This window comes from Pinus tabuliformis, chromosome 8, assembly GCF_031772625.1.
Source record: "Pinus tabuliformis cultivar Carrire ecotype Pingquan chromosome 8, CPIR1, whole genome shotgun sequence".
NCBI classification, from domain to species: Eukaryota; Viridiplantae; Streptophyta; class Pinopsida; order Pinales; family Pinaceae; genus Pinus; species Pinus tabuliformis.
In genome coordinates, this window is record NC_142294.1 from 1,646,962,072 (window position 1) to 1,647,106,250 (window position 144,179).

General features: G+C 37.7%; 1 protein-coding gene and 2 pseudogenes across 1 annotated transcript; 1 reads left to right on the forward strand and 2 right to left on the reverse strand.

The window, feature by feature from the left end:
- The first annotated feature begins 20,713 nt into the window (after positions 1 to 20,713).
- Positions 20,714 to 22,024, forward strand: LOC149242484 (protein PMR5-like; annotated as a pseudogene).
- Positions 22,025 to 35,733: 13,709 nt separating this feature from the next.
- LOC149242485 (phytochrome pseudogene) lies at positions 35,734 to 98,018 on the reverse strand (annotated as a pseudogene).
- A 1,941-nt stretch (positions 98,019 to 99,959) lies between these two features.
- On the reverse strand, positions 99,960 to 102,852 carry LOC149242486 (uncharacterized). The gene is made up of 2 exons (XM_089461036.1): positions 102,192 to 102,852; positions 99,960 to 102,161 (listed from the first exon to the last, which is right to left on the reverse strand). The coding sequence occupies exons 1-2, from the start codon at positions 102,719 to 102,721 to the stop codon at positions 100,604 to 100,606; spliced, it is 2,088 nt and encodes a 695-aa protein (XP_089317162.1). The 5' UTR covers positions 102,722 to 102,852; the 3' UTR covers positions 99,960 to 100,603.
- Positions 102,853 to 144,179: the final 41,327 nt, after the last annotated feature.

The window sequence follows — 144,179 nt, forward strand, 5'->3', positions numbered from 1 at the left end:
CCTAAGTTATCCCATAGAAGGGCAAAAGGCCCCCTTCAACAATTAATTATCCTAAAATAATACAAAATTATTTTTCAATGCCCAATGTACAAAGTCTAGGAGCACAAAGCCCTCAAAGATTACCTATCTACAAAAATGAGATAAAATTGGGTTGTGATTCAACATCCAACCTCCAAAAGCCTTTCATTGCACAATAATCCTTCAATTGGTTTTCAAAACAATGATAAAACCCTTCAAAGTGGGCCAACAAGCCCATAAGGGTATGACCTTCCCAAACAATGTGGTCCAATGAGCTCAAGAATGCTCCAAAAGATACCATCAATGGAATAGTGAGTGTATAAAAGAAGGGAATACCAATCTTATAATGAATATTTTTAGTATGAGTTACTTTTACAATATGGTCACTCCCTTTATGAATATTTATTTATTTTGTATAGACTTTTTTAGAATAAATTTATAAATAAAATTATTGATGGTTTTTATTTGTAATTTTTATATAAATATCATTATTATTTTATTTATTGATTGGTAAGAAATGTCGAAGGGTTAATTACTCAAATTATCACAAAGCACTTAGTAAAATTAGAGGCTTTTGGTTATGGAAGTGAAGCTCATGACTATAAAGGTTGATGATGAGGTAAGAGAAAGAGTTGATGGTTTAAAGTGCTCATGTTAGATCAATTCACTACCACTCGGCTCCAAAGTGTTGCTCTTCCATTTTAAGCAATATGAAAAAGACAACTAGAAGGAACTCCAATTAGAATCATGTCAACAAAAGATGAAAGGGAGAGGAAGAGTGATGCAGATATGGAGTTGAAGAGACAAGAACACTTGGCTTCTAATTGCTCTCAACAAGGCCAATGCTACCTATAAACCCAAGCACGCCAATAGAGAGTAGCTAAATAAAATTATTTTGATGAAATTGTAAATGAGAAGAGAACTAGACTTTATTGTAATTTTTGTCTTGCTAAGAAGTAAAGAATGAGTGCATAAGCATTCAACACTAGAGATTTTTTGGTACAAAGTTTTTATATTTATTATGGTTAATTGTTGTGGAATTGTGGGGTTTTGTCTATTTCCTTAATTAATTCCAACACCTATGAATTTTAATACTTAATTGATCCTTTACATTAATATCTTTGAATGGATTGAATTGTTGGTTTGTATCCACAATGATATCCCTCTGTTTGTATTGTTAGTTGGTCTCCATAATGCAGTTGTAAGTTCGTATAAGTCATTGTTGAATGGTTTGTTGTGTGAACACTTTGCGCTGAGGTACTCTACAACCCAGCATGGGTGAGATGTTGTAGTGTTTGTAAATGAGTGTAAACATTTAAATGTTGCCTCAATATGGGGAAATGTTGTAGTGGTTGTAAATGAGTGTAAACATTTAAATATTGGCTCAATATGGGAGAGGTATTGTAGTGTCAATAAATTGAAGCATTAGATCAACAAATAATAATAATAGTAAAGCATAACATCCACTAAACTAAAAAACGTCATAATTTTTAAAAAATAACAAATCGATTCAATTCAATTTATTACATTGTAATTTAATTTTTACACCGAGAGGTGCTCTCCATCCTAGTATGGTAGAGATGTTGTAAGGTAATGTAATGTCCATTGTGTTGAAAAATGTAACTAGGTTTAGTCTTCATAATGACGTGTAATTATGATTTTATGTAATTGATGAAAAGAAGAAAATAATTTTTTTATCTCATCAAGGTACACTCAAGTACTCAAGGATAATCTCGAAGGATATCAAAGTGAAGTCAATATCTACAAAGAAGTATCAAAAGCCTAGGTTGAGGAAGAAGCCTACACCAGAAGAAGTCTTGGGAACCTCAAAAGACCACAAAGACCCTACTCAAATTGAAGGGATTTACAAATTAAAGTTTCTTGAATATTATTCATCCTAGAGAAGCAAAATCAGGGAAGTTTTCATCATCTTCAAAATTTCTAAGGCAATTTCCTCTCGTTGAAGAAAGGACCCTATTATTGAAGAAGATCATCTTAGAAGCATCAAGACATCATCAAGAAGTCATCATTATCAACAATAACAACACAATGAAAGGATTTAAAGTGATCTCCTTCATTTTGGAGTCAAGGAACACTCTTGAAGAGATCTATCTTCATCAAGAAGAAATTCTCTATCATTTATAGTTTCATCTAATTCAAGGAGGTGGCAAGTGGAAGAAACATCTTCTCAAGTAAGTGTATTTATGTCTGAATTTGTCAAAAGGTTTTTTTGCAAGGAAATCAACAGATCGATTGGGGCTTCAAACAATCTTGCATGGAAGAAGAGGATAGATTTGAATCTCATTGAAAATGAGTTTACGGATCATGTCAAAGGATCTATCACCAAACCGGCAAAAGAATATGCTCAAGCACTTGCAAAGTTAATGAAAGGGGAAGTGAGGGCTCAAAGGATTCTCATAGAATCCATCAATGATCCCCTCATTCCATATGTATCTAAACTCAACGCCTCAAAATAAATATATGACAAAGTGGTAGAGTTGTTTTCTGTAAGCATTGCAGGAAAAGTTATCTCTCAAGGTAAAGAACTCTACAAGCTAAGGATATCGAAAGAAAATACTTCGAGATCTGGGAGAAATAATGTCTAACAAGGAGATGACCACTGTAGTACTCAATGCACTACTAGAGGAGTGGGGTAACTTTAATTCAACTATTCATGGGGGGGGAGAACTACTCCATTCCAGGATTTATGGTCACTATGCAAGATTGAAGAAACCAGACTAAAGGCAAAAACCAATGTAGGACACAGTGAGAATAATCAAGCATATGTTGCTATGGAAAAGAGAAGAGGAAAGTATGGGAAATTCGGTCCTCATAAAAAGAAGAAGGACCTCGCTAAGGTTCAATGCTATGGATGTTAAGAATATGGGCATTATAAAAGAGATTGTCCTAAGCTCAAAATGGAAAATAACAAAACGGGTAGAGAAGAATCCCATATCACTGAAGAAGTGGAGGAAGTTGAAAAGAATAAGTCCAAGAAAGAGGAAGTAAGAGATCTCTACTGTGATTGAGATAGTCTTCCTCACCTAGTTCTTTTAAAGTTCTTGTTTTCAAGTTTTCTATTGTAAGATATGGCTATCATGAATCACTAAGGAAAATGATAAGATGCATCATGGCATCATAGAAGCATTAAAAGCAAGAGCTCGTGATCATAGAGAAAAATAGTTGAAATAGAAGACTAAGGAAATCACCTATGGAAGGATATAACTCTTGGTAACCTCATTAGAAGCATAAGCGGTACTTATGGGAAAAAGGAAAAAGTTATCTATTACAAATCTCATCATACATCAGTCAAAAGGAATCATTTGTTGGATGAGGATACTTAAGATTTTATGTTGGAATATTCGTCGGAAGGTTCACCAATTAAAACGAAGCAAGTGTTTCAAGAAAGAGTTCCAACTTGTGGAATTCATGGGATGATGGTATGATGAAAAAAGAGGCGAAGCAGATCAAGGGATTAAATTTATTTCAATCAAGGAAGTTGTTGAAGAAGTCTAGATGACCTAAAGGAAAATGAGGTATGCATGCTTGTATTTGATATTATAGAGTGATGTCATATGGTTGTAGGTAACATGCTCTATCTTGAGAGCATGATCAAAAGAAAGGATCTCCACCTTTGAAAAGATGCAAGAATACACGGGTCACACATTGTCTATATGAAATCAAGATAATATGTCCTCATATGAAATATGATGTGGTTGACAAAATTGGAGGAAATATGATCGAAAGTTCCTGGAAGGAAATGTGTGAAGAAAGAAAGGAAGAGATCGTGGAATATGAAACTATGAAAAAGGAAATAAACATCCAAGGACTGAAAGATTTGACTAGGATATCTCCATGAAAGGTATGAAGATTCTGATGAAGTCTGAAAAAGAAAGAGACCTTGACATTATATAACTTTTGGAGATTGTCAATGAGTATACAGGATGTTGATGCGAACTAGAAGATGTCACGATGAAAGACCATCACAAAGGTAATATTGATCTCATGTTCATTTATTATTTTTGAATGATATCTGAATGGGAATATGTAGGGCTGCAAAGGGAAGAGCTATGAATATCTTCCACCATTGAGTTCCATGTAGTAGGATGAAATATCCTTAAGGAATCATGGCATGAAGAAGGTAGCATAGCATGAAGGAAGGCCATATAGGAGCTAATGGATCACTTTCCAATGAAAGGAATAATGACATGACTGACTCATGGATGAAAGTGTTGAATGGTCTTTTCCCTACAAAGAAGTCCCAAAACATGAATACTCTTGAATAAAGATAAGAAGTTCATGACATTGTGAGGAGTTCTTCAAGCAGTTGGTTGTCCCATCATCTCCACCTAAAGAGATGTTGTAGGTCCCTAATTAAGAGGGAGACTGAAAACAAGTTTCTAACTTGGTAGAAACTTGGAAGCAAATTCCTAAGCCAAGAGGGAGCTTAGGTACATTCCTTCAGCATGAACGAGTACATTCCTTCATTGGAATAGGTATGTCCTCCCCAAGTTGAGAAGGAGAGATTGACACATCATTCTTGTCTTCATTTGGGAAGACAAAAGGGAGGATTGGGTAAACATTTGGAATTTGATGCTCTTTGAGGATGAGTTAGGGCATCCAAGATAAGGGTAATCGTAGAGGACTGATATTCTTTGCAGACTGGGAATCCAAGATAAGAATTGTCCTTGTGGAACATACTCTAAGAGAACCCCGGTAGGGTATGTTCCGAGAGAGACAATGATGAGTGTGTCTATACATCATTGGTCTCGCCAACATTGTGCTCTGATCTTGTGGAGAGATAAAGTTGTTAGTCAAGGCCTTGCTATATGACAATGATGGTTGATATGATGCTATACAGATGGGTTACCAATCTAACTCTTCTGAAGAGAATTCTTTAGATTAAGAATTTCCAAGTACCTTGTATGGATTATCAATACCTCCCTAGTTAAGAGGGAGTGTTGAAAAGTGTAACTAGGTTTGGTCTTCATAATGACATATGTAATTATGATTTTATGTAAATGATTAAAAGAAGAAAATAAAATTATTTTTGTAATGCTTGTCTCATGGGTTTCATGAGCAAGGAATTTTAATATTATAGTTAAAGCTCCCATTGTGAGCTATTAGGTTTGGTCATAAAGTCATAAAGTCTATTAAGTCAATGTCAAGTGTTGAAGACCCATTTGGGTAATATACACATTTTAAAAGAGAATTTACCTGTGTCATATACCCTCCAAGACCTTGTCACAAACACTCCTTGAAGTCAACCTAAGGATGATTCTAGAAAAGGCATGTCGGCATACTAGGCACTAGTTCAAGTTGGCTTATTCTTGATGGAAAAATCACTATAAATAGGCATCTTGACCTTCATTCCAGTGACAAAATTATGGCCAGGGATAAAAGGAAAAAAAGATGTGGGAAGTTTGGAAGGAAAGAAGCCTATAGTCAAGTGAAGGAAGGAGAACCATCATCGAGATTATTTCATATCTACTTTTGGGATGTCACCTCCACACGTACGAGAATCTAGTGATGTCTAATGCAAAAGAAGGGTCGAGGTTTGTAAGGTCACTCTAGAAGCCGAATCAAAGGAGAAGACATTACATTCATCAATCTGAAGTGTAGAAGGAAGTCTTTCCATCCAAGCAAAGTGGTAACAAGGTGAAAATTTTGATCAACATCCATCACATGTGTTGCATCTAGGGTTTCTGAAGAGGTCGAGGATTGTAGTTCTAATCTAAGAAGCCCAGATCTGAAGGATAGCCGAGAAGGATGGAGAAGCAAGTAGTTTGACCATTGTTGACTCCAGAAAGAAGAGGTTAAACTAAATAGGTCTTGGGAGTTGGTCTTGGAGAGGTTAAATAGGTCAAGGGTCTTGGTCTTGGTATTTGTCAATTGAACTCTCTATAAGAAGAAGAATTCGTTTGGGTTTTCCTCTCAAGTCAGAGAGGTTTTTGCCTTGGTTGATCGCCTACATTTTGTGTCTCTTTTCTCTTTATTGTTTATGCATTGATAGTTGTTTGATGAAGAAGAACACTATAATAATCTAAGTAAAGAGAAGATCCTAATCTAAAATGCATGCACAAGTAGTTATCATTAGAAGATAAATCACCTAATTATTATGCCCTAGATTTCTTAACACGGTGAACATTTTAACTCAGTTAAAGTAAAATAAAATTGAAAATAAAAATAACCCTATAAAATAAAATAAAAATGATTGATGGTATTAACAAATGGTATTCATGTGGAGCATAGCCTATTTAAATCCAGGAGGAGTTAAACCAACCTAGATCCATTTTAACACCAGATCTACCAAGTGCCGAGAGGGATCAAATTTCTTTCACTCTAAAAGAGGTTTTCATCTTAAGATATTTGATCCCTCTCGACACTTGGTACATCTGGAGTTAACATGGATATAGGGCAGTTATAATAAAATTATAAACGATATTTTCCTAAATAAGTATCATAATTTACATATTATTTTAAAAAAAATTCAATAATAATGATTCCTATTTCACATCATATAATTAAATATATACAAAATTAATATATTTAAATAAATAGAATGTGGTATTCCATTAGCATTTGAGATGGAGTGGATTTACTCCTTTGTTGGGCATTTCCACGACCTTATGATGATTGCACCATCATGGGCATGTGATATCGGCAAGGGTTCATCACAGTGTTATAAACAACTTAGCTTCTAGACTGCACCTATACTCTTTTTTAAGTTAGTTACAACTTCTTGTTTATTATATGTCAGGTGTTATGTGCGAAAACATAAACTTGAACATAAATCATGTAGCAATGTGATATCAACTTTAACCAACAAGTTGTGCCAACATAATATCAAGTAAATGAACATATTTATATTATATTAGTTTTTGTACATAAAATGGGAGGCTAGCTCAAGAGGGTCGCAACATTCCATTATAATTTCAGAGTAAAACAATTCTTTACAGCCTAAACGAGTGTGCCACTTGGCTTGCCCAACACAAAAAGCTCAAGGAAATCATAGACTACCTTGCTCGCCATGTGCAGGCGCATGTCTATGCACACTCCTATCTCTTGTTTCTTGCCTGCTCGCTACCTCAGAACACTGTGTGATATAACAAACCTTCGCCCTATGAACTTGTCTTGTGATATTCCTTGTGATTATGTTTGCCTTCATGTCTTAACATATATTTGATTTGCCACATCGTTGGAGTGCCCTATCCATGGGTTGACGCCCTACCAATGTATTGAGCAGACATTTCAAATTAGATTTGTGTTCACACACCCACCACCTTGCCTTGTATGCCAAGAAACGCCCCACACAGTGCTCGAGTGCCCCACCTTAATGCGGTCACGCCCTTGGGTGCAGACGTCACTGAGTCGTGTCGACGCAATGATTGACGAGCCAACCATATTGCTTCTCCAACTCGCCCTCCACCCGAGTTGCGTGCTCGCCCACCCACGTAACGCGATTGTACTCCAAGATTGTTGCATTGGTGCAAATCAAGCCCACGCGGCCTCAACTCGTTAAAGGGTCTCAGGGGCGCCCAGTTGGGTGCTTGACTTTCCTTGGGAAGTGATGCCAACTCAGGGTCCTAATATCCTCCCCCACCTCAATTCATTGCCATCCTCGACAATCCTACTATTCGAGCTAACTCTGCCTCAAACTCAACAATCCCCTTCTTCCATCTCCACAACAAATCCTATGTTTCCTAGCCACTTTCCTCTGGTGCATTCTTCCACAACATAAAGTACTCTCTCTTCACGTCGCTGCTAACTCCAGTAGTTGTGAGGTCCAAAACAAAATCTAATCGGTCTATGATCAAGGTTAGACCTCTCAGTTTTGTTGCTCTCTTAGGATCATCTGCATCAAGTATTCCTTTCTTTAGTTGATTCACATGGAACACAGGATGCTTGGAACAAATATGGTTTGGTAGCTCAAGTTCATAAACGACCTCTCCAACCCTTTACTTCACTCTGAACGAACCTTCGAACTTTGTTGTCCCCTTTCGTGGTGGAATCTAATCTTTCATCATCCATAGAAAAAACATATCTCCAGCTTCAAAGTGTGTGTCCTACCTATCCTTATCTTCCCATCTCTTTATTATGTCTATTGCATCTATCAAGTACAATCGCGCCAACTCCAAGGACTCTTCCCATGCTTTCAAGAATCTCTTCACACGTGGACTCTTCACATATCCTCGTGATAACACTGTGTGCGGTGCAACAAGCATATGTCCATTAACCAACTCAAACAGACTATACCCTGTCGTTGAAATCTTCTGCAAATTGTAGCTGATCTGCGCTCTATCCAACAACTCAGACCAATTTTTCTAATCATCCCTCACATAGTGCCTCAATTAGTCCTCCAACAACGATTTAATGTGTTTGGTATGCCCATCTGTCTGTGGATGGTAACTCGAACTATGCAACAACCCCATCCCGATCAACTTGAACAACATGGTCCAAAAATTACCTGTGAACCTCGTATATCTGTCAGACACAATACTTAATGGAATTCCCCAATACTTCACAACATTTTTGAAGACTTCTCTGCTCCACACGACATCTTCATCAGAATGAAGACGACATAATTGCAAAAATGATCAACAATGACCATGATCTCATTATACCCTTGTACCTGTGGAAACTGAGTAATGAAGTCCATCGAAACACTCATCCAAGGTATCTTCACAATTGGCAAAGGGTTCAACAACCCTCCCTATCTTCCCTTGTCTTATTTGTCTTGCTGACAAATGATACAAGTCTGCACATAGTCCTCTGCATCCTCTCTTATCTTTCCCTAAAAGTATCCTCTCTCCAATAGTGCCAAAGTGAGACACTTCCCTGGGTGGCCAGACCAAGGAGAATCATGGCACTCATTCAAGAGGTGCCTCCTAGGTTCTGATGACTTTGGAATGTAGAGACAGTCAACACAGAACAAGATTCCATCATGCACAAAGAAATTTCTCGGCTTTCCTTCCTTTACCTGCTTCATGATATTTTTCACTTGAGTATCTGTCTATAGACTTTCACAAAGTCTACTCTACTACTCCTCACTCATACGAAATTGAATCTCACTTGGTTAAACGTGGTCTTCTTCCTCCCCAATTACAGCCAACTTTGCCTTCCTACTGAGGGATTTGCTACAATATTGAGTCTACTTGGCCTATACTCAATCTTAATGTCAAATTCTGCCATGAAGTCTTGACAACAAGCCTATTTTTCTGATAACTTCGTTTGAGATGCAAAGTAACTCACTGTAACATTGTCATTCTTAACAACAAATAACTTCCCAATCAAATAGTATCGTCATACATGTAAACAATGGATGATCACAGTGATCTCCTTCTCATGAACGGGATATTGTCGCTCTCTTTCATGCAATTTCAACTCTCATATGCCACCATATGTCCATCTTGCATGAGAACTCCCCCAATCAAAAAATCAGAAGCATTCGTGTGCACTTCAAACGGTTGCTCAAAGTCAAGCAACTTAAGTATCAACACTATAATCGTTCTTTTCTTTATTTATTCAAAGGCTTCACGAGATCTTTAAATCCAATTCCATCACTTGTCTTTCTTCAACAAGTTTGACAGTGGTGAAATTATCTTGGAACAACCCTCTACAAAACTTTGTTGGTAGTTTTCCATCCCTAAGAAAACCTTCACATCATGGACATTCTTCGGTTCCTTCCAATCCTCTGTCACACAAACTTTGTTTGGATCCATTTGTATACATCCCTAGCCTATCATGTGTCTAAGGAATGAAATCTCAAATTGGGAAAACATGCACTTTGACTTCTTCAAGAACAATCGATTCTTTCTCAGTGCCTCGAATACCAACACCAAGTGCCTCTTATGATCCTCCATGTTGTTTATATAAACTACTATGTTGTCCAGGCACGCCACCACAAATGAATCTAAGTATGGACAAAATACATTGTTCATCAAACTACAGAATGTTGCAGGAGCACTGAATGGTCCAAATGGCATGATAAGGAACTCAAAGCTTCCATGCCTCATCACTATCGTTGTCTTCTTCTCATTGCCCTCTATTAACCATAATTGATAATATCCATGCATGAAGTCAAGCTTCGAAAACATTTGTGCCTTCACAAGCTTATCAAAAAAATCTACTGCAAGTAGAAGGCGATATTTTTTCTTGACTGTCTTCTTGTTCAAAACACGATAGTCACAACAAATCTAAAACTCACTCATGTCCTTCTTTTGAAACAATACTGGAGAACCATATGGGGTCCATTAAGGACGTATGAATCCTACATCAACCAACTCTTCCAATTGGTCCTTCAACTCTTCCAACTCCGGCCCAGACAAACGATAAGGAGCTTTTGCTGGTGGTTTCTTCCCCAACTCTAGCTCAATGTGATGGTCAAATGCACGTCTTGGAGGAAGTACTTTTGACAATTCCTTGGGCATTAGATTTGCATATCTGTATAATACATCATAAATCTCGGCTGGAACAAGCGTCCCCATCCCATCATCTTCCCCAGTCTCTCTAATTATGGTTGCATATGTCTCAAAATTTGATCTTTGCATCACTCTACTCATACTTAGTGTAGAAACATGTTGTACCTTTACCTCCCTCCTTTGTCGATGGGTAGGAAAATTCCAAGTTTGTGAGCCACCAATCAAAAGTATCTCATCGCAGAAAAATATCACAACAATTTTGTCACCCTTCATAATGTATTGCCCCAATATCATATCAAAGTTGTTCATCTCCATCACATGAAATCTAAACAACCTTGCCAATATGAAATTCGAACCGACACATCACTTGCCAATCCCGACACTCTAGCCCTCAAGTTCATTGCCTTGAACTCCACTCGCTTAGGGGTGAGTTGTACCCCAACTTCTTTTTCCAGACTGTCATCACAAAATTATGCATGGTACATGTGTCCACTAAAGCTTGGACGACCCTCCCATGGATCTCCAAGTCAACAAAACCTAAACTATGTAACTAGTCATCTTTTCCCTCAAGAATACTATTCTTCATAGATACCTTGTTTCCATCACACTTCATCATATCTGAACCTTCACTATCTCTGATACAATCAGTCATGACCCTACGATCGTACCAACGTGGGTGTGCAACATTAACAAGGTTCGTCACAATGTTATAAACAATTAACGGTTACTTAGCTTTTGGAATATGCTTGCACTCTTCTTTAAATTAGCTACAACTTCTTATTTATTATATGTTAAGTGTTATGTGTGGAAAACATAAACTTGAACATAAATCATGCAATAATGCGATATCAAAATTAACCAACAAGTCATGCCAATAGATTATTAAGTAAATGAACATCTTTTTATTATACTTGGTTTTGTACATCAAATGGGAGGCTGGCCCAAGAGGGTCACAACACTCAATTTATAATTTCAAAATATAACAATTATTTACAGCCTGAACGAGTGCACCCCTTGGCTTTCCCAACACATAAATCTCAACAGAAATCACAAATTTCCCTTCCCACCCTAGGCGGGTGCATGCCAATGCACACTCCTATCTTTTTCTTTGTGCCTTCTCATTGCCTCAAAACACTGCGATATCACTGACCTTTGCCCTGCGAATTTGTCTTGTGATATTCCTTGTGATGATGCTTTGCCTCCATGCCTTAGCTCATATTTATATCTAACTTGCCTCATCATTGCAACACCTTGGCCATGGCTCGACGCCCTCCCAATGTATCGAGCTGTCGTTTCAAATTAGAGTTGTGATTGCACACCCATCACTTTTTTGTGTACACCAAGAAATGCCCCACACAGTGCTCAGGCGGACCACCTTAGTGTGGACATGCCCATGGGCACGGGCGTCATTGAGTTGTGCCGACGAAATGACCAACGAGATGACCATATTATTTCTCCAACTCACCCTTGTTTCACACTCGCTGATTGATGTAACATGTCCACACTCCATGCATGTCGCCTTGGTGTGACTCAGGCGTGTGTGACCTCAACTCATCAAGGAGTCTCAAGGGTGCTTGGTTGGGAACTTGACTCACCTTGGGGTGGTGATGCAAACTCGGGGTCCTAGCAAGCATTGAGCTTAGCACTCCAAAAAAAAGATAATTGGAGAGGAACAAAGATATTCATTGTTCTTAATGAAGTGGTATTTTGAGAAGCTTGATCTCAATTTGACAATGAATTTTAGAGACATACCATTTTTATTCTACAAAGGATCCATGTTAGCAAGATAGACTAGCCATATGCTTATAATTTATGATTCATATAATATCAAAGCCCAAGCCAGAAAATACTTGGTGAACAACTTGTATGGTAAACACCCATAATGGGTACTAAGCAAGTGGAAATGCATTGCTATGAGGTCTACAAAGGTGTAAAAGACCCAAAATCACGGGACTTCTAATGAATAACATGATGAAGAATATTTGTAATTAAGTTTATGTGGTTGGGGAAGAAATTTGTCGCATTGACTGAAACAGTAGAAATGTTATTGGTCATGAAGGATAAGGAAGGACACTCAATAAAGAGTAAGCATGAAGAAGAAAAGGCTTACCTAGAATATTCCAAAGGAAAGACACTTTGAGACTCAAACAATAACAACAATGTGTTGTCAACTTCAGTATTTCATCTAAGGTTGAAGAAAAACTTGAAATACCAACTTATGATAGTCAACTTAATGATGAAAACTAGCTTCGAGGATTAACTGAGTTGGTCGATTCCCTGTCGTTAAAGCACCTCTGCTATTGAGAGGTCACTAGTTCAATTCTCTCAACACTTTCGAGGTCAGGCTTCATGGTTGAGCTAGTAAGAAGTGATATTTTCTAGTACATATGCTTGGTACAGTTATTCCATGGACGTACTGGTCACCGATCTCTGAGGATCGTAAACCACGTAGAAAATAAAAGTTAATGATGAAAACTTCAATTTCTAGTCAAAATGGTTGGAAGTTTCTTTTAACATTTATCCAATAAAATAAACACAAAAAAATCATGTATTGGTTTGAAAATGTTTAGATGTACTTTATTAGCTATTTAGATGCATTAAGGCTAGGTGAAAATCCCATGGTTACAAAATTGGAGGATTTCAAGAAATTATTGAAATCAATCCTATCCCATAGGCTATGAAGAGGGACAACTCCTAAAACTAAAATCCTTCACATGATCAAGAATAAAGTGTACAAGAATACTTGACCAAATTCTAGAAGTGGGCCATGAGGTTGGGTATCTCTTTATAAGAGCCCAGGTTAGTGGTGAAGTAACTTGGAGGACAAGTGATCCATATCTAAAGGATATTACAATCTTTTAGTGTGAAAAGCATAGATGAAACTAGTATGAAATCTCTCTACATTCAATTGGATTTCAAAAAGGGGCAGTAATAGAAGGGTTGAGAGGATACCAACAAAAAAAAGGTAAAATATTGTCGCAATAACCCAAAAGGGAAAGAGAACAAATTGAGGCATAAATATACTATTTTAATCAAAGTTCAAATGAAGGACCAAAAGGTAAATGTTTATTTTTTGTGACTAGAGGAATCAACAACTAGGTCAATTTCGTATTCATGTGACACAAGATTCCAACCACTACCACGATTACCTCTAAATGAAACTACACACACCCCAACACATGGCTCATGGACTAAATAAGGGGGGTTTTAACCTTGGATAATATATTTAACAAAATACTTCATAACATGACCATTACCAATTGAGCTTACCCTAGGGGCAAGGTAAATGATTTGTTTTACAAGAGTTATCAATGTAATTTGATTACTAAATCCTTTGTAGATGATTTTGGCTTACAAACTTATGATTTAGTACAACCATGCTTGTTGGGTTGGAAGCTAGATAAATCAACCATAAGAATCACCAAGAAATGCAAAAAAAGATCTGTCATTCATGTTGATTGTGCCATTGAAGTGGAATTTAAAGTTTTGTCACTAGATGCATGTAAAATTATGTTTGGTGGCCTTTACTTATGGGATAGTGATGTGACTTTCTACAGTAAAGAGGAAAAATAGTTATTTGTTAAAGGTGGTAAAGCCTACCTCATCTAACAACATAATGGGAGAGGAAGAATAACTCCATTAACAAATGCAACAAGGGCAAACAAACATATTGATAGAGAGAAACAAGAATCAAATGTCCTTCATATATAATAGAGTAGAAAACTTGGGGAGACAAGTGGAGGCCTTCGCTTCCATATTCTTTATGGATAAGATTACAGAGATGAAAAGCCTCTCGATGGGAAGGTGTGATCTAAAACACATTTGCAACAAAAATAAAATGGTTAATCCCTTAGATCCAGACAAAGAACTTGGTTATATACATGGAGCAACATAGTTATCAACATGGCCGAAAGGGTTCTCGTTTTTTAGAAGTAGTATTTAGTAGTTGTTTTTATTCCTATTTCAGAAAATGGTGCTAATAAGAACATTTTTTTTCAAAAGTAGTATTTTGACATTTTAATTTTTTTTAGCTATAAATTATCTAATTATTTATTTAATGTTATTTTTGGCCTTATTTTTCATATTTTATTAAAAGTGTTTATTTTATTTTTCCATTCACATTTTTTCTTTTTCTTTTTTCATTTTTTTAATGTTATATATATATAAAGAATGTTATATACACTTCTTAAAATATCATTATGTTTTTAGTTCATTTAAAATATCATACATTCCAAATATTCAAAATATTCTTTTTAAATAGTTGTGATTGATGATTGTAGTTCTATTTTTTATTTTATTTAATTCAATCCATAATTGATAATTGTAATCAAATAGTATTGTTTTTAGATATGATTATACATAATAAAAATATTTCTAACTTATATCTTATAAAAACATTAATATGTTCAAAATAATTAACCATTCTTACAAATTTAAATTACAAAATGGAATTTTATATTTAATAACAGATTTTATATAAACATATAAAAGAAAACAAAATTTGAATAAATAAAAAATAAATAAATTAAGCATTAATTGGGAGGTAAAATTTTAAATAACAAAATAGAATCATCTTTAACTTTATTTATTTAGAGAAAAAGTTTCTTCTGAAATTTCATCACCTTTTCAATTTAATTCCCCGTAAATGTGCTTGAAAGAAAGCCAATCAAAAGACATGAAGGACACTTGAATAATCTATAGTGAAAAGCCAAGATGCAAAAATTCCACTAAAATACTGTTACTCATTTAATGACAATCTAAGAACAACCCAATACCTTAAGCTTCTTGATTCCTTATCTTTTGTTACCTTAACCAAAGTTCAAAGAGCCATGCATTCTACCTTGTTATTAAATCCCCTACCCATGACATATCTAACAAAAACATAATGAGATAGAGAAAGGAACAAGACCACACCCACCCCATAGATAGGAGGATGACCTTCCCTTACACCATAAAAAAAAACCCTAGGGAATATCCTCCTCCAAAGCAAGCATGATCAAAGTCCCTAGCTTCTTGATTTTGAGTGTCACCGTGTGTTCCTTGGCCACTCTATTGATTGAAGCTTCTATAAATTCAATAAGAATATCAAAGTTTCTAAAAATACTCTACTTCCTAACCCACCAAATGAAAAACCCAAAAATACTTGGGAACCCTTCGTATTGAGTGAAAAATTTGTTCATAAGCCATTACCGCAAACACTGACCCAGGGAAGCCATAGACCAAGAAAATATCTACTCAAACTCCTACTTAACCAACTAAAACACATGCACTCTATAAGGGCAAGAGATAAAGAGATGAGTAGAAAATTCCTTGCGGGACTTGCACAATGAACAACGACTAGTACCAACACAACCGTTATTCAATTAGTTATCCTAGGTTAGCAACTTATTGTTCAAAGATAACCATAACATGATGTTGCATTTCAATGGAGCATGCAACTTCCATAGAAAGCTCCCCCACCACTACACTTCATCATTGAATTGGGTTGAACACCATGATTTATAACCCAATTTTGTAGTGATAAACCTAGAACCCAAATTTCTAGACCAGTAAATAATATTATCTTCATCTTCCCATAGAATACTAAAATTGGAAGCCATCTTGTTAACACATTGCCTCCACTCCTCCGCTTCTTTCCCCTCTAAGCTAAGAAAGTTCGTTGACTTCTAACCTGCATGACTGAACACATGAGGATTCTAAGACTTAGAATTTACCAAAGAAAAAAATGCCCGTGTCATTGAAAGACTGAATAAGAGCACTAACAACCCTAAAAATTTTGTAAGACAAAGGGTCCTCCCCCCATCCTAATTTGGTGACCATTTCCAATTCTTCATACCATCTGGACTCCAATGAGAGGAAATGAATCAACCAATTCATTCCAAATGATAGAATCCTCCGAATACTTCATAGGATACCTATACCAATCTTCAATGGGTTGGTTCTATAAATACTTGAATTTCATCATTCTTCCCCATATATATTCAATATGAGTGAGCCTCTATAGACTTTTGGTGGCCAGTTCCTTTACAAAGTGAAAATTATTTGTTGATAACCCATCCACCCAAGGCTTTAGGACCAGCCACCTGATTCCACTTAATTAAAGGAATGCCCATATTATGTGAGCTGGACCATAAAAAATGGAGGCTAACCTTTTCCATTTTGGACAAGATACCTTTTGGGACATGAACAATGAAGGTCTAGTAAACTAGGATGATCTCCATAACCAATTGAGCAAAACAAACCACCCACCATGAGAAAGGAGTATTCTAACCTAAACTGAGATACCTAGACATCACTATAAGAACCACTACTCCTTGTAGTTCCTAAAATCTTAATCAAATACTTATCTATTATTAGGAAAAGGAAAAAGGACAAAAGACAATTGTGTAAAAGGACAGAAGGTAACACCAAGATTAATAATATTACTAGTAATAATAAAAATAATTTCCCCCATTATTTTTAATTTATGTTATTTATTTTTAAATTTGGTTTTTATCACAATTTATTTTATTTATTGGGTTTATCAGTTTAGGTCTTTCCTTTGACTAAAACAATTTATTCATTAGCTATTTATCCGTTGTTTCTTTATTTTAAATATATTTACTATAAATAAGATCCCTCAGTTAAAACTAGTTGTTATATTCTAACCACTACTAAACTTATCTCTACATCTATTTATTTGATGCCATGATCTGGTTCCTCATCTTGTCCTAAAGAGAATCCACACTAGTTCGTTCAAAATGCGTTGACCATATTTTCTCTAGTGTGATTATCACTGAAAGATTTTTTCAATCTAGTTATGGAGCACAGAAGCCTAAGTTCAGAAAAGATTTTGGATTCCTATTGGCCTCGTGGTTGCTAATAATCGAATGTATTTTATTTTAAAACATATGTTGTTTTAATGTTTTAGTGAGGTAATTCATTTTCTATTTTTGTTAGATTTTTTCAAAGATTTTATTATTTATATATTAATATTATTTGATAATAATAGTAAAATAATAATAATAATAATTATTATAATATTAATAATAATTATTATTATTATTAATTGTTATTATTGTTACTTTTTAATATGGGGCATAACAATTATAAGTAAAACAAGAAAATTAGATAGTAAAATTATTAATGTATGAGAATTTTATTTTTTGATTTTACATCAGTAAAATGTTTGTTACAGTGAAATTTAAGATTATATATTAATAAATGATAATTTTATTGTTTGGTATTTTATATAAAAGAAATTAATTTTTTTGTTAAATATAAATATTTTAAATGACATATAAACTATAGAAAAATTATTTTTAGTATCAAAATACAAATTATTTTAAATGATTATAAATTTTATCCACGTTGTTTATTTTTAAGCTACAAAAATATTTGTATTATATGATAACAACATATTGCATTGTTAATTTGTGTCTACAAGTGTACCATTAGGGAAACCATACTAGTAGCACAAATAAGTGGCTTTGGACCATAAAATCAATCCAAATTTAGTAACACAATAGTACAAGTTCAATAGTTTAATAAAGTATAGAGATGGACTCTAAAACTTTAACTTATGGCTAACATAGAAAGCACTATAATGGTCACATGGAATATAAACAAAATTTGATTATATAAGCATTTTGCTAGAAGGAGAATCCACCTCTATAGTTTCAGGGGCCTTTGTGTTCTCCTAAGAAGTAGAGAGATTCATGTTAGCTAGTTTATTTTCCATTAGAGAGACCTTGGAGTTCAAGTTCTTGAGTTGGAGTTGCACCTCTTCAAGGACTTCTTGTCATGTTTCTAATCATTTTACTATGACTTTTCACATAATTGTTTTCATTTTCTAGTACAAATCAATAGTTTGATGGTATCTAGTTTTCCTAGTGTGGTTGTTCCCTATATGAGAGATTCAATAGCCCAAATTTTCCTCTACTTCTATACTGGACAAGATCTAACTTTCCACATGAGCTTTGTGCTCGGTATTGTGAAATTATTTGCAAATTGAGGGGGAAATTACCCCCCAAAAAATGCAATAGATATTTCAGAATCCCCTTAAGTTCTAGTCCTAAGTGGTTGTATATAATTTTGATGCCCCTTGCGACTAGAGGAAGATGAGGCTCTTTTCATATTTTTCATGGGTGATGAAAAACAAGAGTGGGATTGCTTTGTGACATGGTCAAGGTATAGAGAGGCAAGGGGGATTGCAAGGAAGCTCTCAAGTAGAAACTGCAATATGGGGTGTAGGGAAATGGAGAGACAACAACCTACAAACGAGAAAGAAGTGGTCACCATCAAATTGACACAAAGGAAAACTAGACTGAGAGGACAAGGTTCAAGGAGGATCGAGGAAAAACCAAAGAGTTCACAAGTTGGGAAGAAATAAGGTAGACTATGTAAGTGTAAGATAACATGTGACCAAGACATAAATGGGCCACCATTCACCAAACCTAGCAATGCTGAACCAAACACATAGAAGGACTCGAACTGTAGAAATCCCAATACCTCACTGAGTATAAACGAGGAAGACATATGAAAACAAAATCAAAAGAAGGAATGAAGATGTCAAGTCGAAGTAAATCCACATACCATAGAGAAATTATGAATACAATCATTCAACTTGATTCTTGGAGCCACCACCATTTTTATAGGGTCACCTAGAACCACCAAAGTGCAATTATGCATGGGTGTGAGAGAAAACAACATGATCTTTGCCATCAACCAAACCAATTGCAAAGAAGACCTCAAGCTCTTGTGCATGTACATGAAGGTCTTTCTTATGCCAAGTGTATTAAATTTGTTGGTTAATTGGTGGCATGCCACATTCTAGTTCGCATGGGATTTCATGAGTGTTCACCCACCGAAAGGGATCGACAATGAAATTATCGATCCTCATAATAAAAGTAAGAAGTTGTGGATGTTATTATGTTAAAATTTTGTTATTATTTGTAGTAAGGAAATGCCTAAAAGGGGAAATGCTTAAAATTGCAAAGAAAGGGAAGAGGGGCCATGCAAGCCATGCACTCTTTGACTTTTCCCATTGACTTCCCTTTACATTTTCCTCAATTTATTCTTTTTCAATAAAAATAATGATTAGTTATGGTGAACCACAATGTCTTTAAAAAAAGAAAAGAAAAGATAATAATAGTAAATAGATAATAAATAATAAAGAATAAATAAATATAATAATAACAAATAAATAAAATAGTAAATAACAATACTAGAGTTCTAAATAAGTAGATATAAAAGTAAAACTATAAAATAGTAATAAAAAGTAAAATAAAATAAGAAAGAGTTAACTAAAAGAACTATAAAAATAATAAAAATACATAAAGTTATCAAAAAGTAAAAATGAATAAAATAAGAAAGTAATAAATTAAGAGAAAACTTAACTTAAGTAAATCTTAAAATAAAAAAATAAAAGTTGCATGTTGACACATAGAATGTGTGCATGCGGTTCCCCTTCCAATGTTTGCTTTATTTCATAGACGGTGAGGAAGATGAGTGATCATTCCATGATTCCATCATCCATTCTCTTGGGAGAAAAGTGTTGTGAGACAAAGGATTCCCTAGCAGTAGTACGTTCATTGAGGGCTTGGGGGTGGCCAGTTGTAAAAATATTATATGCAACTGAGCCTACAGTTGCGTGGAGAGTCGTCCCCAAAACTTTGTTGCGGTTAGCAGGATTCAAATAGTGTTCAACTCTAAAATCACAAGTAAGGAATATCATCGCCACAGTGAAGTTGTTTCTGCTCATATTTCCGAAATTTGATGTTAAATTGTTGATAAATTGTGTGTTGATTATAAATCACCATAGTAGCTACTCATGCTGCTTAGTTTAAATATAGCTAAATTACAATAAAAATACTGAATTCAAATTAGTGTTAAGGTTTAGAATTCCATCAATTTGAATTTTACTGATTGGTAAAGTCCTCATCTGTTCAATTAAAGAGTAAGGCCCTAATTTCAATGCTTATGCAAACATAGTTTTTAAAAACTATAATATTTTATGATTGCATTTACATTTGAATTACATTAGTCATCCCAATCAAAATTGTCTATCCAAGTCAAGAATTATATATTTTATTTCTTAACATTTGAACTAAAATTTTCAATAAAAAAATTATTTTAACATAATTAGGCCGATAGGCCTTCCTATGCATCAACAATTGTCAACGCTTTTACCTTGCTCCATTGGATCAGGTGAGACACTTTCAACCGTTTATTTGAAGTGTGACTGCTTTTTCCAAATATCAGCGGAGTTGCCTTACTGCTTTTTCCTAGCAAGCATGCACTGCACTTTCACTGCTTTTTCCAAATATCAGTTGAGTTGCCTTCTTTTAACCTCCCCGTTCTGCTGTGCATTGAACCTGGCCTTGTTATGCAAAGAAGAAGTTAAATCCATCCAGAACCTCACAATGTCAGATGTAGCTATTGGAACCAAACGCAATATGTTCTCTAGGAACTGGGTTCACGATTTATTGTACCCGCTGTATGATTGGAGTAAATGCCCTTGCCGCCTTCACGCAGCGTTGCCACAAGGTAGAACATACGTGGTTTCTGGAGATACTCTTTCCAGTTTTAGAGCCATGGTGGGTACTGGTAGCTTAGTTAATATGATCTTTGTGATGTTATTGTATTAAGCTAAATTGTTATGATTTGGGTATTGGCAGGATTGCGGAGTTACAGTGTCATTTTATCGAGCTCCGCACTTGGTGGATATAGTGACCACTACGGTTCAAGGACACCAGAAAGTGGTGCTTCGTCTGCACTCGGCCGAGAGTAATGGCAGAGGATGGAAGGGAGCCGATATTCTTGTTTTTAACTCCGGCCATTGATGGACTCACACATGCAATCTCAGAGGGTACTTTTATGCAAGCCATTAATGATAACTGTTAGATTTTTGACTGTGATCTTTAATGGCGGACTGAATGACTGACACTTTGTTCGGGTAAAAAAAACAAAACAACTGGGATTACCTGCAGGAAGGGAATACTTTATACACGAGCATGGATTTCATGGTCGCTTATCGGAAAGGAATGACTACCTGGGCAAACTGGATCGATTCCAACATCGATACTAGCAGAACGAAAGTCCTTTTCCGCAGTTTCTCACCCTCGCATTCCAGGTTTAGTAATCTCAGATCCAGTTGAAAATGTGAAAAATTGCTTCTGATGAATGACGTTTGCTTGATTTTTTAATGAATCTTTTTGCTTTGCAGTACTATGAATGGCGGTAACTGTTACTCTGAGAAAGAACCTACGGCGGGGACTTTTTATCTGGGCACCTATCCTCCCCAATTCCAAGTGGTGGAAAGCGTTGTGAGAGCTATGAGATCACCTGTGTCGTTTCTCAACATCACGATGCTGTCGTTGCTCAGGCAGGATGCGCACCCTTCAATATACAACAACGATTTGACAATCGGGCAACGAAAAAATCCCCAGCGCTACACAGATTGCAGCCACTGGTGTCTGCCTGGGCTTCCCGATATCTAGAACGAGATCCTTTACTCGGCTCTCTTCTACCCCGGATCTCAAGCTCCTTTATTCGGCTCCCTTCTGCGCCTGATTTCATCATTTGTAAACATTTTATTGTTGTAAGCTCCTTTATCGGCTCTCTTCTGCCCCTCAGCGCATCATTTGTAAACATCTCATTGTTGTATGCTTGAAATTGTCAATACATCATTGGCGGGATGAGTTTTGATCACGAGACCCCTCGCAATAATAAACTGGCGGGACGAGTTTCGAGCTCGGGACCCCTTGCAACAATAAGTTGTCCGCCCAGTTCACCGTTTACACTTTGTGATTCGCCGTTGCTCAATGTTAGAGCCAATAATTTTTTATTTCCCATCTGTATCATTATTTATAAGTTTGTTTTAACCTCAAGTTGAAATTCCAAGAAATTCCAAGTAGCTCCATATTTATATTTTTGTACCTTTATGTATAAAAATAACTTCATTGATTTTGAGTTTATGTTCAAATGTAAAGTTGGATTCCAGGTCTCTTAGTACCGAATTTCTGTTTTGTTTGTTTTTTTCATATTAGTGAATAAAGGCAAGCACTGATTAGTATTAAGCATCTCACAGAGCGGGTTCTCACTTTCATCTCATCATTTTTTTTAATACTTTGCATTGCATTGGCTTGCCTTGTTTCTTGTTCAAGTTTATTTTCGTTGTTGCATGGCCATGCATTTTGGATTTTACAGTGTTTTATTTTCGTTGTGTTTTTCTCTGTTTTGAATTTAATTTATGTTTTTTTAAAAAGAGTGTTTGCATGGTTTATCATGGCGATTATATTTTGTTGATGTTATGTTGAGCAGAAGAATTGATAGAGATGAAATTCTTGATCCATGGGAATGAAACTCTTGAAATTTTTTATGGATAAAAGCAGGTATGCTTTTGGTTTTCAATATCTATGAATTTTACTAGTAAATTTGTACAGGGAAAAAGCAGCGTGCGTGGTAGATAAATGCTCAGTGACCAATTCTCTCCATCACAATTTTTTTCCAGAGCCACAATTTTTTTCAAGTCTTGGTGTGTGGAAGGTGGCCTCGGTATCTGGATAACGCGAGTAGCCTGGAAGTTGGCACAAGCTGAGATTTTCGAGTACAGCAGTAATAGGCGTGGTGGTATTGCAGAGGTGTCTTTACGAATGTCTTCTTCATCTGATTTCCTACGTCTGCCGTTTCTTCCAATATTTTTTTTATTATAATGGTTTATTTTCATTCGTCCCCACGAAAATGAGAAAGCGCATCTCGAAATTTACTGCAAGAGGAAATCTATGGAAATTTGAAAACAGTATTCTGATTATTTTATCAAATGACAAAGAGCGTTTAGAAGGGTAATTGCACAATGATCCAGTGCAAGAAAACAAAGTTTTCTATAAACCAATTAACTCTTCTAGAAGAAATCAACAATTCCAATTTAATAATCCTATCAGCCACTCTTTGTACCTTTTGGGACAATTGCTAGTTATTAGCTTATAAAAATACACATATTTTATATTTAAAATTTTAATTTATATTTGAAAATAATAATAATAACATTGATTTATTATTTAATTTTATAAAAATGCATATGTTTTATTTTATTAAAATTTGAATCTAGATTTTAACCCCAAAAAATGATTGATATATATATATATATATATATATATATATATATATATATATATATTATATATATAGATATATTAAAATTTGAATTAAAATATTCAATTTATTTTTTTTAATATAATTATTAGTGTATAAAAAGTATTAATGTGATAAAAATAGAGTACATTACATTAATCAAAGGTAATGATTGCAAAATCATAATTTACAATGTATTTTGCAATAAGATGTTCAAATTCTCAGCCAATAATAACATAAATAAATATTATTTTTTTTTTTATTTTTATAAAAAAATATATGGTTAAACTTTATTAAATCAAAACATATTAAATATGTTTGACCGAACTAATTAGAGTCTGCCTAATTACCTAGTGCTTTATCTTGTTGGGCAACGGGATAATAAGAAGTTGATAAGTAACAACAATATTCAAACTACAGATCCAAATTGCTTGTACATTGCATCACTTTTCTATAATCATATGTGAGTACAACCTGTGTCAAAGTCGTGTCTTATGTTATGATCAAGATCCAGTCTGAAAGTTGGTTCATTCTTTTACAGGTCTAAAACAGAGTTCTAAAGCATGTTGTGTATACATATGTTCATTTAGGCTGAGCGCATTACATTAACCATTTCTTCAAATGTTATTACATTTTATGAAAAACTAGTATATTTTTCATTCAAAATAACTTCAATTCATTTTATTGCCTCAAACATGTCAACCAAATTATCATAGTCTGGTAACTTTGGATGAATGTTAATCACCCTTTGTTGCTCTCTCCCTTGATTACTCCAATTTTATCAAGGACAAAATTGTGGGTTGCAAGTACGTTAATGCTTTTCACTTCTAGGAACTGGGGTTTTAAACTGGGTGTAGTAAACTAAAAAGTTCAACAGAACTGGAATTTTCTTTGACCAAGCCTTTTAGAGAACATTCTTTCCCTCTGTGTAATATCCCATACCTAGGGGTCACAGTGGAAATGGAAAAAGGGTTCCTTGAATTCCAACAATTATTGCACTTGTTTGGTATGTGTGCCCATAGAGTAAACAAGCTCCGATTGCTTGCCATTGAACATTTGGATATGTGATTCAATCTACATTCTGTGGCCATAAATAAAATAACTTATGAAAAAAATAATGGAATGGTCCCGAACTGATATCCTCTCTTAGTAGCATACACATGAAAACTTGCTAACCTAGTTGATTGTAGCAAGTTCACAACAGATGGACACTAAGATAATAGTTGTCTTAGCTACTACAATTTGGACAACAAAAAATATACAATGAAGTAGTTGTAGGTGTCTAAATAAAAAAAGATGCATTGTAACTAAGACATGCTATGACAATCATTACAATTTTTGTGTTCTATAATGGGAGAAAGTACTAGATGGATATGCAGTCTCGGCAAATACTCAATAGATATGGAGCCTGTGCATTCAATCAATAAAGAAAAATATTTCACAAGGCCTAAAGAGTCAAATACATAACAAAAAGCAGGGGCATTCCAAAGCAAACTACAAAATTGTAAACAAACTCAGTTCAAGACTTCAAACCAGGTTAGTCCATTTAAGTAGTTCACTATTAAAATTCACAACGTACACTCTATCAAAGGCAATGACAATCCACTAACCATTTCATCAAATCAATTCCAGATTATTACTGTGACGAATATCTTTGAATTTTTTCTTGGGGCCACTTCATCAATTGAAAGTTGCAACACAATAACTACTAAAGCCAATTCCATTTTAGATTGATGAACTAGTGTATTTAATCAGGATATGCAACCCACTAAACCCTTAACGCGGTGTCTTTTCAAAGAAACACTTGGTATGCTAATGGGAATTTGACCACTGAGATCACTTCATTAAGATGAATTGCCAAATCTGTTTCAGATAGCTTTCTAGTGCATTATTACCGAAGTCACCCCTACACTTCATCCATTGCTAATCAATTACTGCTACATCGATATTTTTATAGATATTGTTGTTTGCTACAAAATATGTCATCTACAAGCCAAACCTTTTTTAAGACCTCATGCAATGCTCTATTTCCCTCTGTGAGTGTGCCTTCCTTGCATAGTTCCTCCATGAGGGTGGTAAATATAATCCTATGTAGTTATGAGGCCTCTTGGATTACTATCTTTCATCACTTTAGATAACTTATTAAGATTACCAATATTACAAAGTCCATCCATCATTGTGTTGTATGTAACATCATAAAGGCTCGAAGCATGCTATGGAATCTCATAAAATATTTGTTAAGCTTTGTATTTCCTATGATTCTTACAGAGTCCATCTATTAATGTAGTAAAGCGAATTAGATCAAGCATGCAACCATTCTCCAACATCTCTTCCAAGAGATCCCTAAATTTTTCTTGATTACCCACCTTGCAAAACCCATCTATAAGTGTATTATATGTGATATCATCAAGTTGATCACCTATTTCAGCCATAATTTCTAACAATTTGAGAGCTTCTTGAAGTTTCGCTTATTTGTGAAGACCAACAATAAGAACATTGTATGTGCTGACACGATTGTTCCCCTTATCCAACATCTCATGAACTATTTTGGTGGCATCCTTCCACTACTCTTTAGTCCAATGATAAGTGCATTGTATGTGAAAACATCAAAGCATATGTTTCTGTCGGACATTTCATAGAAGAGTTTCATAGCCTCCTCCAACTTTCATCCTATACAAAAACCATTGATAAGCGCATTATATGTGACAACATCTTGGTAGATGTCCCAATCAGACATTTCATAGAAGAGGTTCGTAGCAACCTCCAACTTGGCTTGTTTACAGAAGCCATCAATTAGCACATTTAATGTGACAACATTGGGGTATATTTTTTTCAGGAATTTCATAGAAGAGCTTTGCAACCTCCTCCAACTTTCCTTTCTTATAGAGACCATCAATAAGCACATCGTATGTGACAACATTTGGACTTATGTTTCGTTTGGGCATTTCATAGAATAGCTTCGTAGCCTCCTCCAACTTTCCTCCCTCACAAAAACCATCAATAAACACATTGTATGTGACAATATTTGGGCATATGTCTTTCTCAAACATTTCATAGAAGAGTTTTGTAGCTTCCTCCAACTTTCCTCCCTTACAGAAACCATCGATAAGCACTTTGTATGTGACAAAATTTGGGCATATGTTTCTGTTGGAAATTTCATAGAAGCGCTTTGTAGCCTCCTCCAACTTGCTTGCCTTACAAAAACCATTGATAATCACACCATATGTGACAACATCTGGGCATAAGTCTTTGTCAGACATTTCGTAGAATAACTTCATAGCCTCTTGCAACTTCCTTCCCTTACAGAAACCATCAATAAGCGCATTGTACGTAACGACATTTTGGCATATGTTACTATTGGTCATTTCATAGAATAGCTTCGTAGCCTCCTAAAACTTGCCTTTATTACAAAAACTATCAATAAGCACATTGTATGTGACAACATCTTGACTTATGTTTCTATTGGGCATTTCATAAAATAGCTTCGTAGCCTCCCACAACTTGCCTCCCTTACAAAAACCATTAATAAGCTTACTGCATGTGACGACATGTGGGCATATGTCTCTGTCGAACATTTCATAGAAGAGATTCATAGCCTCCTCTAACTTGCCTCCCTTACAAAAACCATTAATAAGCACAATGTCTGCGATAACATCTGGGCATATGTCTCTATCACACATTTCATAAAGAAGCTTCCTAGCCTCCTCCAACTTGCCTTCCTTACAAAAACCATCAATTAAAGCAGTAAATGTAATAATGTTGGGGTTATTCCCTTCTTTTAACATCAGATACAATAGTTGATTGGCCTCTTGTAGCTTATCTTCTTTGCAAATTCTATCCACAAGGATGGTAAATGTAATACTGTCGGGCTCATGACCCATTTGTAGCATAAAAACTATCAATCCAAACACCTCGTGGGTTTTCCCTCTCTTGCAGAGCCCATCTATCGGATGATATAGGTAAAAAGATCAGGAATTTGTCAATTGTTCACCATTTGATTGAACAGTTCAACGACATCCTCCATCCTACCTGTCCTGCAAATCCCTTTGATGAGGGTATTGAATATTACCACATTTGGAATATAGACATGTTATTCCATTCCTTCAAACACTTTGAAATCATAATCCATTCTACCTATTTTACAATGACAGTTGATAACAATTCTCAGAGAAATGAGATTCAGGACTGTCTGCTTCAACCATAAGTTTGTAAACAAGAAACACTGATTGATGTTGATTTAATCGTACTAGGGTACTTAACAAAAGATTGTAGGTGTTTATGGTGGGATTAGATTTAGCTAAAATCAAATGGCTGAATGTCTCCACTGCCTCCATAAGTCTATTGGTCTGACAGAGTGTTTTAATGTGCGAGTCGCAATTGGCATTCAAGGCGTGGAAGGTGTTAGAAAAATAGAAAGAGAGAGAAAAATTACACACAACACAAATCATTGTCATATTTTTATTGATCACAAGGGTTACATATATATAGGATACAAATTACTGACTTTGACAAATCTAGATCCTAAGAAAGTGGATCTAAGACTGGGAGATGAAACAACATCAACCCTTACACATGGGAAACAACGACATCTAGAATAACACCTCGGAATACTCACTAAGAACTTGTAATACACATGGAACACATGACATGGAAGCATTACTTACAGTACCCTCCCTTAATGCTTACATGGAAAACATTGAAAACACGTATTACAACAACAATATGATAACTGTCAGATGGTCTCCATTAACACTCACATCCACTCTGGAATCTCGCAAACACCGCTCTTTCACCACCACATCTTCGAGTTGCCACTTGACCTCCATTTAAAACATAATCACCTCTGACCATCGTTGATAAAATTTGCAGATCAATAATATTTACACCTCGGTTCGTCGAGGCTTCTGCGATAAGAGCTGTCAAGTAATGAACCATCCTATGGACCAACCACCATCTATCAGATATTTCTCTTTTGGCTATCCCTCAGTTGCTAGGATGGAAGTCTGGATATTGAATGTGTTCAAAAGTTGATCAAACAACTTGACCTTACTAACACATAAGAATTGATGTTTAAGACACCGGGGCTTGCAGTTTAAGAATGACCAACCCTTTTTTTAACTAGAATAGAAACATTCCATGACTACAAATTGAATAATCATCAAACTATTAGTTGTCATTACATGGACACGTTACATGACATGAAAGAATTGCTTGGAACACATGACATGGATCATTACTGCCTCAATAAATCTTTTGGCCTAACAGAGTGTTTTAATGTGCAAGTCACCACTGACATCTTATTCCTCCATCTGGAAAGTATTTCCCTCCTAGTAGTTGCCATCATCGTCATAGGCATGTGATCCGCAACTGTTTAAAATGAACATTCATCCATTAAATAATCCTCCATTCTATTGTATGTCTTCCTTTCCCAACTGTCCATCAAGATATTTAGGGCTTTAACAATCCTTGATTAAGATTAACGGTCACAAGCATTTAGAAAGAGTTTACATTCACCATAGGAAAGCTATTATGGCATTTAAGGATTTCAAATAATAACTAGTCTCTGATATTAATGTTATGGAATGGAATAGTGTGTAAAAAAGAAATGGAATATCAATCTTATAATAATTATTCAATATTTTTAGTATGAGTTACTTTTATAATATGATCACTCCCCATATGTATTAGTCTCAACACTCATATATAGGGTTGGAATTTGGATTCCTCTTTACCTATCAGACAATTTTTTTTGACGTTTTGGATATTTATTCTTCGAGCCAAGAAACGTCATGTTTAAAATTTTTCCCTTCATGAATAGATTTTTGATAATAAATAAATTCTTCACCAATCAAATTTTGAATAAAAAATTACCTTTCAATAATACAATTATATTAAAAAAATTTCAGATATTTATCATAAATAAAATAAAAAACAAAAATTCCCATAACATACAAATCGCTTATTGAACCCTAAACCTTATTATATGACTTCTAAAATAGATATTTTATAAAAAATTCTAAATAACTAAATTCAAATCATTAAGATTAAATTAATTGTTAAACATTAAAAATACATGATTGTAAGTCATTCAAAAAATTATACACAATTCTTAGTAGTAAAGACCATTCAATAGGGCCTAATTTGGAGATCTTGATATTTTTTAAACTTAAAACAAATCAGAAAAATGATTGATTGATTTTAAGTTAAAATTGTTTTGAGGCAGAGTAGAACATAATGATAGTGGATAATTTTACAGTAAAATGTGTCATAAAACAAAGTAAAAGCAATCTTTATATTATATAATGATTTTTGTAGAATGATAGTGACCCATGGAAAATAACTTAGAGGTTGGTGAACAAAAAATACATACACTACCAAAAAAAACAAAAACGAAGTGAGTACATAAGTTTTCTCTGGAAAATTCACTAGCCTCTGAGTTATTTTCCACTCGCCATTTTGTAAAGGTTGCAAAGCGGGACAACATTATGGAATTTTGTGGAACTCTTCTGAAACATTGGAGTGGTAGTTTCTACATTTAAATTTTGTTTTGGAATTTTATTGCATAGTAAGACTTTCAAAATAGAAAATGTAAAATTGATTAAAACCTAGTAGACTTAATGCTCTACATAGTTTTAACATAATTTTGTTTTGGATTTTTTTTGCATAGTAAAATTTTCAAAATAAAAAATGTTAAATTGATTAAAACCCACTCGCGTTAACGCTCTACATAATTTTAAAAGACAAAAAAGAATATACGCAAAGTAAACTAAGCACATTTTTGAATGATTTGATGGCCTCCATCCAACCTCGATGGTATTAATGCCATGCAAATATGGAAGAGTCTGCCTCCAAGGTTGTGTATCCAAACAGGTAAGCCCACATAGAGTGCAATGATTTTCGAGTAGCACAAATCGATCGAGGAGGCCTTGATTTTACAAGGCACGAAAAGTTTGGTACACATTTGATTCTTCAATTTCACGCCCCATCCATGATTTGGTGTTTTCCGTGTGGAGTCACTGTAAGTTATCCCCTATGCATCTTTTTAAGAATATTATAGATTTGGGCACATTCAAGCATGATTTGGAAATAAATAAATCAATTTTACTTACAATACAGCATTGATACATTAGTTGAATATCATAAATTCTCCAATGTAATGTGTCAAATCAATTTCCATCATACATTTTAGTTGAGGTTTAGTTTCCACTAGGTCTTTGGTTCGAATCCCATGGGGAGGGTGAGGACTAGATGATGATGGATGCCACTATTAAGTAACCCCAATCTAGGTTCAACCTAATTACCAAACAAACAAACAAAATATGTTTTTTCTTTTCTTTCTTTGAGCTACCTCCTCATATTCATACATAATAATGATACAATGATGTGTTGGTTCTTATGGCATGCTTAGCTAATACTTATCTTATTAACATGTCTTTTGGTGAAGACAATATTTGTAGTTCTCTTCCAAAAACATAATAACATTTGATCTATAACAAAATATTATATAATGTAAAGATTGTCTTTACTTTGTTTTATGACATATTTTAATTTAAAATCATGCCCTGTCATTCTTTTCTACTCAACATAAAACAATATTTTATACAATTAAATTCACTAACCTATTCTTTAATACAAAATGGTTGTGGAAAATAACTCATACTTACTAGTTGTTGCTCTTTCTCTGGTAGAGTTAGGCGTCCAGCAAGATCCTTCACTCTTCTCTAATGGGTAGCAAGGTGTTTTAGAAAGGAAATGAGGTTTTCCTGCTAGAGGGGGGGTTACGGGGGTGGAGCTAATGATATTTTTTTCAAACACCCCAGTGCACAAATACAAAAACCAAATTCTCCATTACTCCCATTAATACAGTCAAAATGTTTTTTCTATTTTATTATAAACCTTTCTCTTCTTGTAATCTTGAATGGTACCTTTGCATTGGGGGGTGGGTGGGTTTGATCTAAGTACCATAATCAAGCACATGCCAAGAAACCAAACATGAGCTACTTTTCCATGATAATCCCCACCACCTCACTTATGGTCACACAAACCTCCCACAAGAAATTTATATAGATACAACTACTTCCATGATTCATTCCCTCTGATAAGCTAGTCAAGCAAGTTGGAGAGAAATGGGCAGTCTTGGACGAGAAAGCCTAAGAATATTTTCAAACAAGCAAGGATGCCACCTACGTCGATCTCAAACCACTTATGAAGATCTTGAGTTGATGCCTTACCATCACTCTTGAGTTATTTCCCATCTAACATATTGTACAATATATGAAACCCCATACTCTGTAAATAAATATTCAATGGATTTAGTAGACAAGAGAGGCTCAAGGACATATAGCATTGATGCCCGCCTAATCGCAGTCTTCCTCCATGCTTGGTGAATAAATGGATGGATGTGACACCATGATAGGCCCTAGTCCAAATGAAACAACTTGATGTGCAGTATTAAGAACGTTTTCAGAAAATAATAACCCATCAAAAATACTTTTGTAAATTTTAGAACACATCAGGGAAGATGGTTATGTGAAATTTGTAAACATCAAATACGCCGAAAATGTGCTGTGATGAGAATTTTTCCCATCAAATTCCAACCCTGCTCATATGACATAGAAATATTGAGAGATTTTTATTTTTATTTACTATTTATTTATTTATTTTATAGATTTTTTAGAATAAATTTATAAATAAAATTATTGATGGTTTTTGTTTGTAACTTCTATATAAATATTATCATTACTTCATTTATTGATTTGCAAGAAATTTTGAATGGTTAATTACTCAAATTATCGTAAAGAAATTAGTAAAATTTGAGGCTTATGGTTATGGAAGTGAAGCTCATGACTATGGATGCTGATAATGAGGTAGGAGAAAACGTTGATGGTGTAAAGTGCCCATGTTAGATCAATTCACTGCCACTCGGCTCCAAAGTGTCGCTCTTCCATTTTAAGCACTATGAAAAAAACAACTAGAAGGAACTCTAATTAGAATGATGCCAACACAATATGAAAGGGAGAGGAAAAGTGATGAAGATATGGAGTTGAAGAGAGAAGAACACTTGGCTTCTAATTTCTCTCAACAAGGCTAATGCTACCTATAAACCCAAGCACACCAATTGAGAGGTGCTAAATAAAATTATTTTGATGAAATTGTAAATGAGAAGAGAACTAGATTTTATTGTAATTTTGGTCTTGCTAAGGAGTAAATAATAAGTGCATAATGGAATGCCCAACTTAATCTTATCATGAAAATTTTATTAGTGTTTAAATTACCTGAAAATATTGACTAATAATTATCAAGAAATATTGGGACATACCTACATTTGTGAACTGCAAATTTATTTATTGATATAAATTTCATTAGTGTTATTATTCAATTCCCAACTTGTCTTCTCAAATTTAATTTTTGGATAGGAAATGGTCTCCTTCCATTATTCCAAATTAAATATCCATATCTTATCCCCAAATTTTCCTCTCAAATTTACATGGGAGAAGATATGGTCTTCCCCAATTAATTTCCAAATTAAATATCTATAATTTATCCCCAAAATGTCCTCTCAAATTTACTTGGGAGAAGATATGGTATTCCCCAATTAATTTTCAAATTAAATATCTATATCTTATCCCCAAAATGTACTCTCAAATTTACTTGGGAGAAGATATGGTAAGAAAAGTCAAATGAAAGGATGAGGGGGTAGTTATGACATTAATGATACTTGGTTGAGATGGATGGGAGGAAGAGGCATAAAAGGGGAAGGATGATGAGAGGAGGAGGGGGGATCCTTTGTCTTGGTTTTGGTTTTGGTTGTGGTTTTAGAGGATTTTGTTTTAGGAGGAAGGTGGAGAAAAGAGAAGGGAGAGAAGGAGAGTGTTTGTTTAACTTGGACACACTGCATTTGGTTGGACTTGGGTTCGGACGGCTAGGGAGCCTGTGGAGGTTCCCTGGGATAGGAAATACTTCCTAGTTGGCTGGGAGGAAGGTGGAGAAAAGAGAAGGGAGAGAAGGAGAGTGTTTGTTTAACTTGGACACACTACATCTAGTTGGACTTGGGCTCGGAGGGCTAGGGAACCCGTCGAGGTTCCCTGGTCTAAGAAATACTTCGTAGTTAGCTGGGAGGCAAATCCAGTCGGGTATTCAAGAGGAGCATCCCAACACAGTTAGGAGCTCAGGAGCATCTCAACTAAGCTATTGGAACATGTATGCCTCTATTTATTGATTACTTATGTAAATGATTGAAATTAAATTCTTACTTATTTAAATTGTGGTAAATAAATTTTAATGGTATATTATTATCAAATAAATGTTTTGATATAAATAAGTTATTTCCCATCTTATTGTGTTTAAAGTTAGATAAAACTAAATTTTTAGTTAGAGGATCCTAGGAGGGAGCCTCACACGTGGTCTCAGAGCCCATATTCAAAATCTAGACCCAAGACCCACTAGACCCAAATCTCCGCTAAAATATTTTATAACCCTCATAATTACTTGTAAGCATTTTTATTATAAAAATTATGTGGAACTAATTTCATTTAAGACTAATTTAATGATTTTTTCTCCATTTTACCGACAATTTAGAACTTCTTTTATCACTGCCCTGTGTATCCTTAACTACATCACTCTTGATCTTAATAGCTAGCTGCCATAGAATGTTGACATATCCTTTGCATGGGCCTTTGCTTCTTGCTTCTCTATGCTAAGCGCTGCACTTTCCCAATCTTCCACTTGATCCATTTGACTTTGCTTTAATCTTCCTTATCAAGGGTGTAGTCCTTCATTTTCTCACATGGCGCGTCCAAAGATTAGACACTGAGTGTCCCTGTCACTCATAAAGTCTCGGTGGATATAACGAATATTTTTGTAGGCAAACACCATTTTATACTCCCTCGAGCATTCCTTGAGGTGCAGGCATGCCTTCACAATATCAATTCCGTCATTTAACATTGGATCCGATATCAGAGAAATATCTGTAATATTCTCCAGTTTTAAACCAATATCCCATGATTCATGTTGTAATACAACGTAGCTTAAACATCCACAAAAAAAATTCGTATGTGAGATACAAAGCCCCGTTATTTGCTAAACCCATCTGAAGTGGAGAATTTAACACCCACAAGAATCCGTATGTGGGATACAAATCCTTGTATTTGCTATACACTTTCTATATGCATGAAGATTTGTAGGTGGGTTCTCATAAACAATCATTTATATTGTTTGTATTTTACTACAGACAACGAGATTGAAATCTTGAGTTATTATTATATTGAAAGCAGAGAAGAAACTTTACAAGACTTTTTCTGATAAAGAATAAGATTCTCATGCTACAGAAAGGGAATAAGTTGGTTTGTTTATCTGTTGCATGCATGATATTTCATACATATCTATATGCATTATCACATGCAAAATACAAAAAAAATCCTTTCTAGCTCATGAAAAACAATAATTATCAATTCTGCAAAATCCAGGAGAAATCCATAAATTATTAATGTCGTTTACTAAATTTAAGGTGATCATTTGTAGTAGATGAGATATCCTTTTTTCCTTCATTGACTTTGACATCCATCCTTCTATAAAAGGGCCAAGCACATATTCCGTTGTCATTGGGTATAAAATACCGTGTTGCTGCCCAAAATTGGTCTCATTCATCTAGAGGAAGAGGTACTAAGGTTAAGTGCATCTGTAAGGAGATTTTAGGGTTGTGATCTCTATCATTTCACTTCAATGGAAGGCAAGTACCCACATCTTCAAAGCTCAGCAACACCACCTGTTTCTCATGGACCATCAAGCTTGATGCATAATTCGCTCTTCCAACAACAACATCCACAGATGCCTCTACAGCGTCATCAGCAACATGTTTTAGAGCATGTATTTGATCCTTCTTATAATGTGTTCTTTTCAATGCGTTCATTGGTATTTTTTAAGTAATTCCTAGCTTAGAGAACACGATACAAAGAATGTATTCTCAGAAGTTTGGTAGCCCATATGCAGATTTATTCCCTCAAAATATGACATTTGTCTAGATTTAGGCCCCTGTGTAGTGTTGTTATGCCTTGTTCTTGGTATTGTGTTTTGTAAAGTCTTCGACTCAACTGCATTACTATAGTTCTGCATATAATTTGACCCAGAAATGTTGTCTTTCTGCATAGATGGTGTATCCATTAGAGTAAAGTTCTGTGGACATTCAGGCCCCTTCTCCTCCTTGCAAAGCCAAGTAGAGCATTTTTTTCATAGTTTCAACCGAGTCATGCTGAAAAAGATCAATTAAAGGCCTCCCTATAACTTCATCGGCCAACAATCCTATGAGTTCAACTGCTTTAGTATTACATCCATTTATGAGTCCATTAGAATAGATTGCCAAATTGGCACAGTTGCAGTTTCAATTAACCTTACCATCTCATTGGTCACTGCACTTAGTTCATCTATTCCTTGAAGCCTCAAGTCATTTAGTTGTGAATGTATCATGGTTTTCTTGTCACTGTCATCAATATCTTGAAAGGAATCCCTCAGAATCGGATACAACGAATGGATGACACCCATCTCAACATCCTCCCAAGGGAAGACTTCACCTTTTAAACTTCTAGGAATGATTTGAATGATGACTGAGGGTGCATTCTCCTGCCATCCTCTTTATCATTGGGATTATGTTAAGAACCTCTCTTTCGTTGTGTGAGACCTGAAACAAAATAAGAAGTCTTTGGAGGTAATTCTGACCGCGGCTATTCCGCAAACTGCATCACCTAGTGACACAAATCATAGATAGCCTGCTTCTGCAAGACTGTCAGTACTCAAACCAATGGAATCTCTTTGATGATAGAGGAGCCAATATGAAATATTCAATATCTGAGCCTTAGTAGGAGTGGTCCCCAAAATCCAAAGGTGTTTCCCATATAATAAAGCAACCCCATCACATTTGCAAGGTCCATAATGTTGGGAGTCTGAGACACGATCCAAACAAGTGCATCACAAAGAAGCATATCACAAAGCACAGTTGGACATGTAAGATATGTTTCTCCCTCAACTGAGGTGCTAATTCAACCTCTTTGTTTAGTTGAATGCCAAAAACTTGCATCAGAAATTTACAAACATACCTCAAAGGGAAAGGGATAACTCGTGGACTTGTGTGATGGAAAACTACAAGGCCCCAAAGCTTCCTTCCTTTCTACAGTTGTTGATTCCCACTGCCTTCACTGTCATCTCCATTCTCATTTATCATCACTGACATCACCAGAGATGCAATAGAACCCATGTTGTCCAGAAACTGTACATGGTAACCATGAGGTGCCCACAATGCAGATCCACACAAGCTCAAAGGCCGACACAACTGTTTGTATTGTATTACCTTCACAAGAGGGGCACAACAATCACAAATCATTCTCACTCTATTCTTCATGAATAAAAACCTAGAAGCTTGGGAAATATCAGTGGAAGGATAATGCAGACCCAAACAAGGCTCCAGATCAGGTCTTCTCACCTCTACAACTACTTCACCGTGTTCATATTTGTGAAATCAATATGCCATCACATGGTGATACACAGTAAGCTCCCACATCTCCTACACCACATTGTCACACAACAACCAAATATCTCCACCAGGGAGAGACTGCAAGTGAGAAATGGCCTTAGCAACCAATTTGTATGACTGCAGTGCACTAGCGGTAGATACAGGCACATCAGGAGGTGTCATTGGCTCAAAGTCTATGACTAACCCTACATCTATTCTGTTAAGAATGGCATAGAAGGGCTTACCAGAGCTATTGCAACAGACAAATAGTGGGTTCAGAAGATGTATGTCCGCGAAGGTGGCCGCTTTCTGCAGGGCAACGGTACTTGTAGGCCTGAAAAGTGTCTAGACATCCATACCAATTATCATAAGCCCCCGACACAACCACTACCACCCCCTTTTCCTGCTGCCCCCGCCCTGCCCCCGATGCTCGATGCCGCATGGGCACCACTCACAATATCCAGCATCTCAGGGCATTTTCACTGTACCCCACCACTGCAAAGCTCTCCTCCTCTACCGCAAGCCTACACCCAAATGGTTGAATCAACGTCCCCCGCAGTAGCCCTTGAAGGTAGACATTGATTATATCAAATGGAATGCTACTTCTCTCTCCAGATATATTGACCGATTTTGTGTATTCAAATCAATGCATAGACTCCTCAATTTCTTCCTGGAGCTTCACATCCACTAGTGTCTGGGTAATTACCCTTGCACTGTATTATGAAAATTATATGTTAAATACATTTTGAAATTAAGATTTATGTGTTTGGTCTAATACAAGTATATAAATGATATTAATTTCCATTCTCCATTCTATTAATATCACAAACATTGCATTTTTTCATCCCACAATATTTAGACTTTGTCTATGAAGCTCGTAAGAATTCACATTTATTTTAGCAATGTTATTTTTCTTCTTTAAATCTAATTATTGCAAATATATATATATAGATATATATATATATATATATATATATATATATATATATATATATATATCCATTCATGGATAATTCTTAGAAACATTGCTTCAAGGACACTACCTCTTCAAGAGGTGAGACCAATTGTGTATATGTCCTATATGAGATCCCAAGATTCATACAATAGACATAAATGATTTCAAACATAATATAAAGCTTGGGAAGGAACAACTAATGGCCATAGAAGGACGACATGGCTAAAAAGGGTATTATTCACATTAGTAATTAACTTTATTATTTGAATATATTAAACCAAGTTATCAATTATCTTAATATTAAATTATAACTATGGCACTAAAGAAAACAATTTTGTGTTAGAGCGTGACCTACAAAGTAGTAAGCACTAGGGACTCAGTTGAGCCTGAGCACTGCATATCATCCAGAAATATATGGGTAGACTGAAAGAGTAATTTAGGTTATGTAAGACATGCTTAGAATGTATGTCATGGATAATAAAACTCAGTGGGAAAGGTACTTACCATTGGTAGAGTTTTACTATAATAACAATTACCACAGTTCAATCAGGATGCCTCTCTATCAAGCTCTATATGGAAGGCCATGTAGGACACCATTGAGTTAGGAAAATTTGGAGGACCGAGTAATAGTTGGGCTATGGTAGAGATGTTGTAAGGTAGTGTAATGTCTAGTGTGTTGAAAAGTTTAATTAGGTTCGGTCTTCATAATGACATGTGTAATTATGATTTTATGTAATTGATGAAAAGAAGAAAATAAAATTGTTTTTGTAATGTTTGACTCATGGGTTTCATGAGCAAGGAATTTTATTTTATAGTTAAAGATCCCGTTATGAGCTATTAGGTTTGGACATCAAGGCATAAAGTCTATTAAGTAAATGTCAACTGTTGAAGACCCATTTGGGTAATATACACATTGTAAAAGATAATTTATTTGTGTTATATACCCTCCAAAACCTTGTCACAAACACTGCTTGAAGTTGGCCTAAGGATGATTCTTGAAAAGGCATGTCGTTCTAGGCACCGATTCAAGTTTGCTTATTCTTGATGGACAAAACCACTATAAATAGGCAGCTCAACCTTCATTCTAGTGATATAATTTTTGTCAACGATAAAAACCAGAAAATAAGTGTGAAGTTTGCAAGGAAAGAAGTCTATAGTCAACCGAAAGAAGGAGAACCATCATCGAGATTATTCCATATCTGTTTTTGGGAAGTCACCTCCACGCGTGCAAGAATCTAGTGATTTTTGCTGACACTCATCAAGACAAAGTGTAGAAGGAAGTCTTTCCATCAAAGCGAAGTGGTGAAAAGGTGCAAACGTTGATCAACATCCATCACACGTGTTGTAGCTAGGATTTTAAAGAGGTTGAGGAGTGTAGGTCTAATCCAAGAAGTCAAGATCTAAAGGATAACCGAGATGGAGGGAGAAGCAAGCAGTTTAACCAATGTTGACTCCACAAACAAGAGGTTAAACTAAAGACATCTTGTGACTTGATATTGGAGAGGTTAAATAGGTTAAGTGTCTTGATCTTGGTATTCATCAATTTATGTCTCTATAAGAAGAAGAATTCGTTTGGGTTTTACTCTCAAGTTGGAGAGGTTTAGGCCCTGGTTGATCGCTTACATTATGTGTCTGTTGTCTCTTTATTGTTTATGCATTGGTAGTTGTTTAATGAAGAAGAACACTATAATAATCTAAGTAAAGAGAAGATCCTAATATAAAAGCATTCACAAGAAGTTATCATTAGAAGAGAACTCACCTAATTGCTATGCCTTAAATTTCTCAACATGGTATCAAAGCTAAGGTGAAAAATCTAGGAAAGGGCATCTCATCAAGGGACACTCAAGCACTCAAGGATCAAATCTCGAAGGATATTAAAGTGAAGTCAATATCTACAAATAAGTATCAAAATCTTAGATCGAAGAAGATGTATACACCAAAAGAAGTCTTGGGATCCTCAAAAGACCACAAAGGCCCTACTCAAGTTGAATGGATTTACAAACCAAAGTTTCTTGAAGACTATTCATCTTAGAGAATCAAAATCAAGGACATTGTCATCATATTCAAAATTTCTAAGGAAATTTCCTCTCATTAAAGAAAGGACCCTACCATTGAAGAAGATCATCCTACAAGCATCAAGGCATCATCAAGAACTCATTATTATCAACAAGAACAACACAATCAAAGGATCTATAGTGATATCCTTATTTGTGGAGTCAAGGATCACTATTGAAGAGATCTTTGTTCATCAAGAAGATGTTCTCTATCATTTATATTTTCATCAAATTCAAGGAGGCAGCAAGTGGAAGAAGCATATTCTCAAGTAAGTATATTTATGTCTGAATCTATAAAAATGTTTTTTTGCAAGGAAAGCAACAAATTGATTGGGGATTCAAACAATATTGCATGGAAGAAGAGGATATATCTGAATCACATTAAAAATGAGGTTATGGATCATGTCAAAGGACTATCACCAAACCAACGAAATAAGATACTCAATCACTTGGAAATTTTATGAAAGGGGAAGTGAGGGATCAAAGGATTCTCAAAGAATCCATCAAGGATCCGTTCATTCCATATGTATCTAAACTTGGCACCTCAAAAGAAATATATGACAAAGTGGTAGAGTTGTTTTCTGTAAGCACTACAGGAGAAGTTATCTCTCAAAGGAAAGAAATCTACAAGCTAAGGATATCGAAAGAAGATACTTCAAGATCTGGGAGAAATAATGTTTGACAAGGAGATGACCACAGTCGTACTCAATGCACTACGAGAGGAGTGGGGTAAGTTTACTTCAAGTATTCATGGGAAAAAAAAACAACTCCATTCCAGGATCTATAATCACTATGTAAGATTGAAGAAACTAGACTAAAGGAAAAAATTGATGTAGGATTTAGTGAGAAATATCAAGCATATGTTGCTATGGCAAAGAAAAGGGGAAAGTCTGGGAAATTTGGCCCTCAGAAACAGAAGAAGAAACTGGCTAAGTTGTAATGCTATGTATGTCTTGGATATGGGCATTACAAAAGAGATTGTCTAAAGCTCAAAAAGGACAATAAAAAAAGAGGTAGAGAAGAATCCCATATCATTGAAGAAGTGGAGGAATTTGAAAAGAATAAGTCCAAGAAAGAGGCAGTAAGAGATATCTACTATGATTGAGATAGTCTTCCTCACCTATTTCTTTCCAAGTTCTTGTTTTCAAGTTTTCTATTGTAAGATATGGATATCATGAATCACTAAAGAAAATGATAGGATGCATCATGGCATAAAAGAAGCATTAAAAGTGAGAGCACGTGATCATAGAGGAAAATAGCTATGGATGAGCATATCTTCGTCAGAAGGTTCACCAATTAAAAGGAAGCAGGTGTTTCATCAAGAATTCCAACTTGTGGAATTCATGGGATGATGGTATGATCACAAAAGAGGTGAAGCACATCAAGGGATTGAAGTTCTTTCAATCACAAAATTTGTTGAAGAATTCTACATGACCTAAAGGAAAATGAGTTATGCATGCTTGTATTCGATATTATATATTCATGTCATATGGTTGCAGGTAACATGCTCTATCTCGAGAGGATGGTCAAAAGAAAGGATCTCCACCTTTGAAAAGATGCAGGAAGGCATGGGTCACACATTGTCTAAATGAAATCAACATAATATATATGCATATGAAATATGAGGTTGTTGACAAAATTGGAGGAACTATGACCGGAATTTCCTGGAAGGAAATATGTGAAGAAAGAAAGGAAGAGATCGTGGAATATGAAACTATGAAAAAGTAAATCAACATCCAAGGATTGAAAGATTTGACTAGGATATCCCCATGAAATATATGAAGATTCTGATGAAGTCTGAAAAAGAAAGAGACCCTTGAAAATATATATCTTTTGGAGATTGTTAATGTGTATGCAGGATTTTGATGCAAGCTAGAAGATGCCATAATGAAATACCATCACAGAGGTAATTTTGATCTAATATTCATTTCTTATTTTTGAATGCTATATGGATGGGCTTATGCAGGGATGCCAAGGGAGGAGCCATGAATATATTCCACTACTGAGGTCCATGTAGTAGGATGAAAGATACTTAAGGAATCATGGGATGAAGAAGGTAGCATGGCATGAAGGAAGGTGAGATAGTAATTGATGGATCGCTTTTCCAATGAAAGGAGTAGTGACATGATCGACTCATGGATAAAGTTGATGGATGGTTTATGACCTACAAATAAGTCCCAAAACATGAAGACTTATGAATAAAGAAAAGAGGCTCATGAAATCACGAGGAGGAGCTATTCAAGTAGTTGGATGTCCCATAATCTCCACCTAAAGAGTTGTTGTAGGTCCCTAATTAAGAGGGAGTCTGGAAACAAGTTTCCAACTTGGTAGAAAATTGGAATCAAATTCCTAAGCCAAGAGAGAGCTAAGGTACATTCCTTCCATAGGAATGAGTACATTAATTCATTGGAATAGATATGTTCTCCCCGGGTTGATAGGGAGATATAGACACATCATTCTTGTCTTCACTTGGGAAGACAAAAATGAGGATCAGATAAGCATTTGGCATTTTATTCTCATTGAGGATGAGTTAGGGAATACAATATAAGAGTAGTCGTAGAGGACTGATATTCTTTGAGGACTATGAATATAAGATAAGTTCCTAGTGGAACATACTCTACGAGAACCTGGGCAAGGTATGTTCTGATAGAGACAATGATGAGGGTGTCTATACATCATTGGTCTAGACAACATTGTGCTATGATATTGTGGAGAGATAGAGTTGTTAGTCAAGGTCTTGCTATATAAAAATGCATGTTGATATGATGTTATACAAATGGGTTATTAATCTAACTCTTCTTAAGATGATTCTTCAGATTGAGAATGTCCAAGTACCTTGTATGGATTATGAATACCTCCCTAGTTAAGAGGGAGCGTTGAAAAGTGTAACTAGGTTCAGTCTTCATAATGACATGTGTAATTATTATTTTATGTAATTGAATGAAAGAATAAAATAAATTTATTTTTGTAATTCTTGTGTCAAGGGTTTCATGAGCAAGGAATTTTATTTATATTTAAATCTCCCATTATGAGCTATTAGGTTTGGTCATCAAGTCATAAAGTATATTGAGTTAATTTGAAGAGTTGAAGACCCATTTGGGTAATATAAACTTTGTAAAAGACAATTTATTTGTGTCATATACCCATATACCCTCCAAGACCTTGTCACAAATACTCCTTGAAGTTGGCCTAAGGATGATTCTAGAAAAGGACATACTAGCCTAATGATTCTTCTAGAAAAGGTATGTCGGCCTAAGGATTCTTCTAGAAAAGGCATGTTGGTCTAGGCACCAATTCAAGTCGGCTTATTCTTTATGGGCAAACCACTACAAATTGGCAACCATCCCTTCATTCTAGTGACAAAATTTTGGTCATGGATAAAAGGAAGAAAATAAGTGTGAAGTTTGCAAGGAAAAAATCCTATAGTCAAGCGAAGGAAGGAGAACCATCACCGAGATTATTTTAGATCTATTTTTGGGTTGTCACCTCCACACATGTGAGAGTCTAGTGTTGTCTACTAAAATAGAAGGTTCGAGATTAGTAAGGTCACTCTAGAAGTTGAATCAAAGGATAATACATTACATTCATCAAGCTGAAGTGTAAAAGGAAGTCTTTCCATCCAAGTGAAGTGGTAACAAGGTGCAAAATTTGATCAACATCCATCACACGTTCTACAACTAAGGTTTCTAAGAGGACGAGGATTGCAGGTCTAATCCAAGAAGTTGAGATCTAAAAGATAGTTGAGAAGGAGGGAGAAGCAAGCAATTTGACCATTGTTGGCTCTAAAAAGAAGAGGTTAAACTAAATAGGTCTTGTGACTTGGCCTTGGAGAGGTTAAATAGCTCAAGGTTATTGGTCTTTGTATTCATCAATTAAAGTCTCTATAAGAAGAAGAATTTGTTTGGTTTTTCCTCTCAAGTTAGAGAGGTTTTGGCCTTATATGATCGCCTACATTATGTGTCTTTTGTCCCTTTATTTTTTATGTATTGGTAGTTGTTTGATGAAGAAGAAACTTATAATAATCTAAGTAAAGAGAAGATCCTAATCTAAAAATCATTCACAAGTAGTTATCATTAGAAGAGAAATCACATAATTTCTATGCCCTAGATTTCTCAACACGATGAACTTTTTGACTCAGTCAAAATAAAATAAAAATAAAAATAACCATATAAAAATAAAATAAAAATTACCAATGGTATTGAAAAATGGTATGCATGTGGAACATAGCCTATTTAAAGGGGGGGGGGGGGGGATTAAACCAACCTATATCCATCTTAACACCAGATCTACCATGTGTTGAGAGGGATCAAATCTCTTTTCACTCTAAAATAGTTTTGCATCTCAAGATATTTGCTCCCTCTCGACACTTGGTACATCTGGAGTTAAGATGGATATAGAGTGGTTATAATAAAATTATAAACAATTTTTTCCTAAATAAATATCATAATTTACATATTATTTTAAAATTAATTTTAAATGATAATGATTCATATTTCACATCATATAATTAATAAATATATATAGACTTAATATATTTAAATAAATAGAGTGTGGTATTCCATTAGAATTTGAGATGGAGCGAATTTGATGCTTTGTTGGGCATTGCCACAGCCTTACAATGATTGCACCACTGTGGGCATGCGACACTGTCAAGGTTCATCACAGTGTTATAAAAAACTAATGATTACTTAGCTTTTGGACTACACCTACACTCTTCTTTAACTTAGCTACAAATTATTCTTTATTATATGTTAGGTGTTATGTGTGTAAAACATAAACTTGAACATAAATCATGTAGAAATGTGATATCAACATTAACCAACAAGTTGTCTAAGTATAATACCAAGTAAATGAACATCTTTTTATTATATTGGTTTTTTTACATCAAATGGGAGGCTGGCCCAATAGGGTCACAACACTCCATTTATAATTTCATAGTACAACGGTTCTTTCCAGCCTGAACGAGGGTGCCCCTCGGTTTTCCCAACATAGAAATCTCAAAAAAAAAATCATAGACCGCCTTTCTTGCCCTGTGTAGGAGCATGCCCATGTGCACTCCTATATTTTGTTTCTTTCCCACTCACTACCTCAGAACACTTTGCGATATCAAAAACCTTTGCCCTACGAACTTGTCTTGTGATATTCCTTGCGATGATGCTTTGGCTCCATGCATTAGCATATATTTATATCCATCTTGCCTCTTCATTAGGGTACCCTGGCCATGGTTCAGTACCCTCGCAACATATGAATTGGATGTTTCAAATTAGATTTGTGGTCACACAACCACTGCTTTTCTGTGTATGCCAAAAAATGCCCCACATGGTTCTTGGGTGCCCCACCTTAATTCGGGCGTAGGCGTCATCGAGTCATGTTGATGCGATGATGGATGAGCGACCATATTTCTTCTCCAACTCACCCTCCACTCGATTTGCGTGCTCGCACACCCAAGTAACGTGCCTATACTCCATGCTCGTCGCCTTAGTGTGACTTGAGCCGACATGACCTAAAATCGTCAAAGGGTCTCAAGGGCACCCAGTTGGGTGCTCGACTCACCTTAGGGTGGAAATGCCAAATCAAGGTCTTAATATCCTCCCCCACCTCAAGTCATTTTTTTCCTCAACAATCTTACTATTCGAGTTAAACTTTGCCTCAAACTCACCAATCCCCTTCTTCCATTTCCACATCAAATCCTTTATTTCCCAACCACTTTCCTCCGGGGCATTCCTCCATAGCACAAAGTACTCTCTCTTCATGTTGATCCTAACTCCAGCAGTCTTGAGGTCCAAAATCATCTCCAAAACTAAATATGATCGGTTTATGATCAAGGTTGGACCTCTCGGTTGTGTTGCTCTGTTAGGATCATCTGCATCAAGTCTGCCTTTATGTAGTTTATTTACATGGAACACATGATGCTTGAAACACATATGGTTCGATAGCCCAAGTTCATAAGAGACCTCTCCAATCCTTCGCTTCATTTTGAACAGACCTTCGAACTTCATTGTTAAATTATTCGTTGTCCCCTTCGGTGGTGGAAATTGATCTTTTGTCATCCTTAGAGAAGCCATATCTCCAACTTCAAAGTGTGAATCCTGCCTATCCTTATCTGCGCATCTCTTCATCATGTTTGTTGCATACATCAGTTACACTCTTGCCAACTCCAAGGACACTTCCTATGCTATCAAGAATTTCTTCACGTGTGGACTCTTCACATATCCTTGTGGTAACATTGTGTGCGGTGTGATAGACATACGTCCATTAACCAACTCAAATAGACTATAGAATCTTCTTGTTGTTCATAAGGAACGAATCGTTCTTCATAGCACGTACATTGCTTATTTACTCTATTTCTCCATTTCTTTGGGTTTATCCTATACCATATCTGTGGGGATAAATTGTATCGGTCAAAACACCTCAACCATTGTTTCCAGTCATTCTCTTTCAGATGTTGTGGCTTTTCGTGATCCAATATTCTTTGTATATCTAAAAATTCTTTGATTTTTTCTTGATCAAGGGATATGATGTTTGGTCTCGATATTTAAAAAATTACTTTGAATAGGACCTATCTATTTCCCTTATCTGCCATATCTTGTGAAACATATATGCTTGGGACATTGAGATGTTTCAAACAGGACGAATTTCAAAATCTTGTTACTTTTTGTTGATTGAATATTAGTTGGTAATTTTACCTCTATTTATTCTTGAAATATCATTATTGATAATGAATATCTATCCGTAAATTGTTGCTATATTCCTCATGGTTTAAATCCAATCGAATCCAATCCAAAATTTGATATTTGACTCAATGAAATGAATAACACTTGGTAAGAGATCTTGGTCCATTCTTTGGATAAAAGTTTCATTAATTTCATTTAATATAACCTTTTTTCAGATTAACTGGACACTTTTATTTCGAAATCAACCAGGTATTCGCCCAATCTGAACTAATCATTTTTTTAATGTTGATCCCAATATGTTAAAACTTCCCTTCTATCCCCCGTCGTTGAACTCTTCTGCAAATTGTAGTTGAATTGCGCTCTAGCCAACAAATCACGCCATTTTTTATAATAATCCCTCACATAGTGCCTCAAGTAGTCCTCCAACAAAGATTTAATGTGTTTGTTCTTCTCATTTGTCTGTGGATGGTAACTCAAACTATGTAACAACTCCATCCCGATAAACTTGAACAACATGGTCCAAAAATTACTTGTGAACCTCGTATCTCTGTCAGACACAATACTCAATGATATTCCCCAATACTTCACAACATTTTTTAAGAACAAATTAGTTGTCTTCTCTGCTCCACATGATATCTTTATTAGAATGAAGATGACATACTTGGAAAAATGATCAGCAACAACCATGATCTCATTATACCCCTGTATATGTGGCAACTGAGTAATGAATTCCATAAAAACACTCATCCAAGCTCTCTTCGAAATTGGAAAAGGCTGCAACAACCCTACCTATCTTCTAGTGTCTGACTTGTCCTATTGACATATGATGCAAGTCTGTGCATACTCCTCTACATCCTCTCTCATATTTTCGCAAAAGTATCCTCTCTTCAATAGTTCCAAAGTGTGACATTGTCCTAGGTGGCCATACCAAGGATAATCGTGGCACTCCTTTAAGAGGTACTTCCTAAGTCCTAATGAATTCAAAGTATAGATACAGTCACCATAGAACAATATTTCATCTTGTACAAAGAATTTTCTCATATTTCCTTCCTTTAACTGCTTCATGATACTTTTCGTTTGAGTATCTGCATCTAGCCTTACATGAAGTCTACTTTGAAACTCCTCGCTCATGTGAACTTGAATCTCACTTGGTTCAACAAGGTCTTCTTCCTCCCTAATCGCAACCTATTGTGTCTTCCTGCTGAGGGAATTTTCTACAACATCAAGTCTACTTGACCTATACTCAATTGTCATGTCAAATTATGCCGAGAAGTCTTGCTAATGAGCCTGCTTTGTTGATAACTTTGGTTGATATGCAAAGTGTTAAGTTATGGTATGTTTTATGCTTATAACAGTTTACTTCTTTTTCTTATTATATTCCACCGATTAGCAATCACACGTACATAAAGTAAAGTGCAGATAGAACATTAAACGATCGACAGAAAACAAGCCAAGACAAGAGACACAAGATGTGGCGGCTAGCCAGGGACAAACCCCATAATGTGTGGGGAAACCCTTTGATCAAATCTTCTTTTATCTTCATTAATTCAGCAGAGAGAAATAGTACAATAAATTTGATTCATATCAGTAGTAGCAAACCCTAGATCAGTAGCATCAACATTAGCGGCTTCATTATCAAACTAGGGCAGACCATATCTCACAAACCGACAGTCAGATTGACTTCATTCCACCACCAAAAGTTTCGGCTTCCAGAGGAGGTTCATATGAACCTACAGTGCAGTTCAGATGAGGAGATCTTCTAGTCCACGCAAGTCAATCTTTTCTTCTGCAGTTGCAGCTTCAATTTCAGCAATTTCCGGCTTCAAACTAGGGCAGTCAATATCTTGCAAACCGTTCGTCGGATTGACTTCATTCCACCACCAAAAGTTGCAGCTTTCAGAGGAGGTTCAGATGAACCTACAGCATAGTTCATATGAGGAGATCTTCTAGGCCACGCAAGTCAATCTTTACTTCTGCAGTTGCAGCTTCAGTTTCAGCAGTTTCCGGCTTCAAACTAGGGCAGTCGATATCTTGCAAACCGTTCGTCGGATTGACTTCATTCCACCACCAAAAGTTGCGGCTTTTAGAGGAGGTTCAGATGAACCTACAGTGCAGTTCAGATGAGGAGATCTTCTAGGCCACGCAAGTCAATCTTTACTTCTGCAGTTGCAGCTTCAAATTCAACAGCTTCCGGTTTCACATGTGTGAGAGAGAGAGACCCATTTCAGCGCAGTAGAGAGAGAGAGAGATGTGATGAGATGAGTGATTCTAAATGAGGAAAATTCCTCTTATATTTATACACAACGTTGGTGGGTGAATAGATGCGACTGTTGGGCTTTTGAGCCTACATGAGTTGTAGGTCGACTTGATAATAATTCCATAATCAAAATAAATTCATATCTCCATGAATACTTATCGGAATTGGATGATCTTTATATCAATCCTACACCTCTCGACGAGAGGAATCTAATAAAAATATTATTAGCCATGAATAAGATGACCCACATAAAGTTTTTCCCTGGTTGCCAATTTTAACACTCCCTCTCAACCATGGAGAACTTCATCTGCAATCTGTCTATCAGTCGTTACTATTCATCCATCAAATGCATTGCCTTGTACAACCTGACCCTTGCCCTGCTCTACTCTATTTTGCCTGTTCTGCTTTGTCTTGTTCTACCTTGCACTGATCTGTACTGTTTTGTTTTGTTCTTCTCTGATCTTGCATTGTTATGTTCTACTCTGCTTTTTTCCGAATTATGAAGAAGAAGAAATGATCGAGGATGTATCATACTGACTCAAAGTCAGTCTCAGAGTATGTACCACTGGTCCCAGACCAGTCTCAACCAACCCAAAGTCAGCGTCATAGTGAGTACAACTCCAATGGTCCCAGACCAATATCATCCTCTACTGACTCAAAGTCAGTCTCAGAGTATGTACCACTGATCCCAGACCAGTCTCAACTGACCCGAAGTCAACGTCATAGCATGGTACAACTCCTACCACTGGTCCCAGACCAGTATCATTGATCCCAGATCAATGGAGGTCATCCTAGCGTAGGGAGTACGGTAGTTACAACGATGCATCCATCGGTACTACTATGGTCCCTAACTTCATTTCCCTTCTCATTGATCAGATGAGAGGTACTTCCCATGAGTCCCAGACTACATGGGTAGGATGCCTCAACAGGAGAACTAACCAATCCTATCCTCACAGGAGAACACATCAATCCTGCTACAATTGCCATGGAGAACACATCAATCCAGGCCTCACAGGAGAACTAATCATCCTGCTACACAAGAGAGCGAATCATCCTGTTCCACAAGAGAGCGAATCATCTTGTCCCACAAGAGAGCGAATCATCTTGTTCCAGTGTGCACCACCAGGGGAGGGTGAGTCACCCTATGGTCATATGATGCTCCAGTAGGAACTGCAAGCCCTCAGAGCTCCTAGAGCTCAATGTATGCAACATGTAGGACCCTTATACAAGGGTTTCTTTCCGACTCCAAGTCGTTAGGGAAAATCACAGATTAGATCTTTCCTCGGGGCTTTGACAAGGTGTATCAACCTATACATCATCTTAATGTGATGGAGCTTCCTTGCTCATCGACTTACCATATCCCAGATGATGTCTATCTGCTGGAGCAATTGACGAATATGGGATTCCTCAGTAATCGAATCCCACTCTGGTTGTTACAGAGAATCACATTGGTATCCAATGTAAATCCAAACAGCTCACTGAAGAGCTTTCGCAACCAGACTGCCTCACACGAGGTTATGCTAGCAACAATATATCCTGCTTCGGCGGTGCTCAAAGCCACCGACTTCTACTTCCTGCTCATCCAGGATATCGAAGCAGATTCCAAGGTGAAACACTACCCGGAAGTGCTCTTATGGTCCTCCACATTGCCTGCCCAGTCAACATCTATGTATCCAAATAGTCTCACATCTCTGGCAATGTATCTTAACCCATAAGTGATAGTGCCACGAAGATATCTCAGCAGATTCTTGGCACCAATCCAGTGTATGTGGTGGGGTTCAACCATATGCTGGCTCAACGTGTTGACTGCAAAGCATATATCTGGACGGGAGTTCACTAAGAACATTAATGCTCCGACGAGTTGCCAATACTCGGTAGCATTTCGTAAAACAGGTCCAGCAGCACTACCGCTTAACTTCTTGAAGTCAAGCTCCATCGGAGTAGTTACAGGCTTGCAGTCCACCATTCCGAATCTTTCCAATATCGTCACCACATATTTTCCTTGAGATAGGAAAATTTCTCCTGGCTTTTGCCACACTTCAAGTCCTAGGAAGTAGTGCATCAGTCCTAGGTCTTTCATTTCAAATTCAGAGGCCAGCTCCCTCTTACATTTGTGAATGAGAGGGTCTGCACCTGTTAGAAAGAGGTCATCCACATACAACACCAGTATGAAAGGCTTTCATCTTCAACCTTAAAGTAAAGGTTAGGATCGACTTCACTCCTAGTGAATCCCAGCTTCATCAAGTAGCTATCGATCCTCTCATACCATGCTCGAGGTGCTTGCTTCAGCCCATAGAGAGCTTTCTTCAACCTGCATACATGAGATTTTCGATCATAAATCTCAAATCCTTCGGGTTGCTCCACGTAGACCTCTTCTTTGATCGATCCATGCAAGAATGCAGTCTTGACATCCATCTGATGTAGGTTCCATCCTTGTGAAGCGGCAAGGGCTATGATCGAGCGGATGGTCGTATATCTGGCAACAGGTGCAAATATCTCATCATAGTCTATACCTTCCTTTTGGGAGAAACCTCGAGCAACAAAACGAGCCTTATACTTTTTCGTGCTTCCATCTGCTGCATGCTTTATCTTGTAAAGCCATTTGGAAGTAACAACAGTCTTGTCCTGGGGTCTGGGAACTACTTCCCAAACATCATTCTTTATGATAGACTCATATTCTTCGGTCATAGCATCCTTCCATACTTGATGCTTGACGGCATCTGAGAATGACGAAGGCTCATTTTGTATGATCGTGCTCATGATGGTCAGGTATCCCTGATACCTGTTAAGTTTCTTACTTTGATGGAAGGTTCCTCAGGGTGCAGCATGTCCTTCAGCATCATCAAGTATCCCCCTAAGCCATGAAGGCCTCTTCCTAGTAGAGGAAGGCTCATGTGGAGTAGGATCAATCGGATCCATGGGTTCTTCTACATCAGGCATTGATTCATCATCCTTTTCTTTCAGTTCCTTGGTGTCGGCTTCTTGAGAGCTCCTCAAAGTCGGAAGATTGTTCACCTTGCGGTGAACTTTTCTTCAGGAGTATTGGAACCCAATGCTTGATGAGGGCATCGATTTTGTACATATACGGCGGCGATTATAGTTTCAACCCATATAAACTTTGGAAGTCTTTGATCATGTAGCATGGCCCAGACAACTTCCATAATTGTGTGGTTCTTCCTTCCCACCACACCATTCTGCTTAGGAGTATGTGGTGTAGTAGTCTCCCTCTTAATGCCAGCCTCAGATATGCCTGAGTGAACCGAATGTAATACATCGGAGGTCTTGCTTTGACTTGAAAGGAATGGTCCCCTTTTGAGCTTTCCTTCGGCACATCCTGGACATACACCTTCTTTTTCTATTTGGAATTCAGGCATCCCAGTTACCATCTGTCTTACATCGGGTAGAGCTTTGTAATGAAGGTGGGAAAACCTACGATGCCAAAGTTCGGACTAAAGAGTTGTGTCACAAGACATGACACCTAGCGGACTTCCACCGACTTGATATAAAGAATCAACTCGAAACCCAAAAGTGAAAGCATCTTTAACATTATTTTTCCATATGCGTACCTTACCATCGCTGAAGGTTACCTTATAGCCTTTGTCTTCCATTGCCGAGATGGATACCAGGTTCCTTTTGAGATCAGGTACATATAATACATCTTGTAAGTGAATCGTATTACCTTGATTCAGTTTAAGAGAAACATTGCCTACACCTTCCACTGGGTATTTCATGTCATCTCCAAGGACAATTTCAAGGTTAGTTTCTTTCTCTACCAGATTATAGAGTACTTCTTTGTAACCAGTGAAGTGTCTTGAGGCACCACTATCAATGAGCCAAATTCCCATTGAGTCTGAAGGAGCGGAGGTAGATAGAGCAGCTGGTAGATAATATTCAACCTGCTTATCGTCAACAGTGTTAGATTCATACCTGGAATTTCTAGCCTTCTTGAATGTTGCCCTCTTCCTTGATTTCCCGCATTCCTTTTTCCTTTGTTGTTGAATTTTCCATTCCTTCGATTACCATGAGAGGGATTTTGATCATCATCACGGTGAGAGTCCTTTCTATCAGGGCATTCCCTTGCATAGTGACCTGCTTTATTGCAAATGAAACATCGTCCTTTTCTTCCACCCTTAAATCTAGCCTTTCTTTTTGATTTAGACCCATAATTATTTCTTTTCTTAGCATGAGAAGAAAAAGCAGCAGGAGGACCTTTAGGCAAGGGCATTTCCTGCTCTTCTACCCTTGTTTGTTCTTGAATGCATCTAGCCATTAATTCCTCGAAACTAGCAATTACATTATTGTTCAAAAGAGTAGTCTTGAACACATACCATTCAGATGGTAATCCTCCGAGAGTTGTGAGTGCCATTTCTCTGTCAGTAATGGTTTCCCCAATAGATAGGAGATCGTTCTTGATCTCGGTGATTCTTAAGAAGTATGCTTGCATACTTTCATCTTTACCCTTCTTGATTTCCCTCAACTTATTTCTAAGAAACAAAACTTGATTTGCATCATTAACTTTAAATAAACTCACCAGTCTGTCGTAGATTTCCTTGGAGGTGTCTAGATCAGAGATGTAGGCCACCAAGCGCTTGTCGATAGAGTCCCGGATGATCTTATTTGTTTTGACTTCTCCATTTTTCCATTTGTTCCAGGCAGTAGCAGATGCATTTGATGAAGGCTCAACAATATTGCCTCTTACATGGTCCAGCACTCCTTGATCTTCAAGGGTTAGATCGATAGACATCTTCCATCCGTGATAGTCAGCTTTCTCACGGAGCTTGTCTTCGGCAGGAAAGAGAGTTGAGGACTCCATAGTTCTTTTAGGATAGCCTTACCAATATTATCTTCGATGATTGCTCTTGCTCTTGCTCGGGCTTTGTCTTCACCTCAGCTCTGATACCATGTTAAGTTATGGTATGTTCTATGCTTATAACAGTTTACTTCTTTTTCTTATTATATTCCACCGATTAGCAATCACATGTACATAAAGTAAAGTGCAGATAGAACATTAAACAATCGACAGAAAACAAGCCAAGACAAGAGACACAAGATGTGGCGGCTAGCCAGGGACAAACCCCACAATGTGTGGGGAAACCCTTTGATCAAATCTTTTTTTATCTTCAATAATTCAGCAGAGAGAAATAGTACAATAAATCTGATTCATATCAGCAGTAGCAAACCCTAGATCAGTAGCATCAGCATTAGCGACTTCATTATCAAACTAGGGCAGACCATATCTCACAAACCGACAGTCGAATTGACTTCATTCCACCACCAAAAGTTTCAGCTTCCAGAGGAGGTTCAGATGAACCTACAGTGCAGTTCAGATGAGGAGATCTTCTAGGCCACGCAAGTCAATCTTTGCTTCTGCAGTTGCAGCTTCAGTTTCAGCAGTTTTCGGCTTCAAACTAGGGCAGTCGATATCTTGCAAACCGTTCGTCGGATTGACTTCATTCCACCACCAAAAGTTGTGAATTTCAGAGGAGGTTCAGATGAACCTACAGTGTAGTTCAAATGAGGAGATCTTCTAGGCCACGCAAGTCAATCTTTACTTCTGCAGTTGCAGCTTCAGTTTCAGCAGTTTCCGGCTTCAAACTAGGGCAGTCGATATCTTGCAAACCGTTCGTCGGATTAACTTCATTCCACCACCAAAAGTTGCGGCTTTCAGAGGAGGTTCAGATGAACCTACAGCGCAATTCAGATGAGGAGATCTTCTAGGCCACGCAAGTCAATCTTTACTTCTGCAGTTGCAGCTTCAAATTCAACAGCTTCCGGTTTCACATGTGTGAGAGAGAGAGACCCATTTCAGCGCAGTAGAGAAGAGACTCATATCTGCGCAGTAGAGAGAGAGAGATGTGATGAGATGAGTGAGTCTAAAAGAGGAAAAGTCCTCTTATATTTATACACAACGTTGGTGGGTGAATAGATGCGACTGTTGGGCTTCTGAGCCTACATGAGTTGTAGGTCGGCTTGATAATAATTCCATAATCAAAATAAATTCATATCTCCATGAATACTTATCGGAATTGGATGATCTTTATATCAATCCTACACCTCTCGACGAGAGGAATCTAATAAAAATATTATTAGCCATAAATAAGATGACCCACATGAATTTTTTCCCTAGTTGCCAATTTTAACACAAAGTAACTAACTATGACATTGTTAGTCTTGACAACCTAGGGATTCCAAATCAAATAGTCTCGTCATACCTATAAATAGTGGATGATCGCAGTCATCTCCTTCTCATGAACATGATATCGTCACTCTGTTTCCTGCATTTTTCAACTCTCATATCCCACTATATTTCCATCTTGCATGAGCACTCCCCCAATCGCAAAATCAAAATCATTCGTGTGCACTTCAAACGGTCGCTCAAGATCGGGAAACTTAAGTACCAATGTTGTAACCATCCTTTTCTTTAATTCTTCAAAGGCTTCACAAGATCTTTCGGTCCAATTCCATCATTTTTCTTTCTTCAACAAGTTTGTCAATGGTGAAATTATCTTGGAACAACCCTCTACGAACCTTTTTTGGTAGTTTCGCCATCCCCAAGAAAACTCTCACATCATGGACATTATTAAATTCCTCCCAGTCCTCTATTGAACAAACTTTGTCTAGATCCATATGTATGCATCCTTGGCCTATCAAGTGTCCAAGGAACGAAATCTCAGATTGGGAAAACAGACGCTTCGACTTTTGCGTAGTTTTTGTAATACACCTCCACTCTTCTTTAACTTAGTTACAACTTCTTCTTTATTATATGTTGTGTTATTTGTGGAAAACATAAACTTGAACATAAATCATACAACAATACGATATCAACATTAACCAACAAGTCGTGCCGACATATTATTAAGTAAATGAACATATTTTTACTATACATGTTTTTTATAGTAAAAATTTAATTAAGAGTTTCAAAATATAACAATTATTTATAGCTTGAACAAGGGCGCCATTGAGTTTTGTCAACGTAATGACCAACGATGACTGTATTGCATCCCCAATTCTCCCTCCGCCTGAGATGCACACTTTCCCATTGATGTAACACTCCCACACTCCACACCTGTCGCCTTGGTGCGATTTTGTCACATGACCTCAACTCATCAAGGGGTCTCACGGGTTCCCGATTGGGCACTCGACTTGCCTTGGGGTGGTGATTCCAACTCAGGATCCTAACATCCATTGATCTTGGCACTCAAAAAAAAAAAAAAAAAAAAAAGATAATTGGATAGGAACAAAGATATTCATTATTGTTAATGAATTGGTATTTTGAGAAGCTTGATCTCGATTTGATAATGAAATTTAGAGACATACCATTTTGATTCTGAAAAGGATCCATGTTAGCAATATAGACTAGCCATATGCTTATAATTTATGATTAATATAATATCAAATCCCAAGTTTGAAAATACTTGGTGAACAACTTGTATGGTAAACACCCATAATAGGTACTAAGAAAGTGAAAAAGCATTGTTATGAGGTCTAGAGAGGAGTAAAAGAAGCAAAATTGTGGGGCTTCTCATGAAGAACATGATGAAGAATATTTGCAATTCAAGTTTACATGGTTGGGGAAAAGAGTTGTTGCATTGATTGAAACGATAACAATAGTAATTGTCATGAAGGATAAGGAAGGACACTCAACAAAGAGTAGGCATGAAGAAGAAAAGGCTTACCTAGAATATTCCAAAGGAAAGAGGCATGGAGACTCAAATAATTACAACAATGTGCCTTCATCTTCCAGTATTTCATCTAAGGTTGAAGAAAAAAATGAAATACCAACTTATAATAGTCAAGTTAATGATGAAAACTAGCTCTAAGGATTAACTGAGTTGGTCGAGTCCTTGTCGTTAAAGCACCCCTGCTATTGAGAGGTCACGGGTTCAATTCTCTCAACACTCTTAGGGTAAGGCTTCATGGTTGAGCTAGTTTCTAGTAGATATGATTGGTACAATTATTCCAATGACATAGCGGTCGCCGATCTTTGAGGATCTTGAACCACAAAAAAACATTAAAACTTCAATTTCTAGTTAAAATAGTTGGAATTTTATTTTAACATTTATCCAATAAAATAAACACAAAAACATCATTTGTTTGTTTGAAAATGTCTAGATTTACTTTACTAGCTATGTAGATGCATTGAGGATAGGTGAAAAGCCCATGGTTACAAAACCAGAGGATTTCAAGAAATTATTGAAATCAATCCTATCACATAGGCTATGAAGAGGAACAACTCCTAAAAATGAAATCCTTCAACAAGATCAAGAATAGAGTGTACAATAATACTTGAATGTTGGGTTGTGTTGTATTCTTTCCATGACTAGCCCACATAGTTAACCGGGGGTTAGAAGGGGGGTGGAGTTCCCCGTTCATTGCGTCGATTACATAGTGGTGGGGGGGATCACAGGGGGTTTGAGGGGTGAAGGTAACCCCACTCTATGGGTTCTGGTGCAGCACCTTGAAAAAAATTGGTTTTGGACCCTATGTTAGTTTGGGCGGACCCACCTATGGTTTTGTGCATGATTTTTGCACATGGTTTTGGACGCAATGGTTTTCGGTCCATGGTTTTGGACGTGATGGTTTTCGGTCCAAGGTATTAGATGCTTCGACATGTATAAATATGTATTGTAACATTGAAAGGAACATAATGAAAAATCAAGCTGGTAGTCCTGGTTTTGGGATCCAGGGGAAAATATCTGTGTATATGTGTTTTATGTGTTATGCTCTCGCATTGTTTATTTTCTGTGTTTTAGAATTCATATGCAGGTAATTTCTGTACGGCGTTAAAACCTACATTTGATATTAGAGTTGCTTTGGCTTCAAGGCGACACCTTTATTGCTAAGGGGTTTCGCTTGGGCCTGTGGTACACCCTGTTCAGTGGGAGATCTACAAGATCGATTCTGGTGGTGAAAGAAGATGGTGAGCAGTGGAAAGATAGAGATTGAGAAATTTAATGGTCAGAGTTTTGAGTTGTGGAAACTCAAGATGGAGGATCTGTTGGTGGATAAAGATCAGTGGATCGCAGTAGATCCGGGTACTAAACCAATGGGAGTGTTCGATGAAGAATGGAAGAAGTTGGATCGAAAGGCAAAGAGCACAATACGATTGTGTGTCTCAGATTCAGTACTGCTAAATGTATCAGGGGAAGCTATGGCGAAGGCTTTGTGGGACAAGTTAGGGACTATGTACTAATCTAAGTCTCTGGTGAATAAATTGTTCCTGTGGAAAAAGATGTATAACCTGAGGATGAAAGATGGAGACTCGGTGACAGAGCATATGATTGCATTTATTACTGTGTTAAGTTAGTTATTATCTGTTGATATTAAAATTTCAGATGAAGATAAGTGCATCAGTTTGTTGTGTTCTCTACCACATTCATGGGATAGTCTGGTTGTTGCAATAGGTAGTAATGCAACTGCCTTGCAATTTGATGAAAGAGTCTCATCCTTGCTGACGGAGGAGATGAGACGGAAAAATATGGAGAGCCATAATGGTGATGCCTTGTCTGTACGAGGACAGCCCCAAAACATAAACAAAAATAATTCATCGAGTGGGAGATCTAAATCTAGAGGGAAATCTAAATCTCCAAGAAAACCTATAAAGGTGGTGTGCTGGAAATGCGGAAAGCAAGGGCACTACAAAAGGGATAGTAAATCTAAAGCTCATGATAAAGGAAATGGATTTGATGATGCTCCTTCTGCAGAGGCAAAAACCACCTCAGATGAAGGTGGGGATGTGTACTTGGCTTCTTCAAGTACACATGTAGATCATGAGGCATGGTTGATCGACTTAGGTGCATCCTTTCACTTCACTCCCCATAGAGAGTGATTCTGCAAGTATGAGAAATACGATGGTGGTGATGTCTTCTTAGTGGATGATAGGAAGGCTAGAATCGTTGATCATGGAAAAGTAAACTTGAAGTTGCAAGGTGGAAGGGTTAGAACACTTCCGGATGTTCTTCATATTCCTGCATTGGCCAGAATTCTAATTTCTGTAAGCAAGTTGGATGATGCAGGTGTAAGAACAGTGTTTGAGAAGGATACCAACAAAATGGTTCAAGGAGCACTGGTATTGATGCGGGGAGTTCGGATTGGAACTCTGTACAAGCTACAAGGTAGCACTGTATTGATGAGTGCAACAGTTCTGTGGTTCCTAAAAGTGGAGCGGAAAATCTAGTGGTCTCTGGAGAGAAGACCATGATGCGGCATCAAAGGCTTGGACATATTGGAGAGAAGGGCCTTCGAATACTTCATGGTAAAGGTATGGTAGAAGGTATGAGTAATAGCTCTTTGGATTTTGATTTTTGTGAAAATTGTGTATATGGGAAGCAAATCGTGTGAGTTTCCTCCTGGTGGTAAGAGGACGACATAGATATTAGAGCTTGTGCACAGTGATGTGTTTGGACCTTTGAAGGTTCCATCACTGGGTAAGTCTATGTACTATGTATCATTTATAGATTACTTCTCAAGGAATACATGGATATATTTCCTTAAGAAGAAATCTGAAGTCTTTGATAGGTTTAAAGAATTTAAGGCTCTGGTGGAAAACCAGATAGAGAAGAAGATAAAGGTGTTGAGGTCTGATAACGGTGGAGAGTTTTGCAGCAAGGAATTTGAAGAATTCTGTAAGAAGTGTGGTATAGCACAACAGAAGACTAATCCATATACACCTCAGAAAAATGGAGTTGCAGAAAGAATGAACAAGACGTTAATGGAAAGGGCAAGAAGCATGCTTAGTGGTGCTGGGTTAGGACAGGAATTCTGGGCAGAGGCGGTGGATACTGCATGTTACCTAGTCAACAGGTTACCTTCATTAGCGTTGGAGGATAGTAAATCTGAAAAGTGCATCTTTATTGGGTATAAGGATGGTTTAAAGGGTTATAAGCTTTGGAACCCAGTAACAAGGAAGGTTGTGTATAGCCGAGATGTGGTGTTCAGAGAGGTGAAAGATGTTATTAAACATGAAGTCCAACGAGAGGAACCTGAGAAGACAGAGTTTGAGCTTAAGGAGGAAGAATCAGACTCTACATCAGAAGAGGAATCAGAAGATGAAGAGCCACAAACTCCAGGTGTGAGAAGATCAATTCAAGAAAGAAGGTAGCTAGAAAGGTATAACCCATCTGCTTTCTGTTCAAATTTTTCTTTATCTATTACTGATGATGATCCCAAAATTGTGAAGGAAGTAGTAGATTCAAAGGATGGAAAACTCTGGAAAGAGGCCATGGTTGATGAAATGGCATCTTTGCACAAAAATGAGGCTTGGGATCTGGTGGAGTTTTCGGCTGGAAGGAAACCCATTGGCAGCAAATGGGTGTTTAAGAAGAAGACAAATGCAGAAGGAAAGGTGGAGAAATAAAAAACTTGGTTGGTAGCAAAAGGTTATTCCCAAGTGTCGGGAATTGATTTTGATGATATTTTTTCTCCCGTTTCTAAGGTAACTTCTATTAGATTACTTTTATCTATTGTTGTTGCTTTTGATTTTGAGGTAGAATAGATGGATGTGAAGACAACATTTCTTCACGAGGATTTGGAAGAGGAGATCTACATGAAGCAACCTGAAGGCTTTGCGGTGAAGGGTAAGAAAGAGCTCATATGCAAGTTAAAGAAGTCTTTGTATGGGTTAAAACAGTCACCAAGGATGTGGTATCAGAAATTTGATACATTTATACGGGGACTTGGCTTCACCAGAAGCAAAGTAGATCACTGTGTGTATTTTAAATTAATTGGTGACCGTGTTATTTATTTGGTCTTGTATGTGGATGATATGTTGTTGGTTGGAAATGACAAAGAAATTATACAGGATTTGAAGACCCAATTGTCCTCCGAATTCGACATGAAAGATCTTGGTGCTGCAAACTATATTTTGGGCATGGAAATTAAAAGAGATCAGGAAAAGAGGAAGCTCTGGTTAAACGAAAGGAAGTATGTCAAGACAATACTGCAGAGGTTTAATATGCAGGATAGTAAGCCGGTTAAGGTTCCTATTCCTGTAAGTGTGAGGCTATCTTCTGAACAGTGTCCCAAGACACAAGAAGAGGAAGAGGACATGTCCTATGTTCCATATGCAAGTGCAGTCGGTAGCCTGATGTATGCAATGGTCTATACTAGACCAGACATTTCACATGCAGTGGGAGTATTGAGCAGGTTTATGTCAAGACCAAGGAAGGAGCACAAGAAATCAGTGAAGCAGGTTTTCAGGTATTTGCGTGGCACTAGTTATTATGGTTTGTGCTACCAAGGAAGACCAAGATTGGACAAATTGTTGGATTTTCATGGCTTTGTTGATGCAGACTGGGCTGGAGATCTGGATCATAGAAGATCTGCAAGTGGGTATGTATTTAACCTATTTGGAGGTGCAGTCAGTTGGATGAGTAAGAAACAATTTGTAGTGGCACTATCAACTACAGAGGCAGAATACATGGCAGCCACTCATGCAAGCAAGGAAGCAGTTTGGTTACAAAGATTGTGTTCAAGTATGGGGTTAGTACAGGGAGCTATAAGGATAGACTGTGATAGCCAAAGTGCAATTTTATTGGCAAAGAACCCTGCATATCATTCAAAGACAAAGCATATTGATGTTCAGTATCACTTTGTGAGGGATATGATAGAAGACAAAAAGGTGTTACTGGTAAAGGTGGACACTTTGAAGAATACTGCAGATGCATTGACAAAATATGTGATCTTTGAGAAGTTCTCTTCGTGTAGAGAAACAATGGGCATTGCAGGTATGGATAAATGACTAAGCTCTCTTGTGGCCCCCTGTGGAAAGAAAACAACAAGTGGGAGAATGTTGGGTTGTGTTATATTCTTTCCATGACTGGCCCACGTAGTTAACTGGCGATTCGAAGGGGGGCAGAGCTCCCCGTTGGTTGCGTCGATTACGTAGTGGGGGGTGGGGGGCAGGGGTCATAGGGGGTTTGAGGGGTGCAGGTAACCTCACTCTATGGGGTTCGGGGCAGCGCCCCAGAAAATTTTGGTTTTGGACCCTATGTTAGGTTGGGCGGACCCACCTATGGTTTTGTGCATGATTTTCGCACATGGTTTTGGATGCAATGGTTTTCGGTCCATGGTTTTGGACGTGATGGTTTTTGGTCCATGGTATTAGATGCTTCAACATGTATAAATATGTATTGTAACATTGAAAGGAACATAATGAAAAATCAAGTTGGTAGTCCCGGTTTTGGGATCCAGGGGAAAATATCTGTGTATATGTGTTTTATGTGTTATGCTCTCGCATTGTTTATTTTCTGTGTTTTAGAATTCATATGTAGGTAATTTATGCATGGGGTTAAAACCTACATTGACCAAATTCTAGAAGTGGGCCATGAGGTTGGGCACCTCCTTAGAAGAGCCTAGGGTAATGGTGAAATAACTTGGAGGACAACTAATCCATATCTAAAGGATATGAAAATATTTTTGTGTGAAAATCATAGATGAAACTAGTAAAAAACTCTCTACATTCAATTTGATTTCAAAAAGGGGCGGTAATAGAAGGGTTGAGAGGAGACTAGCAAAACCAAAAGCAAAAGATTGTAGCAATAACACAAAAGGGAAAAAAACAAATTGAGGCATAAATATACTATTTTAATCAAAGTTCAAATGAAGGACTAAAAGGCAAATGCTTTTTTTGTGACTAGAGGTATCAACAACTATGTCAATCTCATATTCATGTGACACAAGATTCCAACCACTACCACTATTACCTCTAAGTGAAACTACACACCCCCCAACACATGACTCATGGACTAAATAATGGGGATTTGAACCTTGGATAACATATTTAACATAATACTTCATAATGCTACCATCACCAATTGAGCTTACCCCAAGGGCAAGGTAAATGAGTTGTTTGAAGAGAGTTATCAATGTAATTTGATTATTAAATCCTTTATAGATGATTTTGGCTTGCAAACTTATGATTTAGTACAACCATGCCTGTTGGGTTGGAAGCTAGATAATTCGACCATAAGAATCACCAAGAAATGCAAAAATAGATTTGTCATTCATGTTGATTGTGCCATTGAAGTGGAAATTAAAGTTTTGTCACTAGATGCATGTGAAATTATGCTTGGTGGCCTTTACTTATGGGACAGTGACGTGACTTTCAACAATAAAGAGGACAAATAGTTCTTGGTTAAAGATGGTAAAGCCTACCTCATATAAAAACATAATGGGAGAGGAAGAATAACTCCATTAACTAATAAAACAAGGGCAAACAAACATATTGATAGAGACAAATAAGAATCAAATGTCCTTAATATATAGTGGAGTAGCATATTTGGGGAGACAAGTGGAGGCCTTGTGCTTCCATATTCTTTGTTGATATGATTTTTGAGACCAAAAGCCTCTCGATGGGAAGGTGTGATCTAAAACAAATTCGCAACAAAAATCAAATGGTTAATGTCTTAAATCCAGACAAAGAACTTGGCTATATAAGTGGAGCAACATAGTTATCAACATGACCTAAATGGTTCTCATTTTTTAGAAGTAGTATTTAGTAGTTGTTTTTATTGCTATTTCAAAATATGGGGTTAATACTAACACTTTTTTTTTTCAAAAGTAGTATTTTGACATTTTAAATTTTTTAGCTATAAATTATCTACTTTTTTTTTCAATGTTGTTTTTGGCCTTATTTTTCATATTTTATTAAAAGTGTTTGTTTTATTTCTGCATTCGAATTTTTTCCTTTTTTATTATTATTTTTTTAATGTTATGAAAAAACAACATAAGAAAATAATATTTTAAACAATAATAAGAATTTTATATATCCTTTTTAAAATATCATTACATTTTTAGTTCATTTAAAATATCATACATCCCAAATATGCAAAATATTGATTTTAAATAGTTGTGATTGATAATTGTAATTAAATAATACTATTTCTTATTTTATTTAATTCAATTCATAATTGATAATTGTAATCAAATAGTATTGTTTTTAGATATGACCTTACATTTTGCTTTCATTTAGAGTTATCTTCTTTGATACTAATTTTCTTCCTTCAACACTGGAAAAATATTTTTTCAATTTTTGTAATAAAAATATTTCTAACTTATATCTTATAAAAACATTAATATATTAAAAAAAATTAATCATTCTTACAAATATAAATTACAAAATGGAATTTTGTATTTAATAACAAATTTAGGGGAAAAATGGTTAAAACCCTTTTTTAATTAAATTTAAAGAAATAAAAAATAAATAACATTAAGCATATAAACGAAATATAATCATCTTTAAATTTATTTATTTAGAATTTCATCACATTTCCAATTTAATTCCCCGTAAATGTGCTTGAAAAAAAATGAATCCAAAGACATGAAGGACTCTTGAATAATCTTATTAAAAAGACAAGACATAATTTTCCACTAAAATACTCTTAGAATCTCATTTAATGACAAGCTAAGAATCACCCAAGACCTAAATCTTCTTGATTCCTTATCTTTTTCTACCTTAAACAAAGTTCAAAGGGCCATGCATTTTACCTTGTTATTAGATCCCATACTGTTGGCTTGAGGGGCTTAGACCCAGGTTCAGAGTTAGATGTGCTAACAACAAAACCCTATACCACCAGTCCTTTCGACAACATTCTGGTCGGGTAGACCGCAATCCCACCCGAGGCGATATTGAGGGATGTTGGAACCAGGTTTCTACATCCAAAAGGATGAGTTTGGATCTTGTCTTAGTCTTAGATCTATTTATGAGCTATGCCATCTTACTTAGTATTATATCGAATATGATTTATTCATACAAAAATACTACTCACAGGTCTAAACTCTATCTACTATGCATAAATCAATGGATCTTAACTGTAACTATATTCAACTATGAATTTTGATCTTATCTTTATTGTGCAACACAAAACTAAGCAATAATCACATAAAGTAAAGTACAAATGGTAAGCACACAAATTTGCCTTCAAAATATTATTTGTTAACTTTAGATCTTCATAGTTACAATCTTCTTACCCTGCGTACACAGCTGCAGGGACCTATGCACACAGCTGCAGACTTACCAAGGTCTCCGGGCACACAACTGCAGGATCCTTCCCCTTCAATCTAACACAAAAAGATATAAAATACAGACCCAAATGATCCAAATATGATGAATGCATTTGACTTACTAAGATAACCCCTTATATATCATTTTCCCTTACAATACCATGGTCCACAAACCATGGGTGGAACTTAAAACATTCAAATTAATTCCATCCCTTTACAAAATAAGGGGCTTTGACCTGCCCTAAATCCCCTATGACTCCTAAAACACTACATGAAGTGCTTTCCGCTCCTCAAAATGCGGGTTCTTTACAAAACTTTCACAAAACTTTGACCTAAGGGGAGCCTACCCAACAAGCCCCCAACACAAAGAAGTGACTCATCCCGAGTCATTGAGATGGAACGACCTGAACATTTTCTTTGAGACTATTGTATGCATTATTCAATGGTTGAAGTGTCTCTGCACACTGCATGGAGGCCTATCGTACTTCCTCTACCATCTTTTCTATCATCAACCCTGTTGTTTCCAAACTGATGGTTCTTTGCGTTTGCCTTATGTTCTTCAACTTTCTCTCCACTGTCTCTAAGAGCTGAATGGCTTCCTCAACCCATGGTTGCATCCATTCTAAAATGATCTACTCTTTTTTCCACAGCTCATCAATCTAGCCCTGCAAAAATTTTCCCTCCTGGAGACAAGAAAACCATTGCACAAGTGCTAAGGTCTACGTTGTCACTTTGATTTCATCAAAATTTTGTTGTGTGTCACAGATCTCTACTTGAATCTTTTGGACATGTGGGTCCTCTTGCAACGAGGTCCATATCTCCATAATGTCTTCAAAGATCTAACTATAATCCTTGATTGTAGTTGCTATATCTTCCATAACATCCTTGATGTCCATTGCGTGTTGTTCGTGAACCTCTGGGGGAGTTGTCGGTTGCAACCCCATCTACAACTCCACAATATGCATTTCTAACACAAATTTCACTTTGCCAACTTGTGCCTTGGAGTCTTTTACTACTTCCGCAAGATTCTAAAGCTTCTCTTCTGGTGCTACCTTTGTCTAGATCTTGAGCTATGGTAGCTTACTGCATGCTTTGGTGATGGCCACTTCTAGTTGCTTCATGTGCGCAACTACCTCATCACGCTCCATGATGGCCTAATTCTTGGTCTCGAACATCTATTAGTTGTCATCTTTAACTTATTTAATCACCAATAGAGCTTGTTGTTCTCGTCTCTTTAGTTTGTGAGTGACTCCTTGATGTAACTCATGCAATGTCTGAATGGGGAGTGACGTAAGGTTGAGACTCAGATTTTTCCAGTGTTGTGTGCACTCCTGGTCTTCAGTTGTCTCAAAATGTAGATATCTCCCTATTAGTTTCACAACCCGGAGCTTAGATGTGATTTTTGTATTTTTACTAAATGGTTCCATGCTCGTTTGACCCACGCTCGCCTGAGTCACGCTCGCTTGAACTACTCTCACCTAAACTTCCATCTTCTTGAGGCCTCGTTGAACCTCTGCCAAAAATACTTTGTGCTGGTCTTCAAAGTTTCCCCACAAGTCCTGTGTCACAGCTTGAACTATGTCTCATATCTTATGAATGTCCCCCTTAGTGATGACCATCCGTTCTGCACTAGTGGATCCATCTGGATTTTGCTTCTTTTGTGCACCTTCAACACTTGGTTTCCACCTTTTAACAATGAAAGGGGAATCCACCTCCTCAGTATCAACAAAAGGGTCTTCACCACCCTGATCACCACCTCTGATGGCCTCTTCTTCCTACTCGACTATGCGCTCTATCCCTAATGCAGTATCCTTCTCTAGCTCGATTGTGGCTTTCTCAGTCACCTTATTTTAGCCCTTCTTTTTTCCCCTCTTGGTTGGCTGCTTCTTAGTCCGCAAACCTTAAACATTTTTCGATGTTCAACTAGTGCCTAATTTTTCTTTCTTTGTTCCTTCTGTTGCTAGATTTATCCAATCACTTGGCCAGTTGATCATCACTTGCGTGATGTTGTCATCAATGACAAAAAATGGTAGCTCATACCATAATTCCTCCAGGTCCTTCTTGGTGCAGATGTGTACATAGTGTAAGTCTGCCTTAAAGTCTATAATCAATTTATATTGTTCTATTGATGGTGCAGGACCCGCCAACATGTCAAGGGATCTCCCTGGTAAGAAGTCCCAACTAGACCTTAGACCGTTTGGTGTAGGAGTCCCAACAGTGGGTCGTACGGTATCGCCTTGACCGCAGTTTTGCACAGAGGAAAGTAAGATGTCCCTGTTGGTAGAAAGGGTGTTACATATGCAGCAAGTCAAGGACGATGCATGAGTGGTTCTAACACAGTGAGGGTGAGGTGAGTGCGCCCCTTGGAAACCTGTGAAAGCATAGAGTTAATAAGGGAACACACGAGCAAAGATGCATCAAAACATGGAAGTCAAGTAAGCTAGAAATCTAAAGTGATGGTTAAACCATCAACACATTTCAATAAGAATCATACATACATATACAGAAAATAGCTACACATGCATGTGTAAGAAAATAGATACATATATCATTTAGAGTAAACAAGATAGCTGAAATACAATACGACATATGCATGAAACATGCTGGCTATATTATATAAATAAGTGTAAGTTCCAGTCGTACAATACAACCATTACCAACCACTAGTTCCGACATCGGAACATTACAACATTACAGTCACTGCCTCCTGCTCCTCCAAGGAGATATACTAGCTATGCACAGTGGAGAAGCCAAGTCTCATTACAATACTCTCCAAGATTTCTCTAAGATGCTCCTATTGGAAGCTTGGCTGACCAAAAGCCTCTACAATGAGTTATGAGGTTGTATTTATAGCAAAGGGTGGGGTGACCCTTAACATTCCCCTTTGTGACTGTTCATCTACCTTCATGACTTTTCATCTACTCTATGACTATTACATCCAACTATCGACACTTGAACTTCCATTTGACAAGACATTACATACAATATGCACATGTAGCCATGTGAGACAAAATAGGCTTGAGAAAGCCATGAAAGACATCATTATGACTCAGAAAACTGTGGGAAGACCAATTCTTCGACATCCTCATGGTGGTTGACAGCAATGAACTGATGCCATGCTTGGTAGTCCACGATAGTGTCCATGTACTCTGTGGTGACATCTTTCTGGAAACGAACTCTTTCCTACATTGCATCCAAGTACATTTCTCTGGCTCCTCTGTCCAACTCGTTTGATAACATGTGCATCATTGTCTTGAGTGCAACTGGACTAGCAACATACTGATGCATGGTGTTTGCACTGATCACCAAGTCTGGGCTGGTGGCTATGCGCATCAACTCGTCAAAGTACGAGTCAAGCTCCAGTCAGACTTGTGACTTTTTCTTTTCCTCGGTGAGTGTCCCAATAGATGGGATAACATTTGCGTGCACAACAACATCCATACTCCTGAATACCCACGCATGGGAAGGCTACAAACTAGTGATGAGCTACGGGAGATCTTCATAGTTCTGGATCTGACTCCGAATGTGTGCCTTCAGCTCGACCGCTCTGGGCTTCATCATCTTAGGAAAGTGTAACGAGGCTCCCTTGTATCTCATTGTCCATGTTTGCATGTAGTCAACAACAGTATGCATGTTTGACAAGATATGTTCTCTCCTAGAGCATCACTACTGCCAACCGTTGAGATGGACAACTACCTTATGCATAGTACGAAACTTGGAATACAACGCCCGCATGAATGTCTCTAGGGACAATACCTCATCCAGTATTTCCTTCTTCAACTTTGCTCAGGCGGATGCTGTAACCAGTTCTCCTCGTTGCTTGGCCATCTGTAACTCCTTAGCCATTCGCTCGTTCTCAGCTATCAAGAAGCGAACACTCAAGATAGTGGCTTCGACATATGCTATGGTAGCATTGGCCAATGTTGTTGGATGCTTGCATACATCTAACATGATTTCTCATTCCTCAATTTCCATAGGATATGTGTTGTCATCCGGATTATACACTCTGCAAGATTGCACAACTCTATTCTGTGACTCGTCGAATGATATGTTGTGCATCTCTCCTTCTAGATTGTCTCCAAGGATCTCAGTGTCTCCTTGGTCACTTGGGACTTGCTTTGCTTCTGGATCCAGTGAAGTTGGTGGGTCAACCTCTTGATGATAAGGCATGAGGTCGATATCTTGTTCTAACTCTTGCTGCTACATATTCGTATCCATATGTTCAAGTGATTATTCTATCTCTTGAGTGAAGTCTTGCCCTTGCAACTGCTCACCCTGTCTACTTGGTGCTAGTTGTTCTAATGAGTCTACTACCTGTACAGATGCAGTTTCATTTGTCTGTACATGTTGTACCCCCTATTGTACTTTTTCTTTATGTGCTTCTTTCTCTTGTCTGCACAACTCCTGTTCCTTCTGGAGTTGCTCCTTCAACTCATGCAACTCCTTTGTTTCATCCATTCTCTGTTTTTCTCTCTGCCTTTGCATGTTCCTCCTATCGTGCTATTGCCTCTTCACATCTATTGACAAGGTTTCTTTTTGCACAAGTGGGTCTGCTATGAACTTGCAACTTTGTTTTGCCTCCGCGTTATCGACAATATTCCTCTTGCCTTTGTCATGCGTTGGTATGTTGACCTCTGTTGCCGCTACTACTGGTGCTCTCCTGGATGTTGCTTCGCTAACCATTCCATAGCAATGTCGACCGATTCACTAGGCCTGGAGAAGCTATGACAATATCTCCATGGGTCCTCCTCTACCCAATGACATGCCCCATGGATCCACTGAAACTGTACTCTCACGCAGCGGTCTGTTACAAAACAATGTAGGTCATACGGATTGAAACTTGAGGCATCGAATGGATATTTCTTGATCTCCCCTACTTCAACATCCACATGATTGAAATTTTGTATCTTGTATAACCCGATCTGCAACGGAAGAGCGGGCCAAGGTGCTTTCTTATTTCGATGCATCCTAGCTGACAGTCCTGTTGAGATGTGGTATGATACTTCTTTCATGACAAGCTTGTCCAAGGCAAACTTCGACAAAACATGCAGATGCTTCTCCATGTTGTACATCCGTATGAAGGTGTCAGAGGGTTAGGCATACCAATTCATTATGTCAACCAGTGCCTCCATTGCTACTTTGACATGCAAGGTGGATCTTGTTCAAATATCATCTTGTACATCGGGGTGACAAAATGATCTAATAGTTGTGTGATAACTCCTCTGAAGCTGCATTCGAACAACATTTTACAGTAAGTGTTGACATAGGTCTATGTCGATGTCCATGCCCACTTCAAGCCTGGGAACTCCTAACGGGCACATATTGCATCCAAGATGTAGGCGGACATGTACATTTCTGCTTGTTGACCTTTGGGCGACTGTCGAGATCTTGTTAATTGTTCCTTCAGCCTGTCAGCAAACATGTCAGAACAGTTGCATGCTTTGCCTTCACTGGACGGTTGGTCCAACGCGATCACCCAACTCTACAGGAATGCTTCCGTGCTCTCTTGGCCATACAAGAGACATGCAAAGATGACCAAGTATTGATACACTTTCCACAGTATCTTCGTCTTGTAAACCTGGTTGGGTGTCATCCTAAATTTGGTTGGCTCCTTCACCCAGTTCTTCAAGATATCCCTAGAGTTGGCATTGCTACTGGGTATGCTAAAGGGTGTCTCCATGGTGATCACTGGCTCTGACATATGGTACATATGTTCATAATATTGTGCCCTAAAGGTATCAATCTTCGTCCCGCCGACACTGCTCAATGTCATCATCTCAGGATCAGTGTGCGAGACGATCCAATGTATCATGTCCGTGCATGGGAACACGAGATCCCTGCATGTAATCTAGTACAAGCCGGACTTGTGTATTTTCACATAGACTTGGCGGTATTCGAGGTCTTCCCTAAATGGTCCTGCAAATGCATCATTGACCTCTTTCCATTTCATCTTGATGTCCTTGTCTACAATCATCTTGGTATCTTCGTAGATCGACAAACTTGTAGACACTCGCTTAACTGCTGCTCCAGTTGCACTTTCATTGATGTCCTTTGATCTCGCTCTCTTGGAGGCCATTGATTCTGAACTGCTGAGATGCGAACGAACACTTACTAGATCTGGAGATATAAAGACATGCATGGCAAGAAATATGTCAGCTAAAACCAAAACAAACTTGAGGAACGACATGCAACATACTTGGGGATGGACTGGTAAGCATTGCGAAATTTTTCCCAGGAGGCCGGGAGACTGGCTGCCAGAACTACGCAAAAGGAAGTCCAAATATCTTTAGGTTGGCTGGCTACTAGAATTGTGCAATGCGCAATCCATATTGGCTTCTGGGATTGCGCAATGCGCAATTTCAGTTGGAAAAGGGTTGAACGCCCATGGACTACATTACACAATTTTCTGGGCCATGATTCACTGCCTCTCAGAATTGCACGATGAAAGACTGGAGGATAGTCGTTGGCCATAAATGTGCATTTTTTGGGAGGAAGGAAGAACCTTCCCTCTCAGGATTGCACAATGTTGTCTTGGTGAGGGAGAGTCCAGGCCAAGGCTACCCATACCCGCTGACGGGTAACTGAAAGCAAATGTGGATTTGAATGCATGGTGATACTGAGTGTAAGTAGGAGTGAATGATCACGCATGAAAATAGTGAATGCAAGATTCAGAAAATGAAAAAACATGCATGTGTTGTAAGTGAATCACTGAATCAACGCCCGTTCGTGCAGAATAGTGTCATGCATGCGACAACAGTGAGATGCTAACGAAAACTGAAACGATGCTAGTACAAGCTAATATGTATGCAAACGACAACAAGAATTCACATAAATCAATTAGACAACACTCGCATAAGCCAAAACACAAAAAGCGACAGAAATTCTTCAAAAGACAACTTACGTAGATTTACCTATAAATAACTGAGCTGGATGTGTCGAAGACTCCTCGATGTGTTGTGGGATATTATAGCTCCAAAATTGATGTGAATAAGTGAGCTCTAAAGCGTCAAATAAATAAGTTTGAAGCTCATGACGCGCATGCCACAAAACTAGGAAAAAGTGACACTTGGAGGAAGGTTTCTAAAACGATCTCTGCATGTAACCTCCAACTGCTAAAAATAGCTCCCTAGAATCTAGGGATGTTTTTTACATGTTGCTTTTTTCTATTTTTGGAAAAATAAACCCATGCATGAAAGTCAAGTTTTCTCAATCCCGGGTGGAACCAATCAACCTGACGGCACATGCAACAACCTGCTTTCCTGAGGGAGAAATTTGTGCATTTCTGCGAGGGAGTTGGGCTAGCTGCCCAAACGGATTACACAATTTCTGGGAGGGATTTGGGCTAGCTTCCCAAATGAATTGCACAATTTCTGGGAGGAGCAACTGACTGCTGCCTGGAATTACACAATTTCTGGGCTGAGCAGTCCTATTGGGTTAGATTGCGCAGTTTTCTTAGGGAAGGTTGACTGACAGGATTGGCAATTTCTGAGCCTAGTAAGCTGTCAGTCATATTTGCACAATTTTTGGAGGGAAGACTAGTTCCCCTCTATAATTGTGCAATTTATTGAGGGAGATGCTCAATCAACAGTTGGACCAGGTCCGGGGAAACAACTTGTGAGGGGAATGCAACAAGATATCATGCACAGGCTATCATGCTTCTTGAAAACCACTGAAGCTCATGTACCTTACAATGTAAAACATGTTGTTGAGGATGGTTGGTAGGGAGGCTCCAAAACGAAGCTAAAGAAAAATTTTGGAGGGTGGTTGTAGCCGCTACAACATGTTCAAATAAATATGGTGATAGTCACAAATTTTGGTTGATCAGGGTGCACAACTCCATCTCAACCAAGACCCAGAACATTTTGTTCTCTATAACACGGGTCGGCTCCTTGAAATCCCACAGTGAGGCAAACCTCACATCCTCACAGATATATGGGTCCACATTGGGGGATTTTCACTCCTCCATTGTTCTCCATGTTGTCAATGCTATCAAGAGAAATAACCATGTGTAGTGGAATCACTTTCCCTCTTCTTGTTCCTCCCGACAGTCATCCAAAAATTCCTAGCACAAATATCTTGCTCAGTTAAACTAGAAGCCCTTGCTACTCTATGCAACCAATGATACGACTGGCATGGATACCTCTTTCGCCCAATACTTTCTCATTATTTTCCCAGCCAAAATGTGTGTGGAAAAGCCCACACACAGATCATTAATGGAGCTGATGAGAAATCCCCTAAACTTCTTGATCAGATTATACTTATTCTTCATCATCTCAGCCAACCTTTTCTCCTGAGATTTTCCAGCGAATGCATCGGCAGTGTTTTCTCCTTTGTATGGAAGCGCGACAACAGGACCATTTTTTGGCTTGAGGGGCTTAGACCCAGGTTCAGAGTTAGTTGCACTAACCATCAAAACCCTATACCGCCGGCCCTTTCGGCAACGCTCTACTTGCACAAACCGCAGTGTCACCCAAGGCGATATTAGGGGATGTTGGAACTAGGTTTCCGCATCTAGAAGGATAAGGAGTGTGGATCTTGTCTTAGTCTTAGATCTATTTCTGCGCTACACGATCTTCCTTAGTATTATACCAAATATGATTTATTCATACAAAAAAACTATTTGTAGGTCTAAACTCTATCTACTGTGCATAAATCAATGGATCTTAACTATAATTAACTGTAACTATATTCAACTATGGATTCTGATCTTATCTTTATTTCCCAACATAAAATTAAACAATAATTGCATAAAGTAAATTACAAACAGTAAGCACACAGATCTGCCTTCAAAATATTCATTATTAACTTTAGATATTCATAGTCACAATCTTCTTACCCTATGCGCACAGCTGCAGGGGCCTACGCACATGGCTACACACTTACCAAGGTCTTCGCGCACACAGCTGCAAGAGCCTTCTGCTTTGCTCTAACAAAAAAAATATAATAATACATACTCAAACGATCCAAATATGATGAATGCCTTTGACTTACTAAGACAACCATTTATATATCCTTTTCCCTTACAATACCATGGTTCGCAAACCATGGGCAAACTTAAAACATTCAAATTAATCCCATCCATTTACAAAATAAGGGGCTTTGACCTGCCTTAAATCCCCTATGACTCCTAAAACACTATGGAAGTGCTTTCCACTCAAAATGCGAGTTCTTTACAAAACTTTGACCTAGGGGGACCCTACCCAACACCTACCCATGACATATCTAACATAAAAATAATGAGAGTAAGAAAGGAACAAGACCACATTGACCCCATAGATAGGAGGATGCCCTTCTCTTACACCATAGAAAAAACCCTAGGGAATATCTTCCTCTAAATAAAGTACAATCGACGTCCTTGGCTTCTAAATTTTGAGTGTCACCGTATGTTCCTTAGCCACTCTATTGATTGAAGTTTCTATAAATTCAATAAGAATATCAACATTTCTAAAAATACCTACTTCCTATCGCATCAAATGAAAAACACAAAAATACTTGGGAACTGATCCAGATGGATATTGGTGGCCACCTACCTATTCTACTTGGATCATCACCACTGCTCTTTCATTTTTGTTTTTGTTTTTTATTTTGTTTTTTTTTTAATCCTTTTTTTTAATGTTTTTTTGTTTGTTTGTTTGTTTTTTTCCAACAAGGTATCATGTGCATAAAATGGAGATAATATGACCAAGTTACGACCCCAGGAAGTTCACTACCCAACTAACCCCAACGGGGCCCATAAACCCTTAGTGTTACATCTCCTCGGGTTAGGGTTTTGGTTGTTTAGGGTTTTCTCTTATCGTTCAATAGTAAAAAGGCCCTTGAGCCTGATTGTAACTTCATTCAGAGGCATGTAGCCACCACATATCTTCTTAGAGATAAGCTACCATCGCTCGATTTAGTCTCATTTCCATTCTGTTTGTAAGTATATTTCATTATTTGATATTAATGAAAAGAAGTTTTATTTCTGTTGCATCTCTGTATTTATGGTTATATCTGTAATTTGTTGCTTTCCTATTTAAATTCTAATCAGTGGTATCAGAGGGGTCTGCTCTTTCTTTATTTTTCTTTGCATGTCCCCAACGAAGTCGGGATATAAGGAGTTAGGGCTCGAACTGATCGAATCTTTACAAGAGTAGCCTCGTAAATCTCGACGGCATCCCATGGGGGAAGAAAAGAAAGATGAGGGAGAAGAGATCCTATCAAAACATTGCTTGAGGAGCCCCTCGAGAAACAAAGGGACGCGACGATGGATAACTTTCCCCAGATCCTTCAGTGGTTGCCCACCGACAATGCATCCACATCCAACATCCACTCTGGAGGCTCCACACCTTTTAAGGTACAAGTAAAATTTGACATTCCCATATTTGAGGGCCAAATAGATGCAGATGTTGTAGATAAATGGTTGAATCTGCTAGAAGGATATTTTTTTGTTCATGATTTTTCTAGCCAGGAAAAGATTACTTTTTCTCATCTCAAAGCCATCCCCCACGACAAGGACTGGTGGAAAACCTATTGTGAGCAGAAGGATGAAAGTACAACCTCATTTTTTTCAATTGTTTCCACTTGGAATTCATTCCGGGAGGCCATCAAGGGGCAGTACTACCCTGTCGGGAGCTACGAGGACAAATACATAAAGTGGACCACACTGTGGTAGGGAAGGGACCAAGATGTGCCAGAGTTTACCAATGTTTTTCATACCCTTCACACGAAGTTGGGCATCAAGGATTCTAAGAAACATTTGGTGCTCAAAAATTGCAGCTGCCTACACAAATACATCCAGGGCGAGATGGAGTTCTTGGACATCTCCTCACTTGGCACGATAAACCGATAGGATGTCAAGATCGAGCAGAAGTTAAATAGGAGAATTGAGACTTTGGATTCGTGAATTCGAAGCAAGGAAAAGGTACCCCAAACCGCAGAAAAAAGGACAAATCTAAGATAGGACAGACCAAGACAACCCACCAAAGCCACTGTTGACACCTAATCCGAAATGGATGAGGTGAAGTCGGACAGTCATCTAGAAGATGAACTGATCCGTTTTGTAAATGTATAAATAATAATAGTCTAATGAATAAAATCATCCAGTTGTTTCTTGAGCTCATTAATTTCTGAGCTAACCTGGCCTGACATGGTATCAGAGCCCAGGTCCCAGTCCCGAAATAGCTGTAACTCCTCTGCCAGGTTTCTGCTGCCTCATGAAACCTGTCCTGAGAGACTGCGCATCAGTTTTCTCTGAGAGACTGCGCTCTCTGACTGCCAGAGTCTGCCCATTATTTTTACAAACGTTTGCCTAACGCATAACCGATACATTCAGGTATGCGCAGTGAGGGGAAACGACAGTCTTTCTATATCCTCATTAATCAGTCGGTTTGTCTTTGCATACCCTAACATGTTATTTGCCTGTGCAAATTGCAAAAGAGCTTTCTTCCTGGAGAACTGAGTTCACGCCTTATTCCTTCTTTGTTTTCTGATTGCATCTGATTTTCCTTTGTTTCTCCACTGGTGAATTAAAGGAACTGCTTTCATTGAGGTTACCCGCATTCATCCAAGATTTCTCACGGTTGGCTCTGCGTATATACATTGTTTCTTTGGGTTTCAAAATTTCCAACTGTCAAGTTCACCGACTAAACGCCTCGATGGACCATACAGATGCAGTGACATGCTCAGTTCGGCACTTGATGTTATGACCCATCCGTCGGCTACCAAATCTCCCTCCTTACTAGTTCCACAGGAGAACAGTCTTGTTCCGTCGGCACTGTAGGCCATAGTGGTGCTACCAAACCTCCCGGCGATCCCATGAGCCGTCCCGTCGTCTTATTCACTCAAGTTGCATCATCCTAATTCAGTACAGCTTCATTCGATTTTGAATGTGCAATCTTCAACTTCGTTTACCAGTCGGAAGAATGGGAGCACAATCGCCCTTTGTAGGTGTCTATTTATGATTTCATAGAAGATTCAAGAGTTCCTTTGCAGCAAGATTGAAAATTTTTCTTCTGGTACACTTTCAAAACAGATTAATAATCTGATACAGCTTTTAAAAACAGAAATATCAGAAATATCGGATTATTTTATGTCAATTTCTTCTGCATTTTTAAGCTTAGATTTTTGAAGATTTCCGTTACGAGCACATTTCCAAGCAGAGCTTCATTGTATTTGAGAAAGCATTCATTTTGTTCCTGTCGTTTGAGTTGCATTACATGTTAATGTGGATGCCGAATTAAAGATCTGGAGCTAAGAAACCAATTGACTAAGAAATTGAGAAGGTCATCTCGGATTTTGGATGGTGCAGCATTTATCTATGAAACATTGAAAACTCCTGTAATGTGTGCAGCATTTATATATATGTACATTGTTTATAGGGGTCGAGCCTGACATTGTTTTCAGAGGATTATAGTTTTTTTTTAAGACTTGGAGATGCTGATGAAAGGATTTAAAATCATCAACCTTTGATTTGAATGCCTATGCACAGTTTTGTTCATTCAAAGCAGTTGTAATATTGCACAGTTTTTTTTATCATTTGAATGATAATGCTGCTTTGAAAAGTTAAAGCATTAAAGTGATATTGAAGTGAGGAAAGTTTTTATCAGCAGAGATATTTTTTTCAGAATGCATTCAATCATTTCTATGGTCGGAATAGTTCTCACTGGCAAGGAGAACTATTCTGAATGGTCCCGGATGGTAAAACACACCCTCATCTACAATGAGCTGTGGAAAGGTGTGTGTGTCGGAGAAGAAGACAGAGACCCTGTGCAGCCCACATCAGACAAAGAACTCGCCATTTGGGAAAACAAGAACAGCAAAGCCTTTGCATTGATCGCAGCATCTGTAAATGAGGAAGTAAGTCGTCATATTTCATCCTATTCCACTGCCTTTGAAGCTTTACAAAAGCTGAAAGAACTGTATGATACACATTCTGCACTTGAAGTTGTTCAGCTTATGATTAAACTCTTCACTCTTGAACTGAAAAATAATGATCCTCTTACTCTTGCATCTGAAATAAAGTCTATAGTGCATGATATTAAATCCACTAAGGTTGAGCTGGATATCTCTCTTATTGCCTTTCTCAAAGCACTCTATCCTACCTACTCTAACTATCTTGAGTCTTTACAAGCAAATGGAAATCTTAAAGTTATAACCTTTGACACTCTTGTGAAAAAGTTTGCTGAAAGAGAGAAAGCCTTTGGAAAGAAAACAGTCCCTGAATCTTCTGAAGAGACTGTTTGCCTTGCTCATAAAGAAAAGCATCCTGCACAAGATTCTACAAGAGGAAGAGGTGGACGAAGAGGAAGAGGAAGATACTTCAGAGGCAGGGGGGGCAGACATCCTCAAGCAGAAAAGGCAGATCTGCATTGCATTCGCTGCAAACGAAATGGATCACATGATGCTTCTACATGCAAGCTACCATGGGACAAGTTTGAGCAGAGAAGAAACCAGCAGAAAGGTAAAACTGATGACTCAGACAAAGGTAAAGCACCTGAATCCGCTCACTATATTGAGGCACAATGTAACATTGGAGTAAATGAAGATTTGTTTAATGCTTCACTTGCTTCTTCGAAAAATGACTGGTTGCTTGATTCAGGAGCAACCTGTCATATGACTTATAGGAGAGATTTCTTTGAAGATTTCACTGACAATGTTGATGGAGCAGTATACTTTGCAGATCAGTCAAAAATCAAGCCATCAGGGCTTGGCACAATCAGGCTTAAACTGCCTGGTCTTCCAGACTTTCTTCTAGATCATGTTCTACATCTCCCACAGCTGAAGAGAAACTTGCTGTCCCTGGTCCACATCCGCCAGCAAGGTCACTCCATTCACATGTTTGATGGCAAGCTTGAGGTAAGAAAGGCATCTGACCACTCACTTGTCATGAGGGGTATAGAAGAAGAAAGACTCCTTAAACTGCAAGGAACATCTGCTCATGTACAGCATTTCTCATATATTTCTCATCATGAAGAAGGTGCACTTCCATCAAGTTTATTATGGCATGCTAGATTTGGACATTTAAACTATGATAGTCTCCGCTTGTTGAAGAAAAATGGTGTTACTGGTTTGCCTACAATTCCTAGAAAACATAAACAATGTGATGCTTGCATTCTAGGAAAGCATAGCAAACAGTCTTTTCATGATTCACATTCAAGAGCACATAGGAAGCTTGAACTTATTCATTCAGATTTATGTGGTCCAATGCCTGTTCCTTCTGCAAATGGAAATAAATATATCATGACATTTATTGATGATTACACTAGAATGTGTTGGGTTTATTTTTTGAAGAACAAATCTGATGCTTTTCAAACATTCAAGAATTTTCATAAGTGGATTGAAAATGATGCACAATCTCATATTGGGTCTATTCGCACTGATAATGGAAAAGAATATACATCAAATGAATTTGAACACTATCTTCGCCAACATGGGATTAAACATCAAACAACTGTGCCTTATAATCCTCAACAGAATGGTGTAGCTGAAAGAATGAACAGAACAATTTTGAATATGGTACGATCCATGCTTTTCTTCAAAAATGTAAAGACAATGTTTTGGGCTGATGCTGTTCTATGTGCTGCATATATAAAGAATAGATGTCCAACTAGTGCTATAAGAAACAAGACTCCTTATGAATTGTGGTATGGACATGTTCCTTCGGTAAAACATCTCAGGATATTTGGTCCACCTGTTATGCTTTAATACCAAAGGTACATAGAAACAAACTTGGTGCTAGAAGTCGTAAGTGTATCTTTCTGGGGTATTCAAACACATCTAAAGCATACCGCCTTTATGATGAAGTAAATAAAAAGTTTGTTTTATCTAGAGATGTCATTTTTCTTGAATCGTCCAAATCTGACAGTGTTGTTGAGCGGCAACTTGATCGCTTGGATAGATTCACAAAACCGAAATCATTTCAAGAGTTTGATAATCAGATTCCACATCTTGAAGGGGGGATTCCTATACTAGATCAACATGTGGAATCTTCTTCTTCTGAAGAACAATCTCCCTTGCATGACACTCCAACAACGGATGATGCTTTAAGTGATGTAATTGATAGAATTGGGAGACTCAATCTTGATTCAGACCCAACTCAATCAACAGAACAGCCTGGACCATCTCAGAAAGGTCCCCCAAAGTGACTAACGAAGACACTTGAAAGTGTTCATCCTGATGAAATTGGAAAAACAGGAACCAGAAATTCAAACCGACAAGATGGAGGTGATGTAGATAACTCTAATTCACCTGTTGATATGGATGTTATTATGATTGTGAATTGAACTTGTCTACAGATTTTGAACCAACTTCCTTCAAAGAAGCTGCTTCTCATGATGAATGGAAAGAAGCGATGCAGAAGGAGTATGACGCCCTCATAAAGAATGGCACTTGGAAGCTGGTTGATCCTCCATTTGGAACCAAACCAATTGGCTGCAAGTGGGTCTACAAGAACAAGTACAAAGCTGATGGCTCACTTGACAAGCACAAAGCTAGGCTTGTGGCAAAAGGTTTTGCACAGAAGGAAGGGGTCGATTATGAGGAAACTTTTGCTCCCACAGCAAAATGGGCCACCATCCGGACACTCTTTGCACTAGCTGCTCAGAACGGTTGGAAAGTCCATCAAATGGATGTAAAAACTGCATTCTTGAATGGAGATCTAAAAGAGAATGTTTTTATGTCCCAGCCTGAAGGATTTGTTGTGAAAGGACATGAACACAAAGTATGCAAACTTGTGAAGTCCTTGTATGGCCTCAAACAAGCACCACGAGCCTGGTATGAAAAACTAACTGAGCATCTTCTGAAACTCAACTTCAAACATTTTGATCTTGATGATGCAACTTTATTTGTCAAGAAAGTTGGCAAAACAGTTGTATATCTTGTGGTATATGTAGATGATCTTTTAATGACAGGGAACAATGAAAGCTATATTGCATCCATAAAGAAAGAATTAGGAAATTTTTTTGAAATGACTGATTTGGGCTATGTTCATTACTATCTTGGCATTGAAGTAACCCAACATCCAAAGTCCATATTTCTTTCTCAAAAGAAATACATTGGAGATTTGTTAAACAGATTTGGCATGACAGAGTGCAATCCCCTTTCTACTCCAATGGAACAAAACTTGAAGCTCACATCTATTGAAGGAAAGGAATTTGAGGATGCAACAAAGTATAGACAGCTTGTAGGAAGTCTCATCTACCTCACTACTACCAGACCAGACATTTCATTTGTTGTTGGAATCCTCTCCAGGTTTATGCAAAAGCCTTGTGAGGGACATTGGTCTGCTGCAAAAAGAGTTCTAAGGTACTTGAAGGGAACTCATGACCTTGGAATCAAGTATACACAGGTGGACGGCTTCAACTTGATTGGATACTCTGATTCAGACTTCGATGGAGACAAAGAAACTGGGGTATCTACTTCAGGATATGCTATGAGTCTTGGATCGGGAGCTGTCTCCTGGAGATCACGCAAACAATCAGTACCAGCAGATTCCACAACAGAAGCAGAATACGTGGCAGCAGCTGAAGCAACGAAAGAAATTGTGTGGCTCAGGAAAATTCTCGAAGATTTGCAAGTAAAACAAATACAATCTACTCCACTCATGATTGATAACACCTCTGCAATAAATTTGGCCAAGAACCCAAAGTTCCATGATCGTACTAAGCACATCAATACTAAATATCATCTGATCCGACATCATGTTGAGGCCAAAACAATCCATCTCCGTCATTGTTCCACAAACGAGCAAATTGCAGACATCTTCACCAAAGCGCTTGGAAGAGAAAAGCTTGAAAGATTCAGAACGATGCTTGGACTCACCAACATCCCTTCAGATTAAGGGGGGGAATGTTGACACCTAATCCGAAACGGATGAGGTGAAGTCGGACAGTCATCTAGAAGATGAACTGATCCGTTTTGTAAATGTATAAATAATAATAGTCTAATGAATAAAATCATCCAGTTGTTTCTTGAGCTCATTAATTTCTGAGCTAACCTGGCCTGGCAGCCACAAGCAAAGGATAACACTACGAAGCCAAAGAAGGACTCAGGAAAGGGGTGTGAGCTCCATAAGAGCTCCACCCACAACACAAGCGAGTGTTGGGCCAAGAAGTCATTGGTGGCCGAGCGGAAAGCTTTAGATTCAAATGCAGGTTCCGACTCTGAGTTAGAACCCAACAACGGGAATGACAAAGGGAAGCAGAATATTGATGCGGATTCGAACACCACCATCGCCACCACAAATATCCAGAAGGAGGAACCCGAAGATCTAGAGGAGGAGGAGCATCTCTTCCACACCCAGATGTGGGTAAAGGGTTCCCTGCTATAGTTCATTGTTGACAGCAAGAGCCAAAAGAACCTCATTGCAACAAAGGTAGTGAAGTAGCTAGACTTACCAACCACAACACACCCATAACTATACACCATTGGGTGGCTTCACCAATGACAGGATCTGCGGGTGATCCAACAATGCCTCTTTCCATACAACATCAAGCCCTTCACAGATGAGGTATTATGTGACATTTCTCCCCTTGATGTTTGTGATGTATTATTAGGTCAACCATACTTGTGGAAGCGACATGTTGTGTATGATTCAAGGCCTCACGCTATTATTGTTACATTGGAAAATAAGTTGTACAGGATACCGAAGGTAGCACTGCATACCAACATCTCTCTAGTTACTCCAAAACAATGCAATAAGCTTTTTTCCAAAACCGGGAAATTTTTTTCCTAATGATACACCCTCAAGGAAAGAAGAAGACGGTGGCCACAACCTCCAGTCAAGACCCCTCAGCACGACAACAACAAATGGACAAGGTCGTGGAGGAGTATGAGGACATATTCACCTCTCCCGCATGGATGCCTTTGCACTGTCAGGTCAAGCACTCCATTGATCAGATCCCAGGTTTATTGTTACCCAATGGACCAATCTATTGGCGCTTCGTACTGGAGAGAGATGAAAACAAGGAAAATTCAATATTTTTTGCAGAAAGGTCACATTCAACCGAGTTCATCGCCTTGTGGGAGCCCGATCATGTTGGTACAGGAAAAGGATGGGACTTGGAGGCTCTTTATTGACTATCGGGCATTGAACAATATAATTGTCTGGAATAGGTACTCGATCCCACAGATTGATGATCTTTTGGACCAAGTCAAGGGGGACAAATACTTCAGCAAGATCGACTTGAAGTCCGGATATCACTAGGTACCAATCAAACCCTCTAATGTGTGGAAGACTACGTTCAAAGCCAAGGAGGGCCTTTTCGAATGGTTGGTTATGCCTTTTGGGTTGACGAATTCTACTGCAACCTTCATGAGGTTGATGGATGACATCTTGTAGCCATTCACCAACTCATTTGTAGTGGTATACTTAGATGACAACCTAATCTTCAGCCAGAGTTTGGAAGAGCACCTCCACCACATCTGGCAAGTTCTCCAAACACTGTGGCAACACAAGTTGTGTGCTAATTTGGAGAAATGCACTTTTGGCATGACCTAGGTTCAATATCTGGGATACATTATTGATGAACGGGGGCTACATGTGGATCTAGCCAAGATCCAATTCATTTGGAATTGCTAAACCCCAACCACTCTGATAGAGCTCCGCAACTTTCTGGGTCTTGCCAATTTCTACCGCAGGTTCGTGTTGGGGTTCTCTCATATCACTTCACCCTTGAGTCAAGTCACCAAAGGAGGAGAAAAAGAAAAATTCTTTTGGTCTGAATCTCAACATAAGGCATTTACAGAGTTGAAACATCGCCTCTGCTCTACATTAGTGCTCACATTACAAGACTTGCAATAACCATTTGAGATCGAGACAGATGCCTCTGACTATGTTATTGGGGCAGTCCTTACTTAACAGGGGCATCTAGTGGCATATCACAGTGAGACACTTTTAGACACAGTCCAGAAGCATCCCACTTATGAAAAAGATATGTATTCCATTGTGCAGGCTTGCCGATAATGGAAGCATTACATTTTGGGGAAGGAAATGGTCATCCACACAGACCACCGACCCATGCAGTTCATACAGACACAAGGGAAGTTGCAGAGTGATCGCTATAAAAGGTGGTCCACGTACCTGCAACAATTCCATTTGAATATCAAGTACAAGAAGGGCAACACAAATAATGTTGCAGACTGCCTCAGCCGACCACTGATCATGGCGTTAACCACCATGCTCAACTCTTATGGGCACGAGACTTCTGATTGACTCCTCCTCTACAAAAGCGACCTAGAATTCAGCCAAACATACCATACACTCTTGGAGGGTCAGCAAGTTCTCGATTTTCACCTCCAAAATGCTCTGTTATGCCACCTGGGACACCTTTGTGTTCCGTCAAGCGAGTGTGCAAAGATGATTTGGGAAGTGCACTAAAACTAGCCACTAGGAATTTCGGGGTCAAGAAAACATTGGCAGTACTGCATAAGTATTTCTATTGGGCGAATCTTCAACAGGATGTCGGGAAGTACATTAGATCCTACACTACCTACGCCATTGCCAAATTGACCATCATGAAGCAAGGCCTCTATACTCCACTACCTACCCCTAGTCGACCTTGGGAATCCATATCCATGGATTACATGCCAGACCTTCCTTCTACCAAGCATGGAAACAACTTTGTATTGTGGTCGTCAAGAGATTATCGAAGATGGCCATTATGGTAGCCTACATGAAAGTATCACAATAGAAGCCACTGCTAAACTCTTCTTTGAACGAGTGTGGGTATACTTTTGGATCCCACAGTCTATCATCTCAAATCGGGATAACAGGTTCTCAGTACATTTTGCTCCAGTCTCTAGTCGATGCTGGACACCAAGCTCACAAAGTCCACAACTTTCCATCCCCAAAATGATGGCTAGACAAAGGTCATCAACAGGATGATCGTACACATTCTGCGCATGTACAACTCAAAGCATCCATGCACATGGGATGAGAGCCTCCCCTATGTCCAACATAGCTACAACCGGGCTCTCCACAACTTGACTGGGCACAACCCTTTTTAGGTGGGCTTGGGATTCCAGCCATTATGTCCCATTGATGTGGCCATACCATTTGTAGCAACTCAGGAAGATTCGACTCATGTCTAGTCCGAAGCCGACAAGGAAAATAGCTTCATTGAGCACATTCAACACATCCGCCAACAACTCCATGACATATTGAAAAAATCCAATGCTAAGTACAAGGAACAACATGATTAGCATCAGGTGCCACACAAGTTCCAGGTGGGCAACAAAGTTTGGCTACATTTGCAGGAGTGCCTCGTTGGGCCCCACCGCAAGATTTTTCTACTTCAATATGGTCCATACACCATCACCAAGGCTGTGGGAGATTATTCTCTTGAGCACAGCATTCTCCCATTCCTTGGAATGCACCCAGTGTTCAACGTGGATTGCCTTCAGCCATACTTTCCACCATTACTTGACACATCTGACATTGCAGAACAACTCACACCAACAGAGTTAAATCCAGACTGCATGGAACAAGCTGCAACTGATCGGATCATGGACATGTAGATCAAGAACACTCGCCAACAAAAGATCCAACTGTATTCATTTTTCAAAGCCGACCAATCCCACACCAAGGAAAATGGCTCACTAGGGACCAAGTTCAACAGAATTTTCCTCATCTCATGGAGGAACTCAATGCAATGGAGACCATTGCTTCCTAAGGGGGGATGAATGATCTAGGTGGATATTGGTGGCAACCTGATTATTCCACTTGGACCCTCACCATTGTTTTTTGTTTTGTTTTGTTTTTGGCTTTTTTTTTGTAGTTTCCTTAATTGTAGGACAATTTACTATTTTTGCCAGTTTTTTGGGCCCTAAACTTCTAGAGCTATTTTGAGGCCCTAAAGGAAGTTTTTTTTGCAACATTCCTCCAGTGATTTCATAGTAGTTTCATTTTTTAGTTGTAGTGCTCGAAGAGATCTTTCCAACGAGGTATCATGCAAGTCAAATAGAGATAATATGACCAAGTTATGACCCCGAGAAGTTGGCTGCCCAACTAACCCCAATGGGGCCCATAAACTCTTGGTGTTACATCTCCTCGGGTTAGGATTTTGGTTTTTTAGGGTTTTCTCTTATTTTTCAATAATAAAAAGGCCCTTGAGCCTCATTGTAACTCCATTCAGAGGCATGTATCCACCACATATCTTCTCAGAGATAAGATACCATCGCTTAAGTTAGTCTCCTTTCCATTACGTTTGTAACCATATTTCATTATTTGATATTAATGAAAGGAATTGTTATTTCTGCTGCATCTTTGTATTTATGGTTATAGTTGTAATTTGTTGCGTTCTTATTTAAATATGGATCAATAACCCTTCGTATTGAGTGACAACTTTTTCCATAAGCCATTACTGCAAACACTGACCCAGGGAAGCCATAAACCAAGAAAAATTCAACTCAAACTCCTACTTAACCAACTAAAACACATGTACTATATAAGGGCAAGAGATAAAGAGATGAGTAGAAAATTCACCGTGGGACTTGCACAATGAACGACGACTAGTACCAACACAACCAATATTCAAACAATTATCCTAGGTTAGCAACTTATTGTTCAAAGATAACTGTATCATGATGTTGCATTTCAATGGAGCATGCAACTTCCAGAGAAAGTTCCACCACCACTACACTTCATTATTAGATTGGGTCGAGCACCATGTTTTATAACCCAATTTTGTAGTGAAATACCTAAAACCCAAATTTCTAGACCAATAAAGAATATTGTCTTCATCTTCCATTAGAATACTAAAATTGGAAGCCATCTTGTTAACACATTGCCTCCAATCCTCCACTTCTTTCCCCTCCAAGCCAAGAAAATTTTTCGACTTCTAACTTGCATGATTGAACACATGAGGAGTGTAAGGCTTAGCATCTACCAAAGAAAAAAAACCCCTATGTCATTGAAAGACTGAATAAGAGCACTGATAACCCTGAAATTTTCATAAGACTAAGGGTCATCCCCCAATCCTAATTGGTGACCATTTTCAATTCTCCATACCACCCAGACTCCAACAATAGGAAAGGAATCAACCAATTCTTTCAAAATGATAAAATCCTTCGAGTACTTCATAGGACACTTGTACCAATATTTAATGGGTTGATTCTATATATACTTGGATTTCATCATTCTTCCCCATATATCTTCATTATGAGTGAGCCTCTATATACTTTTGATGGCCAATTCCTTTACAAAGTGAAAATTAGTTTTGATAACCCATACACCCAAGGCTTTAGGACCAACCACCCAAATCCACTTAATTAGAGGAATGACCATATTATGTGAGCTTGACCATAAAAAAATGGAGGCTAACCCTTTTTATTTTCGACAAGATACCTTTTGGGACAGTAACGATAGAGGTCTAGTAAACAGGGATGATTTCCATAACCAATTGAGTAGAACCAACCACCCACCATGAGAAAGGGGTATGTTAACCTAAAGTGAGATACCTAAATACCACCATAAGAACCACTATTCCTTGCATTACCTAAAAGCTTAATCAAAGACTTATCTACTATTAGGAAAAGGAAAAAGGATAGAAGACAATTGTGTCAAAGAACAAAAGGTTATTGTCTCAACTAGATTGATAATATTACTAGTAATATAAAAATAATTTCCCCCATTATTTTTAATCTATGTTATCTATTTTTAAATTCGGTTTTTATCACTATTTATTTTATTTATTGTGTTTTTCAATTTAGGTCTTTCCTTTGACTAAATTTTTTTATTAATAATAATAATTTTAAATTTATTCATTAGTTATTTATCAATTGTTTCCTTATTTTAAATATATTTACTATAAATAAGATTCCTTCAGTCAAAACTAGTTGTTATATTCTAACCACTAGTAAACTTATCTCTACATCTATTTATTTGATGCCATGATCTAGTTCCTCATCTTGTCCTGAAGATGAACCACACTAGTTGGTTCAAACACGTTGACAATATTATCTCCAATGTGATTATCATTGAAAGATTTATTTCAATCTAGTTATGGATCACAAAACCCCAAGTTCAGAAAATATTTGGGATTTCTATTGGCCTCGTGGATACTAATAATTAAATGTATTTTATTTATTTTAAGTTGTTTTAATGTATGAGTGGGGTAATTTATTTTCCATTTTTGTTACATTTTTTTTAAGATCTTATATTTATATATTAATATTATTGTATTAGTATTATATATATTAATATTATTGTATTAGTATTATAATAAATATTTATTGGTTTATTATTATTATAATTATTATTTATAATTCTTATTATTATTACTTATTAATATGGGGCATTATAATTACAAGTAAAATAAGAAAATTAGATAGTAAAATTATTAATGTATAGAAATTTTATTGTTATGTTTTTATTCGTGAAATTTAAGATTATATATTAATAAATGAGAATTTTACTGTTTGGTATTTTATATAAAAGAAAATATTTTTTTTGTGAAATATAATATACTTTAAATGACTTTATAAACTATAGAAAATTTATTTTTAGTATCAAAATACAAATTATTTTAAATGATTATAAATCTTATCAACAAAATTTTTTTAAGCTACACAATATTTGCATTATATGATAACAAAATATTGCATTGTTAATTTGTGCCTACTAGGGAAACCATACTAGTAGCACAGATAAGTGGCTTTGGGCCATAAAATCATTCCAAAATTAGTAATACAATAGTACAATTTTAATAGTCTAATAAAGTCTAGAGATGGACTATAAAATTTTAACTTATAGCTAACATAGAAAGCACTATAATGGTCCCATGGAATGTAAACAAAATTTGATAATATAAGCATTTGGATAGAAGGAGAATCCACCTCTATAGTTTCAAGGGCCTTTGTGTTCTCCTCATCACTATTCAAGGTCTTCTTTTTGTGTTTCTAATAATTTTACTAAGACTTTTCACATAATTGTTTTGATTTTCTAGTACAAATCAATAGTTTGATGGTATCTAGTTTGCCTAGTGAGGTTGTTGCCTATATAAGGGATTTAACAACCCAAACTTTCCTCTACTTCTACATTGGACAAGATCTGACTTTCCACATGACCTTCATGCTTCGTATTGTGAGATTCTTTACAAATTGAGGGGGTAATGTTCCCCCAAAAAATGCAATAGATATTTCAGAACTCCCTTAAGTTATAGTCATAAGTGGTTGTATAGCATTTTGATGCCCCTTGCAACTAGAGGAGGATGAGGCTCTTTTCATATTTGACATGGGTGATGAAAAACAAGAGTGGTGATTTGTGACATGGTCAAGGTATAGAGAGGCAAGGGGGATTGCAAGGAAGCTCTCAAGGAAGTCCTTGAGATGATGCTTTGCCTCCACCAACATCAATAATAAAGTGTACAAGAATACCTGACCAAATTCTAGAAGTGGTCCATGAGGTTGGGTATCTCTTTAGAAGAGCCCAGGGTAGTGGTGAAGTAACTTGGAGGACAATTAATCCATATCTAAAGGATATTACAATCTTATAATGTGAAAAGCGTAGATGAAACTAGTAAAAAAGCTCTCTACATTCAATTGGATTTCAAAAAGTAGAAATAATAGAAGGGTTGAAAGGAGACCAACAAAACCAAAAGAAAAATATTGTAGCAATAACCCAATTAATATGCAGGATGCCAAAAATCCTGCATATTAATATTAAGGATGCCAAAAATCCTGATATTAATATGCAGGATGCCAAAAATCACAACGCTGATATTAATATGCAGGATGCCAAAAAATCCTGATGGACCTGCAACAGTTGGAACCACCACTGGTGCTGAAAATGGGATTCCTGAGGCAAAGGATAAAGCTGCCCAGATGGAGGCTGATGCCAAGGTACATCCTTCTCTTGCTTTTTCCAATTTTCTTATCGAAAGAATGGTTTGTGGTAAATTTTTTGGCTCCAAACAAAACAAATTTGGTATAAAAATCTAAGATTGACCTGGTTATCTCCATGATTAATTGATTATATAGCTTCGGGAATGGTGGGAGCCATACCCAATTGAAAAGTAATGTTATCTAAATGCATTTTAAGTAATTGCAAGAGGATGCAATTATTGTTAGTCTGTAATGAAAACGCATTTTCGGTTTTTCTTCTGGCTAGACCAAAAATCAAACAACCATGTATTGTAGCAGCAAGCATTTACTATCAGCTATTAGAAATTAATCAGTACTCTTGGCCCAGACTGGGTGTAAATTTGAAAGGATCTACGCTAAGTTCCATGGCCGCAAACCTATGGCTCCTATACACAATTGTACTGACAGCCAGAGCGAAAGACCTGACTACATCTATTAGCTATAACATTGCCGAACTATGCTCGCCTGTAAGTGTTAACCAAGATTTTAAATTGTTCTTGATTGTTTATAAGCAAGATTGCTCCAATCATATTATTCTTACATTCATTTCTTGGGAGTCAAAAGATTTAACTTATATATTTTCAATCAGTGTTTTTAAAACCGAAATTGGTGACTGGACCGGTCCACCTAATGAACTGGTTTACCGACTGGAATTGGTCTAACTGGGACTGGTTTGGTCTAAATGAGCTGGTTTTATAAAAATACATTAAATAATTAATTTTTAATGAACAAACACTGTTTTTAATATTTAAAACCATGATTCCAAGCCAATAGAGACAAAATATGCAAAGATTGCTCATTTATATACCATGTAAAGGTGAATACATCAAAATGGCACCGAGTGCAATCCATATTATCGACAAAATACATAAGCAATGAAGCTCTAAATGGCCTCTAGAGTGCAAAAACAAAGCCTACAAACTATGGGACCAGTGGCCTACTACAAAATTCAAGTCCACATATATGATAATACTATAATAGTGATCAACACTATCACTTGAAACTTCTCATGAGTCATCATGATCAAACTCAGTTGGTTGAGTCTCGACCAAACTTTGTAGTCACAAACTTCTCTATTGGTTCAGTGACTTGAGTCTCAAATTTCTGAAGGTATTCTACCCTAATATGCCCTATTATTTCATTTGGTGCTCCACATGGCTTTACATGGCCTCCTATCCCAGCCAAATGTTGCTTGAACATGTTAATACCCCCTCCTTGAATGGAGTTTTGACAATATTTGTAGATCATTTTGCCATCAATCATATCACAATGAGCCTATGCAGTATCTCTGGCTTTTGGAGGCATGATGACTTCTACTTAGCTTAAACTTTGTTGTTCCACTACTCCAGCGAAAACTCATCACTCTCCAAGCTCCCAAGCAAACTCACAAACACTCCAAATGAGATGTGTGAGACAAATGAGAGGGAGAGGGGCCTCTTAAAGGCTTGGAGAGGGTGTTTTTGGAGGGAAAGCACCCTTAGTTTCCCTCCAAAACCCCTAAAACACATTCAAAAAGTCGTTTTTTTTTTTCTAGTTGACGGTGGGCGTGCCTCCTAACCGGCCGGTTTGATACAAACCGGTCGGTTCAGTCCTAAACCGGCCGATTAGGACTGTTTTTTTGCAAAAAAAGAAGAAATGCTGCCCCTGACCGGGTTTTTTGGCCGGTTAGACCTGTAACCGGTTAGCAAGGCCGATTTTGAAAACTATGTTTTCAATAACTCTTTTTTATTATAATAAATAATATTTCTTTAATATAACTCTTATGTGAAATTTAATGAACTTTAATTTATTATATTTTTAGTTAAAAAAAAATAATAATAATAATAATAATTTTTAATATTTTTTTTTAAATAAATATGTTTTTCTCAAGGTAAATGTTTTTCACAAAAACTTTAATAACTTTAATAATCTCCATTGCTCAAGATTGTTGGGTGAGGGGCTCAAAAGGTATTAGAACGATAGTCTTGAAAATTGTTGATCAGGTTTAATTCTTTTTTTCTATTTTTAATTTTATTTTATAATTATTCTCTTAACAAATTTTTTTGTTTTCGTAATTAATCTTTAAAAGGAAATATTATAAATAAAAAATTTCTTTAATACATGATACAAATATTGAATTTAGTTTTACATCTTATGTAAAATAATGTAAAACAATAACTAGTAGATGAGTGAAAATATTTTTTAAACTTAATTTACAGTGCATATGAGATTGCATGTATGTAAAATAATGTAAAACAATAACTAGTAGATGAGTGAAAATATTTTTTAAACTTAATTTACAGTGCATATGAGATTGCATGTATGATCTGTAGACAATCCCTCAAGAAGCCTGGTGATAGATTTAACTTCCAGTGCATATGAGATGGCATGTATGATGTGTAGAAGGTTCCTCAAGAAGTCTCGTGATAGACTTAACTTACAGTGCATATGAGATCAAGAAGCCATCAATAATTAAGAACATTGTGGAAAATGCAAAGGAAGCAATTCATCTTGGATGGAGCTTTTTTTTTAGATCACCCACTTCAACATAGAAATACAAACATTTCATTTTGCACTATTTTTATTTCCTCTTAATTAAAAATGTTTTACAAGGCAATAAAATAGATAATGTGCCATTATGACCTACTTTGTTATGTTCTATGAATTATGGAATCAATGACATTTTCCATACCTTAATAGTATACTTTTGAGTTGTACATTTGTTTCATAAATATGAAGGCAAGCTAAATTGCATAACCAGTAAAAATAGCCTTACCTTAATAGTATACTTTGATTTATTATATTTGTTGCATAAATATAAAGGAAAGTTAGGTTCCCTTTACTAATTGAAGTAGTAGAAGTATTTTGGAAGCTATATAAATTGGATTTGTTTTCAAATATGTTTTTTTTCTCACTAAGATGCTTATGCAAAATTTTGGCTTGGTAGAATAATATTTTCCATGACATATCAATTATTGACATCAATGCTTAGGGTAATAATGTCCAAATACTTATTTCTACTTATGGAAATTCTACAATTAAAATAATAATTTTCCATCACAAATATTAATTACAAAGCTCAATGCTTAAAGGAATAATGTCCAAAGATTTGTTTCTATGTGTAGCAATATATGGACCTACAATTCATTCTACTCTTGAAATATAAAATAAAAATAATAAAAAAATAAAATACTTAATATATATATAAAATTGTAATTCAATGTGGAGACAATTATTGCTTTACATTGAAAAAAAAAAAATTAGATGAATATGCAAAGATGTCAAATTTTCTCATTACATGAATGAACTCTCCATCATTTACAATTGAATGGAAAAACACTATTTACAATTCAATATAGAAAAACTACATGTGGTTAATTGAATTTTACTTGACTATCTCAATTCTTAGGAACCTATAATTAAATATGACTGCAATGTCTTTGCATAGTGATTTGATTCCTAGATGCATATTTTCTAACCTTTGAATTTGAACTTTTAACGTTTTACAAGAATCCATGTATTAGCAATACAATTTTTAACCACATTACAATTTTTTGTTTTTTATAAATGTTTTTGCATGCATAAATGGATCTGTGACACACTTAATTTAATTTAATTTGGTTGATTTTTAGAATGCATTGGCATTTTGAGTGTATAGTATTTAATGTTTCAGCTTGCAGTTGTAATGACATTCTAGAATGGATGCTTTTGTTAACAAACTCTAATATACTTACAAATTATAAACTTAGTAAAAAAATAAACAAAACAAAAAATTTAATGTTTGAATTGTTATTGTTTGATTATGAAAATTAAAATACATGTTTTTCAATTTAAAAATTCTATCGGCCTCTCTTTGCACTTTTTGGGGCAATTGCCAATACTAATACCTTTCACATAATTGTTTTGATTTGCTAGCACAAATCAATAGTTTGATGGTATCTAGTTTGCCTAGTGTGGTTGTTCCCTACATCAGGGATTCAACAACCCAAACTTTCATCTACTTCTACACGGGACAAGATATGATTTTCTACATGAGCTTCATGCTCGGTATTGTAAAATTCTTTGCGAATTGAAGGGGCAATGTTCCCCCAAAAAAATTCAATAGATCTTTTAGAAATCCCTTAAGTTCTAGTCCTAAGTGGTTGTATAGAATTTTGATGCCCCTTGTGACTAGAGGAAGATGAGGCTCTTTTCATATTTGACATGGGTGATGAAAAACAAGAGTGGGATTGCTTTATGACATTGTCAAGGTATAGAGAGGCAAGGGGGATTGCAAGGAAGCTCTCAAGTAGAAACTGCAATATGGGGATTAGGGAAATGGAGAGACAACAAGCTACAAAGAGATAGAAGCGTTCACCATCAAATTGAAACAACGGAAAACTAGGCGGACAGGACAAGGTTCGAAGAGGATCAAGGCAAAACTAAAGAGTTCACAAGATGGGAAGAATGAAGGTAGATCAGGTAAGTGTAAGATAATATGTGACCAAGACAGAAATGGGCCACCATTCACCAAACATAGCAATGCTAAACCAAACACATAGAAATAATTGAACCATAGAAACCCCAATACCTCACAAAGTATGAAGCAAGAAGATACATGAAACAAAAACAAAGGAAGGCACCAATTCTAGAGTAAATCCACATACCATAGAGCAATTATCAATACAATCATTCAATTTGTTCCTTGGAGCCACCACCATTTTTGAAGGGTCACCTACAACCACCAAAGTGCACTTATGCACGGGTGTGAGAGGAAACAACATAATCTTTGCCATGAACTAGACCAATTGCGAAGAAAACCTCAAGCTTGTGCATGTACATGAAGGGCTTTCTTATGCCAAGTGTATTAAATTTGTTGGTTAATTGGTGACATGCCACATTCTAGTTCACATGGGATTTTTTGTGTGTTCGCCCACCAAGAGGGATCAACAATGAAATTATCGATCTTCATGATAAAAGTAACAAGTTGTAGATATTATTATTTTAAAATTTTGTTAATATTTGTAATAAGGAAATGCTTAAAATGCAAAGAAAGAAAAGAGGGGTCATGCAAGCCCTACATGACCCCTCTTCTCAATTTGTTATTTTTCAATAAAAATAATGATTAGTTATTGTGGATCACAATTTCTTTATAAACAAATTTTTTAAGCTAAAATTATTTCTTTATTGAATATAAATTTGTTAAACCTATTTTTAATTTAAAAATATTTCTTTGTTAAATAAAGAATTGTCTAAATTGTCTCTATATATGGATGAATTCATTATACCATGAACATAAAAATATACTTCTTTTAATCATGTGAATATAAGAATATACCGACTTGTTTCATGCAAAAATTAGATAAGTTAATGACTAGAGAATCAAACTAAGGATCCAGATTGCTTGTACATTGTATCAGACTCTTTTATAATCATATGTGAGTACAGCTCAGGTCAAAGTCACGTCTTATGTTATGATCAAGATCCAGTATTAAAGATGGTTGATTCTTTTACAGGTCTGAAACAGAGTTCATCCAGTATTAAAGATGGTTGATTCTTTTACAGGTCTGAAACAGAGTTCTGAAACATGCTGTGTATACATATGTTCATTTAGGCTGAGCACATTACATTAACTATCTCTTCAAATGCTGTTACATTTTATGCAAAACTGGTATATTTTTCATTCAAAACAACTTCAATTCATTTTATCGCGTCAAACATGTCAACCAAAATATCATAGTCTGGTAACTTTGGATGAACGTTAATCACCCTTTGTTTCCCTCTCCCTTGATTACTCCAATTTTGTGGAGGACAAAATTGTGTGTTACAAGTACGTTAATGCTTTTCATTTCTAGGAGCTGGGGTTTTATCTGGGTGCAGTAAACTGAAAATTTCTACAGAACTAGCATTTTCATTGCCCAGGCCTTTCAGAGAACATTATTTCCCTCGGTGTACTATCCCATATGTAGGGGTCACAGTGGAAATGTGTACTATCCCATATGTAGGGGTCACAGTGGAAATGGAAAAAGGGTTCACTGAATTTCAGCGACTATTGCACTTGTTTGGTATGTGTGCCCACAGACTAAACTAGCTCCCATTGCTTGTCGTTGAACATCTGAATATGTGATTGAATCCACATTCTGTGGCCATAAATAAAATAACTTATGACAAAAAGAATGGAATGGTTCCATACCAATATCCTCTCTTAGCAGCATACCCATGACAACTCGCTGACCAAGCTGATGGAAAACAGATGAACACTGAGATAATAGTTGTCTCGGCTACTACAATTTGGACAGAAGAAACTAGACAATGAAGCAGTTGCAGATGTCTAAATAAAGAAAGATGCACTGTAACTAAGACATGCCGTGACAATCATTACAAATTTTGTGTCCTATAATGGGAGCAAGAACTCGATACATATGGAGTCTCAGCAAGTACTCGATACATATGGAGCCTGGGCATTCAATCAATGAAGCAAGATCTTTCACAAGGCCTAAACAGTCAAATACATAACTAAAAGGAGGACATTCCAAAGCAAACTACAAAATTGTAAACAAACTCAGTTCAATACTTCAAACCAGGTTAGTCCATTTAAGTACAGTTCACTAGGACATTCCAAAGCAAACTACAAAATTGTAAACAAACTCAGTTCAATACTTCAAACCAGGTTAGTCCATTTAAGTACAGTTCACTATTGAAATTCACAAGGTACACTCCATCAAAGGCAATGACAAGCCACTAACCATTTCATCAAACCAATTCCAAATTATTACCGTGAAGAATATCGTTGAAATTTTTCTTGGGGTCACTTCATTAGTTGCAAGTTGCAACACACTAACTGCTAAAGACAATTCCATTTTAGATTGATGAACTGGTGTATCTAATCAGGATCTGCAATCCACTAAACCCTAACCAGATGTGTTTTCAGAGAAACACCTGGTATGCTAATGGGAATTCGACCACTCAGATCACTTGATTAAGCTGAATTGCCAAATCTGTTTCAGATAGCTTTCTAGTGCACTATTACCGAAGTCACCCTAAACCCTAACCAAATGTGTTTTCAGAGAAACCCTGGTATGCTAATGGGAATTCGACCACTCAGATGACTTCATTAAGCTGAATTGCCAAATCTGTTTCAGATAGCTTGCTAGTGCACTATTACCGAAGTCACCCCTACAGTTCATCCATTGATAGTCTAATGCTACAACGATATCTTTACTGCAGGATATGTCAGCTTCATGCCAAACTTTTTTTAAGACCTCATGCAATGGTCTATTACCCTCTTGGGGTGTGCCTAGTGCCTCCGTGAGGGTGGTAAATGTAGTCATGTAGTTATGAGGCCTCTTGGACTACTATCTTTCATCACTTTAGATAAATTATTAAAACACCAACATTGCAAAGTCTATCCATCAATGTGCTGTATGTAACATCATCAAGGCTCGAGGCATACACTGGAATCTCATAAAAGATCTGTTAAAATTTGTCTTGCCCTTCATGCTTACAGAGTCCATCTATTGCCCGTGATGCTTACAGAGTCCATCTATTAATGTTGTAAAGCGAACTAGGTCAGGCATGCAACCTTTCTCCAACATCTCTACAAGGAGCTCCCTGGCTTTTTCTAGATTACCCACCTTGCAAAACCCCTCTATAAATGTATTATATGTGATATCATTAGGTTCATCACCTATTTCAGCCATAACATCTAACAATTGTACAGCTTCTTGAAGCTTCCCTTCTTTGCAAAGACCAGCAATAAGAACAGTGTATGTGATAATACTCGGATTGTTCCCCTTATCCAGCATCTCATGAAGTACATTGGTGGCCTCCTTCCACTGCCCTTCCTTGACGAGGCCAGCGATAAATGCATTAGGCAATATGTTTTTGTTGTGCATTCCATAGAAGAACTTCCTAGCCTCCTCCAACTTGCCTCCCTTACAGAAACCATCGATAAGTAAACTGTATGTGACAGCATTTGGGCAGATGTCTCTGTTGGACATTTCATAGAAGAGCTTCATAGCCTCCTCCAACTTGCCTCCCTTACAGAAACCATTGATAAGCGCACTGTATGTGACAGCATTTGGGCAGATGTCTCTGTCAGACATTTCATAGAAGAGATTCGTAGCCTCCTCCAACTTGCCTTCCTTACAGAAACCATCAATAAGCACACTGTATGTGACAACATCAGGGCATATGTTTCTGTCTGACATTTCATAGAAGAGCTTCATAGCCTCCTCCAACCTCCTCCAACTTGCCTCCCTTACAGAAACCTTCAATAAGCGCACTGTATGTCTCTGTCGCACATTTCATAGAAGAGATTTGTAGCCTCCTCCAACTTGGCTCCCTTACAGAAGCCGTCAATAATCACATTGTATGTGACAACATTGGGGTATATGTTTCTGTCGGGTATTTCATAAAAGAGCTTCATAGCCTCCTCCAACTTGCCTTTCTTACAGAAACTATCAATTAAAGCAGTAAATGCAATAACATCGGGGTCATGCCCTTCTTTTAACATCAGATACAGTAGTTGATTGGCCTCTTTGAGCGTACCTTCTTTGCAGAAACCATCAATTAAAGCAGTAAATGTAATAGTGTCAGGCTCATGACCCTGTTGCAGCATAACAGCTATCAATCCAAAAGCCTCGTAAGTTTTCCCTCTCTTGCAGAGCCCATGTATTAGGGTGCTACACGTAAAAAGATTAGGAAGCTGTCGTTTGTTCACCATTTGATTGAACAGTTTGACAGCATCCTCCGTCCTGCCCGTCCTGCAAAGCCCTTTGATAAGGGTACTGAATATTACGACATTTGGAATATAGCCATGTGCTTCTATTCCTTCAAACACTTTGAACGCATAATGCATTCTACCTGTTTCACAGTGACAGTTGCTAACAATTCTCAGAGAAATGAGATTTGGAATAATGTCTGCTTCAACAATAAGTCTGTAAACACGCAACGCTGATTGATATCGGTTCCATCAGACTAGGCTACTTAACAAAAGATTGCAGGTGGTTATGGTGGGATTAGATTTAGCTGAAATCAGATGGCTGAAGGTCTCCACTGCCTCCGTAAGTCTGTTGGTCTGGCAGAGTGTTTTAATGTGCGAGTTGCCACTGGTATTCAAGGTGTGGAAGGAGCGTTGAGAATCCTTCCTGCCCCATATGCAAAGCATAGAACTCCTTGCAGGCGCCATCATCGCCATTGGGTTGAGGTAAGCAGATGAGATTGAAATTGCTTGCCGTGTGACCCGCTCTGGAAGCCCTAAAGCCTGTGGAAATAGACCAACCCAAACGAGCATTCATACATCAATCCTGTGCAAATACATCAATTATCGCCTCAAACATGTCAACCAAATTATCATAGTCTGGTAACTTTGGATGAACCCTTTGTTGCCCTCTCCCTTGATTACTCCAATCTTGTGGAGGAAAAAATTGTGCGTTACAAGTAGGTTAACGCTTTTCATTTCTAGGAGCTGGGGTTTTATCTGGGTGCAGTAAACTGAAAATTTCTACAGAAGTAGCATTTTCATTGACCAGGCCTTTCAGAGAACATTATTTCCCTATGTACTATCCCATACTCAGGCGTCACAGTGGAAATGGAAAAAGGGTTCCCTGAATTCCAGCAACTATTGCACTTGTTTGGTATGTGTGCCCATAGACTAAACTAGCTTCCATTGCTTGTCGTTGAACATTTGGATATGTGATTGAATCCACATTCCGTGGCCATAAATAAAATAACTTATGACAAAAAGAATGGAATGGTCCCCAACCGATATCCTCTCATGACAGCTCGCTGACCAAGGTGATGGACAACAGATGGACACTCAGATAATAGTTGTCTCGGCTACTACAATTTGGACAGCAGAAACTAGACAGTGAAGTAGTTGCAGATGTCTAAATAAAAAAAGATGCACTGTAACTAAGATATGCCGTGACAATCATTACAAATTGTGTCCTATAATGGGAGCAAGTACTCGATACATATGGAGTCTCAACATGTACTAGATAGATATGGAGCCTGGGCATTCAATCAATGAAGCAAAATATTTCACAAGGCCTAAACAATCAAATACATAACAGAAAGGAGGACATTCCAAAGCAAACTACAAAATTGTAAACAAACTCAGTTCAATACTTCAAACCAGGTTAGTCCATTTAAGTACAGTTCACTATTGAAATTCACAAAGTACACTCTATCAAAGGCAATGACAAGCCACTAACCATTTCATCAAACCAATTCCAAATTATTACCGTGAAGAATATCGTTGAAATTTTTCTTGGGGTCACTTCATTAGTTGCAAGTTGCGACACACTAACTGCTAAAGGCAATTCCATTTTAGATTGATGAACTGGTGTATCTAATCATGATCTGCAATCCACTAAACTCTAACCAAATGTGTTTTCAGAGAAACACCTGGCATGCTAATGGGAATTCGACCACTCAGATCACTTCATTAAGCTGAATTGCCAAATCTGTTTCAGATAGCTTGCTAGTGCACTATTACCGAAGTCACCCCTACAGTTCATCCATTGATAGTCTGCTGCTACAGCGATATCTTTACTGCAGAATATGTCAGCTTCATGCCAAACTTTTTTTAAGACATCATGCAATGGTCTATTGCCCTCTTGGGGTGTGCCTAGTCCCTCCATGAGGGTGGTAAATGTAGTCATGTAGTTATGAGGCCTCTTGGACTGCTATCTTTCATCACTTTAGATAACTTATTAAGATTACCAACATTGCAAAGTCCATCCATCAATGTGCTGTATGTAACATCATCAAGGCTCGAGGCATACTCTGGAATCTCATAAAAGATCTGTTAAACTTTGTCTTGCCCGTGATGCTTACAGAGTCCATCTATTAATGTTGTAAAGCGACCTAGGTCAGGCATGCAACCTTTCTCCACCATCTCTGCAAGGAGCTCCCTGGCTTTTTCTAGTTTACCCACTTTGCAAAACCCCTCTATAAGTGTATTATATGTGATATCATTAGGTTGATCACCTATTTCAGCCATGACATTTAACAATTGGAGAGCTTCTTGGAACTTCCCTTCTTTGCAAAGACCAGCAATAAGAACATTATATGTGATAACACACGGATTGTTCTCCTTATCTAGCATCTCATGAAGTACTTTGGTGGCCTCCTTCCACTGCCCTTCCTTGATGAGGCCAGCGATAAATGCAGTATATGTGACAACATCAGGCAATATGTTCTTGTTGTGCATTCCATTGAAGAACTTCCTAGCCTCCTCCAACTTGCCTTCCTTACGGAAACCATCAATAAGCACACTGTATGTGACAACATCAGGGCATATGTTTCTGTCTGACATTTCATAGAAGAGCTTCATAGCCTCCTCCAACTTGGCTCCCTTACAGAAGCCGTCAATAAGCACATTGTATGTGACAACATTGGGGTATATGTTTCTGTCGGGCATTTCATAGAAGAGCTTCATAGCCTCCTCCAACTTGCCTCCCTTACAGAAACCATCAATAAGCGCACTGTATGTGAAAGCATTCGGGCAGATGTCTTTGTCGGACATTTCATAGAAGAGATTCATAGCCTCCTCCAACTTCCCTTTCTTACAGAAACCATCAATAAGCACACTGTATGTGACAACATCAGAGCATATGTTTCTGTCCGACATTTCATAGAAGAGCTTCATAGCCTCCTGCAACTTGGCTCCCTTACAGAAGCAGTCAATAAGCACATTGTATGTGACAACATTGGGGTATATGTTTCTGTCGGGCATTTCATAGAAGAGCTTCATAGCCTCCTCCAACTTGCCTCCCTTACAGAAACCATCGATAAGCGCACTGTATGTGACAGCATCAGGGCATATGTTTCTGTCTGGCATTTCATAGAAGAGCTTCATAGCCTCCTCCAACTTGCCTCCCTTACAGAAACCATCGATAAGCGCACTGTATGTGACAGCATCAGGGCATATGTTTCTGTCTGACATTTCATAGAAGAGCTTCATAGCCTCCTCCAACTTGCCTCCCTTACAGAGACCATCGATAAGCGCATTGTATGTGACAGCATTTGGGCAGATATCTCTGTCGGACATTTCATAGAAGAGATTCGTAGCCTCCTCCAACTTGCCTCCTTTACAAAAACCATCAATTAAAGCAGTAAATGTAATAACATTGGGGTTATGACCTTCTTTTAACATCAGATACAGTAGTTGATTGGCCTCGTGTAGCTTACCTTCTCTGCAGAGTCCATCCATGAGGGTATTAAATGTAATAGTGTTGGGCTCATGACCCTGTTGCAGCATAACAGCTATCAATCCAAAAGCCTCGTGGGTTTTCCCTCTCTTGCAGAGCCCATCTATTAGGGTGTTATAGGTTAAACGATCAGGAAGCTGTCGTTTGTTCACCATTTGATTGAACAGTTTAACAGCATCCTACGTCCTGCCCGTCCTGCAAAGCCCTTTGATGAGGGTATTGAATATTACGACATCTGGAATATAGCCATGTGCTTCCATTCCTTCAAACACTTTGAAAGCATAATCCATTCTACCTGTTTCACAGTGACAGTTGATAACAATGCTCAGAGAAATGAGATTTGGAACAATGTCTGCTTCAACCATAAGTCTGTAAACACGCAATGCTGATTGAGGTCGGTTCCGTCGGACTAGGCTACTTAACAAAAGATTGCAGGTGGTGATGGTGGGATTAGATTTAGCTGAAAGCAGATGGCTGAAGGTCTCCACTGCCTCCGTAAGCCTGTTGGTCTGGCAGAGTGTTTTAATGTGCGAGTCGCCACTGGTATTCAAGGTGTGGAAGGAGCGTTGAGAATTCTTCCTGCCCCATATGGAAAGCATAGACCTCCTCGCAGGCGCCATCATCGCCATTGGGTTGAGGTAAGCAGATGAGATTGAAATTGCTTGCTCTGGAAGCCCTAAAGCCTGTGGAAATAGACCAACCCAAAGGAGCATTCATACATCAATCCTGTGCAGATACATCAATTAATTAATCCTCTTTATTTTCAGTCGGCCATTCCCATCAATCCATGAACATGGAAGTCGCAGTAATGGTATCATGGTATATAAGGATTCTGAATCACCACTAATTCGTCACTAAAGGGTAAAGGTTATCATAAACAAAAGGAGAGAAGATAGTATATTTTATAGATGGTGAGGAAGAGAAGAGAGGAGTATTATAGTATTTTAGTATTTATAAAAAATTTAAGAATAAAGTTACAAATAAAATTATTGATTTTTTTTGTTCTTAAAAAAATATTATTATTATTATTATTTTATTCACTTATCTACAATAAACATATTGAATGTTAATAGTTTAAATTAATGTAATCCTTTAGTAAAATAAAAAACTTTGGGCTATATAAGTGAAGCTCATGGCTATGGAGGTTGATGGTGATGCAAGAGGATATAGTTGATAGTGGAAAGGGCTCCATGCTAGATCAAGGCATTGGTAAATCAATTAATTACCACTTGGCTCCAAAGTGCTTATATTCCAATTTAAGCACTAATAAAAAGACAACTAGAAGAAACTCTACGAAGAATCTTGCCAACAAAAGACAAAAGGGAGAGGAAGAGAGATTCACATAGGGAGTTGAAGAGATCAAGATGATTGGCCTCTAGTTTATCTCAACAAGGCCAATGCTACCTATAAGCCCAAGCACACCAATTGAGAGTAGCTAAATATAATTATTTTGATGTAATTGTAAATGATATAAATAACTACTCTTGTAATTTTGTAATTCGGGTATGTAGATTTTCACATTTCAAAATCATATTGCTTATTGATTTTGGAGTAAAAACACTTTGATATGTCCAAAATTTTGGTCATGGATTTTACTTCAAAAACAATAAGCAATATAATTTTGTTATTGCTAAGGGGTTGTGGAATTATGTTTTTTTACTGTTTATTTTAATGTTGACGGCAATTCATTCCAACACCGACAAATTTAATACCCAATCAATCCTCTACATTCTTATGTTTGAATGGATTGAATAGTTGGTTTGTATTCGCAATGATATTTGTGAAAACCCATTCATTTGCCTCAATTTTTGTAATTTAAAAATGTGACTATAATGTCAGCTTGGACATAAGAGCCATGGTTGGTTGATATAATGTGCTTTAAAACATTCAAATTTGATTTCTAAATGAAAGAGGGGATGATTGTAATGTCCCCAATTAAATTATTTTTCTTAGATGAATTTCAATTTTTGCAATTGGGTGTTGGGAAATACTTTGGCATGTACACTTAGGAAAAGTGGGTGGAGAGAGACCCCACTTAATTTTTGGAGAGATGGAGGACACCAATATTAGAGAAAATGAAAGATTAAATTGGTAATGAGATGTGGGGTTGCCCAAAAAGGGGAATTCAAACCCCTTAGGAAAAACGAGCTAGGGAGAAGGAAGTTGAATGGGTGGGACCCAAAAGGAGAGAAAGGGAGCAACCAAGATAAATAGGAGGAAGAGGAATCATTTTTCGGGGCTTTTGAAAAAATAAATTTCTGATTTAGATTACTCTTGAGCTACTTAGCCAAGACTACCAATGCTACTTAGAACAAAAAGATTTTTGAGAGGAAATCTCAACTCTTTTTTCGGTGGACTTAGAGCGCCACCCTAGGGGAGAATTTCATATTTTATTAGAGAGGAGATTGTTGGAGTTTGTGGTTCATTTTCATCCAAGCTCATCCAATTTGAATCTCTAGGAGGTCGCAGGGCTAGAAGTTTGCACCATTGATTTGAGCAGTTTCGGAGGACGCAGGGCGAGAAGTTCGTACCACTAGTTTGAGGAGTTTCTAAGGGATATTCAGCTAAAGTAATTTGCAGAGGTGGAGTCTACATTTATAGAGTGAACTCAAATTCGTCCTCTAGGGCCTGCGCAATAATTTTCTGGGAAAAATTTGTGGGCCAGATTTGCAGTGAGGAGGAGCTAGTGGAGCTGGGGTTTTAGGCCTAAATTTCATGGAAACATTTCTAAATTTTTTCCCAACCATTTGGAGGGAGGAAATAAGGGTAAATTAGCAATTAATCTTTAAGGGGTGACGCAAAACCAATGGAGTAGGGCATAGCACCGATTTTGGGTAATTCCGAGAGGTCGGAATTAGCCCAAAACATTTCTGGGATTTGTTGGTTAGGGGTCAAGGAGTCTGCTCCTAATTTTGCAGAATTTTTGGGGGTGTTTTGGTGCCCCAAACAACATAATTATTTGGTAGTCAATGGGGAGGAGTGAGCTTAAATTTTGGGTCCTAGGTGGTCAGTAGAATTTGCCAAAACTCTTTCTAGGTTTTTCTAGGTTTGTGGTGGAGAGTCCAAGATTAATTTGGCAAAATTTCCTGAGCACTTTTGGAGGTTCAAACAAGGGTTTCTTCCAACCATACATTGTGGAATTTCTAGGGCCAGCGCAAAGCTTGAGGAGAAATCATTTCTTTACGTCCCCGGCAATGTTTTTCTCACCTGGAATTGTCTAGCTTTCTTCGGCAAACCCAGGTGCACATATTCTCTATATTTATATTGTCCTCTTCATAATAAAATGTTCAATTTGGCATAGTTCTAGTGCAATTTTATGGGTGTTTAATTGTTGTCTAAATATTTATGTGTTGTATGTATTTTGCTTTGTTTATCACTTTCATTTTCTTTTTGTAACATTACAATGACCTTTTGGATCCAAATGTCTTAGGGATTTTTCTTGTTGGGAAGCCACGACCCAACCCTAAACTTAAATGATGAAATCAAGAAACTACCTTTTGCAACTCTGATGAGCCAACTCATTAATAGTTAATTTATGAGATGTGATTGGAAGTAATGGTGCGGACCAGATTGAAGCCAGTTACTAGTAGTTAATTTATCGAATGCACATTTATGAGATATGACTAAAGGTGGTGGAATAGAGGAAATGATGCCCTTTTCTCCTAGCACATCAAGGAGACGGGCGACGACCTCTCAAACACACAGACATGTATATGAAGCCATAACTAAAGAAGTTGGCTCTAGTTGCTCATTGGTTGGTTGGTTCTCATGGGCTCTCATTGTTTATCATAGAAGAAAAAGTGGTGTTTGAGCTTGAGTAAGTGATGTCGAGGAGGTAAATAATATCGGCTCAAGGAAGTAATGTCGAGGTGTAAGCAATATTGTCCCAAGAAAGTGATGACGTGGAGATAAAGAATATTGACCCGGGGAATGTATTACTGGGGAGCTAAAGCATGTATCAATACATGTGTGGTTAGTGTGCCATGTGGACCCACATGTGGCAGTGGTGTGGCACCATGTGAACTAGGCATGGCCATGTGGGTGCCACATGTTGAAAATCATAGATTTTATTCTTCGCTGCCAAAAACCTTGAATCTCATTGGGTCGGTGAGATAATGGGACTAGGTCCAGTATTTAATACCCAAAATTAAAATACAACTATTTAAACAAGTCACTCACTCATCAATCATCATCAATTTCTATGTTGAGACAAGAAGGAAAAGCAGTGAAGTCAAAGGAGAGAGAAGATGAAAAATTTTCAGCCTTGCTTTGAGAATTTTCTTGAAGTAATGTAGGCCTGAAATTTCAACAGTCAAAATTTTAGGAGTTGACTAGATTTCAGATGTTAAACTAGCATTGAATTTTGTTGACTTTGACTTGATTGGATGAGACTTGGAGGAGGGTTAACTTGGGTCTTTGTGGAAGTGTTGGCCTTGGTCTTGGGTCTTGGACATTTCACTTCGATCTGATTCTATAAGAAGAGGATTATTTGGGTTTTCCCCCTTGTGGGGTTTTTCCCTAGATGGGATGCTACATCTTTGTGTTCTTTATCTCTTGTGATCTTCATGTTTTGTACTTTTGTTAATTGCTTGATGAATAAGAAGCACATAAAATTTAATAAAGCCAACAAATATTCACAAGTAATTATCATGATAGAGAAATTAACCCTAATCTACTAGCATCTTAATTTCTCAACACTAAAATTATGCCTAGGCTAAAACCTCAAAACCCTAATGTTGCACTGGATGTTGATATAACCAAAGTTTTGGAAATAGTAAATGTACAAATTCATATTTTGGAGATAGCAAAGTTGGGGCCTCAAAGGAGGCAAATCAGTAAGGCTTTCAAATTTGAAGAAGAGCCCAAGGACCCTTCAGTCATTTTACAAAACATGTATATTGATAAGAAGAATGGAGGAAATGAACCATTTTTGTTGTCCTTGGTGATCAACAATCTCATCTTGCATAATTGAATGCTTGATTTTGATGCCTCTCCAAATGTAATGCCTTTGAGAGTCATTTCTCAATTGGGGATGGACATCACCAGGCCTTACAAAAATGTGTGTGGTTTTGATTCAAAATCCACACTCGTAAATGGCCTTATGAAAGATGTCAAGGTGTCTTTGGTAGCTAATCAAGATATATTTATGTCGATGGATATTGTAATCATTGATGAGCCTGATGCTTAGTGTATGTTATTATCAAGCTAATGATGTGCCTCAATTGGAGGGAAATTACAAATGGACTTTTCATATGTGATCGTTCCTACCTTTGCTAGGACACCATTTGTTTTCTATAGAATACCACAAATGCTTTGGAAATTATGGAATCCTTTGTTAGTTTTTATAGCATCGAATGTGTTCTAGCCATGAAATTTGGTGGAGAGGCTAGAATGCATGAGATCTCCAAAACCCAGAAATAGTTTTCGGAAATTCTACCTAGAAGTGTCTCAATTAGATTATTAGCCGATTTTTAAATATTTGTTAAGTCTAAACTTAGGGAATATGGTTAATTAATCAATATTAATTGAGATAAGGTGAGAATAATCTAGAAACTTGCTCGTATATATCCATAGATGATCCTATCCATTGATTAAGTTTTAATCTTGGTCATTGGTGCTCCAACAATGGATAATAAGAGGAGATCGCCATGGTGATGGAGAATACACTAGAGTTACTTGGAGAATTTGATTTTCCAGAGTAGCAGCAATTAGGTGTGGAAGAGTTTGAGCTTCAAAGAGGCAGAAGAGTGTTAAAAATGGCAAAAATAAATTCCAATTTAATCTGTCCTTGAATTAAATTGTGAATTAAAATCGAGTTCTATTCTCATAGAAACTTGTAAATAGTTAATTAAGTCAAATTGACTTAATTGACTTAGGAAATTCGAGTTGGAAGTCTATTTGGAGTGACCCCTAAATTTTAGGGGTTCAAATTGATTTCAACAATTGTAATTAGATATCTCTGTCCAATTGAGTTATAGTCAGTTAAACTTGTTCTAATTGTTGGAGGAACTAGTAGAGGTCTAGTAGTGAGTTGGTGCATTAGTGCATCCTCAGTGCCACACCAGCTAACTAAAGATTCACTCATAAATAACTCATGCATGTCGGTCCAGAGGAAGACCCAATTGAGACTAGAGTACAGGGACAATGTACAATTAGTTGTATAATTTTCTGATTTGTATAGATGGTGCATGCAATCAGTTGAGGAGCTAAGTTTGGATTGCGCAATATGGAAGAAGGATTTCCCAATTAAATATGGGCTAATTCCTCTAGGAATTGCGCAAGAAAGTAGGGGCTTGGCATGCAACATATTTGGATAGGTGTTGGCTTGAGATGGATTGTGAGGCAGAGAGTTAGATCATACTTGTGTAGGAATTGTTCTAATGAGAACAAACATTGTATATTCTTCTCATATCTTCTGGTTAATGCAATATAGATAGTCGGGGTTTTGAGCAGTTGCTTTCCCCAGAGAAATATTGTGTTATGTGCCATTGATATTATTCCTCTTTCTACTTATTGTTTTCATCGATCATTTGCAGTTTCTGTTGAGGAGAGTAGAGTAGATTCTTGTCTTATGTTTTAGAAAATTACATGAGTCGTTGATCTAAGAAAAATCTACATGGTATAAGAGCTTAAGACAATATAGAAGAGGAGATTTCGGGTTTGTTGTGCAAGTGAAATTCAAATTTGCAGTTCATACTTCAAAGTCGTAAAATGGCTTTCCACTATTTGAGACTTGAGTATGCCTTTGGAAGGCAACTCGAATTACATTGCCTGGAAGGACAGGATGGAAGTAGTGTTGGAAGACAATGGCCTCAAGGAATTCATTGATCAAGACATTCCCAAGCCTCCAGCATCGGATTCTAAAGATCTAGTTGAATGGAGAAAGTGTGTAGTATAGGCAAGGCATATTATCATTGACGGAGTTCGATACCACATTGTCTCGAGTCTCCATGGCAAGGAAACTCCATATGCTATGTGGAAGGCATTGACAGACTTGTTTTAGAAAAGCAGTGAACATAGGAAGTTGGCATTGAAGGACAAACTCAAAAAGATCAAAATGGAGAAGGGAGGCTCAATTCCGAAATACTTGACCAAGTTCACTCATTGTCGTGATGAGCTTGGAAGTGTTGGGATTACTATTTCCGAGGACAATATGGTGAACCTAGTTCTTCTAGGACTTCCCAAGAGTTGGCAAAGTTATCAATACTTTGTCAATGGGAGGGAGAAGCCACCGTATTAGGAAAAAATGTGGTTAGATTTGGGGTAGGAAGAGATTCAGAGAAATACTAGAGATGGATCCTCATCAAAGACTGATGATGAGGAAAATTATGCCCTAGCGAGTAAGGAAAAGGAAGAGAAGGGGAAGGCATCTCATTCCAAATTAGATTCTTGCCATGGAGGCAAGAAGAAGGACATGTAGAAATTCAAGTGCTTTCATTGTCACGAGCTGGGAAATTTTTCTACAAATTTTCCACTCAATAAGGCCAAGAAGAAGCCCTTAGTAGGAGAGGCAGGTGAGGCTCTTGCCTCACAATTCGAATTGGACTTTACCCTCATCACATGTATGGTGTCATCGATGACGAGTAGTGTATGGTACCTAGACAATGGAGCTTCTTTCCACAGGGCAGGTAACAATGAGCTCTTTAGTGACTTGGAGGAGAAGGATCTCCGTATGCATATCGAGATGGGTGATGACAAGAGGTATAGTGCTATCGGGCTTGGTACAATTACCTTTTAGAGGGAGTTGGGTGCTCCCCTCACTTTGAGATATGTTATGTATGTTCCTGGGTTGAAGAAGAACTTGGTATTTGTTGCCATGTTGGAGGATATAGGCTATGATGTGATATTTAGTAAGGGAAAGGTGTTCCTTCATCACATAGCCACGGGACAGGTAAAGAGGATAGGTATTCGGGTGAAGAATCTCTACAAGTTGGAGGTAGAAGATTGTGCACAAGCGGTTGGGTCACTTGCATCATGGTGCTTTGAAAATCATGGAGCAAATTTCTACCGGTCTTCTGAAAGGTACACTAGAGCAAGTTGACACATACAAAGGGTGTACTTTGGGAAAATACACCAAAGATTCCTTTCAAAAAAAAGGCAGTCGAGCACAGGTGATCCTCGATTGAGTCCATTTAGATGTGTGTGGACTGTTCTCAACAACATCCATAACCAAGCAAATGTATTATGTTATATTTGTTGATGTTTTTACTTGTAAATGCTGGATCTTCTTCATGCAGAAGAAAGATCAAAATTTTGCAAACTTTTGTGAATTTAAAGAATTGGTCAAGAAAGATATTGGCAGGAAGGCTAAAACTCTCAGGAGTGATAACAGTGGTGAGTATCTGTCGAGTGAGTTTAAAACATTTTTTGGGGCAAAAGGAATTTGATGAGAGTTGACAACACCTCATAACCCACGGCAGAATGGGGTGGTTGAAAGGAATAATAGAAGCATTGTAGGGAAACATAAGCGATGTTACATGATCAGGGCCTACCACTACACTTTTGGGTTGAGGCATGTAACACAACTATTTATTTGCAGAACAAAAGCCCTCATCGAATTCTTGGGATGAGTACACCAGAGGAGGCTTTCTTAGGGAAAAGACCAGATGCGGGTCACTTCAGGATTTTTGGATCATCGGTGTATTTCCATGTGACCAAAGATGCATAGATAAGCTTGAGCAGACAACAGAGTTGGGGATATTTGTGGGTTACACTGATACACCTCACAACTATCGAGTGTACTTCAGACCAACAAGATGGCAGTGGTTCACACGGATGTAAAATTCGATGAAGAGAAGGCCATGAGATGTTCCCTTGAGAGGGAGCTTCAGCTACATGCGGTTGAGGAGATTTTAGCTCCTAAGGAGGAACCTCATATTGTTGTGGAGCAACCACATGTAGAGGATCCGAAAGTGGAGACATCCACTTAGGAAAAGTCTTCCAGAGATGGGAGAAATATCACCAGAGAGGTTGATAGGTTATTGCATGATGCAAGAGAGAATGTGGGAGCACCCACATCACAACACAGGCAAAGGAAGTCACTTGAGAGGTACACTAGATACACAGCTCTTATGACCAAATGTGTTGAGACAAAGCCATCTTCTTTTGAGGAGGCAGTGCAATAACTAGTTTGGGATGATGCCATGGTGGAGGAGTATGACTCCATTGTTCATAACAGTGTTTTGGATGTGGTCCCAAGGGCGGCATATAATTCAGTGGTGAGTTCCCAATGGCTTTACAAGGGAAGGCAAGCAACAGATGGTGGTGTGGAGAAACATAAGGCCAGGTTTGTGGCCCGAGGCTTTTCTCAGGTAGAGGGGATTGATTACGATGATACCTTTGCTCCTATTGCAAGGTACCCATCACTCAGATCCATTTTTGCACTGTCAATGCAGATGGGTTGGAAGATACATCAGATGGATGTAAAGACAACCTTCCTTAATGGCATGATTGAGGAAGAGGTGTATATTGAGCAGCATGAAGGTTTTGAGACCTTTGACCATTAGTCACATGTGTGCTGACTCAAGCGAGCATTGTATGGGTTGAAGCAAGCACCCCGTGCTTGGTACACCATGATCGATAGCTACTTCACCAGGTTGGGCTTAACCAAAAGTGAAGCAGATGCAAACCTGTACCATATTGTGGTGGAAGGTAATTTTTTATTATTGTTTGATATATTGACGATTTGATTCTGATAGGTGGATATAAGTTGATCAAGTCTTGCAAATAGGATTTTGCAAGAGAGTTTGAAATGAAGGACTTGGGGCTCATGCACTACTTTTTGGGCATGTAAGTATGGCAAGGTGATGGGGAACTATTTGCCTCTCAGGGAAAGTATGCCAACAAGATACTCAAGGGCTTCTGCATGGAGAGCAGTAAACCCATGGAGACTCCTCTAGCAGGTAACTAGAGGAAGGAGGATGTTGCTTCAAGTGAAGTAGTGGAAACTATTGTTTACAGACAGCTTGTGGGTTCACTCATGTATTTGGTGAACATACGACCAGACATGTGTTATGCATTTAACCAACTTAATCAAGCGATGGTTAGGCCAACCAATATGTATTGGAAGGCGACCATGCACATGTTGAGATACCTCAGAGGCACTACTCAATATGGATTGTTGTACAGTCGGATAGAGGGAGTGAAGCTTCAAGGCTTCACCGATGCAAATTGGGCAGGGAGTCCATCCAACAAGAAGAGAACATTAGGAGGGATCTTCAGTATTGGCTCAATAGTTGTTTCTTGGTACAACATGAAATAGATGTCAGTTGAACTTAGTTCAACAAAGACATAGTACATGGTTGCTAGTCAAGCAGCTTGTGAGGCTATCTGGATGAGGAAGATTCTGGTTAGTTTGTTTGGTCAACAGATGAATCCAACTATGATTTATTGTGAAAATCATAGTTGTATCAAACTCTCTGAAAATCTAGTTTCTCATGATTGGTCCAAGCATATTGATATCTGGTATCATCATCTTCGAGATTGTGTGAAGAGGAGGATTATGTTGTTGGAGTACATTTCCATAGAGGAGCAGGATGCAGACATTTTGAAAAAGGCATTATTAATATTTAAATTAAAGTTTCAGAAAGACAGAATCGGGTAGATGATAATCCCTTTCCTGTTGAGAGGGAGTGTTAAAAATCGCAGCAATAAATTCCAATTTATTTTTTCCTTGAATTAAATTGTTAATTAAAATCGAATTATATTCTCATAGCAACTTGTAAATAGTTAATTAAGTTAAATTGACTTAATTGAATATGGAAATTCGAGTTGGAAGTTTATCTGGAGTCATGTAAGTGTGATCCCTAAATTTTAGGGTTCCAAATTGAGTTCATTGGAGTTGTAATTAGATAACTCAGTCCAACTGAGTTATAGTCAGTTAAACTAGTTCTAACTATTGGAGGAACTAGTAGAGGTCTACTAGTGAGTTGGTGCACCAATGCATCCTCAGTGCCACATCAGATAACTAAAGATTCACTCATAAATAAATCATACAAGTTAGTTTAGAGAAAGACCCGGTTGAGACTAGAGTGCAGGGATAGTGTATTGTTAGTTGTATAATTTTCCGAGGTGTACAGATGGTGCATGCAATCAGTTGAGGACGTAAGTTTGGATTGCATAGTTATGGAAAAAGGATTTCCCAATTAAATATGGGCTAATTCCTCTAGGAATTGCAAAAGGAAGTAGGGGCTTGGTAGGCAACAAATTTGGCTAATTGTTGGCTTGAGCTCCGTTGTGAGACAGAGAATTAGATCATACTTGTGCAAAAACTGTTCTAGTGAGAACAAGCATTATATTTTCTTATAATATCTTTTGGTTAATGCAATATAGATAGTAGGGGTTTTGAGCAGTTACTTTCCCCAGAGAAATATTATGTTTTGTGCCATTGATATTCTTCCTCTTTCTGCTTATTGTTTTCATCGATCATTTTTGGTTTCCATTGAGAAGAGTAGAGTAGATTATTGTCTCTTGTTTTAGAAAATTACTTGAGTTGTTGAATCTACAGAAAAACATACAAAGAGATAGCGACGGGAAGGGACAGTGATCCAGAGGAAGTTATCTAGATCCGGAGAGGTAGTAGCTAGAGAGCCGAGTTATTCCCAGTGAGGCAGCATAGAGGACTACACAGTTGCTTCAGAAAGGCAGTAGCAAGAGGGCCTAATTATTCCCAATGAGGCAGCATAGAGGACTACATAGTTGATTCAGAAAGGCAGTTCGATTTAGGTGAGGAAAAATTCATTCTGAGTTTCAGAGGCCATGAAAGTCTTCCAGAGAATCAGAGAGATGATTTCCTTAGTAGAGATAGGAAGAACGACTTCATCAGGGGTAGATTCGATCCACACGTGTGGGCTACAGGCCAGAGGCAGTGCAGAAGGGCTCATGTTAGGGTTTGGATGGCCAATTTTATGAAGGTAAGTTGTGTCAGGATTACTTGTGGAGGAAGGGTAATACCCTTCAATAATTTTTCCTAGATTTTCATGTTGTGGACTTCCATTTTTAGGCATCCAGATTGTACTCATATTTTTCACTACTTAATAATAAAACCCTTCACTGCTGCACTGATTTTCCAAAGTTAGGTTTTGCTAGTATTTTCTCAGATTCTAGTGCTATTATTTCCGCAGTATTTTATTTGTGAAGGTTTTAGTGTGATTTATTTGATATTTGTCATAGCAGATAAATTGTTAAAATAATTAACAATTAGAAAAATAAATTCCAATTGCTCCAATATGATTCCAGTTTTGGAATTTTCACATAGTATCAGAGCATAAGTGATTAGCCGAGAAGCTCATAAGTGGAAGAAAGAATTTCGCTGCTCAAGAGGAGCAGCAAGCTAAAATTATAGAGACAACACAGTGCTCAAAGAGGCAAGCCAAATTGTTGGGGCAACAATTTGATTTTCAGTTATAGGGGTGCAGAAAATTCGATTTGCCCAGAAGAGTGATTCTAATTGTTAGAGGCAGTAGTTGCAACTCATATTTTTGTTGGACATTTTATGCTGAATGGGTGGTTGTGTAAGTGTTGGCATTGATGCCTTGCCTCAGGGGGAGATTGTTGGACATCTGATGGTGAATGGGTGGCTATGTAAGTGTTGGAATTGATGTCAAACAAGGGTTAGAATGATGATTGGGTGTTTGGGAGGAATCCCATGGTTGTTGAAGTGCTTTATAGAAAATCATCATAGTAGTAGGCTTACTAAAGAAGCCAAAAAATGAGGATTAGAGTGATGGTCCAGATGGAACTCCATGGTAGTTACAGGCTTCTTGTAGAGAATCATCACAGTATAAGGCTTACTGAAGAAGCCATAAAATTATTACCCTGGTGATTGAGAGTTCAACTACCCAAGCACAAAGTAAAGAAAAGTGAAGGAGTAGAAATATTTACATCCATCTCATATGTAGAAAATGTACTCAAATACTACATCGACCCCATCCAATGCAAAGTTCTCAGGAAAATTTTTCCTATGATATGCGGAAGTTCAGAAATGGATTCCTGGATCAAAAGATATGGTCTGTTGAAGTTCATGGTTGTGAAGCCTTAGGAAGGAAGGAATATCGACATATTAGAGGTTCATGATATACTAAATCTAGATACCAGTCATTGGGGATCGGAATGTCGAAGGTTAGCATGTCAGCGTATCAGTGTATTGGAGGTTCCAAATATTGGCACATCGTCATATCGACGATCTGGACACCAGTCATCGAAGAATCTAAATATCAGAGGTCAGGGTATCGGTGCATCGAAATATCAGAGGTCAGTGTATCAACATATTGGAATATCAAAGGACCGTGAAAACGGGGTATCAAAACTTCTCAAATGTGGTACACTAAGAAGTTCCAATAGTATTAAAAGTGCTAAGTAATGCCAAATAAGATTAACAAAGGATTTTGTTGCAAATCCAAGGGTTAAAGGGTCCTCTTCTCTCTCCTCCTAGCAGGACACATGGCAACATGAAATTAGTTCCAATCAGTGACAATATAATTTGATGTCAACATGATGTAGTAGTATGACAGGTTATGTGGCATGTTGATTCAACGATATTGGGTGCCCTAGTGTGCCAGATCAAGGTGACACGTGTCATCTCTATAAAGATTCCATGTGGAGTGATGATGTCATATTAGAGCTCAACATATCGGAAAATTAAGATATCAAAACTCTAGAACAGATGGTTATTGAAAAGTTTTGATGGAGGGGACTTCTGATATTGGGTTGGCTCTTGGTCATGTAAATACAAAGAACCAAGGGCACAAGGCAGTAGAAAAGGAAGATTGGCCCCCAGTAGGAACAAAATACCTTAACACCTCAATGTTAAGTTGCAGGTCACAACTCCTGGTCCCATAGAGGAGAAATAATCAAGGAGCTCAGCGTCAGAGGAGCTAAAGACAACGGGACTGAGAAGTATCAGAACACTACACCACTGTGAAGTTGCGATATGGAGTTTCTCCGATAAGAAAGTACGGAGAATTAAAGGATGTATGAGTCAATCGCTGTTGGGTCAAGAAAAAGGTATGTTTTCTCCTTGGTAATATCTTTATTTAACACTCATCCTCACATGATTATCTTTGTTTATGGGTAAAAGTAGAGGAAATAACAGTTAAAGTTGGGTAAAAGTAATCAGTAACAAATTAAACGAATCTAAGCAGGAAAAATTGATTTTTACTATCTTTATGTGCAGAAGATGTGAATTGGATGATAGTTGTTCAATCGACATAACAACAACATCTCATAAAGGAAAAAGACAGCGTCAGAGGCAAGGTAGGACAACGGAAGACCAGGTGGACCAATGCTATTTTATGACAGAATCAGATCGAGTATTGCGAAATCCTCAGGATCCCCTGATCCTTGAGGATTCACTTTTATCTATTTAATTTTATAATTGTTATATATAAGGCCCAAAGGCAAACTGCACAACTAGTTCAGAAATTCACAGTTTATAATTATTCTTTTGGACATATAATATTGTTACTTTGGTGATGATGTAACTCTGTTATTCGTTTTAATGAAGAAGACTACGTTTAAATCATAATTATATTCTGAGTATCTCATAGCGGAGACTTCTGGCGACTCTAGGCCCAGTCAAGAGAAGATTTACTGCTTTGCCTGTGCTATAATCTTTTCTATCTCATTCTTTACTATTTGTTAATGTTAAGTTAATATCATTTTGATTATCGTGAGGATTGTCGATTCGATTTTATTTTGTTGTTCATTTGAGATTCAGATTTAGCCGTGTGTTATATATGAGTAATGCTTTTGGTTGGATTGGTTATGTTAGTGCCAACATTAGATCACTAATTCATTCCAAGTAATGTTATCATAGATTTTAGAGATAGAATTGATCGCTTTCAGAAATATAGTTATTCACTGTTCAGATATCATTTGTTGTCCTATTATCATTTTCTGTTCAATTATCAGTTGTTGTTCAATTGTCATAGTTCCCTTTAATGATTGAGTGAGTTAGTTTCAATTCCATTTAAGACTGCCAAGTGTGATTCTTTATAGTTGTATTCAGATTCATTTGCTTTCATGATAGGTTAAGTAGAATTGCAAAGTATGTTATGAATTTCTTTCAGAGTTACTTCTTTCATAATTGTTTGGATTGAGTTTGGAAAGATAGTCATTAGCAATTGTAGCGATTTTTTATTAGTTAACCTCTGAATTCACTGCATATATAGTGCTAACACTCTTGAAATAAAAAGACTTGCCTTGGGTTGACAATTAATGTAGGAATTAAGATTGCATGTAAAAAAGACATCTTAGTGCACCAACATTTTGGTGTCATTGTCGGGGAGAGTGTTTCACAGTGATTTCCTTTTTATCTTTCTAAAAAAGAATTGGGTTTTAAAAATGGTAGGTAAGAACCCGCGTACCTAGCAAGTAAAGTGCTTGCTTACCAGCCCTTTTTTCAGCAAAAGCTTAGAACTCAAATAGGAATAGGTTTTTATGAAAGAATTGGAATAGAAAGATAGAAAAATATCAAAACCCCCCACCTAAATCCACAAAGTCAAGGGATTGGTGAACCTTGGGAGAACGACATTTATAGACAAAATTGTAAGAAAAGGAGAGTCTCAAGCATCAGTAGGATTTCGGGCTGTATCTGGAAAAAGTCTTATAGTAATCCCTCAGGTAGCAGGCTCACCATCTGTAACTTACGCTAAGATTCAAAGCAAAATTGGAGGATCTGAGCAGAGTCTTCAGGTTACAACAAATTTACATTTTGATCCTCTACAAAAGGGAAAGTCATGTAACTTAAGAGAAGGAGCCCACCTCGGCCCTTCGGCCCCTCGACCCCTCGGCCAAAACACTTAGTAAAGAAGTCATATTAATTGTTCCTCTTAAACAACCACCTAAAGTTAACTTCTTCTCCTACATGCAAGCTACTAATCTATGCAAAAGGCCTTCTGAAGCTATAAAAACAACACAAAGGAAATGTTTATAAACTAACAGACAAGGAGTCAAGATCCTCGTTAGAAAAGGCATATACAGTAAACCTATAATACAGGCCATCTATTAATGAATACACTCTTGAATACTTGCTAAGGTATACCATTCCTTTGAATGCTCTTAAATTTTGGGAGAGACTTTGACAAATTCTTAGTTCTCTGGACCTAGGATTTTGCGGAGGACACTTAGTGATTTCTCAAAAGACGAACATATTCTCAACAAGCACCACACTCAACAATAATTGTGTTTGTTGAAATAAGAACAAGCATAGTCTACAATACAGTAAGTTTCTAAGTAAGATGTGCAATATTTTTCTTATTGATATATGTCACCTATTGGGCAGTAACAAAGGACTAATAATGGAAAAAATGTTTGATATACGATTTAAACATGATTCTGAAATAAGATATCTTAAAATTGCAATGATGAATATACATTTTCTAAAATATAGCCTACATCTTTGGGAATATTTTGAAATTGTAATTTAGCATCTCCTGCAAGATATTATCACACACCTTGGTCTGACTGAAACTTTACTATTCTAAAAATCTGTACAACTTTGTGCACGACCTGCCAGATTACTTTAATATGTAACAAGACATCCAAAACAGACTTCCAAAAACACCTTTCATAACTATGATGTCCCTTGCCAAAAGCTCTCATTGCCCACTCCCCTAAACAATTATGGCATACCATCCTTCCTCGACGCTCCCCTCTTCCACTTGACCTCGACCCTACATCCATGTTCTCTCACACTTCCAACCTTTATGATTTTCTTGGGCAGGCCCAAATTCATGTTACCACCCCACCGTCTTCATGTTATCTATTCTCAGACAGAGCTATTAGAGAGGCCATTTGGGTGATGAACAACAACAAAGCAGCTGATGAGGAAGGCTACCAAGTAGAGTTCTTTAAGCACGATTTTCATGTTTTGGTTAGCTACTTGGCTGATCTCTTCAAACATGTAGTCTGTGAAGGTTTTCCACCAACATGGTCACACCACATCATCCATCCAATCCACAAATCAGGGTCCAGCTCAAATCCCAATAACTACAGAACGATCATGGCGGGTCACACGTTCTCGAAGTTGTATGCTACTATTCTACATAGGAAGCTCTCCAGTGACCTTGAGCAGAGACAACTCAGAGCTAGGGGACAGGAAAGTTTCGACCGACTCATCAGACCATTTACCACATCTTCACCCTTTGTGCTATGATTGAGGAGGAACGACACCGCTCTTCAAAAGTCTACTGTTGTTTCATAGATTTTTGGAAAGATTTTGACTTTGTTCTGAGGGAGGCCTTGCTCTAGAGACTCAGAGATATTGGCATCTCTGCAACCCTATTGACTGCTATTATGCACCTATATGAGTCCATTCTGGGTCATCTTCACGTAGCCCATGGGATGTCTAATTTCATTTGAAGCACTATTGGGGTTAAACAGGGTTGTCCACTGTCCCCTACCTTGTTTGGGATCTATATTGATGAGTTGGAAGCATTTCTACACGAGCATATCCAGGACACTAATGGCTGCCTTCTTCACCATGTTATGATATCTATTCTACTCTTTGCTGACAACATGGTCCTCCTCTCCTCATCCCCAGAAGGATTACAAAGGCAGCTGGATGCCTTAGCTCTGTTTTGTGATCATCGACAGCTGACAATCAACCTGGTTAAAACCAAGGTTATGATCTTTAATGGGGTGAAGAAAACCTCAGACCTTCACTTTCTATTCAGAGGGGAGGAGATTGAGATTACCAACACGTATACTTACTTGGGGGTGCAATTCTCAAGTCCCTGCTTCAGTTTGCGACCAGTGCTTCAGCCTCAGATCAACAAAGGATATGGATCCTTAGCCCTTCTCAAGAGACAGCTCTTTCAACATCACTTTCAGGACATCTCGTCCAACATGAGCCTCATGGACAGCTTGATCTGTCCCACTATTCTATATGGCTCAAAGATTTGGGGACCGTCTTTACTTGAGTCGGACTGGGCTTCAGTTGAGAGAGTCCAGATTCTTCTTCTCTGCCGCATCATTAGGTGAAAACTGACAATTGCTATAGAAAATCATCCTTGCAGTGTTTGGAGCTCAGCCCTTTCGGCTTGAGACGATCTTCAGATTGGTTTCATTCTTGCATCGTGTCCAAGGCTTGGCAAACTCTATAAAGAGTAGGGAATGATATCCTTACTTGGCATATTGCTCTTCTGAGACTATTGCCCATTCTACTCACTCAGGCCAAGCCAGATGTTGGTTTATAGGAGTTTCAAATCTCTTAGAGTTAATGGGAATTCAGGTTGATCATCTCCCTCCTTTCTGATATTCCTTAGATGCTCCTGGTCACCTTTTACCTACTAGACAGGAGCTAAACAAGATCATCATGGAAGACATCTATAGACAGTTCGTCCAGGTCACCTGGGTCAATCCTCCAAGAGGGTTGCGCCCAAAGATGGCCTTCTACGCTGAACACTTCTTGGCGCTGGGAGACAGGCTCATTGTTCGACCCTAGTATATGTTTCACCACTAGATGCATGCTCTTTGCATTCCTCTAGGCCAATTCAGAGTGGGTTCTCATATACTTTGGGTAGAGACGGACCACCAAGTGGATAGACCAGACATACTCTGCCAGGTATGTCATTTACAGGAAGTGGAGACTGAGGTGCACTTTATTCTTAGATGCCCTGTCTATTACGAGATTAGAGGAAGGTTTCATTGCTTGTTCAAAAATTCTCAGACCCTCACCGAATTTTTCAGGTATCCTGATCAGAGATGTTTGGCCTTATATATGCAGGACTCAAAGCCTTGCTCTACAAAGTCCTGTTTTTTGAAGGCTGGAAGTTGAAATTTTAGTGCTTTATTATTGCCCGAAAACCTTACAATATTTCATTGGACTTGCAGGGAGGGATTTGTATAGTCAATCTCAAACAAGTTTACAGGATGACCGATGATGCCTTCATAGATCATATGCTATTATAGTTCAAAAAGGACGACAACAGGACTTGCATGCGCACATAGACTCAATGACAAATACACATAGATATCTTACATACATAGTAAAAGAAGGGAATGAAGATCAACTTTGTTCTTTGGTGAAGAAATGTGTCAAGGGATAGATTCTGCCCTTCAATATAACCACACAGGAAATTAATCATCAAACATAAAATTAGTAGCAATGAGAAAATATCATTATAGTAACTAGGCTGGAATTTGATAGATTTTGCCTGAAATCTACCATTTTCCTTGTAATTTACAGCGTAAAGTAAAAATGGAATGGAAAATTTTTAGAAAACCTTGGAAAGATAAACACGAAACTTCCTTTTTGGCGCCAGCCCAGGAAAGCAGAATTTGACCACTAGCGGCTAGCGGCGTCCCTTGATTTTGAGAGTTAGCATGGAGACGTCCTTCGGAAAGCTAAACTTCTTGGGTCCACAAATATTATTCATACGAGATGAAGACCCCATTGCCCCCTTTGACTGCATAGCCATGCCACTGTCCCAACTAAAATGAGAAGCATTAGGCAGTGAGCATTTGGCATTCTGCGATGCAGTTGATTTACTTATAATTATCTGGTATCACAGGGTCTATCATAGCAGAGCTTGAACTAAATCCCACTGTGTCGAAATCTACAAAGGCACTCGTCTCCTTATCACTCATGAACCCAAAATCCCCAATTGACAAAGAAAATAACTCGTGGGCTCTTCTAGAATGTCGAGGTAGGCCTTGCAAACAACAGCCAAGCCCCAAGGGCGCTCAACAAACACTTAAATTAAACCAACCATACTAGAAAGACTAACACCATGTTTTCAATGATATGAAATAACCAAACTTTGTTAAGCTTAGTCGATGAAAGTAGCAGCACAGGGGAATACCAATAAAAAACAAACAAGGGTAGATTCCTTCTTGGCCAGTCAACTTTCATTGGAACGTGTGGAGTTCATGGAATAGTTGTGTTCCTTCTGCCACCACACAAGCAACGGAAATGAAAGCAACCACCTGCCATTCACGGTTTAAATGACTCTCAACTCAAATTATGTGTTGTACCTCAGTGTCTGTTCTGGTTGGTACATAGTCAAATGTATTTACTTACTTGGCTTTCCATGATGTTAGGGTCTCCTCCAACCAAACCAAGGGTCAAAATTCAACATGTCACAGCCCATCAATGCCGTAGTCTAACTAGCTAGAGGAATTGCCCGGAAAGTTATGGAAATTCTGGTCATATTTAGAGAAAATCCGGCAAGGAATTTTTGTAAATCCTAGTTATAGTTGTTAAACTTCAAAATTTTAGGTGTTCTAGGCGTTTTTGATGGTGTTGAACCCATTTCCACCATCAAAAATACGATTCAAACACTGGATCTACAAGATTTTTTGAATTTTTTTTTGCCTGGATTCCAACCACTTTTAGTCATCCAAGCGATTCCTTCGCCTCGTTAGACGACTCTCCCATCAATAGGTCAAAACTCAATATGTCACAACCTATCAATAGGGGTCTAGCACATTTTAGACATCAAAAAAATGTTGATTCTGTTTTTTATAATTAAATTATATAACAAAATGTCTATAAAATTACGATTTGCTCATGAAATTTACTAAATCACAAGACTCGAAGTTACTTTATTCTACCGTTCTGCAAAAGTTAATTCACAATCTAGAACACAAATCATAGTCATCTAAAAGGAAACATCACACATTCACAAAGATTTATCTAGGAGAGAGCAACTGCTTAAAACCCCTTCGTATTTGTATTGCATTAATAAAAAAATAGATATGAATACATATGTTTGCTCAAGCTTGAGCACAACTTGCAAGTGTATAGTCTATATCTCTGCCTGACTCACTCTAGCCAACACTTAGCTAATTTTCAAGTCCTCCAAACTCCTATTTTCTTGTGTTGTTCCTAGAGTATATAGGCCCCTATTTATTAGGAAATTCCTTCAATTGAATTGTGCAATTCCTCTAGGTTCTTCCTCTGACTGCATGCACCACATATACACATTGGAATAGTCTACAATTGATGGTACACTGCCTTATAATCTCCATCTCAACTGGGTACCTTGAATTCTCTATTTACGGGAAGTAGAGACCGAGGTGCACTTCATTTTTGGATGCCCTATCTATTACAAGATCAGAGGAAGGTTCCATTGCTTGTTCAGAGACTCTCAGACCCTCACAAACTTTTTCAGGTATCCCAATTAGAGATGTTTGGCCCTAAATATGCAAGAGGCTCTTAGGTTCCAAGTGCATATTCTTCAGCCTCCCATCAAACCGAACCCCACACAGAGGATCACAACATTTTTCAGGGTATTACCCTCAGACAGGGGCACAAAGAGAACGATTGATACCATTTCACATCTAGACTCTAGACCGGTGGGGATCCATGGGACCTCACCCCACCACACGAGATCTCAACAACTAAACCATCTCAGATTCGTCCCTGGGAGACCGACTAGGTCCTCCAGACCTCAGCAGTGCACAAACTCCCCCAAGCAAAGTTAGTGGACAATCCACACAGAGGATCACAACATTTTTCAAGGTATTATCCTCAGACAAGGACACAAAGAGAATGATTGATACTATTTCATATCCAGACTCTAGACCAGTGAACGTCCATGGGACCTCACCCCGCCACACGAGACCTCAACAACTAAATCGTCTCAGATCCATCCCTAGGAGACGGACTAGGTCCTCCAGACCTCAGCAGTGCACAAACTCCCCTAGACAACGAGTTAGTGGACAATCCATGCCTCCCACTGACCGTTCATCAGGCCAACAAACTTTGTGGAATTTTTTCCAGTGCTCTTAAGTCAGCCTCGGATGTTAGGAGAGATGGATCTGATCCTCTTTGTCGGGGCATTCCATATGTTACACTAAAATTTGTCACCCTGACTATTTGCAGTTAGTATGGCTCCATCAAGTGTCATACTATCCTCCTTGGCAAGCCTCATACCTCTGCTCTCCATGTCAAACTTCAAGAAAGAGAGAAAGTCATTAAAAATCTATATATCTCTAGGTACGCAGTTTCTCTTAGCCTTACCTGCGTGTACACACTCCAAGTTCACAATACCTGTGTACTTGTACGCTCTGTATGTAAAGCAATGGGTGCGTAATCCTGTAAAAGTCAAAAGGCGCAAGTTTCACTCCAAAAAAGTTACTTGTGGTCATTTCTAGAGCCTTCTAGAAGCTTGTTTGACGTGTATGGAGCGCCTCCAGATGGTTCATGTATCCCTACCAAAGAGGAACTTATCCCATCAAGAGGGGAGCTATCCCATCCAAAGAGGGGCTTATCCCATTGATGGTGGACCTGAATAACTTCCTCTAGAGCACTATAAATACAGGCATTGGGCCAAAGGGAGGGGAGGTTGAAAGCTGAACATTCCTAAGGGTAGATGTTGCTGGAATTAGGACTCCCTTGTAAAGCTTGAGAGGAGAGATTCCCATCCTTTCTTAGCCTTATTTGAGAGTGGGTGAGTTGATCAAAGTAAAGGAAAACTCTTGCTGGACCCTAGGAGGGACTTGCACAACACCAAGGCTCAGGTTGTAATGGTTCCTTTTGTTACCTTTTAATGCAAATGAACTTATTTTTCTCAACAGATTGTTATTCATGGTTTGTTTCATATACTCCTTGGTCTATATGATAGATATGTATTGTTTTATGAGTTTATTAGGTGCTATTTAATCTTTTGGCTTGTTAGTGAATGCAGGTTTCGAAGAGAAGGAGGAGCTCATCCGGATCGGCGAGGCTGGACTACTACAAAGCGTTGGACTAAAGGTATGTTAAAGATCCCCTGATTACTTGTATTTGCAATGCATGTTTAGAGAAAGGTAGCTTTATTTGTCTTGTTTGTCACTAGAAATATTTTGCTTCCAGGGAGGTCAGTTGTGTCCGCACTGTCGACTCTTTCCGCATGACAAAATGGCGACTCCGCTGGGGAATCCATTGATGTGAATGTTTGTTCCTTTGTATGAACTTTTGATCTCAGAGAAGTTATTTGTTTTCTGGTTTTTGGCTGTCTGACTGTGTATTTGGGTGGGCTAGCTTAGGGTTAAATTAGATTTTAGCTTTTCTTAGTTTTGCTAGGAGTACGCAGCCTCTGAGTTGAGCACAGTGCGTACCTGTACGGACTGTAGCTTTGTGCACAGAGCGTACCCGCACCTGTGCAAACAGGTCGCCTGCGTACCTTGTCAAAATTAAGAAAATTTCAATTTTCTTATTTTTTCCTTTTAGATTTTGTTTTTAATTTGTTTTTTCTGCCCAGATCCACTGGTTTTCTGCCATAAATCTTCACCTAAGCTTGTTTCATTGGCATTCCTGCTTTAAGCTTTCATCTATTGGGTGTTTTGAGTCTCTTTTTTGAGAAATTCTTAATTTGATTTCCTTTGGTCATTACTTGAAGGTTTGTCTCAGTCTTTTCACAATTTTGCATCTTTTTGCTTTTGTTTTTGCAAAAAAAATTCCCCCCTCATTCGCCAGGAGGGGGGGGCTAAATTGTGTATGAGTGTTAATCGCCTTTGAGTGTTTTTATTTTTTGATCTTTGGAACTCTCACCCAATTTTCTCGACTTGCACTTGATTGCTTCTTAGATAAAATTAGAATCATCTTGTGTTTGAGAATTCTCTTGCATAGATCACATTTGCATAATTAGAATTCTCATTTTCAGAAAATGAATGAAAAATGTGCATAGATTACATTTGCATACTTTTCAAGTGAATTGTGCTTAGATTACCATTGCATAGTTTACATTCTGAAAATCAATCGTAGATTTAGATCTACTTTCTTTGATTTGAATTTACACAAAAATAAAAATAAAAAAAAATGGTTTGGAATTGATTTGCATTAGTTTTTCTTAATGAAATTAGTGCATTAGAGAATTTGTTATATTTTCTCTTAGTGATCAATTTTTTGCATTGTTGGAAGTGAATGGAAACTCTCTCCTTACTTTAGTTAGGATTCATCGAATTGAAAAGATTACATTATCATATTCGATTGCATTCAGTTGAGTTGGGTCATAACACCATTGGTTTCGTATCCATTTACCCTTTTGAGTAATAACAGCCTTAATAACACAACGCTTAATTAAAATTCATCTAGTAATTTTTACATTTCTAGGGCTCTGATACACCAACATAGCTTAGGCTAGTGTCTTGGAGTAGGAGAGTAATTAACTCTCCAAGACAGTAAAACCAAACAAGTAGCTCATCTTGTGGTAGGATAAATCCAACTGTTACATTTATGCTCTAGGAAAGCTCCTCTTAAAGGAGAAGCACGAGACTGTGTCCGAACCAGTGAGGGGATCAATCCTCCTTCATTGGGAAAGACGCCAGATACGCACGTACTACAAACGGTAAACCTCAGATTATTGTCGAGGAGCCTGGGGTCACTTGTCGGTAAACCTTGGATTATTGTCAAGGAGCCGACAAGGGGATTGAGCTTGTTACTCTGCCCTTGCGTGCTATCGGGTCGTAGACTGTTCCCCCAGGTGTATTTTTTGCTGTTGGTGACCTTAGTGACCATTATCTTTAGGGTTCTACCCAAGGTGACGGTGGAGGGAAGATCCCACTGTACCTGGAGTAGACGTCGGCTAGACTCACTTGGATTTTCTGGGGGGTTCACTTCACTCGAGACGGTTAAATTGGAGGAACTTGGTTCAGTCTATTCATTCAGCAGGTTTCCGGGGTAACTGTTCCACCCACCACTTCTGTACTGAATTCGGCGATGTTGGGTTTCATCACCAACTAGTGTTTTCGGTCCGGAAGGTTACTGTTTGTGTATGGTTTGACTCCTAGATTTGATAGCGCGTGTTAATTTGTTTGTTTTTACTTTTAGAGACCATAGGTGTGAATTGTGAATTGTTAATTTTAGTTTTAAAAATTGTTAATAAAATTCACTGAAGTTGAATATAATGGCAAACATTCCGGAATTTACCAACCTAGGCACCCCTCCTTCCGAGAATCCTAGTACTTTTCCTTACTTTGGAAATGTTGGTCCTCCTTATATGGCTACTTTGTCATTACCTGGATTTACAATAGGATTACCGATATGGTTATTTTCAACTTCGTTGGCCCAAAGTACTCCAATTGTTCCACCTCAACCGGATGCTTCACCTCAACAGAGTTCACCATCTCAACATCACCAACCTTCTGTTGACCCTTTACCTTCTTCGCCTAATTTTTCTTCCTCCATTTCTTCCTCTTCGCCTGGTAAAAGCCTTGATGCTAGTAACCAGGAGGCTAAGAAGAAGAAGAAAGGGAAGAAGAAGAAGAAGAAGAAGAAGCAAGATAAGAAAGAAGTCAACCAACCAACCACGACTGTGAGTGTTAGTTGTGTTGAGGAAAACTCCGACATGCATCGTAAACCCAAATACCCTTGCAGGCTTTGTAAGGGTGACCACTTCCTTGTCAATTGTCCTGGTATACCAAAGGTCTTGGAAGTATGGTCAGAAAAATCTCATCAACTTTCCGTTGATCCATCAACCAGTGATAGTCAGGTTCCTGGGAAAAAGGGTAAAGTTAGGTTTCCATGTAAGTTATGCAAAGGGATTCATCAAACTCACATTTGCCCTCACATGGATGAAGCCTCAACATTGCTGGAAAAACTTACTGTTCCACAACAAGAATTTCCAACTGGTTACCGTAAACTTTCTCCCAACCTGCCGTCAACTGACGGAGTGATTGATCTAAATTCAAGTACAGTTGATCACACTCTTCCATTGGAGAGTGAAACTCATGTCACTTAGGTTGATGATCCATTAGTTGATCAAGTGGTCGATTCAATTTCACATTCGGTCGATCCCACTTTCCATTTAGAGAGTGAAATTCATACCACTCAGGTTCTTCTTGTTACATCAGATTCTTCTATGCCGGGGGGCATTTCACCTGTTTCTACAGAACCCCCTCCAAGTACTGAGGTCTTGTCCTTTGATTGGAATAGACTGACAGAACCTCGTCTTCCTTCCTCCATCCCTTTCCAAATCATTGTCAAGGCTAGTGGTAGGGACATACATCGTACTCAGGTAGATGAAGGTGCTTCTGTTAGTATTTTATCCTCAACTGTTTGGAAAGCTTTGGGTTCCCCTCAGCTTGTGCCTATTACGCAGAATCTGAAAGCTTTTAACATAACCATTAGTGAACCTTTAGGGATCCTTCCTAAGTTTTCTATTACCTTGGAAGGTAAATCTGTTTGTATTGATCTTATGGTAGTTCGAGGTCCCTTGGATTTCAATTTACTCCTTGGGCGAGACTATGTTTATGCAATGAAAGCTGTCGTATCGACACTCTTTCGCGTGATGTATTTCCCTCACAATGGCAGTATTGTGACTGTAGACTAGCTTTTGTTCCCTAGTCTTTTCTCAACTACCAATAATATGACACCCCTAAATGTTCCTGATTCTAAAGTGGTAGCTACCCTGCCACGGCTTAATTATGTGGCAACTGGTCCCATGTTTTCAGTTACCGATGTAAGTGAGCCTCTCACTGTTTGCTCATATTCCTTTGATTTAGATCCGGTAATTGACATGGAAAACTCTATGGGATTACTTGAACACGATGTTCTTATCCCTTTTGAGTCCCTTGACATGTGTTCCTTCCAGAGAACTATTCTTCCTTCTGATGAAGACCTTTTGGAAGCCATGATCAAGGTGTGTCCATTGACATATCTTTCTTCCAGTTGGAAGCCATGATCAGTGTTCGAGGAAAGTTCCTTTTACTATGTCAACCTCGTTAAAAAATGAATCAGTGTGAGCGAGGATAGTTTTTCCTGTATCAACCTCGTTAAAAAATGAAACAGGCTGTCATGAGGACAGTTCTTTTCCTGTGTCAACCTCGTTAAAAAATGAATCAGGTACGAGGAAAGTTCCTTTTACTATGTCGACCTCGTTAAAAAATGAATCAGTGTGTACGAGGAAAGTTCCTTTTACTGTGTCGACCTCGTTAAAAAATGAATCAGTGTGTACGAGGAAAGTTCCTTTTACTGTGTCGACCTCGTTAAAAAATGAATCAGTGAGTACGAGGAAAGTTCCTTTTACTGTGTCGACCTCGTTAAAAAATGAATCAGTGAGTATGAGGACAGTTCTTTTCCTATGTCAACCTCGTTAAAAAATGAATCAATTGTTCAAGGATAGTTCTTTTCTTGTGTCAACCTCCTTAAAAATGAAACAACTCCCTTTTCAAGTTAAATATTGAAAGTAAACCTTCATTCCACCCATCTGGTTGAATGCAATGAAGCCTGGGGGGCATGTACCTCACTTTGCATCATTATCCTGGGGGCATGCGAACTTCTGGAGCATAGTTCCTTGTCTTGTGTCAAGCTCGTTAAAAAATGAAACAAGGAGTCTTGAGCATAGTTCCTTGTCTTGTGTCAAGCTCTTTAAAAAATGAAACAAGGGTAGGTTAAGTAGGTAGATTGTAGAGAGTAGTCATGAGCATAGTTCCTTGCCTTGTGTCAAGCTCATTAAAAAATGAATCAAGGATTTTCGAGCACAGTTCCTTGTCTTGTGTCAAGCTCGTTAAGAAATGAATCAAGGTGTTTTTAGGTATAGTTTTTTGTTAGGTAGATTGTAGAGTAGTTATGAGCATAGTTCCTTATCTTGTGTCAAGCTCGTTAAAAAATGAAACAAGGGTTTAAAAATGTTCCTGATTCTAAAGTGGTATCTACCCTGCCACGGGTTAATTATGTGGCAACTGGTCCCATGTTTTCAGTTACCGATGTAAGTGAGCCTCTCACTGTTTGCTCATCTTCCTTTGATTTAGATCCGGTAATTGACATGGAAAACTCTATGGGATTACTTGAACACGATGTTCTTATCCCTTTCGAGTCCCTTGACATGTGTTCCTTCCAGAGAACTATTCTTCCTTCTGATGAAGACCTTTTGGAAGCCATGATCAAGGTGTGTCCATTGACATGTCTTTCTTCCAGTTGGAAGCCATGATCAGTGTTCGAGGAAAGTTCCTTTTACTGTGTCAACCTCGTTAAAAAATGAATCAGTGTGAGCGAGGATAGTTTTTTCCTGTATCAACCTCGTTAAAAAATGAAACAGGCTGTCATGAGGACAGTTCTTTTCCTGTGTCAACCTCGTTAAAAAATGAATCAGGTACGAGGAAAGTTCCTTTTACTGTGTCGACCTCGTTAAAAAATGAATTAGTGTGTACGAGGAAAGTTCCTTTTACTGTGTCGACCTCGTTAAAAAATGAATCAGTGTGTACGAGGAAAGTTCCTTTTACTGTGTCGACCTCGTTAAAAAATGAATCAGTGAGTACGAGGAAAGTTCCTTTTACTGTGTCGACCTCGTTAAAAAATGAATCAGTGAGTATGAGGACATTTCTTTTCCTGTGTCAACCTCGTTAAAAAATGAATCAGTTGTTCGAGGATAGTTCTTTTCTTACCGTAAAAACATGAAAAGATTGCCGAGTGTTTCTTTTACACTCGTTAAAACGGAATTAAAAGATGGTCCCCTTATAGCTCTTTTCTGACCATCTGTCGTGTCGTTATGTGTTCAAGAGGTCTCTACAATAAACATTCATCTGCAAAATACCCGTCATCCATCTTGACCATCCCTGAGTCAGTCCTTAAAGCTACATTTCTTCAACTTGATCTATGATTTCGTGTTGTGGGCTTGCCTGCAACGGGTCGCTTTCTATCGACATCAGCACATTATCTAGAAAGAGGACCTAGGAATCGTCAGTTCCTTGAAGTCTGCATGCATCAATGGCAGGGTTCTCGCCTTTGACGACAATTTACATTATTGACTTTCGATCGAAGGATTCCGTGAAATGTTCGACATCAACTCATTCATTCACATCTCATGGATTGTACTGGGTACTTTGAGAACCATTGACATCACTGATGGTCTCTCTCACGCTTGTTAACAGTTTACATCATTGACTTGTAATCAAGTGGTTTCTACCATGTTCGACATCAACTCATTTATTCGCATGGATAGAATCGTACCTGTTCGGGAAGTAGAAATGAAGACCCTGGATCTAGTTTCCACCATCCAGGTTGCGAGGAGTTTTGTATTCATTATACAGTAGACTAATCATAAACAGATGGCTGCATCCATACTGTGTCTACAAAAGTCTATGATTATGATGTACTGCAGAATCATTCCTGTATCAGAGCAGTAGATAGTCAATTAGTTAAAGTTTTCAATCTGAGTATGGGAATGCCTACCTCAGCGATGATATGATCTTATATATGTATTTTGTGTTGAATACTTGCAGGTTCCGACTGGGCTCTCCACAAGATAATCCTTGAAATGATAAAGTACTTCACCCTTCCTAACTCGAATTAACTAAGCTAGGCTCCTATTTTTTTAGGAATCAACTCAAGCAAACTGAACTTCAACTCATTAACTCGAATTGAGTGTTCTTAATTAAGTGACAAGAGCCATTTGCTAAATAAAAAAAATTATCTATCTTTTGCCCATTACTCTCCATTTACATTTGGAAGTGGTTAAACTAAGTCATAGACTTATTAAAAGCGTAGTCTAAAGAGCCCACAAATTAGCCCGAAAAATAATGGAAATTTCTGCAAGATTATGATAAAATCAGGTATTTTATTTTATTTATTTATTTATTTATTTTAAATCTAGGTTATAGTTGTTAAAATTCAGGATTTTGGGTGCCCCAGGGATTCTTGATGGTGTTGAATCCATTTCCACCATCAAAAAACAATTGAAACACTCCAGCATTCTGATTTTTTGAATTTTTTTTACTAGATTCCAGCAAGAAATATATCGTCAGGGCAAATTTGTGACATCGGTAGACAATGTCCTTATTAAAATTTGGTTCATTAAGGCTGGTCACATGACTTTGCCACGGGGTCCACTATGTGTCATTTCAAAAATCCTCCACCACGTGATCCTTAGGTTTGGATGGCTGAGATTACACTAGGCGATCCAATGATGGAGGCAGATTAGGGTGTAGTTTTGGCTAGGGTAAGCTACCCTTGCCTTGTGCTCATTTTTTTGTTTTCCCTAGCCACTCTACTAAGGACTAAGGAGATTTTACTCTGTCCTAACTCTCCTTGCTAAATTCACTATCTATTCACTTTTCGCTGTCTGAACAAGTTTCATATTTACAAAGAAAACCTTAAAAGCAATCCATAACGGAGTTGTTCAATAAATCACAATTTTTTGGGTTTTCATTTGTTCTTTCTCTTTGTTTATAGACATTTATAACAACATTAACAATTTGGCCTTGTATGCAGTATCTCATACAATTTTACTCTTTCCCCTCTGGGAATTTCGACCATAGAATATATTACCTACTTTGAATTTAGTTTCCTTTCATTTAGGTGTCCTGAGCAACTAAAGTATTGGACAAATACAATGTTGTAATTCTCCTTTGGTGCATTAAACAATGAGCCCTTCTCAAGCAAATGCATGAACTCGACTTACTTATTTTTCATAAATTGTTTCCATTCTACAGGGTTCAGGGTTTACTAATGCCTTATTTTGACAGTTTTCTTTTGTTTAGCTTCGGCCAAAGGTCCACACCAGCTAGAAGGAACGATATTTCCTTTCCACGTTTATGCAAGTAACCTTCTTGCTATTCCTCTAATTCACTTGGCTTATTCCCCTCAAGATTGTTTCGAGGTATGGTCTCATCTATAATCATTGTTCAAGGTTTCGTTATAGAACCTTATTCTCAATTGTCTATTTTAATAGGTTTGCTTAGTGCTTCCAAGTTTATTTTTGTGGAGGTTTTCTTAGGGTTTCCCCCATTTTAACTGGTAAGCATTCCTCTAAGGTTTCCCCTTGTTCTCAGGTAACCTATGTGTCCTTACTGCTTGTTTCACTTTGGTGGTCATGAAGGTGAGGTGCACACAAGGAAAATGCCACTTAGAATTCATAGTTCTAAGGTTTCCCCTCGTTCTCAGGTAACCTTTGTGTCCTTATTGCTTTTTTCACTTTGGTGGTCATGAAGGCGAGGTGCACACAAGGAAAATGCCAGTTAGAATTCATAGTTATATTGTATTGATTGATTCGCGAGTACCCCCACATAAATTTTCATTTAATTTTAAATAAACCAATTACCAATACGAAGATTGCCTAACATAATTGATAATAACTTCTTTCTGATCATCTTAAAATGAAATAATAAAATTTTAGTATTTAAAACAATTATAATGATGATCATCTAGAAAATCATCTTTTTAAATAATGAAATCTCTCATGACATAGAAGATGATTGAGGAGAACTCCAAATAGTTTCAAATATACTTAATTAATTGAGTCTGAACATTAAACAGGCAAAATTCTTGGCCAATTCTACTTCTGGACACAAATATAATTCAACTCAATAGGTACATGATATAATTCATAGGAGGGTGAATTCTACTTCTGGACGCAAATGTGATTCAACTCAATAGCTACATGATATGATTCCTAGGATGGTGATTAAAACACATCTTTTTTGAAGATCCAAACTCTACCTATAATGCCTGAAATCATAAAATAATCAATGTATATGAAAATAAGTTTAATGCACTTGCTTCCATTCTTCCCAAAAACGCTAAAATACCAATCATCTGCTTGTCCTTATGATGCCAAAAGTCCTCCATCAATTTATTTCTTCATTCAGTTGTCCAAGTGACCACTTTGTATTAATAGTTGGTAAAATGTTTATTCCAATTGTAAAGTTCGTATCAGTCACAAATTCAAATCTTCTTTTAATTTTCTATCACCCTGTAGTATTAATATGAGTTGGTTCAATGTTTTCTCCAATTATAAAGTTTTAACATGGATGGTCCCGCTTACAAAGTCAATCTACATAGAGTTTAACGACTTATATTTGATAACATCATGAACGAAGGCCTATTAAAATTGTCATTGCATTGAAAAAATGGAATTTTTTTGTTTTGCTTTAGGATCTTGCTCATTCAAACCATAAAAGTGGGTTAACTCAATTTAACATTTTATTTTGACATTTTTAATTAATTAACTTAACATATATAATTACTTTTAAAATAAATCTCAACATTTGACATGTGACTACTACTAAGAATATTTCAGAATATGCTCTGGTGCTTAAATCTCTACCATCCACCTAATAATTATTGATAATTAAAAGAAAATTTTGGAAACCCTATTCCAAAATAGGCATGCATATCCACATAATAAATATTGATAATTAAATTAAAGAGTTTAGGCCCAATATTCTCCATTCCTTATGCCTTTGGCAGCCATCGAAAAACTAGAATTAGGCATCGCTACCCGTTTCATACCCCAACCCCGACACAAAAGGTAAAATCAATGTTGATGCTCAAATCAATGTGGATGCTCTAATTCTCTTGACGAGAGAGACTATAGTTGCTCCTTCATCACCCTTTATTACAACTATTTCTACTCTAACCTGTGAGAAGAGTTGAGAAGAGTTAATCCAGGATGACCATCAAAATGTTATAGTGATTACAAAGAAAAAAAAATATTGAGTAAGCAAATGTAGTTTTGTCGTGAAGAAAGATTTTACCATAACATTATAAGATATGTGGTTTTCAAAGCAACAATATTTTTTTTGTATAATAAACACCTATTCAATAACTCCAGACAATATCAATTCTATGTAAAATAGTAGAATAAATGGAATAGAATCTATCTCCACTTGCTACCCAGCTTAAATTTTTTTATTTTATTTTATTTTAGCATGCAATATTTGCAAACCCCTATATGCAGCTCTTGTTATTATTGTGTAGAGAGCATTTGACATGTGACTATGGGGGCAATGTTGTAGTGGTGTAAATGTTTATAAACATATACATGTAGGTTCAATTCAAAAATAATAAATAGTAAAAGGTTAAAAGTAATATAAAGCCTCAAACCCAAGGGTTAACTCAATTGGTCAAGCTACTATCGTTAATGCACCTTGCTAATGGGGGTCACAAGAGCTACTATCGATAATGCACCTTGCTAATGGGGGTCACGAGATCAATTCTCCTTGATGCTCTTAGGGTCAAGCCACCAGCTAATGAGTTGGTGGGAAGCGATCCCTTTCGGTGGATATCTGGTGTCCATAAACCACACATTAGATATTGTTAAAATCCAGAGTTAAGATGGATCATTTCCAGTAATGATCACTTTAGTTAAACTGTTGGGTCCCTATAATACTAGTGATTACCCCATTATTATTGTAGTTATACCCCTTATTTATATTGTTGTGCCCCTATTACCCCCATATTGTTATTTCTGTGCCCCATAGAATTCCTCTATTGTTATTTTTGTGGCTTTATATTATTATTGTTAGGTCGGTTGGATTATATTGTGACTCCTTAGACTCCTATATATAGAAAGGAGGTTTTGTCACTTGAATCATCGAATAATTGTTCATTTATGTAATGTAAAGGAGGTTGCCCCCTCGAAGAGGCTGAATTCTAAGGCGTTGATCTATCTTTTCTATCTTTTCTTGAGCTGGTTTCATAACATTTGGTATTAGAGCTTTGGATTCTAGGGTTTCGCTGCTCCAAACAGGTCATTGTGGCATTTTCGTTATAAATTTTTTTCTGTGACGTTTCAGAAGTCGCAAAAAAAACCCATTTGAGAAGAAATCACATTGAACCTTGGGTCCAAATTTCAGAGCTTTTCGCGTGATATTTGCGGAGATATGATCTGAGGAATTTGGTCTTTTTTCAGACTCCTGAATTACATTCAAAACAGGTGACCTGGGGAAAATCGTCATAACTTTCTCTCTGGGAATCAGATTGAAATTTCGTAAGAAGGTGCAGAAAGAGGACGGACTGTAGTTTATTGTATATCTTTTGCAGAACCAAATATCGAAAATTGTACACGTGGCACTTCATACAAGTTCACTCTTATGGAAAGGTCTATAATCAGGTCATCTTGGGAGATTGTGCATAACTCTTTCTTGGAGAATCCAATTTGGATTAGACTGGTGGAATTGGAAAGAGGACACAGAGAGATACTATAGGTCACAAATTCAGAACTAGATGATTGGAAAGTACAGAGATACATCAGAGGCAATATCGAACTCCTACAAAGTGAAAAAAGTTGTGTAGATTTTTTTAAATTTTTGCTTAAGCTTGGTTTGAAAATTTATTTTGAAGGAATTCAAAGGGCATAGTAGAGCATTATTATCGGTAACTGATGCCCCAAGGAAAGAAAATGCAAACACCTAGTAAGGAACCTGAAATCTCTAGCATGACTCATGAAGAAGAGGAAGAAATGCTACATGATATATCAAAATTACAAGAACAAGTGCAACAAATGTCACGTTCACAAAAGTTAACAGAAGCTAAGATAAATGGTGTGGAAGCTAAGATAAATGGCATGGAAGCTAAGATGGACAATTTGAAGATAGATTTGAACACAAATTTGAAGACAGACATGGTAGATTTGAAGACAGATTTGAATAATTTTCTACAAGAAATACTTACTAATGGTGAAAAGGTAGTAAAGGAAACTCATGATGAGAACAAAAGAAATGTTAATCATGATTCCATAGACACTAATGTTGGATCGAAGAATCACCATATTCCAAAAATCGATATGAGGAAGTTTGATGGCAAGGATCCCGCCACATGGATATTACAGATGGAGCAATTCTTCGATCTCAATAATGTGCAAAACGCACAAAAGGTACGTATGGCAACTGTATATTTGGAACCAAATCAGTTTGTATGGTATCAATGGCTTTGTTCTCGTAAACAATTTATCACTTGGGCAATTTTTATGGAAGAATTGATAGCACATTATGAGGATACAAAAAGCAACACTTTTTTAGCCAATTGATAAGTCTCAAACAAAAGGGTTCAATAATGGAGCACATTGAGGAGTTCCAAAAATTGAACATAAGGGTAAAATATATTCCAGAGGAGCATAGGATTGATGTGTTCATAGGGTCTTTAAAGGATAATATCCAACATGATGTTCGCCTTTGGGAACCTGATTCATTAGAGAAGGCATTCAGGTTAGCAAGAAAAATGGAAAGCAAAATTATGGCAACTAGGAAGCATACCACTCACAACTATAAAGACGGAAGTGTTGTTGTCCCTAGTCTTCCACAACCTACAAGGTTGACACCACAAAAATTGGAAGAAAAAAGATGAAAAGGGCTTTGTTACAATTGTGATAGCAAATACACAAAAGGTCATAAGTGTGCTGAGAAGAAATTATTCTACATAGATTGTGAAGAGGAAGAAGAAAAGGAGCAAGAAAGGTCAAAAGAAGAGGATATACTCCAGGAACAAAGCCTAGATGAAGAACAAATAAATCCGACCATATCTTGTAATGCATTGGCGGGAATTACCACTCCTCAAACCATCAAGATAGAAGGACAAATCAAGAAGAAAAAGGTAATAGTGTTGATTGATTCAGGAAGCACCCACAATTTTATTCATTGTAGGGTAGCAAAAGAATTGAATTGCTTCCTATATCCAGCACCAGAGTGTCAAGTGATGATTGCAAATGGAGGAACAATAAATTGCTCTGGAAAGTGCCATAATATCAAGCTATCCATGGGAGAATATGTATTGACTAGCCCAATGCTTTCCATTCCAATGGGAGGTGCTGATGTTGTACTAGGAGTCCAATGGCTACAATCCTTGGGTACAATAGCTTTTAATTTTCAAGAAATTTTCATCAAATTTTCTACGGAAGGAAAGGAAGTTGAATTAAGGGGTATTGCAGGGAAACCAGGAAAGATAATCAGCTCTAATGGCATGACAAAGCTTCTAAAAAAGGAGCAAAGAGGTGTAATTGCACAATTATGTTCGCTAGATGTTTCCACATTGGAATCATCTATTTCTCCAGATCTCCAAAAAGTCCTGGACAATCATTCCAAGGTATTTGAGACTCCCAAAGGTCTCCCACCTATGCGTGATCATGATCATGCTATTCATCTGATTCCAGGAAGTGTTCCTCCAAACATCAGGCCGTACAGATATCCCTATGTCCAAAAAAGTGAAATTGAACGTATGGTTGCAGAAATGCTAGAGGCTGGTATAATTCAACCGAGTCAAAGTTCTTTCTTAGCTCCAGTAGTATTGGTGCACAAGAAGGATGGATCATGGCGCATGTGTCCAGATTATAGGGAGCTCAACAAGCTCACTATTAAAGATAAGTTCCCCATTCCTGTCATTGATGAATTACTGAATGAATTGCATGGATCAATTTACTTCACCAAGTTGGATCTTCGTATCATCAAATCAGAATGAAGATTGAAGACATTCCGAAAACGACATTTAGAACTCATGAGGGTCATTATGAATTTTTGGTCATGCCTTTTGGCCTTACCAATGCACCTTCAACATTTCAAGGTTTGATGAATTCAATTTTCAAACCATTCCTTAGAAAATTTGTGTTAGTATTTTTTGATGATATACTAATCTACAGCAAGTCTTGGAAGGATCATGTTGAACATGTTGACAGGGTGCTACAACTATTGGAGGAGAAACAATTATATGCAAAAAGATCCAAATGTTTCTTTGGAGTCCAGGAGGTGGAATATTTGGGTCATATTGTATCTCATGAAGGAGTTAAGGTAGACCCTAGCAAAATTAAAGCCATTAAGGAATGGAAAATCCCCACATCCATAAAGCATCTGCGAGGATTTCTTGGGTTGACAGGGTATTATCGCAAGTTTGTTAAGAATTATGGGAGAATAGCAGCACCTCTAACAACATTATTGAAGAAAGATTCATTTTCATGGACTCCGGAAGCAACAAAGGCCTTTGAACATCTTAAAGAGGCAATGTGCCAAGCACCGGTCTTAGCTACACCGGACTTCACAAAAACCTTTATGTGGAATGTGATGCTTCAGGAAATGGAATTGGTGCTGTTCTAATGCAAGATGAAAGACCCATTGCTTTTGAAAGTCGTCCAATCAAGGGAAAGTTTTTAAGCAAAGCTATTTATGAGAAGGAAATGTTGGCAATACTCCATGCACTTAAGAAATGGCGACCCTACCTAATGGGAAGACACTTCAAGGTAAAAATGGATCATGATAGCCTTAAATACTTTTTAGAACAAAGATTATCCTCTGAAGAGCAACAAAAGTGGGTCACAAAGATGTTGGGTTATGACTTTGAAATCATCTACAAAAAAGGGAAGCAAAATGTGGTGGCAGATGCACTCTCAAGAAAGGATGAGGATGTGGAAGCATTGTTGTGTGCCATTTCTATTATCCAACCAGATTGGATAAACGAAGCAAGGGAGGAATGGAAGAATGACGAAGAAGTGTGGGCACTTATTCGAAAGCTACAACAAGATTCCAGTACTTCTGATACATTTAGCTGGAAAAATGATTCGTTATGGTACAAAGATCGCTTATACCTCTGTAAGAATTCCCAGCTAAAACAAAAGATTCTTATGGAATTGCACACTTCTCCCTTAGGAGGGCACTCAGGATTTTTAAAAACTTACCACAGGGTTAAGAAGGAATTTTTTTGGGATGGCCTTAAATCAGATATTCAAAAGTTTGTGGCGGAATGTTTGGTTTGCCAACAAAATAAAGTTGAAACAATTAAGACACCAGGTCTATTACAACCTTTATCCATTCCAAGCCAACGTTGGGAGGAGGTTTCAATGGATTTTATCACAGGTTTACCCAAGTCTGAGGGAAAGAGTGTCATCATGGTGGTAGTTGACAGACTTACCAAGTATGCACACTTTTGTGCATTATCACATCCATTTAAAGCCAGTACAATTTCTACTGCATTTATGGAAACATTTCAAAAGCTACATGGAAACCCAAAGATTATTGTAAGTGACAGAGATCCCATTTTCACTGGAAATTTTTGGATAGAATTATTTTCTTGTCTTGGTACTCAGTTAGCTCATAGCTCATCTTATCATCCTCAATCTGATGGGCAAACTGAGATAGTAAACAAATGTTTGGAAGGATATCTTCGTTGCTTTGTATCTGATAAACAAACACAATGGGTCAAATGGTTGCCTCTAGTTGAATGGTGGTATAACACTTCCTTCCATACAACAAAAAAATGACCCCATTTATGGCACTTTATGGGTATCAACCACCATCCATCACATCATATTTAAGAGAAAATTCTAAGGTTCAGGCAGTGGAACATCACATCGAACATCAACAACAAGTCCTCCAACTCTTAAAGGATAACCTCGTGTTGGCACAAAATAGAATGAAACAACAGGCAGATCAACATCGCAGTGAAAGAAGTTTTGATGTAGGTGATTGGGTATTCCTACGGCTACAACCATATAAGCAAATGTCCCTAAAGCAAGCTAAGAAGGATAATAAATTATCACCAAAGTATTATGGTCCGTACAAGGTGTTGCAAAAGATTGGTACTATGGCATACAAATTGGAGCTTCCTGCAGCTTCTCGATTGCACCCAGTTTTCCATGTTTCATGTTTAAAGAAGGTTATAGGCGACAAGCTCCCAGTTCAAACAATATTGCCAGAACTTGACGAGGAAGGAAAAATTATATTGGAACCAGAAGCAATCACAGAAACAAGAACTCGACAGCTACGAAATCGATCAATTTCAGAGTATCTTATCAAGTGGAAGAACTTATCCGCTGAAGATTCCACATGGGAGGATGAGAATTTTATGCAGAAGTATCTAGAACTACTCAAGCGTTGAGGACAACACTTTTTTGAAGGAGAGGGGCATGTTGGGTCCCTATAATACTAGTGATTACCCATTACTATTGTAGTTATACCCCTTATTTATATTTTGTGCCCCTATTACCCCCATATTGTTATTTATGTGCCCCATAGAATCCCTCTATTTTTGTGGCTTTATATTATTATTGTTAGGTCGGCTGGATTATATTGTGACTCCTTAGACTCCTATATATAGAAAGGAGGTTTTGTCATTTGAATCATCGAAGAATTGTTCATTTATGTAATGTAAAGGAGGTTGCCCCCTCGAAGAGGCTGAATTCTAAGGCGTTGATCTATCTTTTCTATCTTTTCTTGAGCTGGTTTCATAACATAAACACCATTGCATATAAATATTTCTAAATCACTATGGACTAGTTGCAACATAAATATGGGATAGATTGTGAGGAAGAGAGGAGATTACATCTTTTATGTTTAATGTGTATACATACACACACACTTGGAATGAAAGCACAAGAAAGCCCTGAGTACTCCCTCATATTTTGTGGATGGTAAACTAGGTAAATTGTTGGCTCTGATTATAGTGCCTCTCCTCAACGGAATCAAAGAGAGTCGAACCCATGATCGACAACAATTAGTAACAATATCAATGAATTTCACGTCTAGCTCTAGATGACTTGAGCTAATGATTGAGGATATTGAGAGAGAGAGATTTTATTATAATAAATATACAAATAAAATCATTGATTTTTTGTGTGTGGCTTAAAATAAAAGCTAGTACAAATATTATCATTACTTCATTCACTAATCTGCAAAAAGAGAGTTGAACCCATGATCAACAACAATTAATAATGATATCAATGAACTTCACTTCTAGCTCTAGATGACTTGAGATCATGATTGCGGATATATATATATATATATCGACAGAGAGAGAGAGATTTTATTATAATAAATTTACAAATAAAATCATTGATTGTTTTGTGTGTGGCTTAAAGTAAAAGCTAGTACAAATATTATCATTACTTCATTCACTAATTTGCAGGAAATTTTGAACAGTTGATTACTTAAATTATATCAAATCACTTAGTAAAATCAAGAGATCCTGCCTATGGAAGTGAAGCTCATGACTATGGAGGTTGATGATGACGTAGGAGAATGTAGTTGATAGTGTAAATTACTACTACTAAAAGTATTTTATGAATATTCCATAGAGATTAAATCAAGGTTTTAATAAACTTGAAAATGAAAATAATTATATATATATATATATATATATATAGATATATATATATATATATATATATAGTGTGTGAAATTTATATACCCCGGATGCGGGTGTCTTCGAGCTAATCCATGGGAGGCCACATGGAGGGCATGGGCCGACACGTGAGGAAAGCGAGCCTTTATTGCCTCAAGCCGCCGATCCTTCAGCAAGAGAGAGGCATAAAGGAGGTTTTAATGGCGTTGCGGGAGGTGATGGCAGTCCAGCCAGACGCAGTTAATGGAGGTCTTTTCAGAGGGAATGTGCAGGAGCTTAAATATGCCGATTCGGTGGGTAAGGGAGCTCAGAGTGATTGGCATAATTCTCAGAATCCTGAGAGTCAATATCTCGTCTTGGTATTTGGAGGTTCGGGTAAGGTCCGCGCCATTCTGGTGCTGTCTGGGCTCTGTATTCGTTCAGTCTACGCCGGTACATACCCAATTTGGGTGCTGCAAGATAAGGGAAGGGGGCATAGCCACTGTCGGCCCTTCGCTGCTCGGGCTCAGGAAGCGGAATTGGAGGATTCCATGGTGCGGCCGAGAGAGAGGATGCCTAGCCGAAGAGGCCCAGGAAGGGGGGAATCCTCTCGTCCTCCTGCAGCTGATGTTCATCATCATTGCTGCTGTTGCTATTGTTATCGGAGGGCGGGAGTCACCCAAATCCCAGCTGGTCAATTCATGGAAGTGGGAAGCTCCGTCGAGGGTGAGCCAATTCTCCCAGCATTTGGCTCAGTCACCTTCACGCTGGGCAGCTCCAGAGACACTGCAGGTGTTAATGCCCACATCTCTGTGCTTTTTACAAAAATCCCTGAGGAAGATGAGGATAGCTCGTCACTGGTTCTGGCGGAGGACAATTCAGCAAAGGAAAAAGGAAAACGCCCAATGGGGGAGTCTTCCAACGCAGCGAGCCATTCTGAAGGAGAGCTGCCTCATCCCCCCGCCCAACTTCAACAGCCCGAAATGTCATCTACTGCGCAGAACCCCATGGCCATGTGGGAAGGAGTTCCAGATGGGCAGGGTTGGAGCAGAATCGTGGAAGAAGAACCAGAAGAGTAGTCCTCAGCGGCTCCCCTTCGTTTTTGCTTCCTTCTCTCAGGTTGGGGTCTGGATACTAGCTAATTTCAAGTTTTCAATGTGCATCTTAGTCTATTCTCTTTATATCTGTAAGTCCGGCTCGCGGCTACCTCAGTTGCACTGGGTCCAGAGTCTAATGTCGGGTCTTAGTTATATGTCTTTACCTGTATCGTTTCGGTTTACGGTAATGTCACCAGCTTTTTCAGATTGTCTGTACTCCGCGTCTCTTCTGGTTTGCCCCTGCGCGGGCCGTTTTGTAGTCATGATAGAAAATCACATAGTCATGTTTTGTCAAGCTCTCTGGAACAGGTGCCCTGCGAGGCAAAAATTCAAGTTTGCTATCACCACCCAAGGAGCCATAGGTGGCCCTGGGCAGCTTTTCTGTTTGATGTAAATGTTTTACTGTAAATATTAATACAAAGTAGTTAGAATTGCCGAGAAAAAAAAAAAGAATGTGAAATTTATATAATATAAATAATATTATTAAGAACTAGCATAAACCCATCTTAATTAAGGATCTACCAAACAATGAGAGGGATCAAATCTCTCGAGGTGCAAACCTTTGCTCAAGTTTTACACTAAAAAAAAAGTTTGCATCTTAAGAGATTTGATCCCTCTCATCGCTTGGTCTATATATATATACAAAATCATTTATTGTTTTGTGTGTGACTTACAAAAAATGCTAGTACAAATATTATGATTACTTCATTCATTGATCTACAAGAGATGTTGAATAGTTAGTTACTGTTGGGTCCCTATAATACTAGTGATTACCCCATTACTATTGTAGTTATACCCCTTATTTATATTGTTGTGCCCCTATTACCCCCATATTGTTATTTATGTGCCCCATAGAATCCCTCTATTGTTATTTTTGTGGCTTTATATTATTATTGTTAGGTCGGCTGGATTATATTGTGACTCCTTAGACTCCTATATATAGAAATGAGGTTTTGTCATTTGTATCATCCAAGAATTGTTCATTTATGTAATGTAAAGGAGGTTGCCCCCTCGAAGAGGCTGAATTCTAAGGCGTTGATCTCTCTTTTCTATCTTTTCTTGAGCTGGTTTCATAACATTTGGTATCAGAGCTTTGGATTCTAGGGTTTCACTGCTCCAAACAGGTCATCGTGGCATTTTCGCTATAACTTTTTTTCTGTGATGTTTCAGAAGTCGCAAAAAAAACCCATTTGAGAAGAAATTGCGCTGAACATTGGGTCCGAATTGCAGAGCTTTTCGTGGGATATTTGCGGAGATATGATCTGAGGAAGTTGGTCTTTTTGCAGACTCCTAAATTACATTCAAAACAGGTGACCTGGGGAAAATCGTCATAACTTTCTCTTTGGGGAT

Bases quoted from the DNA above. Each gene is read 5' to 3' on its own strand.
- LOC149242486 (XM_089461036.1), bottom strand. From the start codon at position 102,721: ATGCTCCTTTGGGTTGGTCTATTTCCACAGGCTTTAGGGCTTCCAGAG. The intron at 102,162-102,191 runs GTAGGATGCTGT...GTTCAATCAAAT, and splicing joins CTTTGCAGGACGGGCAGGAC to GGTGAACAAACGACAGCTTC.